The sequence below is a fragment of the Protopterus annectens genome, chromosome 2.part1 (genome assembly GCF_019279795.1).
Source record: "Protopterus annectens isolate FY-2018-M chromosome 2.part1, PAN1.0, whole genome shotgun sequence".
Lineage (NCBI taxonomy): Eukaryota > Metazoa > Chordata > Ceratodontiformes > Protopteridae > Protopterus > Protopterus annectens.
The window spans coordinates 471721498-471865676 of record NC_056729.1 but is presented as its reverse complement, the minus strand read 5'-3'; positions in this window follow the sequence as shown (position 1 = coordinate 471865676).

Genomic DNA, 144179 nt, shown 5'->3' with positions numbered 1-144179 from the left:
CACCTCCACTGGGTATGACTGCTGACAGTGCACTACGTAACGGACACAGTATTCTAAGTATCATTTGTTCCATGGACGGGAACATTTTGTATTTCGTGCATTTATGTTTGGTTCTCCATTTTGTGTGGACGGGTAATATGTAGCATACTTTGCATACGTTTCATTATCCACGGACACTGATAGGTGTGGTTACTATTGCAGGTGGGCTGTAAGATTCAGCACTTTAGGTTGCTCATTGACAGCCGACTTGGCCATGTCTCCGAGCTCAACCTAGTTAGGCTCCCTGGACTCGCGCACGTGCCCTATGCACGTGGTTGTGGTTGCAGCGCACACTCATTACTATGCATGTGGCGCTGCTACGCCATTTATACACTGCACGACCGGCGCAAGCCTTACACTGGCCTTGCGCCGAGCTTCATGTATCTGGGGCAGAGTGTATATGAGGGTCCTGATGACTATGTAAAGCAATACATACCCAAAGCACATACAGCACAGTGGGCACAGTGCAGACATATATGTACCAAATGAGTATAGTTAGTGTGGCTCTGTGTAACACACCTGCACTGAACTGTAAAGACATTTATACAGTGCCACAGGTACCGCAGCCATAGGCACCACAGTTTAGGCCAAGATAACAGATTACAATGATACAAGCAGTTATATAGTATGCCACCAACTGCTAGGGTCAATCTGTAGCAAGAACAGACATCAATATGTAATAAATAATAAAAAAACAAACTGCTAAAAACACAAAATGACTTTATTACATAAAAATCCAACTGGTAAGCACTTTCATTCCCTTCATGGAACTTCTTCGGACCAAGTTGTATAATGAACAAACGTATTTAAATACGTAATAACAATAACATGTGACACAAAGCACTTAATGTCTTAACCCTTTCCTGCTAAGAACAACTTTAAAGTTTTCCCTATCATTTAAACCAGGGTATACACATGCATTCAGCCTAATTTGCCAGCAATATTCTCTCCAATCCAGTTCATCTTCTGCATCAAACCTATGATCAAAACCATTGACTTCATCAATTATTACAAATTTGAAGCATGCCTTAGTTTTTTCTAACAAATGTTTTTGCTTAGCATGTTTTGCCAAGTCATTGCTTACATCAGTCTTGTCTACTGCTCTTATATGTTCATTTACTGACATGCAGAATTCTCTAATGGTTCTTCCTATATAAAATGCTGGACATAATTCACACAAAGCCTTGTATACCACATATTTGGACCTGCAATTATACAAATTATTCAACCTAATTCGAAAGCTTCTTGCTGTCACTACAAAATTCTTAACTTCTTTCACATATTGACATAACTTACAACTGCTATATCTTTTTATCCCCAATTCCAAAACATCAGGCATACTTGAGCATAAATTCCTTTTCTTAAAAAAGTATTTTAAACTCTTTCCTCTTTTAGAGACAAGGACAAGGTCTCCCCTATAACATTTTTAATTTCTAGAAAATGCATTAAAAATCCCCAATTATTTTTGATTATTCTTTTGATTTTACATTCATCTACTGAATTTTCTAAAATACATGCTAAGGAAAAATCCTTTTCATTTTCTTTTGAGTTGTTATTTACATTTACTACCTTATGTTTCCTTACATTTTTTACTTCCATCCAGGAATTGTTAATTATGTCCTTGGGGTACCATCGTTCTTAAAATTTCCTTTTGAATTCTTCACATTCTTTTTCAAAAAATACTGCCTCATCTGTTAACCGGCTTATTCTAGTGAATTGCCCCTTCACTATTTTTTTTTTTTTTCAGGCTAAACTTATGCATGCTATTGCAGTAGAGATAGCTGTTACTTTGCACTTCTTTTTTTATAAATCTTAACTTTTAAAGCATTGCTAGAGCTGTACACATTCAGGTCCAAAAAATTAATGTTGTCCTTCCTATAATTAAATGTCAACCGAAGGTAACTCGTGGATTCATTCACGTTTAATAAAATCTAAGAGGTCTTTTTTGGAACCCTCCCAAATAAAAAAAACAAATCATCAATAAAACATCTGTACATGCTGATATGTTTTGCAAAAACTGATTCTAAAATAACTTCTTTTTCCCAGTTCATCAGGACTATATTTGCATAGCTGGGGTCCATAGCAGCCCCCATAGCTACACCATTTTTCTATCTGTATATTTCATCATTATACTCAAAAAAATTATATGATAAAATAACATTCAAAATTTCTGTGAACAATCTCACTTGTCTAGTGTTAAATAATCCAGCTATACAAAGCTCCCTATTTACCATTTCCAACCCTTCTACTTTTCAGTAAAAACAAAATGAAAACTCCAGCAAAGCTAGAACCTCCACTGAGTGACCTCCCAAACCTTCTGTATCAGAGGCACATGGGATATATGCAAATGATCTTTATGAACATCAGGTGTTTCAGCTAATTGGCAATTCTGAATGCCCATGACTTGTTTCATCATTTTAATGGACAATTTCAGGCCAATAAAGCCAAACCCCACTAGCTGCATATATGCATATTTCGGCCTTGTTATGACCTTGATAGCACAACACAAGCAGAGTGTTTAACTAAGCATAAGAAGCACAGGGCTGCTGTAACCACCTGATGTCCATTATCATTAGGATCACTGCAAAAATATCCCAAACAACAAACTAAAACAATAACTGAGAAGGTCACTGAAATACCAGTCAGTAAAAACGAAATGAAAACTCCAGCAAAGGTAGAACCTCCACTGAGTGACCTCCCAAACCTCCTGTATCAGAGGTAGATGGGATATATGCAAATGATCCTTGTGAACATCAGGTGTTTCAGCTAATTGGCAATTCTGAATGCCCATGACTTATTTTATCATTTTAATGGACAATTTCAGGACAATAAAGACAAACCCCACTAGCTGTGTATATGCATATTTCGGCCTTGTTATGACCTCATTGGCACAGCCCAAGCAGAGTGTTTGACTAAATATAAGAAACACAGGGCTATTATACCCAGCTGATGTCCATTATCATTAGGGTCACTGCAACAATATCCCAAACAACAAACTAAAACAATAAGTGAGAAGATCACTGAAGAACCAATAAAAAAAAAACAAAATGAAAACTCCAGCAAGGCTAGAAACTCCACTGAGTGATCTCCCAAACCTCCTGTATCAGAGGCACATGGGATATATGCAAATGATCCTTATGAACATCAGGTGTTTCAGCTAATTGGCAATTCTGAATGCCCATGACTTTTTTTGTCATTTTAATGAACAATTTCAGGCCAATAAAGCCAATCCCCACTAGCTGTGTATATGCATATTTCAGCCTTGTTATGACCTTGTCAGCACAGAACAGCCCTGTGTTTCTTATGCTTAGTCAAACACTCTGCTTGTACTGTGCTGATGAGGTCATAACAAAGCCAAAATATGCATATACACAGCTAGTGGGGTTTGGCTTTATTGGCCTGAAATTGTCCATTAAAATGACGAAACAAGTCATAGGCATTCAGAATTGCCAACTAGCTGAAACACCTGATATTCATAAGGATCATTTGCATATATCCCAAGTGCCTCTGGTACAGGAGGTTTGGGAGGTCACTCAGTGGGGGTTATAAGTTTGCTGGAGTTTTCATTTTGTTTTTACTGATTGTTTTTTCAGTGACCTTCTCACTTATTGTTTTAGTTTGTTGTTTGAGATATTTTTGCAGTGACCCTAGTGATAATGGACATCAGCTGGGCATAACAGCCCTGTGTTTCTGATGCTTAGTCAAACACTATGCTTGTGCTGTACTGATGAGGTCATAACAAGGCCGAACTATGCATATACACACAGCTAGTAGGGTTTGGCTTTCTTGGCCTGAAATTGTCCATTAAAATGATGAAACAAGTCATGGGCATTCAGAATTGCTAATTAGCTGAAACACCTGAAGTTCATAAGGATCATTTGCATATATCCCATGCGCCTCTGATACAGGACGTTTTAGAGGTCACTCAGTGGAGGTTCTAGCTTTGCTGGAGTTTTCTTTCTGATTTTGCTGGTTGTTTTTTCAGTGACCCTCTCACTTATAGTTTTAGTTTGTTGTTTGGGATATTTTTGCAGTGACCCTAATGATAATGGGCATCAGCTGGGTATAACAGCCCTGTGTTTCTTATGCTTAGTCAAACACTCTGATTGTGCTGTGCTGATGAGGTCATAGCAAGGCCAAAATATGCATATACATAGCAAGTGGGGTTTGGCTTTATTGGCCTGAAATTGTCCATTAAAATGATGAAACAAGTCATGGGCATTCAGAATTGCCAACTAGCTGAAACACCTGATGTTCATGAGGATCATTTGCATATATCCCATGTGCCTCTGATGCAGGAGGTTTGGGAGTTCACTCAGTGGAGGTTCTAGCTTTGCTAGAGTTTTCTTTTTGTTTTTACTGGTTGATTTTGCAGTGACCTTCTCATTTATTGTTTTAGTTTGTTCTTTGTGATATTTTTGCAGTGACCCTCATGATAATGGACATCAGCTGGGTATAACAGCCCTGTGTTTCTTATACTTAGTCAAACACTCTGCTTGTGCTGTGCTGATGATGTCATAACAAGGCCAAAATATGCATATACACAGCTAGTGGGGTTTGATTTTATTGGCCTGAAATTGTCCATTAAAATGACGAAAAAAGTCATGAGCATTCAGAATTGCCAATTAGCTGAAACACCTCATGTTCATAAGGATCATTTGCATATAGCCCATGTGTCTCTGATACAAGATGTTTGGGAGGTCACTCAGTGGAGGTTCTAGCTTTGCTGGAGTTTTCATTTTGTTTTTACTGATTGGTTTTTCAGTGACCTTCTCACTTATTGTTTTAACCCTTCTATATTAGGTATTACTGTATATAATGAGGCAATATATGCTGTAACCAACCACATGGAATCATCTATTTTCACATTCTTTACTAAACTTTTAAATTCAAAGGAATCTTTAATATAAGATGGACTTTCTATGACCAACTTCTGTAAATATTTATCTACAAAGATGGTTAGAGGTTCCATCTTACTGCCTTGACTGGCTACTATCATTCTAAAATTAGAGCAATTCAGGTTTTTATGAATTTTAGGAAGTCCAAAAAACCTTCCCAGTTTGGGTTTTTTTACTCTAAGAAACTTCCACTGTTATTTTTGTCAATCAAATTATCTAAAAAAATATTCTTCTTTACAAGCATCAACAACTCCATATGCTTTTTTAACAGATGCCTACGCTATTATTTGGTAAAACTTGTCATCATTTAGCATCAAGGTAATTTTTTCTACATAAAATGTATTAAGCACCACAACTGCATTGCCTTTATCTGCTTTTGTACTATACAGCTTAGTGTAATTTTTTAACTTAAACAATGCATTTTTTCTTCTTTGTTTAAATTATAAAACACAGGTTCACTTTTGTCATACAATAATTTTCTCACAGCATTCTCACGTTACCAAAAAACGTCCAATTCCGGCCTGAGAATTGGATTAAACATGCTAGGTTTTCTAAATAATGTTTTTTCCTGAACCTTATTAGAGTTGTTACAGTCTTTAAATAAGCATTTTAGATATATTTTTCTGACAAATTAAGCGCATTTATGGTATTTATCAAGTCAGCCCTAGCAGAAGGCACAAAAGTCAATCCTTTGCTAAATACCATAATATGGTGCTTGTTTAATACCACATTTGACAAATTAATAATTTTAAATGAATCAGTCACAGTACCTTGGTTCAATTGATTTAATTGTCATTCCACTTCTTTCCTTTGTAATTTTGTTTGCCCTGAAGTCCCTCTTGCAATCTTCTTTTTTTCCAGAAGGATTTTCCTTTTTTTGATTGATTGTCCCCTTGTTGCTGTGGTTTCTGGGCTGCTACCTAAGCCCATGATTTCATACCTACCCCTCCATCTTGATGTACACAACCTTTTGAAAATTTCCTTTGTTGGACTTGGTACTAGAATTTCGATAATAATTATTTCCCTGTCTTTATTTTGTGAATTTATTTCTTCTGTTTTCAGTCACATAATCCACTGACTCCACTTTAAAGCTCATTCTCCTGCGTTTTGCTGTGCTATTTTGCCTAGCAACATCATTGTCATTTCCTGCACCTCCGCCCACTTCCTTCTCTTCATTGGTTTGAATGGCAGCAGATTCAGGGCACTCATTGCTATTGTTAAAGAAACAGTTCACCCCTTCTTCATAATCCTGTCTGTCTCTAGCAATTTTTTCATTTTACATTTCTTTTGATTCTTATTTTCAGCTGCAACTTTATCCAGAACCCTAGACCATTTAACTTTAAAGTTGCTCACTGAAATAGTATTTTTGAGCCTATTATAGCTCAAAATAATAATATTATTCAATGTATTCATAGTTTTTGTGTTTTCTTCCAACAATAGCCTTACATAGTGAAACCCTGTATTTTCATTCAGGGCTTGCCAAGCATCTAAGAGCTCTTTAGAAAAACTGTCTTCTGCAGGTGCACACTTTACTCTTAAGCCCCTAGATACTCTTTTTGATGATAAACAGGCTTTATAAAATAAAGTGTGCCACTGTAGTCCCTTATATTTCAACACATTTTTTTCTAATGTGTTGAATTCATCACCTACTGACAATTCAGCAGCAGCAGTGTTGTTCTGCAAATTAGGTTCCAATAAAAATGGATTCCCTGGTCCTTTGAGACAATCAAACAACAAGTTGTCTGTGAGCACAGATGCAGCTGTAATGCTATTAAATCTTTTCAGAATAGCATCCAGATTTGAATGTGCAGGAGCACCCACACTGCTGTTAACAGGATTCACCCTTTCAGACTGGGAAGCCACTTTTTCCACCAAACCTCTGCCATTGTCCAACGATGAATTCCTAGCTATGTCATGTAGAGTAAATCCTGATGGTACCAGCAAAAAACTCGAATTTAACTCAAGTTGGGGAGCCAAATATTTGTTTGTAAAAGCCATAAAATCCAATAATACCTCATGAAACTCCAAACAAATAAAAATAGCTATAAAAAGGCAAAATAATAAAAAACGAACAACTAAAACACAAAATGACTTTATTACATAAAAATCCAATTGGTAAGAGCTTTCATTCCCTTCATGGACCTTCTTCAGACTAAGTTGTATAATGAACAAACTTATTTAAATACTTAATAACAGCATGTGGCACAAAGCACTTAATGCCTTAACCCTTTCCTTCTAAGAACAACTTTAAAGTTTTCCCTATCATTTAAACCAGGGTATACACATGCATTCAGCCTAATTTGCCAGCAATATTCTCTCCAATCCAGTTCATCTTCTGCATCAAACCTATGATAAAAAACATTGACTTCATCAATTATTACAAATTTGAAGCATGCCTTAGTTTTTTCTAACAAATGTTTTTGCATAGCATGTTTTTCCAAGGCATTGTTTGCGTCAGTCTTGTCTACTGCTCTTATATGTTCATTCACTCGCATGCAGAATTCTCTAATGGTTCTTCCTATATAAAAATCTGGACATAATTCACACAAAGCCTTGTATACCACATATTTGGACCTGCAATTATACAAATTATTCAACCTAATTTCAAAGCTTCTTGCTGTCACTACAAAATTTTGAATTCTTTCATATATTGGCATAACTTACAACTGTTACATCTTTTCATCCCCACTTCCAAAGCATCAAGCATACTTGAGCATAAATTTTCTTAAAAAGTCTTTTAAACTCTTTCTTTTTTTAGAGATAAAGACAGAGGCTCTCCCTATAAAATTTTTAATTTCTTGAAAATTCATTAAGAATCTCCAATTATTTTTGATTATTCTTTTGATTTTTACTTTCATCTACTGAATTTTCTAAAATACATGCTAAGGAAAAATCCTTTTCATTTTCTTTTGAGTTGCTATTTACATTTACTACCTTATGTTTCCTTACATTTTTTACTTCCATCCAGGAATTGTTAATGATGTCCTTGGGGTACCCTCTTTCCTGAAATTTCCTTCTGAGTTCTTCACTTTCTTTTTCAAAAAATACTGCATCATCTGTTAACCTGCTTATTCTAGTGAATGCCTCTTCACTCTTCACTATGTTTTCTTTTTCAGGCTAAATGTATACATGCTATTGTAGTAGATATAGCTGTTACTTTGAACTTCCTTTTTATAAATCTTAACTTTTAAAGCATTGAGCTGTACATATTCAGGTCCAAAAAATTAATGTTGTCCTTCCTATAATTAAATGTCAACCAAAGGTAACTTGTGGATTCATTCAAGTTTAATAAAATCTAAGAGTTCTTTTTCGCAACCCTCCCAAATAAAAAATAAATCATCAATAAAACATCTGTTCATGATGATATGTTTTGCAAAAACTGATTCTAAAATAACTTCTTTTTCCCAGTTCATGTCCATAACACGAATGATTTGTGTAAACTATTTGGTGAAATTGTTTGGGAGGCAGATTTTTATTGGGACACTGTTTACATTAAGTCCTTGTACACTAGCATTAAGGTTAAATGGGGCTTAGAAGCTGTTAATAAAATGCTTGTGGAGGGACCACATACCACTTTTCTAGTGCAACTACTGGAATTTGCACTTACACATAATTACTTCACATTTGGGAACAGTTTTATTTGCAGAATGGAGGTACAGCAATTTGAGCTAATTTTGCCGCCACTTATGCTATCATTTTCATGTCCCATTTTGAGAATGTGCTTATGTACCCCTCAGACTTTTTTTCTAAAGCAGTTATTAAGTATCAATGTTATACTGATGATTTCATTTTTATTTGTAAGGGTGACATCTGAGAGTTTGAAGTGTTCATTGATACACTTAATCAGAATAATTTTAGTTTGGAGTTTACTTATAGCACCAGCAGGTACAAAATACAATATTTGGATATTGAATTGTATGTAGATGCTGGTAAGAACATTCAGTATAAACCATTTAGGAAGGATACAGCCACCAATATTTTTGTATGCTGATAGTGCTCACCCTCCACATTTGCTTGAAGCTCTACCTTTCGGGCAGTTTAAGCATATTTATGAACACACATCAGATAAACATTTACTTCAGAAAGAGTTTTCTTTGGTTAAACAAAGATTGTTAAATTGTGGTTACTCTGAAATTAATTTAGAGCAAGCTAAATGTAAGGTGTAATCTGGTGTTAGGTCTCCAAAAAATTATTTTGGGATAACAATATAAGATCTTTGTATGTAGGAGGAAAGGAGGATAAAGAAAGGTTGTTTTTTTGTAACAAAATATTCTCCTTTCTCTGCTCAATGAAAGAATGTGGCTGATAATTTGTGGCCCACTGTTTATGCAAATGATGAGTTGGCTAAGTTATTTCCACCAAGGGTTATTTTTTCTTATGGGGGATACTCCAATTTAAAAGAGTTGTTAAACACAAAAAAATACCACCCAAAGCACAGATAGGAATGTTTAAGTGTGGCAAGTGTAAAGTCTATGTGAGAGTTAAGAACATTTCAGGCACAAGGATTAATGGTGCCAAATTTGTAGTCAAAGACAAATGTGATTGTCAGTCCTGTGGGGTTGTTTACATTCTGGGATGTGAGTGTTCTATGAAGTGGTATGTCGGTCAAACCAAATGAAGGATTAAAACTTGTGTTCTTGAACATTTGGGGGATATTAGGAATCATAGATTAGATAGTCCTATTGCTGAGCATTTTCACAGTATTCATAGGGGTTTAGATGAGTCTTTATTCTTCAGTGTATTAGCCAGGCCCTCATTTGAAGGTGGAGGGAATTTCACTTCAAGTTGTTACATTTAAAAAACAGATTTATTTTGAATTTTGGTACACTTGCCCCTAGGGCCTTACATTTGGAAATTAACTTAAATATTTGAATGCTGTTTTATATACACACACACACACACACACACACATATATATATATATATATATATATATATATATATATATATATATATATATATATATATATAGTATTGTTTAGGTACTTCTATGGGTGATTTTGGTACAGTGTTTCTTTAAAATACATAATTGTTTAATTGAATGTGATTATTGAATTTGCATAAAACTATTTGCTGATTGTCTTAAAATTATTGCTCTGAAGGAGTTTGGCCAAGGTACCAGAAGATATTAAATTCTCCAGCAGTACTACAGCTCCTTTCTTTTTTCAGTTTTGTGGTGGTTTTGCTTTTTTCCAGTTTATACTATGTATATAGTATTATGCATACATAATAGCAAATATACCACTGAAGCCCATACATTAGATAAAGAACTGAAGTCTTGCTATTAATATGGCAGAGACAGAGTGAACAAGCCCTATACCAAAACTGAGAGATGGTCACAGCAGCAGAAGTAGATTAAATAATGCTGATGTTAGGTATGTTTGGTAAAAGAAAAACATCTCCTGGAGCACTCATCTCATTATGGAAAGACAGGTGTTTCGTAGACAACTGGAGAATAAGTATTGTAATATCATCAAATATTAAGAACCAAGAACTTAGTTACAACTGCAGGCAGTACAAAGGCATCAGACTCCTGAAACATTGCATGAAAGTGCTGGAGAGGGTGATTGATAAATATGCAGAGTAGTAGAAAGTAAGAATGGAGATGAGCAGCTCTGATTCAAATCAGGATGCAGTACAAATGATCTGATGATTGCAGTGAGACAAATAGTAGAGAAGAAGTTGAATATGAGGAATGAGTCCAACTGGGAATTTCTAGACTTGGAAAAAGCATATGACAAAGGAAACTGATTTGGGAAGTCCTTTTACTTTTCTAAGTCCTAGAAACATTAGCAGAATTACTGCAGGTTATGTACATGGATCTAATAACAAAAATATGAGCAAACGTTCAGTAAAAGTGTTCATACACACAGGGAGCTTCCCAGTGGTCATGGCCTGTGGATGCGCATCAGGGCTCAGCTCATACTGCTGATGTGTTATCTCAACAAACTTGTCAGGGGGACAGATGAACAAAGCCACTGTATTCACATGATGTGGTATTACAGGAACAAGTTAACCACTTCATGTGTCTGAGAGGTGTAGTTAAGGAGAAGAGAAGTATGAATGAGGAAGTCAAAGATAAAATCCGAAGCTCTGCAGCTAATTGGCGCAAAGTGTCAGAGGCAGTATGTGATAAAAAATACTGCAGAAGTTAAAAAGTAAAGTGTATAAATTAATAATACAACAAGTGCTTCTGCATGACACAGAACCCTGGGCAGTGAAAATAAAACTGAATAAGATTGAGGTGATGGAAATGAAGTACCTGAGATGGACAGCAGAAAGACCACTGTGGGACAGATGAAGAAATCATGACAGCTACAATAATCCATGATGCTGATCTATGATTCAGTTAGCAAATGGATTTAAGTGAGACTATATTTGCACTGGAAGCACAGAATAATAAAATAAGGGTAACCTTGTTCAATTAAATGCTTGTGTACATTACTCTAAGGGTACTACTGCTTACTATCTGTGGTAAAATGAACTGTGCAGTGCACTGTAGCCATTGATCTACCATAACAGCGAGTAGTTCTAGATATCCTATCATCACCAAAACTTCATCAGAACAACCCCCACCCCACCACCGCCACCACCATTCTTTCCATGTATAGAGAAAATGACAATTGTAAGAATACACCTAATAAAGTACATAATATAATGGAGGAGATAGAGGGAGGAACAGAAGTTAACAGTGATTCGGTAATTTTCAGAGCCCATGGTACTAAGCAGGCTGACTATACAGTAAAAATAAATGAATGGTTACTTTACAATATCTGGTATGGTATTTGCAGCTTAAATTACTGAGTGAACTAGTGAGAATCTGTTCAATAGCAGATTCCTTACTTGCAGGTCTGTGGATATGAATTGCTAAAGCTGGCAGTAAGGCTAGGCAAAATGAATTGATATCAAGCGAGAAAAGAAATCTGAATGGTCAGACTAGCTGCTATTGAGTTGCCTAAGACAGTAAGCTTAGACGTGATGTTGGAGAAGGTCAACTGGTGAGCTACTTCAGTTTGTGTGGGGGAGTGTTTAGGAGAGATACACAAGCAAGTGATTTTTATTGTTGTAAAGGAAACTTTTAAAGAAAGCTGTAGGGATTCCTGACCAGCTGTCTTGGGGGCATGTCGATACAGATCTAGAATACAGTTGAAAGATTTTTGTATAGTAAGGATACACCTCCCTTACTTTGGCCATGTCTTTCAGCATGGAATATTAGTGACTAGAACAACTTTAACTAGTCTGCTTGCTCCTACTTCATTTTGAAAGCAAGAAAAGAAACAGGGCTGTTGAAAGCTGAGAGAAATGAAACGACATAAGTGAAGTGAGTTTTATATATATAGAATGTAACAATTACAGATGAAGTTAGGATAGCATGATTGTTAATAATATCCATATTTTTAAAGAACTATGAACTGAAATTTTGTTTTGGTCAATAATACTGAATTACTTGTACTATAGGCCTACATGCTTTTACAGTAGTCCACATATAAGAGACCCATAAACTGGAGGGCAATCACTAATTCAGAGTCAAAGTGAAGATCACTTAAGACAGTTTATTAATTATGACAGCTGATGATAATCAATGACTCAGGTGCATGATTCAGTTGGCAAATTGATTTAACAGAGGATTTAATTTAATTGGTAGCCTAAAATATTGAAAATAAGAATAATCTTATTCAATTCAATTATTGTTTACATTGCTCTAAGGGTTCCCTTCCTTACCATCTGTGTTAAAATGATTTGGACAATACAGATAATTACCCACCATAACAATGGCTAGTTCTAGATATCCTATGGTCACCAAAAACCTCTTCAGAAACTGTAGCATCCCCCAACCATTTTTTCCACGTATAAAGTAAATGAGTATCATAAAACTATGACTAACAAAGTGCATAATATGATGGAGGAGACAGAGGAAATAGAACAGGTTAACTATGGTCAACAATGGCAACCCATATCAGTAGCCAGCATTCTGGGTCACGGAGATATTAAGGTGAAGAATCTTCTTAGCATGCTTGCCCCATTGCTCATTCCAAGCATAATTCCTAGTCCTTCACTGACAAAAGATACTAATAAGTAATATGTACTGTTACATACATTTATTAATGCTGCTAGTACAATTACTCCAGTAAGAATGCAGATCCATATAGATACTGACAATTAGGAAGAACTAGATCAAGCTTATATCCATCTTACTGAGTAGTATTTTGGTCTAGAGTTCACAGTTCGAGAAGCTACATTGCTTTCAGGAATAATGATTTAAGACTATGTGGAAAAGGCTGCATCAGTAAGAGTAGTTAAAATAACTCATTTACACAATCTCAGTAATGTATAAGGCAAGCAGCCACAAAAGAAAAGTACTGACAGATGCCAATCATCTTAAAGGTCTCATCTTTTGCTGAGAAGGCTGATGGTAGCCCATTGATGACCTCACCTGGTCTGTCAACGATCAGAACCACAACGATTCTTCCTTGCTTTTATTACATTGGGAAATTAATTATGCAAACTGGGGGTTGGCATAATGCTTAAGTTGTGTAACTCACAGACAAGACATACAACGTTTGACTGTCACCAAGGGAAACTGACTTAGCTTAAAATGGCCCTTAAGAGCAACTAGCCTAGTAGTTACCTATGAACTATGAACATTTCTGATTAGAGACCCACCTTTGATATTAGAACTGTAATGCAGAAATAGACACTTCTATTTCCAGTAAAGTTCCAGGATTATCCAGAGGCAGACAGACACTGTTCTTGTTTATTTCTTAATTAAACACAGTGGATGGGTCATGTACAAAAAATGGAACTATCTGTTTTCCATAAAGCATGGTTTCAAGGTAATGTGCTTGCATTGCATTTCTTTTCCTTTCAATAATGGTATGTAAAACTATTCTATACTCTATTTGGTTACTTGCATGACTATGCAATTGCATTGACTTCTTATTGATCACAGATAAAGGGAACAAAGCACAAAGTGTTTGTAGTATACTACTGCACATCCAACTGCATTGCTTCTCAGCAACTACAAAGCGTAACAATCAGGCCACCAACCAGAATGCTGGCAAAAGGTAAAAAGTAAGAGTACCTTTCCAAAGGAAAAAAAAAAAGAACAATTTCAAAGTGAATCTAATTTGCTAGCTCATCTTACTGTAATTGTTTGATTTATTGGAATATAATATTAAAGTCTGCCTTTCGGTTTACTTGAAAATTATACATTTTTATTCTTTGGAAATGCTATTTTTGCCATTTAATCATTATAGAATTGCAATTAAGTGAAAGTTATGCATGCAGTTCCCGAGGTCCATAGACTACTCGAATAATAAGGTTGCTAGGTACTAGTCATTCTTTAAATCATTATGAGTAATGACTGTCAACTAAAAATATTAATCAGTACTATTGGTTAGAACTAAAATATCAGTCAGTACAACTGGTTAGATCCCAACCAACATTTAGACAATGTAGGACTTATGTCTAATTTGGAGGCTGACTGGGTCAGCAATGTACAGATTTTTGCAGAATGTCCAGATTTTTGTCCCATATTTTTGGTCCGTTTTTCATAAAATTGCATTTTTCTGGCAAATTAGTGGAAAATCATTAAAGATTGAAGTTAGAAAATAATGACAGGCATTTCATCTTCAGACTTCATACCCTTCAGAAAATTAATGCTAATGCAAAATCTGTTATTCTATCAACTTTCTAAATGTGTGAGAGCAATATTTAAAAATGTTCCTATTTTTAGGCTTCTGTCCCATTTTTATTTATGGCTTTGTCCAGATTCTTGCTTTAAGATGTTGAGAGGTATGTGTGCAACATTTTAAACCATTAAATTCTTATGTTGCACTTCATGAAATCCTACCTAAGAACCTTTGGATTGTAAACACACATTTTCCTGATTGCAGGGTTCTCCTGGAGTATATCAATCGTAATCAGGCAAGTGTGGTAAAAGGCTGAACAAGTATTACTACCTTAAACTTCAAAAATATGGTGAAAATAGAAAAGAAAAGTGACTACACAGTCCTGGATTCAAACAGGATTTTATTAAAATTCACTGGTATACCAGTACAGTAAAAACCAGTAAACACATTTAAAAACACTCATACCCCCCAAAGACCCAGAGGTTGTTTCAGTCTTCTGAGTTTGCAGTTTATGTGACACCTGTGATTTTTTTGCCAGACTGGAGATCAAAAATGCTTAAGTAACTGTAGATATGTAGATAAGTATATGGCCATCAGGAATTATCCTATGTAACAGACTGACTGGACCCCACTGTCTTGCAGTCCACTAGCTGTTTATTAAGAGTGCTGTCACAGGGTTGTATAGCTGCTGAGTTGGCAGTAGTTAGATCAGTCATGTTGACAAAGAGTGACTTATGAAACCTATCATTAACCTATAATTATGACATTACTGAGTTAGTATATAAAAAAGTTAATATGTTCTCTCTTTTACAAATGTCAGGATAACAACTGCATTAACTGCAGTTAACTGTCCCTTTAAATAGCCATTGATACCACATATGACACAACATGTATCGTAATGACTAGCTCTTGTATATGTATAGGTCATCTGTGAAAACCTTATTGTCAAGTCAATGATGAGTAAGTTGTTATTAAATGGTTACTAAACTATAGTAAAAACGGGAATGAACTCCTCCTCTGAACCACCCTCCAATAAGATAAAGCAGAAGTAAAGTATTTTGCATTAATGTCAAGCATCACAACTAATAATGGCAACCCCTCAGAGTTGTATTGCTACCATCCAAATAGATTTCAATTTAAATATGATCAACAGACAATAACAAGATAGCTTCCAAAGAAATGGTCCATGCAGTTCATGCATAGGAAGACACCACTTGTATGGTGCTTGGACAAAGGATGACTATCATAAAATAGAAGCATTCAGATACATTTATACCAGCCTTTTGTCCTCTTCCTCTGAAATACAAAACAGTGACATCTACTGCAGCTCATATCCAGACACAGAACCTCCCAAAACAAAACCAAGAATGACATATACTGATATATGCATTAAAAAGTCATTCTAGTCAGTATAGAAAAAGGCTATCAATAGATGAATTGCTTTTCAGTAAAAATGCTTTATATTCAGTGATATTGAAAGAAAATAACAAAATCTTTGGAAATTTAATTTGAAATATAATACTTCTTTTGTTAAATGTCTAGTGGTGAGTCTTAAGCAAATATGATGGTGTGCTCTTCCTTCCACTTAACTTTTACATTGTTTGGGATGGATTTGAAATATTCTGATTGTCTTGGTAATAAAGGAGCTTGATGTATGCATGCTTGGGAGTTTCTCATTTCTGTGGTGAGGGTAAAGCTCTTTAGGCTATTTCAATAGCATATACTGAAGCAAGATGGATAGAACATCAGTTTGTTTTGAAATGTCTTGAACAGTATCAATCAGTTTATCTGAGGCTATGGGGTAATTCAATAAAGCCTACACAGAGCTATTCTCCATGTAGGAATAGTGTTAAAGCTTGGACATGGAACATGTCTCTCAAGCAATCCAGAAAACAAGGCTGCGGGCGTGCACGAGCCTCCCAGCACTGTGCAGACATGGATGCGATTGCGTAATGCAAATCACCTCATTTGTGAGTGAAAACCATGCAAATGAAGTGATTTTGTGATCCAGGAAGCAGACAGGCATCCATGTACGTGCTATGCCTGCAGGAAAAATGTACGCGGTTACTAACCATGTACTGGAATGTAAAAATAAAACAGGGGCTGTGACAACTCAAATAAAAACATGTATTAGGTGCAGTAGGCATGCCAATGGGCAAAACTATGGCCATTTACATTTAAAAGTGATGCAATTAATGAAAAATTAAAAGTATTTTTTATCATATATGTCACGTTTAAGTGGCGCACAGCAACGCGCAAGCATACTAGGCTACAAAAAAAAAATTAAAATAGTAAAATATGATATTTAAAGCTATATTGAAGTTTCCCATTATACTGGCCAGCATGCAGAGTCATACAATGGCAGTTTATAGTGGTTGCTAAAGACATAGGCTCTGGGGTAGTGCAGTATCCTGGGTATATGCAATTAGGTGTATGCAAATGAACTAAGTTTATTGAATAGCTAAATGGGCCACCGTGTTCCCAGGTACTAACTGTGTAAGGGCTAGAGCCATGGTAGTGTAGGCAGAAGAGACAGGTGACATCAAAAGGGGGTGGGTCAGGGTTTGTGTAAGCACATTGGAGCTCAGCGGCTCTTGTTTGCACTTAGTTTAACACAGCTAAGCAGGGGTGTATGTCTGAGGCTGCTAAGCTGGGCTTAGCTGGTTAAAGAAAAGCTAAGCATGCTCATGTACAGGGAAGACCCCTTTCTGCTCAGCAATGTTTACACTAGCTCTGCGAGTTTGCGAGGAGCATCGCTGAGCTTAGAAGTGGAGGAAATTAAAAAAAACAAAATAAAAGGAAATAGCTTAGAAAAGCCAATCAACTATAAATGACTAATAAGCCCTCTGCCACTCACACTGGCCCATTCAAATCCCTCAAAAATATAGCTGGCAGGTGGAATGTATCATAATTAGCCAATCACACAGGCTGCATCTGCAGCACACCAATATAAAGTATGCATACACCCTTCAATCTGATTTTTCCCACATACTCTGCACTACTGGAGTATACATTTGGGAATTTTAACAGACAAAATGATAGGGGCTGCTACTGCTCTGCTACATCTGTATGCACTACAAGCTGAAGTCAGTGATGATGATGCTGCCAATAAGCCCAGACTGAGGAGGAGAAGAGTGTTCAGGCCCAGGGTAACTTTTTAGGAGCTACATGAGCTGGAGAGAGTAGAACACTACAGGGTGAACAGGGACATACTGCAGCAACTCACCGAGTTCTGATGGCCTCATCTCAGACTCAAAGCCAACAGAGGGGAACCCATAACAATGAAAACAAAGATATGTATAGCTTTAAGAATACTAGCTACAGGTACTTTCCAAAGACTTACTGGGGACATTATGGGATTCTCACAGGCATCTACATCCAGGGTATTCCACCGGTTCCTGGATGTCATGCTAACACATGCCAGTGAGTACATTTATTTCCCCAACACCCCTGAGGAGAGGACCAGAAATATGCATCTCTTCCACCATGTAGCACACTACCCAGAAGTACTGGGTGCCATAGACTGCAGTCATGTGCACATCAAAGCACCACCTGGTGAGAAGGGTAGAGTCTACGTCAACCGTAAGGAGTATCACTCCATCAACTGCCAGGTCATGTGCAATGCCCAGGGCATTATCATCAATGTATGTACTGGCAGCCCTGGCAGTTATCACGACTCCCACATCTGGCACACAGAGTTGTACCAGGCATTTGCCAGGGTGGACATCCCATACAGCCATCTAGTGGGGGATGCTGGTTATGCACTGGAACCATAGATGATGACACCCATCAGAAATGCACACATACCCACTGAAGAATGTCATAATGAGGCACATGCACAAACTAGGAACATCACAGAGCATGTGTTTGGGCTGCTGAAGTCACAGTTCCGCTGCCTTGACATATCTGCAGTACTCTCCACCCACATGTGCACACATGTTCATAGTATCTGCCATGCTACACTATATGATCCTGCAGAAACAGCTGCAGCAGGGACATCGCAGGGAAGGGACACACAGTCCTCCACCATTGCCAAGGTCCCTACAGGCACAGGGGGACTCAGAAGAGAAACCCCCTGAGCCTGTCCCTGTAGGCAGATGTAAGCATGCCCAGTACCCCCTGGCCTTGGCAAAGAGGCAATGCATAGCACATAAACTGACAGCCTAGGGACCCAGGGGCTGACACTTCACTCCAACTCACATTCACACAGTAAAATGGATGCCAGCCACATCACACTACCTATACCTTACCATGTATAGGCTGTGTTCTGCATGCATCTGACAGAGTCAGCCCTGAAGCACCGTCCTTCTGGCACAAGGTAAGCCACTCTTCTTAACAATAAATGAATGGGGTAGTAGATTGTGGTAGCATATATATGGTATTGCTGCATGCATGCATGGGAATGGATTGGGTTACCAGGATAGCAGCAGACAACAGACAGCTATGTGTGACAACAGGAACTCTCTCCCAAATACTGGCTGCCACACAATATGCAGTAGGCCCTAAGCCAGCAAAATCCACTGCACTATGTGAGGGACTTTACAAACAGCAGGGTCAAAGGACAAATGTGTGGATGTCAATGTTGGAGTCCCTTACATAGCTCTAAACATCTTACAGCAAGAAATCTGTACAAAGCCATAAAGAAATGTGGGGCAAAGGCCCAGAAATAGGGACAAATGTTAAATATTGCTCTTACAAACATAGAAAGTTGATAGAATAGCAAGTGTTGCAGTAGCATGAATTCTCTGAAGGGCAAGAAGCCTGAAACTCAACTGTCTGTCATTACTTTCTAACTTCAGTTTGATTTCACTATTATTTGCCACACAACCACAATTTTATGATAAATGGATTCAAAATATGAGCCAAACATCTGGACAGTCTGTGAAGATGTGTACGGTTGACACAGTTGTATGGGAACACCTGTGTTCCCATACAACTGCAGTAACATTTATGTTTGTAAGATAATAGCAGCAGACCACACATTCCCAGGGCTGTCACAATCAACTTGATAACTTGTTCCATTCCTACAATATGCAGGGGTCAATGTGCTATGTTTGTTTGTGGTTAATAGTGTCAGGAAGTAGACAGCAATTGCTGGTGGCTGTTGTGGCTTAGTGGTCTAAGTACAGTATTGTGGTTGTCATGGTCCATGGTTCGAGACTGGCCGTGCCAACTATTTTGCATGTCAGCTACACTAACGGTAGGAGTTGTACACACTATCTAGATGTCAATATTTGTTACTGCAGGAAAGCTGGACAATGGAGGGACAGGAGGCCACACATATGGACAGTAACCTACACAGTGCCTGGTAGAACAGCAGGTTGTGACAAGTCAGTCTACTGCCAGGATATAAAGGCTGCCACGTTACTTTGTCAGTACTGACAACAAGTCAGTGGGCACCATTTATACCCCTGGAATGACAGGGTGTCACAGAATGTCCAAACATATGCCTCATATATCTGTTCTGCTTGTTATAACATTGCATTTGCCTGCCAAACTATTTGCAAACCAATAAAGGTTGCTGTGAAAATGACAGACAGTTGAGATGCAGATGTCATACCCATAAGTAACTGCAAGCTAATACAAAACTGTTCTACCAACTGTATATGTTTGGAGGAGCAATATTAAGTGCCTGCCCCCATGTCCGGGCCTGTGGTCTGACTGTTATATATGGCCCTGTGCAGATGTCTATCTGTAAGAGTTTGAGAGCTATGGCCAACAAGTAGCCTTATAATAACAGTGCAACACAAACCATTGGAGGACCACAGCAGATGCATGGGGCACAATGATGGACAACCTACTAAACAGGTAGAGTCAGAGGTGTGAAGTCTGTAATCCTGTTTGTGATGTTATGAATTCTATCCCACTCACACCGTAACTACAAATACATTACAGCAGCAACTGTGGACAAAGGCTGTGACCGGACTACAGAAGGACAAAGATACACACACAAGGGGAAGGGGAACCACTGGCCAGACAAATACAGAATGTGCACACTAAAACAATTTGTGCTGTAACATAGATCACTGCAGTGTATGGGGTCAGTAAACAAATGTCTGCCAGCAGTTCCTCACATTACTCTATACTGATCTGCCACTGACATACCAGAAAATCACAGTGCTATGCAGAATATACTACACATATTTTGGAAAACTCTCCTCAGTCCAATGCACTCTGTACTGACACCAGGATATGACTCAGTTAATAAGGATAGCAGACAGCCAGGAGATCCCCAGCCAGTATATCACTGAGGTGCTGGACTGTTTACATAGGTTCATCAGCCAATCAGCTGTATCACACAAAATTCTGGACCAGAGTACAGCTAGCTCTGGAATGGAGTCCAACTCTTACTATTGAAGGTCACACAGGGCATGCTGCTACACTTAGAGAATTACAGCCCATGTCTAATCCCACATCTGACTATATAACTATGTTGTCATGATATGTCTTTGCATACAGATAGTATTGTACACCTTAACTGTCTCTCCTCCACCCCCATCAGATAAGATTGCCCTTAGCTATCTGGAGGTGGCACATATGTGATATGTCTGCATCTGTTGAGTGTGATATATATATATATATATATATATATATATATATATATATATATATATATATATACATATATAGGTAACATATACAAATATATCAATTATAGACAGGCAGAGACAGGGGGAGGGAGAGACAGACAGAGAAAGATAGTGAGATGGACAAACAGACAGAGAGGCATAGAGAGAGAGAGAGAGAGAGAGAGAGAGAGAGACACTGAAAGGCATAGAGTGATGTCCTGATGCAGATATTTGCACACCAGTTGAAATCACTGGCACATGCCAGTATGAAGGTGAGCTCCATTGTGTAATAGTAGTGAGGTAGGGGTTGTAATCTCACATCACCTGCCTTGTATGTGTGTGTGTGTGTGTGTGTGTGTGTGTGTGTGTGTGTGTGTGTGTGTGTGTGTGTGTGTGTGTGTGTGTGTGTGTGTTTCTAGGTTAAAGCCTTTTGAGGCTTTTTCAACCCAGTAAACCTCCCATTGCTCTACTTTACAAGGCCTGCAGATGTCATTCACCTAAAAACACCTTCGCACACCTTTTACCCATATATAAGCTCCATGGCACATGAGATAAGTATGTAGCACTATAATACATAGGTTCATAGGTTCATAGGTTCATACTAGGCTATCTGCCCAAGGGCATTTATAAGCCTAGCCCATAGTTATTCGGCTTTCGCCACCCCTTTAGTTTGAATAAAACTATGCCTATTATTTTGCTGTGCCTCTGTCAAGCAGTGACACTGAAGTAATCCCTGGGGTATATCTGCGATCCCCCATCCATTGGTCAAGATTCCTCTTGAACAAGGCCAGCAAGGTGCTCTGCCTCACATGTACCGGGATTTTGTTCCACAGCATAGGGAGTCTCTGGGTGATGAATCTGTCCCTCCAGCATGTTCTATTAATAACCGTGTCAAGGTTTAAGTCTCCGCCTTGTGGTTCTGAGGGATCTAGATTTTTGAGGTGAAGCATATTCATCAAATCAGGGTTTGACATGGCCTTATATGTCAGGCACAGGTCACCTCTGAGCAAGCGGTATGAGACTGAATAGAGCTGGAGTTCTTTCAGTCGGGCAGCATAAGACATATTTTGAGACTCTTTATCCTTCTGTTGGGGACTTTTGTGGCCTTTCCAGCTGCTGCAGGTGTCTGGTCAGATACATTCGAATGGGGCATTGTACTCAATCATAGGTCTAATGAGTGATGAGTACAGGGGGCGATGACCTCCTTGATCTAGATGTGAATCCCTTCATGATCAGGTGGGCAATGTAGAAGGTTTTCCTAACTACTTTAGCAACATGAGTGTCAAACGAAAGGCTACTGTCAACCTGGGTCCCCAGATCCCTGATGACTTCTTCTGTGCTCAGTGGATTGCCACCTATATGGTAGCTAGGGGTAACCTTGTTTTTCCCGAAGGGTATGACTATGCATTTCTTGGCATTTAACTTTAGGCCATGGCTCTGGCACCAGTTATCCGTTTCTGTGAGGCTCTTCTGAAGGATATCTGTGTCAGATGTGTTTTCGACTATGGCACCCAGTTTGCAGTCATCTGCAAACTTTGTCAGCCATAACCCTCCTGTGTTTGCTTGTACTTCAGAAAAGTAGATGCCGAACAAGAGTGGACCCAGGACTGAGCCCTGTGGGACACCACTTGTGACAGGCTTTGAGTCTGACATGGCTCCAGCAACTCTGACCCTGTGGGTTCTGTCACCTAGCCAGTTTGCAACCCATCTTGTGATGTATGGGTTTACATACAACTAGATAGGTAGGGGTTCTCATCTCAGCACTAGCAACTGTGTGTGAATGTGTTTCTAGGTAAAGCACTTTGAAGCCTTTTCCACCCAGTAAACCTCTCACTGCCCTACTTTACAAGGCATCCAGATGTCATTTACCTTAGAAGCACCTTTGGACACCCTTCTCCCCTATAAGCTCTGTGGTACATGCAATAAGTACAAAGCACTATAATACATTTAGCTAGATAGGTAGGGGTTCTAATCTCAGCACTGGCAACTGTATATATATATGTGTGTGTGTGTGTGTGTGTGTGTGTGTGTGTGTGTGTGTGTGTGTGTGTGTTTATAGGTTAAAATATTTTGAGACCGTTTCCACCCAGTAAACTTCCCATTGCCCTACTTTACAAGGCCTGCTGATGTCATTCACTTTAGAAGCACTGTTGGAAAGTCTGTAGGGTTATAATATCTGTGGCACACATGATAATGAAGTAGCACTATAGTACAAAAAACTAGATAGGCAGTGATTCTAATCTCATTACTTGCAACTGTGATACTGTGTGTGTGTGTGTGTGTGTGTGTGTGTGTGTGTGTGTGTGTGTGTGTGTGTGTGTGTGTGTGTGTGTGTAAAAAGCATATCCCCTAAGTTTTGGTTATACCATTTTGAGTCCCTTTCCACCTGGTTGACACACCCACTGCATTACTTTACAGGGCCTGTTTATGTCATCCACCTTAGATCCACTGTTGGACACTTTCTACATATATAAGCTACATGGAGCATGTGATAAGTAGGTAGCCCTATAGTATGTACAACTAGTTAGGTAGGGGTTTGAATCTCAATACAGCCAACTGTAGTACTGTATATGTGTTTGTGTGTGAAGCATATCCCCTGTGGCTGTCGTGTGTGTTGGTTATAACATTTAAAGGCTTGTTGACCCCCTCATCATGGGATTACTTTAAAGGGCCTGTTAATGTCATCCACCTTAGATGCAGCATTTTAAAGTCTACAGGCCATATCACTCATCTGTACAGATGTATGCAGAATGTCCAGATGTTTGCAACATATATGTTGTCCATGTCTCGTAACAATGGGGTTTTATGTCACATCAGTGGCAAATCTATGAGAATTGATGTTGAAAATAGTGGCAGACAGCCATATCCATCTGAAATGTCATGTTGATGCAAAACCTGTTAGCCTATCACTTGTCTAGGTTTCTAAGAGCAATATGTGAGAAGTGTCCCTATTTTGGGGGGTGTCTCACATCATTCATGAAGGCATTGTCACGATTAATTGCTGTAAGAAGTTGTGAGTTATGCCCCCAGCGTATAATGTCTGTGGCACATGTGATATGTACGTAGCACTATAGTGCATATGAGTAGATAGGTAGGGGTTCAAATCTGAGTATTGCCAACTGTGTATGTGTTTCTCTATGCATATCCCCTGTGGCTGTCTTGCCTCTGTGTATGTGATGGTTATATCATTTTGTGTGCCTTTTCCACCCTGTTAATTCCCCATTGCCAACCTACTCAGGGCCCCTACAGTGTCATCCACCCTAGGTGCACAGTTACACATTTTATGACACATTAAGGCACTGTAGTGCATGCAACAGTCATGTTGGTCTGTATTGTACATAACAAGATATGCATGTGTCCTAATATGCAAAGTGTGCATGCGTGCTTTAATGCATGTCCCCATGCACCAGTGTGTGTGTGTGTGTGTGTGTGTGTGTGTGTGTATGTGTGTGTGTGTGTGTGCGTGTTTGAGATGGCTCTACCATGTTGAGGGTCTGTTAACCCCCCCCATTGGCAATCCTAACAGCCCCTGCCATTGTCACCCACCTGAATAGTAGTGGCAGACACTGCAAAACTATAGTAGCACTGTGCTGCTTGTGTTATGTATATAGCACTATTGTATGTAAAACTAGGCAGGTAGAGGTTCTACTGTAAATAAGGGCAGGTCATGAGTGGGTGTGTTTGTGTGTATGCATGCATATCCCCTTGCAGCGGTGTAACTGTGTTATGGCCACCAGCAGACCTCTCAACCCCTCACAGACAGACATCTGGTTTAAGCCATACAGAAAATTGGGGCAAAGACCAAACATTGAGCACAATCTTCACATATTGCTGTGACATGCATGGAAAGTAGATATCAGAACAGGTTGTGCATTTGAATGCATTTTCCAAAGGGTATGACTTGTAACATGACAATATCCATCATTAATCTCTAATGTAACTTTTACATGATTTTCCAGCAATTTGCCAGAAAACCACAATGTTATGACAAACTGAAATAAAATATCTGGAAAACAGCAGGACATTCTACAGAAATATATACAGGTGAGAGGTATGGCCTCCATCTGTGCCACCCTGCAAGTTGCAGTCCATGTTTCAGAAGGTGTGACCCGTGACAACAACTCAAACAATACAGAGGTCCCATGAGTGTAGGACAACAGACATTTCATGAAGTTGTCTACTAATTGCATACAGCAGTTATTGCACATCAGAAGCACCTTAATTTCATGATATATAGAGTAAGCTAAGGTAGTGTCACACAAAGAAACTGTCATATGAGCAAACCAAAGGACATCCTGTGTATTGCACTTGCAGTGGGTATGGTATGTCCTGTCACATTATTACAAGACATGTCTTACAGTCCACATTTGATAAGGTGTCAACCACAATCTGTGTCACTTATGTGCATGCAATATGTAGATATGTAAAGGCCCTGTGACTACCTGCTGCCCCCAATGATCCATATGTATCTAGGCATGAATGCAAACTGCCACCACACACATATGTAGGTACTGCCTAAGGCTGTGTAAACTGTAAGTACTGTGTAGTCTGTAATTGATCCACAAACTGCTAACACACTACAATGGCCCATACAGTGTGTATGGAATGGTGCCAAGGTCTGGCTTAACACTGTATGCAAGCAAGTATGTCAGTATACCATACAGCAAGGACATGGCCCCAGTATTTTCCACATCAGCAGCAACCCAATAAACATGCACACTGTGATGACAGCCTTGGGTACTCAGTATGCTAACAATGTTGCATTCAGGCAAATAGTGGCAGTGGCCAAAAAAGGCTTGTGTGTGGTTCACCACATAGGCAAAGAGACTGTATCCAGACTAAAGGTGGACATTATCTCTTAATAGACCCCAGTCAGTCAACTATACATTCTACATTAACTATACATGGCTGGTCTGCTATGCACATATGCAGACATCTGCTGAAACTGTAAATGCTATGTTAACTCCCACAAAGGTCATCCATGGCCATCAACACCTGTTCCACTCAGACAGCCTCTAATCAGTACTGCCCCAGTGGTTATCGGTCAGGTTGTCCACAGGTGTCTGTGGTATGCCTAGATGGCAACATTGTGATCAGCCCTTCAACAGCTGCCCAATATACAAGAGGATAACCCTATGTGCATTACTAGCATGACAGGCCTGAATCACATATGACACAGCACAAAAAGCTGATGGAGAGACAGATTTGTCAACCAGAGGCTGCCCTGTCTCATGAATGTACTCCTCTAACATGCCAAACACAGTACCATGCAGACCATTTTCAACTGCTTCAAGGCTGAGTGGATGGGAAATAAAAACAAACATCTGTGCTAGAGCTCCAACATGTGTCCATCAGTGCCATGGCCAACATGTGTTGATTGATGATTGTGTTGGGGGTGAAATAAGGGATCCAGGTCCAGCACTTTAGTAACCTCCTCTGTAACTATGAACCTGTGATGCTAAGGAACACCCAGGTGATATGTATCAGGGCTAGCTTGCTGTGTCAAGGGGTATGCATGCAAGGTTATGCTGTCTGCCCTCATTGTCCCTCACACACTGTTAAACACATACCTTGGTGAGGAAAAGGTGTCCATGTTGCCACCCCACCATCTTGAGCTTCTGTAATGGCAGCAGCTCACCATGACTTTTAGAGGCATACACCTGGAACAAAAACAGAATAAAGTCTGTGAGACAGCAATTAGTCAGCAGTACTAACAACAATAAAGCATCATGGCACAAAGGTACATACACTTTGATGCATATGCATGACAATTTTCATCAGACAGTGTGTTACAGGGCATAACAATGCTACACTACAAAAGGCCATTACCTGTACTAGAGTCATCCTGTGCATCAGACAAATATTAGCATGTCCCTGCATTAATGGTATAGATAACAGGGATATGGCACATGTATCATCACATGCACAGGGTGTGGTGTGGGATTGCCAAAGGCCTAAGCTGTGCCATACAGTTGACATCATGTGTGTATGTTTGGAGGGGTGCTGGTCAGCTGGGCCATGGAGAGGAGCTGTGTGCATCTGTCAGTCACCTGCATGTGACAGTCATGTGTGAGTGTGTGAATGCACACAGTCAAGCCATGTGTTAGCCCTTAATGAGGGTATGTTGGACAGCAGTGGACCATACTTGGCAGAATGTACAGTTCACTGTCTCTGGCCATGAACACGGGAACTGGTTCTGCCAGGAGTGGCACTGGCACCACTATGCCCAAGGCCAGATGCAGTACTACTTCCTGATGGTGACCAGTATCTTTTGGTTCTGTATCCCTCACAGGACCACCCAGGACCACGTGCCCATGGCCTGTCACTTTGTGGTGTGAACAGCAACCTCCCTTTGTTAGTGCTGGTAGTACTGCCACTATGGGAGTGTGAATGTGCATGGCCATGTGGGCTCTCAGCTGATGTTGTTGCTGACTATGTCCACATGTCCAACGCTGTACTCTCACCACATGTTCAAGCACAGACATTGCATGGTTAAGGACTGACAATGTCTTACCCCACCATTTATCCACTAAATCAGCAAAATGACATAAGTCATCACCAATGTCATGGAGGGTGTCATGCATGCCAGCCAGTGTTGCATCCATAACCCTGAGCATCCATCTAGTGTACCGTTCACAATGTGCCTCCATGACAGACCAAAACATGTATTGGGTGACGTCCTGTGATACCTCTGACAGGGGCTGGATGGGCAGTAGTCCTCCTTTAAGCCCCCCCTGTCAATCTACTTGTGTGGGACCTCACCAGCTCTCTGGCTATGGCTAGTGTCTACAGATGCCATAGTTGCCACACTACCGTGTTTGATGCCACCACCCTCCGACTGTCCAATATCTGTGGCTGCTGGGGACTGGGTATGTGTGGGCATACTAACCATGTGCGGGGACATTGGGGATTGAAGTGGGATTTCAACCAATGGGACAGATTCAGCCTCCAACAACCACACCTGTGCCTCACAATGGCCACCATCATCTTCAGTGTCTGATGAGACACTGACATCAGGTTGTGATGGGAACACAGTCCAACCCCCATGGTCACTTGTGAGGGAAGACAACATGACTACATTAATTTCTGCACTATAATATTTGATAATCCACACATACACACACACACACACACACACACACACACACACACACACACACACACACACACACACTTGAGGTGCCACAAAGGCATTATACAGACCACACCTTCTGACTAATGCCATGCACAACACACAATCAGACCACAACAGATACACTCTGGACAGGCCCCAACAACATGTGATGCAGCTATGTCCAGTTAATGTTGCTACTAGTATAAACCTGTGAGATACATGAGAAGTTGGAGTATGTGATGGACCTCCACCTGGCACACAGTGCACCCGTGTACACAATAGTAATGCACCCCTGTATAGCACAGTGGCTACACCTATACCAAACTGCATGGGAATATTTTACAGCTCCTTAAAATATGCTACTGTGATTACCAATGTGATGCACTGCAATGATACCCACCACAAGTGAACATGGACCATATTGCAATATGGTTACACTTAACAGTTGTGTGCATGGCAAACTGTCAGCCCTTAACATGCCTAGATTATAGGTGACCCATGACATGATAGATCACACTCGCTGGCTACAGGTTGATGTTCCCAAGACACATGAGAAGTACCTATGGAGTTCTGGAGGAGAGGTGTTGTCAGCACACACCCATATGGCAATGGTACATGATAATATGTGCATTTATCAACATGTGTGATAACACCCGAATTGCTGACATCCACACTATGTGTGCATTACAAAATCCCAACCACAGATGCAGATTTACATGATATATGCATACGGGTATGCAGATGCTGCCACTATGAATGCTACAGTATTAACATGACCGCTGAAGGCTTACCTGGATGCTCCTCAGCTGTGGACTCCGTGCCACCCACCTCCATGACATATGTACTGGTGCTTTCCTGTGAGCTGGTGACTGATTCCAGGTCTCCCAGGAACTCCTCTGTGGCTGAGAGCGGTGGTTATGTAGCAGGCCCTCCACTTGTGCCAGCATGGTCCCGGACCACAGACGCAGCCCTTTGCCATGCATGGTGTATGACATAAGTGGCATGGTGTGGAACCTGTTTGTAGCTCTTGTGCTGGTGGCCCACATTATTGACTGTTGCTAACAATTCTGCCCATAAGGCAGCACATTGTTGCAGGTTTTGGCAGCTCCTTCCCAACAGTACCCAGTGATGGAGTCTCAGGGCATCGTGGATTGCAGTGGTCTCAGCCTCTGAGAAGGGGGGGGTTGTGTCTTCTGTACATCCCACCAGAAAGACATGAACAGGGCAAAACATCACAGGACTGCATACACTGCTCACCATTATGTACAGATGCTGCACATGCACTATTGTCAGCACTATCCACCACTAACCCCCACATCATACCCCCACCATCTACCAGCACAGTATGTCTGTGGGTATCGGCAACACAGGCATCACAGCATATGTTGCCTCCTGATCCTGATGTTTCATGCTACTTGCTGCATGTGCTATGAGGTGCATGTAGCTGTTGCACCTATTATTGCTTGATCATATACTATCTACATGGCCTGCTCTGGTGTCAGCCTACTACTGTATTATTAATCACCTGGTCTGTAGGCCAATCCCTCAAGTCTCCCTGGCCTTCCACCATCAGATTCTGGAGTATATGGCTGGACAATGTCCTACAGTTTCCCCAGACAGTGTGCTTGATATCAGTGTCCTGGCACCGTGTAGCAAGTACCTCATGTACATGGATGGACAGCCATCTACAAGCACCACCAAGGAACACAATGTGTGAGAGTTGGAATAACAGTAGGGACCTGCAGTCCATGATCTCTGTCTGTCAATGCCGCATATCTATCCCCAAACAGGTTGTCAACACAATTGGTACACCTCACACACCTACATAACACACACAAATATCTGCAGTGCTCTTCAACATACACATCCACAAACATAGGGGACCTCTGAGGCAAAGACACACATGAACACCACAGCCATAAAAGCACACAACACACATGGTCACAAACCTGTGTCCCACAGCCACATTGGCATCAGCCCATGTCAAACATGTTACACATAGGGGACTCCAGTGGAGACACACTGGTGTGCCTCTGACCTGGCTATGGATGAGGATGGTCACAGTTAATTTTGTGTCAGGTGACAGACTCTGCCATACTGCATACACACTGCTGTCTCTCGCCAACAGGTACTGTCATGGGTCTGTCACAGTATATGTTGGTGTGTCTAACCTCACCTGACATGTATGTCTCTGGACTATATGCAGTGAGACATGAGTGTGCACACAGGTTATATGTCCCAGGCAGATATGTCCATAGCCTTATGCAGCATTATGATGTCATCCAGACAGATGCTGCAATGCAATCAGGGAATGATTGCCCTTAACATGTCCACATTTCTCCTGTTATATTCCAGAGATTCCAGTACCTGTGAGTCGGGGTGATGTGTTAAACAAACCACAATGCTCTGCGAGAGGTGGCCCCCATCTGTCTTCACAGGTCTTCATGCATCTGGCAGTGGTTCCCTCTAGCCCCATAGTGACTCCATGAGTAACATTGTTGAAGTTATCACTACCAACATGCAAGTGTCAATGCAGCACACATTGCAGACCATGCTGCTAAATGCTAGAGGTGTAGACATGACTTTGCCCTCATTGCAAGCATTCTTAACCCTGGGAACTGCAGATGTCTGTGAAGCCACACAGACCATGGTTCAAAGGTGCAGAGAGCACCCCAGCTTTACATGGTCAACCATCCTACCATACATGCAGAAGCCAAAGTGTAGCTAATAATGGCACAAGACATGGGGTTTCCGTATATATATATATATATATATATATATATATATATGACACACATATACACCTCCATGCTGTACAGGCAGTAAGATGCACAGGGGACACAGCAAGGGCAGTTCACCATTGCCAGCACAAAACTATTCAATTCACAGCTAGCTACAAGCCATCACATGTGACCAGGTAGCCCATTCTGCCTATATGGACCTCATCCAGTATTTGGAGTTGGGTTTGTACTCTGTCCTGGGTCAGTTGAATGACCCTAACGTAAATTGTAAGACGTACTCATGCCAGCACACAAATGCCTAATATGCTATCATCACTGGATGTAGGAACACCTTGGTGTGGCCAGAGGCTACTCCCACATAAGGTGAAGGTGCATTGCACTTGACATTACACAACATGGGTTAACTGTGCCACACCCCTACAGTGTCATCCTCCATGGCAAAGCAACCATCATGCAGTCACTTTTGCAGTCACCATCTCCCACAATACCCATCCACCTAGGGCAGCCATAATACACCTCCAATGTGGAATACATCCTCTGGGGGGTATACACACCCTCACAGGCCCCAAACCATCATCAAGGACTGGCACCAATTTACAGACATACACACAAGTGCTATATGTGCATTTGTACAGATGCATGTAGTCAGGAATACCCAACAGGTCTACATCATCATCTGCTAGGATATGTACACCTGTCTGGTGGGCATGGCAATACATACTATCCATTACAGGGAAGACATACCACTGTCTGAAACGAAGTAGGGGCAGGTGCCCATTTTGGAGCACTGTCTTCTTAGTGTGTACATGAGAATGGTATCTGTCATACACATCTGCAAAACAAACACAGAGCCTGCATTGTCTACATCCACTACAAATAGTCATCTCCCCTATTGCACATATGTCTGCAACTGCACAGGAAGCAGATTTAGCTGCTCACATGTGGTGGTCAGGGACACTAGCTATACCACTGCTGTTGGTATTGCATACCAGATGCCTGACAGAGTTGGTGTAGGCTGCACCCCTTGTATTCACCATGAATACATCAGGATGTCCACAGTACATCTCCTGTGTTCTATATGTGGGAAACAGGTCACCACTGCCATGTGATAGTCATGGTATACATCTGCCATGGGAGCCTATCACATCACAGGATGCATCCTACACGACCCCAAGCAGAACGTTGCAACACCATAAGGAGTCATATTTAAAGGAGGACCAACTACCGCCTTTATCCCATCCATTTCATGGACAACCACTATCACCCCTTTAAACTAAGGTGGGCCATCCTCCACTCAGTCACATGATAGACACAGTAACCTAACTTGGCCATTCTGCAAGGGCATAGCACAGTTTCAAGTGAACCCCATGAACATGTTCAACCTTGACTGACTCTATTACGCAGACTTAAGCTTTGTCAAGGAAGGGTTCATGTCTTCTACACTCTGGTGACCTCGATGACATAGTCACCAAAGCCGTGTACTGGGGGTGACAGTGCAAAATGCCTACCTTGAGCTGGACAAACTATGTGACAGTATAGCCCATATGGTGATCATAGATATAACACTGCCAAGTAAGCATCACATCATATGTTACCATAGGGGTAGCACACCAGTGCGCTGACATGACCCACCTATTCCACATAGGGAAATGCACCTCATGCGGTTCACCCATAAGTAGGTGTGTAACCTGTTGTTTCATGTTTGAGCCTCTGTTATATGTGATGTACACATCTGAGGTGCATATAACTGCTATTAGCCTATGCCTGACCATGTCTGTGGACAACTGCATGCTGTGTTCTGTTACCGGATTTCCTACTGATGTGTACATCTGCCTAGGAGGGTCTCACACAGATACATGACTGTTACCAGACACATAGCCTCAGGCCACATAACAGGACATGCAGTGTGAACCCCTATAGGGAGAGTGATGTTACCACATATTATGATAGTGCAAACAACATCCTAGGCATGCAATCAGTCATGAGTGTGCTGTAGACATAAGCCTTTGGCAACATGACATGTCAACACAATGTTGCTTCCATTGTAAGATAAACCTTCTACGTGGCCCATGTCATGCATAAGGGTTTGTCATCATGGGGCATGGGGTATAAACATCCCCGCATCCCCCCCGATGAGGACCCTTAATGTCTATAATTCACTGTTCATCATTCACATCACACAGCACATGCAGCAGCTGGAACATTGCAGAGGTTCCCCAACAGGGAATACCAGGCTATTGCAAATGTACCTCACAGCGATAGGCCATAAGATTCATAGGTTCACAGGTTCAAAGGTTGGTACTAGGCTGTTGGCCCTAGGGCCTATACAAGCCTAGCCATAACAATTCCCTGGCTATTTCTTCCCAGAATTTTTACTTCCCTGGTCCGCTGTCTAGCAGGGGGACTGACGTGATCTTCCTGATGTGAATTTCCTATCTCCCATCCAGTCGTCAAGGTTTCTTTTGAAGAGGGCCAAAGAGACACTCAGCTTTACATGTATGGGCAGTTTATTCCAGAGTATGGAGAGTCTCTGCATCAGGAACCTATCCCTCCAGCATGTTTTGTTCATTGTGATGACCAGGTTTAGATCCCTGGAGAATGTGGCTCTGAGGGATTGGGATTTCTTTAAGTGTAGCATGTCCAACAGCACTGGGTTTGAGATCACCTCTGAGTAGGCGATATGCGACAGAATATAGCTGGAGTTTTTTTAGACGGTCAGCATAGGCCAAACCTCTACCCAGTTTCATACATAATCCTGATGGGTGACCTCAGTGTGGCATACAAGGCACTCACAGACTCCACATTGCTGGGACTGCTGCAGAAGTGCAAGTCATGCACTTCTGCAGAAGTGCAAGTCATGCACCACTCTGTTAAAACACACACACACACACACACACACACACACACACACACACACACACACACACACACACACACACACACGCACACCAACATGGTGTACAGTATGAAGTGGCCTTGCTGACAGCTCAGATGTGTGTCCCGCACAATCAGCCTGCGGTGGAATGGCCACCCTGTCCACATCAGGCAGTGTAGCTATTTACACCTTTTCAGGCATAGGCTGGATAACTGGATGGTTAACTGCACATACACCCTTGGGATACAGCCTGTGTTTCTGTTGGTCGGGGGCATCGGGTGATGCCTTGCATACACACGGACTAACATCTGTCCTGGGCATATGACTGCTCAGGACCCATAGCTTAGTAATGTGATATGGCACCAGGAGAAGTATATATGTCCTGAGTGGTGCGACCCACTGTGTTGGTATCTGTCCACACCCATCACTGCCATTGGCTACTGGGTGTCCCCTATGGGCAGCATGTTAGTACAATGTCATCCAGCCTACATCTGACAAATAGGTGAGTGGTACCACAAGTGCATGTGGACATTCTAGCAACATCTGTGCTACATAATAACTGAGAGCAGTGCATATGTGGTGTAGTGTGTCCTCATAGCTGTCTGACATCTGTAGTACCCAGATGTTTGCAGAATATGTACATGTGCTTCATAGATTTAGATCCCTTGCCACACAAATGTGTGTTTCCAGGCACCGATTGGACAATATGTGATAGTTGGCAGACCCCTTGGACCACAGTAATGGTACAAGAATATCTGGTACTATATGCTTTCCCTTACATTGTATGCTCAATATGTACACACTGCTGCTGAGCCAGTCAGTGTCTCCCCATTACTAATACCTATAACCTGCTGTCCTGCTGCAGGGGGTCACCAGGTATGCTAGCCATAGGTGTCAGGCAATGAGATGCAGGTGTGGAGTACACAGTGACCTTAGCCAGAGTACCTCATTAATGTTGAGGGATACCCATACAATATTTGAACTAAGCCTGTATGACATTCACAGAGTGAGAGGGATTCACTGACAGTATATGATGTCATATGCCACCTGTATCCACCAGTTCTTACTGTCGGTATTGTAAAATAAACAACAAACTTAGCAGTCATAGGTGAGCTGACCACTGCTGGGGTGATTCAGGGGCCAGAGCTGTGATCTATGTCACAGCAGTCACAGCCATAAGGGATGGCCATAGGTGCTGGACAGCAGATGAACAGCAACATGTCAGTCCAGGCAATGTTGTTGAGACCTACAGTTTAAATTCTTATTTCCCATGACTACATCCCCCCATCTGCATTCCATTACATGCTTCATTCAATGACATACCTGGTATAGTGCTGTAAGTTGAGTTAAGAAATCCAGTTGTAGTATTCTAGTGAATCACAGTCTGTCTTCATGAATAAAGGCTCAGACCTGTTTACCATAGGCAGCAGCTTGCCTTTTATAGTTACTGCTCATGAACAGGTGATTGCCTGTGCACCAATTTGTGACTCCCACTTGCTAATTGCATCCAGAACAGCTGGGTTGCCTTTCCATTAGCATGGCTACACAGTGCTATAATTAAGGCCTTCATGTTGGCCTTGCCCCTTTTCCTGACCTGTGAGAACATTATGGAGGTGTTGGAGCTACAGCTTTAGACAGGGTAGGTAGAAATATTGTCCACTGTTTGGATTGATATTTTATGTTGACACTTTTGCATGCTATGTGTGGCCATTGTTAACAGACTTTCAGATTCTGTAGCAATGCACTGTTGAGCAATGTGTGCGGGAGTCAGTAAGTAGACAGGGATGTGAGTCTCATAGATCCTTTTTATCTGAATGTGCATGCTGCTACAGTTGATGCTGTTCTGTCAGCTGTGTATATTTGTAGTGGAAGACTTTGACACATGTCCCTTTCACATGAGCACCCCCCAACCCTTGATGTATGTGTGTTGTATGGATATTCTGTTCCAGCTGAGTGGGAGGTATGATAGATCTGTAGCAGGTAGCTGGACATATTGCTGCATGTGTAGCAGGACACAGCTGATGCATTCTGGCCAGGAGTCAAACTAGGGATTGTGAAGGCATAGGGAGACAGCAAGGTGTTACTGTCAGTGAGGGAGCAGTATCAGCTGTTGTGTCACAGCATGGCCTGGCTGAGGGTACCCATAACAGTCCAGGTGAAGTATGTGCCTCTGGTACATAGGTTACATAACAGTGCCATCCAGAGAGTGTTAGGTAACATTTAAATACATATTCATAATTGTGAAATGTGTCCCACCCTGCAGGCTTTTAACATGCTACTGTGGGTGGCAGTAAGTGCGGTGGGAGGAAACAGTTTTGCTGGACATTGCATGGCTCAGTTATTCCGATGTTTTATTGACATGCATGTAGTTGTTGTGCCACAGACTGGGGTGTGGGCCAGGACTGTGGGTGTCCAGATGTAACACATGCTAGGAATGTAACATATAGATGATACAGAATATATTAATAATATATATTATATATTCATATTAACAATATAGTATATATATATATATATATATATATATATATATATATATATATATATATATATATATCATGATAATATATTATCATATTATAGTATGATAATATATATTATATGCCATATTACTAATAAGGTATTATAACATGTCAAGTGTATTTGTAAGACATATGTGCATGCATACAGTGTGTTACACATGATTGGCATGGAAGTGTGTGTTCAGATGGGTATAATGTGTGACACCAAGCTGTTTGTAATGGTTTGTAACCCCACTCTCCACTGCATTGCCAGTATGTCAGCACGCCGAATAGGTTTTATGGCAACCCTGCCATTCATAGGGGGCACAACTGTGGTCATTCAGCAAAAGTCATGTGCATTTGGCAGCTCTACCTGATATTTTAGGCCTCCTGTACATCTAACTGCATTTATTTGTCTGTGTACTGGTTTGTTGCCTGAGTCAGAGGCCCAAGTTAGGGTTGCCACCTTTTCAAATTGGCAAAGTGGGAGATTTTTTTGTTAAAAACGTCAGATTTTGTGGGGCAAAACATACTCATGGCCAGTACAAAGGACAAAACCTCATTTTTTTGCCTGCATTACAGCTTATTCTTGTAACATTTTAGTTGCTTATTCTGCTTCTTATAACATTTAGGTGTTTCAGATGCAGAATAAATGTCCTGTGCAACTATTACATAACATATAGGAAATATGCTTGTCCTTACATCTCAGGACATTTCCCATTGTTTCTATTTCTTTGCAGGACACAACTGCCCAAAGAGGGTCTGTCCCTCACAAAGTGGGACAGGTGGTTACCCTAGGTCAAGTACACTGTGATTTGTCCCAGTATACATAGGAGTAGTGTGTCACTGGCAATCAGGATATGTTTGTAAAACCACTACTTGATGTTGAGCTCTGTTGGCCTACTGGTGTAATGCACTATATTGTAGTTGACAAGGTCCTGCGTGCAATACTTGGCTAATGTTACATGAGTGTACTGCATGATATATTTACAAAATCATTACTAATTCCTCACAGCTGATTTGTTGTAGTGGTGTGTTGCTCTGACTCAAGTACACAGAATCCTGGGCACGAGACTTGCCAGGGCTTGTTATTTTTGTTTCTGGGAAGAACAGTGCCTGAATGAAATAGAGTGATTAAAGCAGTTTTAAGTGAGTTTGTGCGGTTTTGTGTGATGTGACGCAATGCCAAGAGGGGCTTAGGCCTGCTTAGTGCCGCTTATCCCCACTTAAACCCGCGCTATTTCTAAAAAAAGAAAAGAAAAAAGGGCTGCTAGGAAAGTGGTGAAATGGGGGCAAGCAGGGAAAAACATTATGAAAGGTAGCTAGGGATGTGCAGGACAGATGTAGGAAAGGACCATAGCTCTCCATTTCTTGTGCAGCAACAGCTGTGTATGATGTGGACCATTTGGAATTTAGAGCCTCACACCCCACAGGGAGGGGTGTGGGCAACATAAATTTGTTGAGCAATTCATGGGGAAATTGATTAACATCAGTATATGTGGGGACAAAATGGAGAGATATGTATGGAATGAGATTTTTTTGGGGAGACAGATGCCCCTTTTTTTAAGGTGAGAGTGGGATGTTGGAGAAGGGTTGCAGGTATATTGAGAGAGGTAAGTTGAGTAGGAGATGTTGCTTTTGCGGACAGACAAGACAGACAAGGCAGCAGACAGGGGCAGAGTATGATACATGAGGGGGGTAAACACCTTGGACCATGTTCCCCACAGATGGAAACAGTGGGACTGCAGTCCCCACCCTTGGGCAGTCACCACTGCCCCTTCATGGCCCTGAAGGTGGCTGTACTGAGGGCTGGATGACCAGGCCAGCCTGCTCCTCAAGGTGCACCAATCTGCCCTCGATCTGGCGCAGTCAGTCATCCAAATCCCACTGGATGACCCTGTGCACCATACCTTGTAACTGGTGTTGGGTGAAAGGGTCACCTCTGTGCCCGTGCCTGGTGTGGATCAGCTCTGTCCCCTGAGGTGGTTCCACCTGAGGGTGATGCAGGACCAGCAGAGGTGGCAGTCCAGGTTGAGTCCCAGACATGCTGTGACCCAGTGCCATGGCCAGATGAGGTGGGACAGGCAGATCTGCTGAGATCTGCCTACCTAAATGTACTATAGTGTTGAGGTTTGTCAAAGTATATTGGTTAGTCATGAACAAAACATTTCAACATTAGTTATAACAGCATGTATGGGTGTTCCAATTAACCCAGAACAATATAATTGAAAACATTGCATAGCAAAAGGAACACATGCATAAATGGAATAACAGTCATTATTGTAACAGCATGCCAGCAACAGTTATGGCAACAGACCACCAACAGTGGGATTTGAACAAGGTATGTTAGTATGCAACCATTGAAATATATGAACAGTAATGCAACACAAGTCCCAACATTAGGTTTTAAGAACAACATACCCGTAGTTTATGAATAATAATTAGTGATGCAGATGAGAGGGTGGGGGGAGAGAAAAACAGTCCATTACCAACTGTATAGGCTATATTTTTCACAACAGTACTGCTCAATACTCTACAGGTCTTCCCTCACTTTACCTCTACCTGTGGTCTATAGCATCTGTAGCATGTACATACCTGTTAAGCTGTTGACCTGGAATGGTATGGGGCAAGCTGTGACAACTCTAGGAACATGACTAGAGGGGACTAGTACATGTCAGGGTTACATATATGACTAACAAGGTGTACCCTGCACTGATGTGTGAGTGTGCTACTGCCATGCTTCAACTGGATTTATATCTGTGTCCAAGGTTATTGGCAACAGTGATCACTAGCCATGATAGCATGACACTTGAAATACATGTATTGGGAAGAGTGCATGGTGTATATACCTATCCTGCTGTCATTTGTAAGCATGGGGTTGGACACTGGAAAATCTGTACACAGTTTATTAGTATACCCTTCATACAGCTAAAACAAACTTTTATTTACCTGTAAGCCCTGTGAAGAAAATATCTGTTAATACTATCAGACTGTTTCTACAAATACTTAGGATTACTTGTGTGTAACTGTAAATAGTCCCTGGATTCAAACTGTGGTCTGTGTATGCAAAAATAAACAACATATCTACTTATTATCACACTGAGCTATTGAGGAACTGCTGTTTGTTGCTTGACTGATTTGTGCCTAAAACTCAGTTGGTTACAAAGTCTAACCTTGTAAAATAAATGGAGTGTCACAGAAGACTGTAGAGACAGTTGAATGCACATGCCCGAGAGTCATGCATGATAGATAGTGAACTGTGTATTAATACTTTGAATGCAGGTGTACACATTTAACCCCTACTGGATGTTATGATCTGTGATCTGTACAGACCATAGCAGGGTGCTGGGTTGCATACCCGACCCATACACATTTGCACATCATGTATTTGCAGTTTCCACCTACTACAGTCCCTTACTTGCCTGCATCAGCATGCCTACATTCAGGACTACATATAGCTGAAATGCAAAGGTTAACAAAAGACAATACTGCAGGGAACACACTATAATACATTACACATTAGTATTCAAGATTCAGATCTTAGTGCAGAACATATATCAAATTTCATTGTATCTTGCTTTACAGCTCCATGTCTACAGTTTGGCATAACAGCTGGTTATCAGACAAGCCTCAGTCAATTCATGCTCTCATAGCCATATTTGCTGTATAGCACCTATACACTTGTACTTCTTTAACAACAGACCAGATTAAACACAGCATATTGTGGTAATAAGTTTTACTGAGAGTGACATGACACAGTGGTTTATCACATTCAAAATTCTAACTCCAGTTGTACTGTATATCCTGTGGATGATGAATGAATGTCATTTATTACCTTCACAGTAGTAAGCACAGTGTACTTTACTACCAGATTCACTCCTGCACAGTATTACTACAGTATTGGCTTTCTTTCATCTATTGTAGCTTGTTTTCTGCCTTCATCTGTACTGCACAGTACCTCGCATTAGTCACTTATATCAATGTTGGTCTAACAACACATTTATTTAGTACACTCAGAACACACTATACCTAATGGCAGTAAACAATTACATGTTCTTATTTATTGTACTATATATTGCAAGTTAGAGCTGTATTCACCACACTGTTGGTGCAGCCTCACCAGTCATCCTATGTGGGCCTCAATGTTATGAGCCCTCTCCTCTGCAGCTGTGGGGGGAAAACACACCATTATGCATACCTGTCTATCAGATATTCATACTACAATTTGATAAATCACCAGTTGATATACTTACAAACTTCTGGGGCATTCTGGGCACAAGCATCTTGGATCCACTGGGCCAAGAGTGCCTCCTTCCTCCATTTCAGACCATCATAATGATTATGGACCTGCTCTCCAGTGCAGGGGATGCCAGTGGCATTGGTGAGCTCACATGCCAGATGGTCCCAGGCCTCAGACTTGTATTCTGAGCCCTGGTACTGGCCCTGCAGCAGTCTGTCATCATGGTTCTTAACAAGGAGCCCAGCCATGACCCTGGACTCCAACATGCCCAAGCACTGCACCCAAAAGCATGCTCTCTCTCTAGCACCTGCCATAGTTTCTGCATGGATCAAACTCTAACAGGTTCTGCCTGTATTCCCACCTGTGTGGTTTAAATAAGGCAATGTTCCCACCCTTTGCCACCACTGGACCATTTTTAAAAATGCTAAGCACAACTCAGCTGTCCGCAAGCCCTCAAAGCTTAGTTGAGCAGTGTTTAAAGTGGAAAATGCTTAGCAGTGCTTAGCAGTGTGCAAATCTGCTTAGTAGAACCGAGAACTGCTTAGAATGGGACTGCTTAGCAATGCTCACACTGGCTAAGCAGAGCTAAGCATTGCTAAGTACTGCTCAGACAGGTCTTGTTTAAGCATTGCTTAGCTTGGCTTAGCAGTGCTTAGAAAAACTGAGATAAGGGCAAACAAAAATTTTCATTTAAAAAATAAACATTAGATATTAATTACTCATTATTAATACATTATTATTAAGTGTATATTTTTTACTATACATAATCCCCTGTGTACTTTCATTACGTTACCTTGGGGTGTGACTGTACTGTATCAGACACTTGTGTTTAAATAGTGGTTTTCACCTCATATCTCCACTAACACTGGGATTCTGGACCAGCTACACTACCTTGGTTAACAAATATCAATAATTATATGAATAAATAAAAAAAATAAATATTATAAAAAAGCTTTCTCATGTAAAAACTGAATCATCTGTTTGGGTATTTGAACCATTCACCTAATGCACACATTGCCATGACTCTAACCACTCAGCTAACTTGGGTGTGAAGATTTCAGCTATACATTTCCAGATAGCTTCTCCATATGTTTAAGCACCGTTGAGCAAAGCACCGCACCATGCAAACCCACTCAGCTATGCTTAAACTTTGAATAAAAGAAATAAAAAAAAAATAACTATTAATTAAAACTTACACATTAGACTCCAAATTATTAAATAAGTGTCCGAGGACACTTTCTTTATTGTTTTAGGGCCAAACTGCAGGGGGTGTGTGTTATGGATACTGTAACACACCCCCTACATGATATTACACTTCACATTATTAATAACTGTAGTTGTAGAAATGTGAAAGCATCCACCACGAATCCGTCAGCAAAACACAGGATACAGCTAGTCCCAAATGAAGTCCATTGACAATCGTTTTAAAAACAGCAAAAACTTTTATTCAGTGACAAGAAATGAGCACTTTCGCATAGCCAAGCTATGCTTCTTCAGATATCAATTAAGAATAAAATATCTAGTGCCTATATAGTGCTTTTTGGCGGGCTCATTAAACATACAGATTCCTAATAATCAACTATTAATTAGTTGTCATAGAAACAAGAAACAAATTTAAAAACAGTAAGAAGTATATACATCGCCTAAAACTATGCATGTAAATTATGTACATAGCAATTTAATCATAGATCGTATAATCGTTCATCCCTAACAGCAATAGTAGTCTAAAGAAACTCCAAGAACATCCTATAGCCTCAAATTATGCTTTTAAATCTGTGTTATGTGAACCTTCACTCTCATCAAGCATAGCAGCCGTTACTATATCTAGCAACGCAAAACTGAGTATAGTGACTCACTACCCTTTAACATGGATTAACATTGATAAATATGAAAAACGTTAAATATCCATGACTAGAGGTACTCACAGACACCACCGTGCTGTAGCTTACTTTTATGTCATTAAAACATTCCCCGATCCAAAGCCTTGGGTATATTACAGGCCGGTTTCACATTATGTTAAAAATATACATCCAAAAGCCCTCGTAACTATACGAAGAGTCACGTGCTTTGGAGGATCTAAAAGATAACTTGAAGAAGGCAAAGCTTCTTCTGGGTCCTAGTACCTAAAGCATATCTTTCTTTGCAAACATAGGGCTATAATTTTAAATTCCCTATCTATGTTGTATAAAGCTTAGTCATTTCAAAAGACAAGGCAGTAGTTCATGTAAAATACATAACTAAATATTTCCCTTCCGTAAATGTTAAAAGACCTTAAGTTAAATAACATCACTCATAGAAATAAAAATGTATAAAGTAAATGTGGAAAATATATACAAATATAAACATGATAACATAAATATAAAATAATAACAAACTCTATGCATAGCAAATAAACTGCAAACATCCCGAACATCGAAATGGGGCACTCGCTCATGTAGATATACTGAGTGATCAAACCTACGTTTGTAAATAAGAATGTACCAAATCAACACGGGTACAACCACAGGGCAATATACCTGCTATAGAACATCAGAATGTGTGTATGAAAGCACAAGCCTTCATGCTACACTATAAATACCTTATATTTACATAGGAAAAAATATTGTACGTATGGGAACCATAATGTAGGAGGTTTCCATATATAAAGTAAAGGTGCTGAGTCACAATGCTGCAAAACACTAGATAACCCTGCTAAAGTAGGGGCAATGTCATAACCAAAAAACAAACCAAAACGTAATACATACATAATATATAAACCTCAAACAAGTGAATATTGAGGGAGTATAAAGTACTCTCAACCCATGGCTAAAGAATGGACAATACCAGACAAATAAATGAAAGTTAAAACCATCATGCTGGATAGTAAAGTAATTAAAGGACCCTATACATAGAGGGACCAAATAATATACACCATTAAGCACAAGGCCTAGAGCCCCATTACTCAATGCTACCTACGTTCTAGAAGTACAGGTTTTAAAGGTATGGAGCTATTCAGGCCAGGGGGAAGATGTGCTGCTAACTTAAGTATCCAGTGTAACTCGGCCTTTGCTAGCATGTGTTCAATGTTACCTCCCCTTGCAGTGGATCTAACAATTTGTAGGACCCTAAAAACAAAGCAATGGGGGGGGTGATCTTGTATGTGCCTGGCCAAGGCATTGGTCTCCTCTTGTCTTCTGATTTCATAGAGATGGTCATAAATGCGATCACGTAGTCTCCTTTTGGTTAAAGCTGAACAAAAAAGGCAAGTAGCCAAATAGATAACATTTCTAGTATTGCAATCCGCATAAAATTTAGGTTTAAAAATTAGATCCATATGTGGATGCTTAAATTCCTGCATTTTACTTAGGCTATTACACCTAGGGCAATGTAAACATGGGTAGGTCCCTTTAGTTACTATACCACCCAAGAGCAGGCCAGTAGGTTTGCTTACATTGGTGATATGTTGGTCATTGCAAAGTTGTTTCTTTAGGTTATCACTGTTTTTATAACAGAACCTTGGTGTAGGACCTACTATATCCTTGATCTGCTTATTCACAGTGAGAACGTTCCAATTTTTTCTGATGATACCTCTAATGCTTTCAACCTCATTGGTATATTTAATTACATATTGTAAAGTACTATCACAAGGAGCCAAACCCACATGTGTTCTATTTCTAAATCCATGCGTAGTATGTAATTCACCAGAAGTGACCATATCTATGTCACCAATAATGTTCCTTCTGGTGTCTCTGACCATCATCATGTCATAGCCCCTTTCCTTAAATAGGTACTCTAACATGGTGGATTCCTCTTGTAGATCTTTCATGTTTTGACAGAGTCTAGATATCCTGATAAACTGACTGGTTACTATCCCACGAAATGTATATGCTGGATGCATGCTATCAGCAGCAAGCAGTGCATTTCTCCAGGCAGCTTTTCTAAACAGGGTAGTAGTAATGTATCCTTCATCAGTCAACCGTATTGTGACATCTAGGAAGTTTACATGGTAATGTGAACTGTCTACCGTGAATTTAAGAAAGTTAGTGGTGGTATGTAGATGTTCCAAAAATGTTGAAAAATCTGAACTAGATCCTTCCCAAATTAAGAGAATGTCATCCACAAATCTTTTGTAGTATTTAACTTGACTAAAGGAAGTATGACCAAAAAGAAACTGCTTCTCCCACCAATACACTACGAGGTTAGCATATGTATTGGCACAGGGGGTCCCCATAGCTACCCCCCATGCCTGCAAGAAATACTCATCACCAAACATAAAGATATTATTATTAAGAACTATATCTAACAGTTGTGTAACCAGAATAATTCTATCATTGGAAAATTGAGTTTCATTGTGTAATAGTTCTCTGATGTATTGGATGCCTACATCATTGGGGATAGAAGTAAAAAGTTTCTCAACATCCATAGTTACAAGTAGATAACATGCCCTAGGTTTCTTCAAATGTACACTTTTCAGGGTCTCAAGTAATTGGTAGGTGTCCCTAAGAATATTATTGCAACTATCTACCACTGGGCGTAAAATACTCTCTAGGAAGGTGGATATGTGATCCGTGACCCAACTCCCTCCTGCTACAATGGGTCTCATGGGAATGGGCCAAGTCTCCTTATGGACCTTCGGAAGGCCTTTAAGAATGGGAATAATCGGGTCAGTTAGCAACAAGTACTCATACATCTCTATACTGATCTGCCTGCATAGCAGTAGATCATAGATGTTATCCTTAACAGTGTTGATAATAGTAGAGACCTGGTTTATAGAGATGCGTGTATAGGTATTATGGTCAGATAACAGTTCAAACATACATCTCTTATATTCCTCTGAATCCATTAATACTACCCCCCCCCTTTATCTGCAGGTTTCACAACCAACTTATCATTACCTTTAAGCCAAGTTAAAGCATAATTTTCTTCTTTATTAAGGTTATAAAACCTCCCTTTCCTGTTATGTTTTGAGGAAAACATTACATATAGATCATTTTCACACAAATCCAAAAAACATTGTACCATCGGTTGTAATGGGGGTGAGAAAGTACTCTTTTTCTTAAACACATTTAATGGTTCAGTTTGATTAGCGTTGCAGTCATTGTTGGCAAAAAAGAGCTTAAGACAAACACGTCTACAAAAAAGTCTTAAGTCCAATAGTGTATCTTCTAGAGATGCCCTTGTAGCAGGAATGAAGGAAAGACCTCTGTTGAGAAGGCTGAATACAGCTGAATCAATAGCAACGTTAGAAAAATTAAACACCAAAGTCAGTACCTTGTCCTTCTGTTGGGCATATTTCGTTCGACAGAGTATTTGCGTTTTCTTGCTCCCCTGCTGCTGGACCGCCCCCTTCCTTGTGGGGTAAACTTCCGTTGGTAGGGTAAAAAAGGGGGATTCTGCAGATCTTTCACATTCTTACTTTTGGATATAGCTCCTGTATGGTGATGACTTTGCAGGGCTTCCTGATTCGGTGGTGGTGTGTCCATACTCTGGATCTCAATGGGGTCCAAGTCCCGAACCCTACTGGAAACAGTTGCTGTCTGCACCGTAGGATGGACATCTAAAGATGGTGGTATTGAGTCATTAACAGCCTCTAAAGCAACATTGACATGAACACGATCGGTTGTATTACGAACGGCATTGGCTTGTTCACCCTGGTGTCTAGGCCACACAAACACTTGACCATTTTGAAAGTCAGTATGGTCTCTTTTTAATTTGTGTTGCTTGGTTCTGCTCAACCTTTCACCAAAAGTTTTAACATGTGTTAAGACTGCAAATAATTTCTCATTGCAATAATCAGAAGTATAATTATCAAGAATGTACTGATATATAATGTCCGTTTTATTCCGAAGTTCAGTTTCAAGTGGTGAGAAATAGGACAATAAAAGTCTCACGTAGTCAAACCCAAGATTAATGTTCAGGTCCTGCCATTGTTTTAAAAGAGACGGATGGGAGTCCCCATACGTAGGCATGCAGAATACCCGCATGCCTCTGGGGACTACCTTATAATGCAGGCACGCTTCTAGATGTAATCTTTGCCACAAGTATCTTTGTAGTTGGTAAAGGTTGTTTTCTAGCATTCTCAGTTGATCATGAAACTCTTGTAAATTTTCACCAGTATCAGTAACATTTCTTAGAGTTGGTGCCTCATTCAAATCCAGTGACAATAAAGGGTTAAGATCTTGTACAAACAGACCTGTCCATAAACGAGACGTCTCCCTCGACCCTGGAGTGGAAGCATTCCCAACATTTAGAGTATCCATCGTGGGCGTAGAGTAGTAGACAAAAAGCAGGATAAATGTAACAGTACCAAGAATACTACTCACAGCTAAAGGTGCTTTCACCAAACAAAAGAGAAAGTAGTTGTAGAAATGTGAAAGCATCCACCACGAATCCGTCAGCAAAACACAGGATACAGCTAGTCCCAAAAATATTATTTGGTCCCTTCATGTATAGGGTCCTTTGATTACTCTACTATCTAGTAATGATAGTTATAATTTCCATTTATTTGTCAGGTATTGTCTATTCTTTAACCATGGGTTGAGGGCACTTTATACTCCCTCAGTATCCACTTCTTTGAGGTTTATATATTATGTATGTATTACGTTTTGGTTTGTTTTTTGGTTATGACATTGCCCCTACTTTAGCAGGGTTATCTAGTGTTTTGCAGCATTGTGACTCAGCACCTTTACTTTATATATGGAAACCTCTTATATCACAGTTTCCATACATACGATATATTTTTTCCTTTGTAATACAAGGTATTTATAGTGTAGCATGAAGGCCTGTGCTTTCATACACACATTTTGATGTTCTATAGCAAGTATATTGCCCTGTGGTTGTACCCGTGTTGATTTGGTACATCTTTATTTACAAATGTAGGTTTGCTCACTCAATATATTCATATGAGTGAGTGTCACATTTCGATGTTCGGGATGTTTGCAGTTTATTTGCTATGTATAGGGTTTGTTATTATTTTATATTCATGTTATCATGTTTATATATGCATATATTTTCCATATTTACTTTATACATAGCTATTTCCATGAGCGATGTTATTTAACTCAAGGTTTTTCAACATTTACGGAAGAGAAATATCTGGTTATGTATTTTACATGAACTATTGCTTTGTCTTTTGAAATGAATAAGCTTTATACAACACCGATAGGGAATTTAAAATTATAGCCCTATGTTTGCAAAGGAAGATACGCTTTAGGTACTAGGACCCAGAAGAAGCTTTGTCTTTCTCAAGTTATCTTTTAGATCTTCCAAAGCAAGTGACCCTTCGTATAGTTACGAGGGCTTTTGGATGTATATATATTTTTTACATAATGTGAAACTGGTTTGTAATATACCCAAGGCTTTGGATCGGGGAATGTTTTAATGATATAAAAGTGAGTTACAGCACTGTGGTGTCTGTGAGTACCTTTGGTCAAGGATATTTAACGTTTTTCATATTTATTAATGTTAATCCACGCTAAAGCGTAATGAGTCACTCTACTCAGTTTTGCATTGCTAGGTATAGTAATGGCTGCTACGCTTGATGAGAGTGAAGGTTCACATAACACAGATTTAAAAGCATAATTTGAGGCTCTAGGATGTTCTTGGAGTTTCTTTAGACTACTATTGCTGTTTGAGATGATCGATTATACGATCTATGATTAAATTGCTATGTGCATAGTTTACATGCATAGTTTTAGGCGATGTATATACTTTTTACTGTTTTTAAAATTGTTCTTTGTTTCCATGACAACTAATTAATAGTTGACTATTAGGAATCTGTATGTTTAATGAGCCCGCCAAAAAGCACTATATAGGCACTAGATATTTTATTCTTAATTGATATCTGAAGAAGCATAGCTTGGCTATGCGAAAGCGCTCATTTCTTGTCACTGAATAAAAGTTTTTGCTGTTTTTAAAACGATTGTCAATGGACTTCATTTGGGACTAGCTGTATCCTGTGTTTTGCTGACGGATTCGTGGTGGATGCTTTCACATTTCTACAACTACTTTCTCTTTTGTTTGGTGAAAGCACCTTTAGCTGTGAGTAGTATTCTTGGTACTGTTACATTATTAATAACTGTCCAAGGACACTTTCTTTATTTGTTTTAGTGCCATATGGCACCTTCACAATGCACGGGCTGTGTTACGGATACTGTAACATACCCCCTACATGACATTACACTTCACATTCTTAATATGTGTCCAAGGACATTTTCTTTATTGTGAAAGTACGGTAGGGCACTTTGAGAGTGCAAGGGGCATGTTACTGATCTGCGAGCACTGTAACACACTCCTAACACTCATTCAGTATCCGTGTACACTCCTCCCCCTCAGTAGCACGCCTTCATCAATATTAAAGGTGCGCTGCCCAAAGGGAGATGCAGACATGGACACCATTCACTCCATGTAGAAATAACGCTGTTCCTACACAGAGTTTATTAAATCCGGAGGAATATCTTCATTAAGATCTTAAAATAACCAGATTGCTTCTTCTGGATCTAGTTTCTAATTCTATTATCTCATCCTCATGGGTGTCCCACTAATGGAATTCTGTTTTCTAAATTACTAGTATACTTAACTTTGTCCTTGTACATTGAGGGGATTTAACTGGCTACTTGATTTCTCCAGCACTCATTAGAAAATGGTATACAGCAGTGTTAATGCACTGTAAAGCTTCATTTATTTTATTATGAGAGATAGAGTTATTACATTTTTTTGGACTGATAGTTGATGAAACCATGACACAGAGCATCAGTAGTACAATCTAAAAATTAGAGCTAGTACAGTTTTAGGTCTAGTAAAAGAGTTATGTGAAGCAGCAACAGGCTCAGGATTTTTTGCTCTTATTTTTCTATGGCATACAGTGGCTATTTGATCCTAGTCCTGTCATGGTCAGTTTTAAATCTCTGAGTTTAAAGGTTATTGAGATTCTTACATAACGAAACCTCTACAGTCATTACTAATGCAGTGCATTTTTTTCCAGTTGAAATGGCTGCTTGTGAAGTAGGACTTCATTGGGTTCATCCCTTGGATTTAGCAGCTTGGTGCAAACATTGCATCAGGTTAGACATTCATGCTTAAATTCCCATATTTTTTATTTTATTTTTATTTAACATTTGTTGACCGGGAAAGTCCGACTAGGTTCCTCAGCGGAGGCCCGGGGAGAAATGCTCCAGAATGCATTTAGTTTCTTATGTGTGTGTGTGGTTTTTTTTTTTTCATGCTGCCTCTTAATTATTCAGGAAGCAATTGCAGACTGCTTACTTCACTGATTTACTTTTATAGGAAGTCAGTAACAGTAAATACCAAGGGTGGGAATTTATTTGTTGTTAAATCACAGGAAATTACGCTGGAGTGCAAGCCCTATTTTAGTATCTATGCAGCAACTGTCCAGTTAGAAAAAAACAGACCTTAAGCATTTTCTTTCTTATTGCACTCATAGCATTTGCTGGATCTACTTTTTACCTTAACTTTGTAAGATAAAATTGTTAACACTTCATCATGCATTCAAAAGGGGTGCAACATGTATTCAAATGCAACAATAAATGGCAAATGAGTTATACCATCTTTAACATACTGTTATGTCTAGATTGCTCAAAGAGCCACTGCTAATATATGTTAAGAAGAATAATTAGTGCATGCATCCCCCTTTCCCATTTCATGAGGTATTAATCAGGGCCAAAATGATTTTAAAACAGTCCTTTACCCAACACAGTAATTTTCCTACTTTTGCTGCTTCAGTAATCCTGAGGAAGCAAATTAATAAAATGCAGCATACCTGATCGGGATTGGCAGTTATTTCTTTCATAGCCCAGAACATTTAATATCATATCAAAAAATCTAAGGTGGCGGGGCAAACTGCTGTTAATGCATAAGTAATGATATGACAAAAAAAGAGAAAGTAGGATTGTCCCGGACAGGTAGCTGTGGATAAAACAAACTTTATTCAGTACAGAGGTAAGTGCTTTCACATCCCAAGAAGCCACTTCACCAGACCATTTAATATTATTGCCTGGCTTAGGGGGAAATAATAGAGTAGAAAACAATCCTTTCAGAAATTCTGCCTTGCAATCGTGGAGAAGATAAGCATAAGAACTCTGAGAAGCAGGCCTCATAAGTAATGTTTTGACTCCAAGTGGCAACGTTTTCAGTTTTCTGTTCCCAAAGTCCCAATACCACTTTTAAAATTCATATGGCATTACATATGGCTGTACAACTAGTTAATAAGCTAAATACAGTCGTGTAATTTACATGTCATGCGATACACATTTCTTCTGGAAAATTCTGTTGGAATAGAAACCGCATGTAAGTTGGGCTACATTTACAATGTCTCTGTGTTGTTTATTAAGCTTGCTAAAATGAAATGCTGCTATAGTAGTGATGCATCTGGCAGAACTGAAGAAGTACATCTGCAGAAATGAAGGGATGTATGTGCTTTTCAACAGTCTTTGGGTTTGCGACTGCGGAAGTAAAACACTCAATGGAAAGATGGTTCAGCTGCATATTCATGAGAAGTGTGTAGCACAAACAGGCTGTAAACAACAACAGACCATAAATGTGAATGTAATACACTCATGAAACAGAACAAAATAAAACATTTGATGTCGACACCCATCATATAGCCACAAATAAACTGGAAGACATTTATGTGGGTTTCTCAAATACAGAGTGAAAGCTATGAGCTGACATAAAAACTCCTTTTCCATTCAACTTGGACAATTTGTTCAGAAATTGAAATGCCATTCATGCAAAACAGACAAAACTAGATTTATTGAAGCCTAATACTTATTAATATGTAAGAGGCAGAGAATTCCAAAGTGTGTATGACAGGCTGTTAAGTAAATCTGATACAGAGCATTTAGTTCTGGCAAGCGACTACTGAAATTATAAATGGTAAAAGACTACATTGTTACAAGAACATGCCCATTAATGTATTTAACAGACAAGAGACGATGCATCTAGAAAACACATGTAGAACACATCAGGCATGTTAGCCTACCTGACAGACTGAAACCAAAAGCCAGGCATCTGAACCTCGGTTCCCAACAGTTTAATCCAGAATAATCCAAATTATGCATGCATGAATAAGCACAAGCATACTATGCACCATGACCAGAAAATCACAGGTGTTCTACATTATGACCAAAGACAAATGAGCATTCCGCACATTTACCAGAGAAGGAAGGAAGGATATTCCACACCCATAGCTGCAGAATCACCCATGTTAAACACCATACCCAGAGACAGAAGGGTGTTCCATAACATCACCAGCAATGGACAGGTGTTCATCACACAGTGAGAGACAGATGGATGTCCCATATCATGACCAGAAATGCAAGGATGGGCCAGAGCATGACCAGAGAAACATCAATGTTTATCAACATGAAAAGAGACAGATTGATGTACCACACTGTGACGATTGGGGAGAGATGGGCATTTGTAAATAAATGTAAAATACAGGCATGTTTTCTTGAGTGTAAAAAATACTGTTGCTTTAGTCTCTACACTCCCTTCTCCTGTAATCATCAATCCTATTAACCTTTTCCTTCTGTCTTATTACTACTTCTGTTAACTCAAGAACTTGTACTCTATATTATGTCACTGTCTAACAATGCTTTCCTTTCTTTATCGTAATATGTTGTGTTTGAAATGTTAAGTGCTTTAAATGTAATGTTCATATGCTATGTAATATTTTTCTATATTTTATTATGTTGTATAACTGGAGCTTTTCTCCCCAGGCCTCCACTGAAAATGGATATGTATCCAGTTGGACTAACCCGGTAAACAAAAGTAAATAAATAAATAAATAATAAATATGTGACAACATTGCACTCTACTGGCCCAGTGAAGCATGTTGTGACCCTTTTATCTTAGAATTCGGCTCCAGTGTGTCTGGGTGAAGGTTTCATGCTCATTGTTTTAAGGCTAAAGTTTATGACCAGAATTTACATATGGAAGGTGCTTTATTGCTCTGGTTTCTGCTAGAGTGTATATGTGAAATGCCTTTTATTGCTGTAAGTTTCTGAGCAGGTGTTAGATTGCTAAATAATGCATTTTGTTTGCCTGGGAAAACTTAAGGGTCAACATGATGTAATTTGGGAGGGCCTTAGAGACATGTTTGTTAGTAATGTTTAAATACTATTTCTCACAAGAGACTGAGAGCATTTTGATCTTGGATATCTAACTCAGCATTCTGCCTAAGCTCACATGTAAGTTTTAGGACTGTAATTTCTTGTAGGAATAGTTAAAGCTAGTAAAGATTAATTAGGCATTTTCTTTGAAATTAGACCTGTCCTACTGTATTATTTTAAGTTTCTGTGTGATATCTGAACTCTTAGATATCTCTGTGGTGTAGTAGATTTGTCTTGTGCTTTAATTATTATTAAATATTTTAAAACCTTCTACCTGTGGCTGGTTTATGCTGAGATAAAATATGCTTTAGAGTACATTATATATTTATAGTTTCCTGTCTAAGCCCTTCCAATAAGCCTAGACTGAATAGTCACATTACCATTGGATAATAATATTGCACAGTAATAATTGGACACCCTTTTAAGGGCCTTTTAGTAGCTGATATTATTAGCTGGATGGTGGCAGGGATTACTACCATATGGTCTGGGTAAAGGGGCACAGCTAGAGAATCTGTGTCATCCTTTCCCAGCAGTGTCTGTGAAGTTGTATAAATACTTATCTCAAAGTGTGTGGGTGGTGTGTCAGCTACTTGGCAGGGACACAAAGCACTGGTTGGACAGAGAGGGTACTGGAGGTTTTAGCTTTCCCAGCTAGGCTGAGATCTGGACCCTATATCTGTGCTAGTGGGGAGTCGTATTGGGGACCTGGTGAGCAAGGGAGCAACCAGCCCCAGACTGACTGTGATCTCTGTGTGCACTTAAGGGAAATTGTACTTTACTGTGTGTATTAGTTATCCATTCTATGAGATGACCTCCCTGGTGTTAGTGGTGAAGACTGAGGCTCCTTGATTGCTGGGCCAGGTCACGGTCATCACACATGTTTGGCAGTGGTGGGATCTACTTCACATACTAATTGGCTTGTAGTAGTGTGGGTAGAGTGAATTCCTGTAGCTTATATACAGTGATCTCTAAAAGTGTTTTGTACTCTAAAACAGCCAATCAGTGTATACTCAGAAAGGACTTTTGTTACGTTTGGCTGGAATTGGCAAAGTGACGACCTTTTTGCTAGTGTATACTCAGAGTTCAGATCACAATTGTTTTATTTGTTTTGTTAGCTTAGTGGTAGTCAGGGTGAGCAGGCAGCATGTAAGCAGAAGAGTATGGAAAGCTGACAAGGAGCTAGCTGGCGGAGATATGCCAGGCTAGGGAACTGGTGCATGGAAACCTGACTAAAGCAGACCTGATTGCAGCCTTGGTTACAGCTGCATCAGAAAACAGCAGCCTGGAGGACAATCAGACTGACAGTAGAGATACAATATAATCGGAGAATGGACAGCTCAACCTTTCTGCAGTGGACTTAAAAATCCAGCTGGAGCTAAAGAGACTTGAGTTGGAGGCCAGGCGTATGGAACTAGAACAGCCGGGAAAGTGAGGAGTCTACAAGCTGAGGAAAATGAATGGCAGAGGAGGCATGAGAGGGAAATGCTGACTCTTCACCAGAGTCATGGAGGTAATGGGGAAGGGAGTAACTGGACCCCAGAAGCACAAAAGGTCAGTAAATTTCTTCCACAGTTTAAAGAGGGGGATAATTTTGATAGCTTCATTCATATGTTTGAGCGGGTATGCAAACAGTATGAAGTTGACCAAGGGCCTTGGGTATGGTTCCTGACCCCCTTACTCCATGGTAAAGCTGCAACGTCTTTAGTGTGACAAATGTTACATGCTTTAGCAAATGCATGACACTGACTGTTTTGATTATACTGCTGTAAAAAGACACTTGTTGGAATGTTTTTAGCTAACACCTGAAATGTATAGGAAAACGTTTTGTGAGCATAGACGCAAGGCAGATGAAAATGTATGTGAATATGTTGCTGAACTGAGCACTTATTTTCATAGCTGGGTGAGTGGATGTCAGGTCACCACTTTTGAAGGGCTGGCAGACCTTTTGGTAAGGGAACAAGCTCTTAGCACTTTGCCTGAGGACATGAGGATCTGGTTAGCTGATAGACAGTGTGCTACTGCAGAGGAGATGGGGAAGAAAGGAGATCTATACCTAGCAAGCATAGCAAGCAGGGCAACCCTGCACAGGAAAGGGACCCCAGTACTGCTCATGGGACTAAAGGAACCCATGGTGGGCAGCACAGACAGCCCCAACAGAATCCACCAGTAGCAGGGGAAGCCACTAGTCCAGGACCTAGGGTGAAATGTTTTGAATGCAACCAGTGGGGCCATGTGGCATACAGATGTCCATGGAGGCAAGGTGGGGAACCAAAGGTGAGGGAGCCAGTAAGTGGGAAAGACAAAATGCCAACAGTAGGTTGTCTTGGGACAACAAGGGTATCAAACTACCACCAGAGGTTATATCCTATTGTAGTGAATGGCAAAGAGGCCATTGCTAAGAGAGACACAGCCTCTGATATAACCATTGTAAGGCCTGCACTGGTTACAGAGGAGCTGTACTTGCCTGGGCAGTCTACTTCAGTCAGGGTTTTAGGAGGGATCCCATTCCAAATACCTTTGGCTAGGGTTCACCTTTACTGGGGGGGGGGGGGTAGAAAAGTAAGCCAGCAAGTAGGTGTGTTTGAGGATATACCTGCAGATGTCCTGATAGGGAATGGCTTTGATAGTGCAGTACCCTGCAATTGTGCAGTTACATGCAGTCAGGCTTGGAAACAAGCATGTAAGTCTGGTAGCCTGGGGGAGACCCAGACAGACTGCACACTTGCAGCCAGGACTGCTGAGGTGGTTACTTCAGGGAGGGAGCTGCTCTGTAGCAGTGAGATTGAAGGTGAGCCACAGCTGCTTGTGGGTACTGATGGTCCCTTGGACAGAGTGACTGCAAAGGTAGAGGTTAGTAGTAGTACCCAGGCTGACAGTGAGGCACCACTGTCAGAGGATGCCAGACTTCCTGTGGAAGGGGAGCTGGGAAGGGTTACAAGGAGAGACTTGAGAAAGGCTCAGCTCTCAGACCCTACATTGCAAGGCCTGAAGCAGGTAGCTAGGGAGGCACCTGATTCTTAAGGGACTGGGGAATCTGTATACTGGGACAAAGGGTTACTATACAGAGAGTGGACCCCTGAGGAAGGGCTAGAGAGACTATAGCAGTTGGTAGTGCCTAGAGCTTACCATCTGGCGCTTCTAGCCATAGCCCATGATATTGCCTTTGCAGGTCATGTGGGCATAAAACGTACAAAGAGGCATATTATGCTAAACTTCTATTGGCCTGGAATTTCCAGAGATGTAACAGGGTACTGCAGTACCTGTGAGCAGTGCCAAAAGGTAGGCTAGGCAGGAGACAAGGTGAGAGCTCCTTTGATGCCTTTCCCTGTGATTGAGGAGCCATTTCAGAGGGTAGCTATGGATGTTGTGTGTCCTCTGAATACCCCAAGTTCCACAAGGAAACATATATCCTAGTGATTGTAGATTATGCTACACGATACCCTGAGGCAGTGGCTTTGACCTCCATTGAGGCAGAGAAGGTGGCAAATGCTTTGCTAGAGATTTTCAGCAGGGTAGGTTTCCCAAAGGAAATACTGTCTGACAGAGGTGGAAATTTTATGTCAGACTTGCTGGCTTGTCTGTGGAAGTCCTGTGGGGTGAAACACATGAAGACCACCCCCTACCATCCCCAGACTAATGGTCTTGTTGAGAGGTTAAACTCTGCAACACCAGGTGGATACAGGACCCCAAAAGCCTATCAGGCAGGCCCCTTATAGGGTGCCTGAGAGAATCAAACAGACTCTGAGGGAGGAGGTACAGGAGATGTTGGAACTAGGGGTAATTCAAGAGTCCAACAGTTTCTGGGCCTCACCAGTGGTGTTGGTGCCAAAGAAGGTTCTGTGTGGATTACAGCAAATTAAATAGTCACACAGAGTCGGATGCTTACCCCATGCCTAGAACAGATGAGGCCCTAGAGCAGCTGGGTGGGGCTAAGTATCTTACAACCATTGATCTTACCAAGGGTTACTGGCAGGTGCCCTTGACTCCCAGTGCTAGAGAGAAGTCAACCTTTGTGACTCCTTTTGGATTGTATGAGTTCACAAAGATGTTCTTTGGGATGAAGAATGCCCCAGTGACTTTCCCAAGGCTGGTAGATCATATCTTAGCAGGAGCAGGAGGGTTTGCTCTTGCTTAAATGGATGCTATTGCTATCTACAGCCATTCCTGGCAAGCGCACCTTCAGCATGTCAGGGAGGTGCTGGGCAGACTACAGAGGGCAAGGTTGACCATTAAGCCGAGCAAATGTCAGGTGGGTATGGCAGAGGTCTCCTACCTAGGGCATAGAGTGGGGAGTGGTAAGATAAGGCCAGAACCTGCCAAAGTGGAAGCTATTCAGGTATGGCCTGTACTTGTTACCAAAAAGCAGGTGAGGGCATTCTTGGGGACAGCAGGGTACTACAGAAAGTTCGTTCCCAATTATAGTACCATAGCTGCTCCCCTCACAGACCTGACAAGGATGGACAGGCCAGATAAGGTAGTGTGGACCCCAGCATGTGAGCAGGCATTTCAGAAGTTTAAGGAAGCTTTGGGAGGACACCCTGTGTTAGCCTGTCCAGACTATAGCAAAGAATTTGTTGTGCAGGTGGATGCTTCAAACTATGGGGTGGGGGCTGTACTTAGCCAGATTTTTTCAGAGGGAGAAGAGCACCCAGTGGTTTATCTCAGTCATAGGCTCCAACCCAGGGAGGAATGCTATGCAGCGGTAGAAAAGGAATGTTTAGCCATAGTGTGGGCACTACAAAAACTTCAGCCTTATCTGTATGGAAGAAAATTCACTGTGATGACAGATCACAACCCTCTAACATGGTTAAACAGAGCCAGTCAGCAAAATGCCAAGTTGCTAAGATGGAGTCTGGGGTTGTAAATTTATAATATGTCAGTGCAGCACCGCAGTGGGAGTAGCAATACCAATGCAGATGGGCTCTCAAGACAGGGAATGGGGTGAGGTACACCCAGATAGACCTGACACTCTCAAGCGATGTTTCTCAAGGGGCACTTGAAAAACTTGCTTGAGTTCCCCGGGGGGGATGTGATGATTGGGGAGAGATGGGAGAAGGCTGCCAGCCTAGTCAAAGAGAATTTGATATATAATTCTGGCATTTGTAAATAAATGTAAAATGCAGGCATGGTTTCTTGAGTGTCAAAGAATACTGTGAAATGTGGAACTGCAAAATATGTGACAACATTGTACTCTATTGGCCCAGTGAAGCATGTTGTGACCCTTTCATGTTAGACTTCGGCTCCAGTGCATTTGGATGAATGTTTCATGCCCATTGTTTTAAGGCTAAAGTTTATGACCAGAATTTATATGTGGAAGGTGCTTTATTGCTCTGGTTTCTGCTAGAGTGTATATGTGAAATGCCTTTTATTGTTGTAAGTTTCTGAGAAGGTGTTAGATTGCTAAATAATGCAGTTTGTTTGCCTGGGAAAACCTAAGTGTCAGCATGATGTAATTTGGGAGGGCCTTAGAGACATGTTTGTTAGTAATGTTTAAATACTATTTCTCACAAGAGACTGAGAGTATTTTGATCTTGGATATCTAACTCAGCACTCTGCCTAAGCTCACATGTAAGTTTTAGTACTGTGATACTGTGATTTCATGTAGGAATAGTTAAAGCTAGTAAAGATTAATTAGGTATATTTCTTTGAAATCAGACCTGTCCTACTGTATTATTTTAAGTTTCTGTGTGATATCTGAACTCTTAGATATCTCTGTGGTGTAGCAGTTTTGTCTTGTGTTTTAATTATTCATTATTAAATATTTTTAAAACCTTCTACCTGTGGCTGGTTTATATAGAGATAAAGTATGCTTTAGAGTACATTATATATTTATAGAGTTTACTGATTGAGCCCTTCCAATAAGCCTAGACTGAATAGTCACATTACCATTGGATAATAATATTGCACAGTAATAATTGGACACCCTTTTAAGGGCCTTTTAGTAGCTGATATTATCAGCTGGGTGGTGGCAGGGATTACTATCGTATGGTCTGGGTAAAGGGGCACAGCTGGAGAATCTGTGTCAGCCTTTCCCAGGAGTGTCTGTGAAGTTGTATAAATACTTATCTCAAAGTGTGTGTGTGTGGTGTGTCAGCTACTTGGCAGGGACATGAAGCACTAGTTGGACAGAGAGGGTACTGGTGGTTTTAGCTTGCACGGCTAGGCTGAGATCTGGACCCTATAGCTGTGCCAGTAGGGAGTCTTATTGGGGACCTGGAGAGGAAGGGAGCAACCAGCCCCAGACTGACTGTGATCTCTGTGTGCACTTAAGGGAAATTGTACTTTACTGTGTGCATTAGTTATTCTTTCCTGTCTTCTATGAGATGACCTCCCTGGTGTTAGTGGTGAGGACTGAGGCTCCTTGATTGCTGGGCCAGGGCATGGTTGTCACACTCACCATAAACATAGATGGTCTGATATTTGTCACCAGGATGAGAGGCAGATATCTCACACCACCAGAAATGTAATGATATTCCTCATACTGAACAAAAACAAATGTATGTTCCACACCATGAACAGAGACAGATAGATATTCCAAACCTATGTTAAGCACCATGGGCAGATGCAGAGGAATATTCCATACAATAACCACAAACTACCCATGTTAAGCATCATGAACAGAGTGAAGGATGTTCCAAACCATGACCAGAAGAGTGTGGATGGCTATTCAGCACTATGAAGAGAGATAGATAGATATTGCACAGCATGACCAAAAATGCAACAATGTCCCACACTCAGAACAGAGGCAAATGGATGTCCCACACCATGACCAGAGAAGGATGGATATTCCACACCATGACTACAGACAGATGGATATTCCTCCCCATAGTTAGTACCATGACCAGACACAGATTAATATTCAACATCATAACTATAGACAGATGGATATTCCTCCCCATGGTAAGTACCACTACCAGACACAGATTAATGTTCAATATCATAATCATAAAACCACCTATGTTAAGCATCATGAAAAGACAGAAGGACTTTTCGTACCATTACCAGAGAAGGAAGGATGTTAAAAAACTGAAAATCACAAATGCTCAGTGCCATGGCCAGAGACAGAGCACTGTTCCATACCATGACCAGAGAGAGAAGAATATCCCATACTACGGCAAATATAGAGGGATGTTCTACATCATGACCAATGAGGAGAGTGATGTTCCACACCATGACCAGAGCTAGAGTGATATTCAACACCATGACCAGAGCTAGAGTGATGTTCCACACCATGACCAGAGACAGAAGAATATTCCACACCATGACCAAAGACATAAGGATGTTTCATATCATGTCCATAGACCATGACTAGACACAGAAGGATATTTCACACCATAACCAAAGACAGAATGATATTCCACACTGTGACCAAAGATACAGGGATGTTCCATACCATGACAAAAGATAAAGGGATGTTCTATACTATGACCAAAGATAGAGGGAATGTTCCATACCATGACCAAAGATAGAATGATGTTTCACACCATGACCAGAGAAATAGTCAGAATCAGTACAGTGACCTAAGATGGATGGATGTCCTACACCATGACAGAGTTAGATGAGAATCCAACATCATAATCATAGATGCATGGAAATTCCAATCCATGACCCACATTGGCCAGATGTCCTGGACAAGACACAGAGAAGAGTAGCAACCCAAGGTATTCAATCCAGAAGATTAGAAAAACAAGTCCAGAGTTCCCCAATTGACAACAAACTGAGGGTTCAGATAGAGAGAGATCGGATATCAAGTGACGCTCTGAATGATCATCCATTTTTAATTGTTGCAATGGGTTCTTCTAAAGAGTCCATTGTGACTGTGACATGTAACTCAGTGAAACTGCATGAAATGCTGTTCTTAGTATCACAGCGGCACTTATACTTTGCAAGGACACTGTCCTGAGCACTGCAAAGGCACTAATGATTTACAGATTTACTATACTGAGAAAATAAAAAAACATTTTCTAACTTTTAGTCAAGGATAATTTATGATAATGTTATTAATGAACTATAAGTTGAAATAATTCTCTTTAGTACTCTACTAAATGATGCTTCGTTTTTCAGACTCTTTGAAATTATTGCTGATATATTATATAGTTTCACTTCAAACAGGCCTAGTGCCTGCAGCCAGACAAAACTTTGCTTTTATCTTTTATTGATACCTATAATTCCTGGGGGGACATAAGTGTGCTGGGGGGTTTACAAATACACCAAAAATATATGGGAAGAGTATGCATAATGTTCAAGTGAGCTTATCTTTGTAAATCATGCAGCAAATAATGCCATTAGTTAAGTGTAGTTATCCTAATGCATACTGTGAAGCCTGAAGCAAATGCACAATAGGTCCAGGGCAGTCTCATATCACATTCTGCTAGGATCTGATTGGAATACACTTTATGTTATGCTATCAGTCTGGTGTGTGTTAGAAATGCAGTCTAGGATTCCAAAAAATAGTCAAGTTATTTGGTTCTTTCTAGAGGACCATAAAATAAGCTTCCAACAAAAAAGTTGCTCAAGGGTTTGAAGACTATCCGAGCTATTTGTCTGGTACTGACAAGTTGTCAAGACACACAATTTGTTGAGAGCTTTTATTAATATGTAGAATAAACATACACTTGTCAAACTATACATGTATGATAATGTACTTTATCTATACCACCTCATAACAAACTTATAATAGCATAATGACAACTCATCAGATTCAGATAAAGAGCTCATGTAATATGAAAGTAGTAGAATTTTTTCTAACCTACTGGCCAGTCCATTAACACAATGAGTTGTTTCTTGTGTGTGATTTTTCTCTCCATAGGACTCGGTGCCTTCTATGTGTAATAACCATGATTTCTGAGTACAGCATTAATATTCTACCACCAGATGTCATCAATGTTCATCCCTTATCCTTTTTTCCATAAAGCAAACAAAACGATTGGCAAGTAACCTTTACTTTTGTTTCAGTACACATTGCTATTATTGTCAACTAAAAGCTGGCAATGCTGTCCTGTGTTTCAGACAAGGAAGACGTGATACAGGATGCAATTATTGAAGCATGCAGAACTCTTCCTCAGGCAAAAGCCATTTTAATACATTTTGCTGCTGCAAACAAAACATTTTCAACCATTTATGCCAGTTTAATTAATAAATGGATATATACAAAATCAGCAGAATTTCCGAAACATTTGGATGGCTATGAATTTGATGTAGGTTTATGTCAGAAGGGAGTATCGCAAAAGGATGCTTAACATTGGTTACATTCTTGTATTTTAGTATTTTCCCTAACTGTAAGCTCTGTGCATGGCTTCATACAGTCAAGGAAGCATAACTCCATGTGCATAAGTCAACCATACAGCGCAGAGGCAATGTATCTATCTGCGCCATTGGTAACCCACATTCAAAACCACACTTAGGCTCCTGGTCAGTTTGACAAGAAGGTTAGGATAATGCAGTTGACAGCCTGCTCTCCTATACTGGGGGAGGGTGGGAAAGGGCTTATTATCTGTGCAACCTCTTGTAACAACTAGAAGTCTCAGAGGCTAGTAATAGCACAAAGGGGAGTGGCACAATGTCTGATGTCCTTGCACATGTCACTCCTTCTTGGGATAGGGTTTCTGAATGACCACTGTATTATGATAGCTTTTGCTGCCTGTCCAGTATGTCCCATTGGTCTTGTGCTATGGCTTAAACACTTATTACACAAGGCTGACTTCCTGAGGAAGGTTTGGCCAGTGGTGGGTCAGGTGCGGAACACAGAATTATGAAAAACAATAATAATAAAGTATGTTTGCATATATGGTTGCCAAGGGTATAAGCATTGAAGCAAAATAACATGGCACACTTGCAAATCGATGAAATGTTTCAAAAATGTGTTAACATATAAGGTACAGTGAAGAAGTACATTCCATTAGACTAAAATGAATGCTGTGTTATGTGCTTCCCATTAAGTATAGAGCTTCATGATCAGTGACTGTCCACTTAAACTGATGAACTGGTTGCTGCAGAAGGCACTGAATTTGGCATCATACCTTCTCCCAAAATTCAAGCTCCTCCTCTGTCTCCCAAAATGCCCCTCACTTTCCTATCTTCTTTAGACTGAGTGTGATGGAAACAAACCTAGAAACTACTGATACTGATATAAGGAATCTGCATATAGAGAATGACTATACTATCAAAGGCCTTGGGTGAGGACAACAAGACCTGTCTGGAGGAAAGTATGGTGATGATTTGGAATGGAAAAGAGGGAGGTGGTTTGTTGAAGTTAATACATGGAGATCATTATGATATATCATTATGGTAAGTGCATGACATTTATATCCTACATGGTCCAGTCCATCCACTTCAAACAGAACGACAGAGTCCTCAGCTAGACATCTTGGGTGATATCACCACAGAATAACATAGAGAACTGTGACTCTGAAGGAAAACTTGGATCTTGAATGATCACATCTAGCTTATAGAGACTTGCAAATGTATGCAGTGAAGCCCATGTTGTACCAACACAAATATTCTGAAGAAGGCTAATGACATAGCCATGGATCTAGTTAAGTGGGAAAAGGGATTACATGAAATTGTTTTATTAACAGAGGTGTAGCAAAGTTAATACAATCTGATAGCCACCTGGGCAACATGTCTCAGATATTTTTGGGCCCAGGCAAGTGGAGGTAAAAGAAACCAAAAGGTGATTATCCTTCATTAGTCTCTTGTTTTGTACGGTAAGAATATTAGCTGCCTGTGAACATCAAGGCAATGTAGCTTGTATTCTTCATTGTTGGAGTATTGAGGATAGAATCTAAAATGATTGATGTATTAATTAAGGTTGTGCTCTGAAGCTTATAAACTATAAGATAAGGTAGGAGGTATGAAAGAACCTGTAATTTTAAGACTCTCTTTACTGATGTTATTGCCAGTAGAAAAACATTTACCCAGGAAAGATATTTAAGATCTACAGTGACTGGCAGCCCAAGAGGAGACTGAATGAGCTTCTCTGAAATGAATTTAAGATCTTAAGAGGGAAACAACATCTGTAACAGGTGGTCTTGACAGAAAGCCACCATGTAAAAAGGCTTTGCAATCCTTTTGAGATGTGAGAGAAATTAATACAAAACCCTAGTTAAAATTTTGAAATAGCTTCTAAATTTACTAGTATGGCTAAGAAACTGGAGCCTCTATCAAACAAGCTCACCATAAAGTAAGGAATGTCGAGGACAGGAACTGTGAAAGTACCATACCTGCTGAGTAGTCCAAAAGGAAATTTGCCCACTTGCCCTTGTGCATTTTTCTTCTAGAGGGTTTTTGAGCTACAGTAATGATTTGGACCACTATCTTAAAGTCTCTGGCCATCAGAGGAACCAAGCTGTAGTTAGTCTGAGGAAGTAAAGGTTTGGATGATGCTTGCAGATGGGTGTGACAGTAGGCACAGTTGTGGCTCTAGAAGCAAAGGCTTCTCTTTAAGTTGAGATCAAAGATGAGAGAATCAAACTTGTTGAGGCTGCAATGGGGCTATGAGAAGTACTGTAGCTATGCACACTATGGCTTTCTGTAGAAATCTCATTATTAGTGGAAATGGGGGTGGGGGTGCCATAAGGATACCTCACTGGCCACTGATGGACTAAAATATCCCATGGAGTCTGTCCCTGTGAAGGGATGAAGGGGGAAAGTTGTTGTATTTGATGTTTTCCAGGGAGGCAAACAGACAGCAGCAAGGCTTTCCCACAGTGATGAAAAGCTATCCATAAAGTAGTCAGAATGAGGGACAACTAGTGTGGCATCAGGCGACACCTGCTGAGCCTGTCCATTAAAAAATGGGCTCTTCCAGGAATGAGCATTGCTGTTAGAAAGCACTATGAGAGTATTGCCTATGCACATATCCTCATAGACTCTGAACAAAATGGGTAGGACTTGGTCCCCCTTGTTTGTTGATATACCACACTACTGACATATTGTTTGTGTGGATTAATACTGCACCCTGGGATAAGTGGTCTTGAAAAGATCTGTAAAATTGGCAGAACTCCCCTCATCTGTATCACATTGATGTGCTGTATGACTTCCTGCTGAGTCTACATCCATCGGACGGTCTGCCTAAATCAGCTCTCCCCACACCAGGGTAAATGTGTCCAAAGTGACTGTGACATCCATTGTTTAGATTCATTTGATTATCCACAACTATAGATGTCTCCAGAGGTTTTAGATAATCAGATGATTTAATCCATGAGATAATCCACCTGAAATCAGTGAACATTGAGGCTTTACTGGAAAGCATTCATATAGGACCTTGCAAAGGACACCAAGAAAATTATAGTTAAGGGCTGCTGCTGGTAACTAATAATGTAACAAGATTTTGACTGCAAATTGTAATGACATTACTCTGTCCTGTGGGAGTCTGATCAACTTCTGACAATGTCCATGTGTCAGCCTAGGAATACAAGAGTGTGCAACAAATGCATCTGGCACTTTGTTGTGTTCACTGAGATTCCCAAGAACAAACAAGTCTGAAGTAAGTAAGTAGCACTTTGCATGTACAAATGAATCTTGTGATAGACGCAAGGAGCCAGTCATCCAGGTATGAATTATTCTGATTCTGTGCAGCCTCAGGTGAGCTGCAAGTGCTGCTAGGTATTTGGAAAAGTACTTCAGGGGGACATGATGAGACCCACTGGCAGAGCCCTAAGTTGATCATGTCTCCTTGTTAATCAGGAGTGCAGGAACTTCCTTAGATCCTTAACTATCTTTATGTGCAAGTAGGCATCCTGAAGATCAATCAAGCATATCCAACTTCTTTTCTGAAGCCAAGGAATTAACAATTGCATTGTGACAATCTCAAACTTATTTTTCCATCCAAAACTGATCTGGTCCATTGCCTTCTTGAGGACTAAAAAGAATCTGAAAAAAAAATCCTGGATCCTTTATGATCTGGTGGGACCTATTGGGTGGCTTTTTTCTAGGAGTTGTGTACCTCTGACTTTTCTGACTCATGATGAGGAGGAACAGCTCATAAGAGTAGAGAGGTTGACACTGTGAACTTAAAAACAGTATTGTATTACCTGTGAATGTTATATCCCTGATTCATCTGTCTTGTGTGATGTTCAGCCATGCTTCTAGATGCAGTGACAATTGACCTCTGACTACCTCCAGAGTGGGAGATGTGAACAAGTCCTCAGTAGTTTGGTTGCTGTTTCTTAAGAGAGGGGTGCTAGTATCCCTGATTCTGCAGTCCACCACTTCCTCTGGAGTGGCATCCATTGTAGATGCTCTCACAGAAGTTCTATCAAACTGTTGTCCATAGGAATGTTGTTGGGACTTGTGGAGCCACACATTACTTCACTTCAACAGTTGACAACATTTTCCTCAACTGTTCATTCACATGCAATCTGAATGGACAGGACCAGTTGAAAAGGGCATTGGCAAAGAATGCCATAAAGTTTTTCAGAAAGCTAGACAGTCTAAGCTAAGCCTACCTCATTGTGATGATGTACATAGCAGCAGGTTTGTCAGCTGCATAGTGGATAAGCCTCATGGAGAGCAAAATGATACTTTTCATCAGTATCACCTGCAGCCATAACCAATGACACAGATCAATGTAAAGCAACTTTATCAACAAGCTGAAATTTCATTCCACAAGCTTGTGCTGAAAAAAAATTCATGTACATTAGGAAGTTAAATGCCCTAATAGAAAACATACTAAAGCAAAGGCACACTTTCCCTAGTGGTTTCTTGCTTGAGAACCTTATCTGACAGATGTATCACTAGGCTTTCCTTGGAAGTCTCTCTTGTTGTAGTTGCAACTACTGTGATAGAGTCCAAAAGAGACTTACTCAAATGAAGTTTGCCCTTGAGAGGATGGAGGATTGTGTCTGTTTTCAAAGGTATAGGCACAACTCCATTGGACTCTCATCAAGCCCTTTCCATGGCCAGGTCTATCATGTGGTCTGATAGAGGGAACACCCAAGATGTAGATGAGGTAATCTTAAAGGCCTCATAGGATCTCCTCTTCTGGAAGGAGTGTCTAAGGTCCAAAGATCTCATCTGCTTCATTAACTGCAATATCTCCATTAAGTTGTGGTCCCCTGGAGTGAATTGTGGGGAACCCTATCTTTCTCTGAGATCCATATTTGGGTGGAGTTCTCTGATGGAGAATTAATGTGCTTCCTCTTGCATCTTGTTCTCCTTCTAGAAACACTCAGAGTGGAGTCATCCAAGTGGGCTGAAGAACAGCTTACTCCCAGTGGCTGGGATCTCTTAGAGTCATACAGAACTAACTCTAGTAGTGACATAGATGATGGTCAGAAAACTCCAAAATGAGGAGTATCACAGAGTGGAGCCAAAGCTGAGAGCACATATCCACTAATAGTTAACCTAGAAGGTTGGCTTGTTATCCTATACAAAATTTTAAAACCTTAGAATGAGATGGCTGCTGGTACCATATTTTTCAGTTCCAAAACTGATGTAATTCCCTGTATAGTCAGTACCATGTCCATGGAGCCAGCAACACCTGGTGCTGTATATACAAATGGTGCCAAGGATGGCTTCAGCACTGATGGGGTGAATATCAATGGCTTTAACACTGAGAATGGCCATAAATGAATTGATTCTAACCCTGTAGTAGACCCCTTGATACCAGTTCCATTGTGCCTAGTGATTCTCGATAATAAAGGAATTGGTGTTAATATTTCCAGTACCAAGAGAGGTTAGTTCCAATGGAAGTGAAACCATAAATACTGATGGCAGAGACATGGGTAATGAACCCAGTTCCAATGCTCTTGATGCCAGAATTGGGTCAGGGGAAAGAGCATATGATATGGAATGGCCAAGTCCTTGTCAAGCCATCCCTAGATACCAAGGGGTAAGAGATGATGCTCAGTCCAATTTGAGCCATGACAAAGGCACTTATCATCCAATCCCAACCCATTTGTGAAGAAGGTCTCCTTACAAATCTTGCTGACCCACTAGACAGTGTTGATGAAGGATGAGATTCAATGTCATTTCCTGCTCCAATGAGTGTCCTACTGCCAAAATTCCCGAGACTAAGCATATAATGCATGAATCAAGAGTGTCCTAAGGGAGGGATGTTATGCCCATATTTGTTACACTTTTTAAACCTAGAGGCCTTGTGTACACCTACAGTAGTTTAAAAAACGTAAACCGTTTAAACAATCATAAACTGGTTGCAACTGCTGCATAACTGGACTTAGTGAGGGAGAGGGGATGAAAAAACATCCTTACAGGAAAATTATTTAGAAATATCAAACATTAATCAAAACTAACAAACTATTGTCATTTTGCCGACAACCATGTTTCTCAATTTCTTGGATCAATAAACAAAATAAAATTTTAATTACTGCCCACAAACTAGTCAAGCTCTGGGATCTGCATCTGACGCATTGAAGCAACAAACAACATCTGGTGAAGACAAGGAAGTGAGGAGCATTGTGGGAGCTGGGGAGAAGCCCAAGCTTTGAGAGAAGCTGTAATGTTGAGTTTACTGCCACTTGCAAAGACCAGTCCTAGAGTTGAAGTGGACTGATTGGATCATTTAACATCCATGTTCATAAAAGAAGTGGAAAGCAGGTAAAAGACTGCAGTTTTACATTTTACAGAACTTCTTCACATTACTTTTTTCATTGTATACTGTGTATATTTCTTTGTAACATGCCTTTCTGTTCACTGACAGCAAAAATGAGAGGTAAGACAGGAAAACGCCATCCCAGTGTATCTATTTTATTTTTTCCTCTAATTCCTCTTCTCATTTAAGAAACAGTATAGTGAAAACAATTCCAAAAGTTAATACTCTAAGTTACATATATTAGTAGAACTATATAGGTTGCATAGTGCATAACTGCATATGAATATATACATTTCTAATTGAAGAAAAAGAAAGAAAACTGTAATGATAAATTGAGGTTTATATTCCATATACAGCTGTATATAGATTTCCACAGCAAAACATTCAGGCATTGACTTATCTGTCACAACCAATCACAATCAGAGCTATAAACATGAATTGATATAAATGTTTTCACTTAAACTGGGTGCGCTTTAGGTAAAATAAATTCTGATTAGCTGTTTGTTAAGTATTTTATTAATAAGAATCCCAGTTAGATTAAGGAGCATGATTTTATCTTCTTTTGTTTTCTTCCTTTTTATTTTATTTTATTTTATGACATCAGACTTGACAAATATCAAGAGCATCAGAGTTGGCCATAATTTATAGAAAAGCAAGGTTTAATGACAGTGGTACATAACTAAATTTTTTTCAAATGCCATACCATGGTATAATTGCATATGGTTTATGATGTTTAAGTTGTGTGACCCTTTGCAGATCAGGCTTAACAAAGTCAATGAACAATGTGCTCATATAAAGAAAGTGTGTTTCTTTTATTAGTCTGGTCATTGTTATTGGCACTTTACAAACATTGTTCACATCTTAGCAACCCCATGACTGGCCAACCACTCTCCTGCCCCCCCAAACATATACCTCAAATAATCCTATACTGAACTGTTCAGCTAGATGTTAGGTCGTGGCACCTAGATGTTAGTGGGGTGGCACCTAGATGTTAGGGCATGGACAGTTTACTGAAGAGGAGGAGGGAATGAGGAAGTGTAAAGGGCATGAGGAGGTGATAGCTGCAAATTTTCTCCTTAAGATTGAAAGGTAGGAGGACTCATGTGTTTCCCAACAGATTACTGCAAGATAATGGGAAAAGGATTGAGAGAGACCTTGGGGTCATAATGCGCAGTACTCTGTGGTAAGAGGGATCTATGTCATGGGACAAATTGTACCTACCAAGGGCTGAGACAGGGTTGAGGACAATGCAAACCATATACCAATTTCTTTAAAACATATTGATTCAGAAAATGTTTGCAATGGAGTTAGTGGCCACTTTAGAGAAAATGCTATGGAAATCGATTGTGGGGAGGGGTAGATTTATCTGCATAAGAACATTTACAAATCACTGCAGAAAGTTGGTAGATTTCATAGACTGGGCAAAATGAGAGAGACGAAAGGATGCAGGGTAGTGTTGTTTAATATAAATAAAGCTTTTGATATAATGGATGGATATGTATGAGGGCTGTGTTGGAAGGGCAGTTTACTAGAGAAGAATGGACTCTGTATATATTGTTCATCCATTAATTAATTAATTTGTTTGTTCATTCATTTATTTTATTCACAGTACAATGCTTAAAACCTAACTCTTTGTAAAAGCATCAAATAATAGATAAAACAAACAACAACATGTATACTAATAAAATACAAATGACATAGCAACACATCTTCATTTAACAAATATCACAATGTGATTGTGTGTGTCACATAATGTTAGGATCCAAATAAACATTTGAAACATTTAGAGAAGTCTCAGTCTCACTAGCTGTATCAAAGAAGGTAGATGATTCCACAGAGCAAGGACCACTTAGGCAAAGGAGTCCAGGCTGAGAATAGAGAGATGATAAAATCAGCAAGTAAAGGAGAGTAGTATTCCTGCAAGGGAATTCATTCCCACATTTTGGTGAGTACCTTTGTGAGGTGGACCCTGTTTCTCACAAAATCTCAAGACGACACTGATATATAGACTAGCTTTTATATAGCATATGTCATGGAGAGAAGTAGGTTAAACAATAAAAAAGACAGCTGGGTGTACAAATCCCAGGATAAGAATGTGCCCAATCCTGGTAGGTGCACTGGTGCCAGGACTGGAAAAAATGACAGTGTTGAATCCTCAAGACATGGAAACATTCCTATAGTGGGGCTAGTTCAGGCTCAGGGGGAGGATGCCCCCCTGTTCTAGAAGGAGGTAGCAGTCTGTGAAAATCACAAAACCTGATAGGCCAAATAAAGAACCAGGAAGATGATACAGTGGACTATTAGGTTCATAAGTTCATAAGTGTTTACTAGGCTAATGACCACAAGGGCCTTTTTAAGCCTAACCATGCATCCCAAATCTCTGACAAGTTCTGATACCCTTGATAAGTATATGCATGGGTCTGGGAGATGAACCACTTACAGGTTACCTGTGTCCATTAAAGACATAGGTGCCAAACCAGGGATGAATTTCTGGTTTCCCATCCAATTGTCCAAGTTGCACTTGAATTGGGTTAGGGAGGAACTCTGCTTCACATGGATGGGGAGCCTGTTCCATAGATGGGGTAGTCTCTGGGATATATACTTATCTCTCAAGCAGATCCTATTTATATCACAGGCAAAATTTAAGTCTTTACAACAGGTAATTCTGGTCCTGTTTGTTTTGTGGATATGCAGGAGGTCCATTAGAGTGGGATCTGACAATGCCCCCTGTATGCCAGGCATAGATCTCCCCTCAAAAGTCTGCAGGAGACAGAATACAGGAATAGGGCCCTAAGGTGGTCTGCATAGGACATTTTACTTATGCCCTGTATTCTTTTAGAGAGGAACCTCTGTGGATATTCCAATTGTTGGATATGCCTGGTTAGGTACATACCAAAGGGGGCATTGTACTCAATGATAGATCTGATGAATGCCGAATACAGTGGAGCAATGACATCCTTGGACTTAGATGCCATACCTTTGTTTATAAGTTGCACAACATAGAATGATTTCCTCACCACTGTAGACACATGATGGTCAAAACTAGATTACTATCTATGTGTGTCTCTAAGTCCCTGACTGCCGGGTCAACTCTAAGGGGTGTGTTGTCAATATGACAGTTACCAGGGATGGATGACTTCCCAAAGGATACTGTTATGCATTTCTTGGCATTTAGTTTTAGTCCATGGTTCTGACACCAGTTGTTTGTCTGTGTCAGCCCCTCCTGGAGAACATTTGTGTCAGTGTGAGATTCAATGACAGCTTCTAATTTGCAATCATCTGCAAATTTAGTTAGCCAGAGACCACTGACATTGACCTTGATTTCTGAGAAGTAAATGCCAAAAAGGAACGGTCCAAGGACTGATCCCTGAGGGACTCCACTTGTGATTGGCCTCTTTGTAGAGATGGACTCTAACTTCCTGGGTCCTGTCTATGAGCCAGTTGGCTATCCACTGCGTGACATACAGGTTTGTACCTAACCTCTTAAGTTTGTCAACAATGCCTGAGTGGGGTATTGTGTCACATGCCTTGGTCAGGTCAAGGTAGGCAGTGTGAACAATTTTGCCCTCATCCATTGATTTGGCAACCTTCTCAAAGAAGTACATCAGGTTGAGTAGGCATGATCTGCCCTTGACGAAACCAAATTGGATTGGGTCAAATGTCTGGAGGTTTACTCTATCTCTACTGATCATCTCCATGATAATTCTTTCCATAGCTTTATATATAAGACTAGTGAGACTTATGGGTCTGTAGTTTCCAGGGTCTGTAGATGCCCAACTTTATGCAGAGGGATGACTGCTGCCTTTCTCCATTCATGAGGCATGAAACTTGTTTGGAGGCTACAGTTAAATAGTAATTCCAGAGGCTCTGATAGGTCATGTTTCATGCTATTTAGAAGGCATCCTGGGATATCGTCTGGGCACATTGATGCAGTGTTCCAGGCCTTAGAGAGAGCATTAAGGACCTGTTCTCTAGTGATAGTAGGGGGAGTTATAATAGATATATTTGATAGCAACATCCATGTATGATGCATAAGTACATTTATATGGAAAGGAAGGAAACCAATAAGATGTGGGTGGAGGGAAGCTTATGTGAATCAGATGTTGAGTATTATATTGTAGCCTCTAATTGAGACAACATGATGAGGAAACATGATTGGGGGTGAAGAGGGGTAAAGGGTTGAAAGATCCATAGGCAAATGGGAAACCATGGTAGAACACATTAGAAGAAATTTCCATTTTTTCTAATGTGAGTGTAAATCTGAGGGTTGGTTCTGGAGGGGAAAAAATGGAAAAACTTATATGGGGTAATGAAATGGGGATGGAAGGACTACAGGTGAGAGGAATTTGCAGGTGGAATCATAAAGATGTAATTATGTAATGAGGATGATGAATGTGATAGAGAGGAGCACAGTGGCAGTATGTAGATTTAGAGAATATGAGGGGTTTAGGAGACAATATGAACTTAGGAGATGGAAGTAACTGACATTTAGGCAGGTCAAAAGGATGATGAAAAGTCATAAATTACATACCCTCACATGAATTGGTTCAGCAATACCCATATCTATGGGGACAAAATAAGGTGAAGTATATAGGAGTATGGATTAAAAAGGCTTCTGTTATGGCAGATAAGGATATGTGGGAAGAAACTAAATGAAATATAATATAAGAACTGAGAAACTGTAAACTCTTGTTTATGGATGTAGATAGTAAGATACAAAGAGTGAAAATGTTTTTAGTTCCTTTAATTTTAGACACAGGTCAGGCATATTTTATCTATCTGATGAGAAGTTGTGGACAATAATTAATAAGCATTTGAAGGAATTCATATGGGGGGAAGGGGAGCTACGTGGAATAAGGTGATCCTTCCAATATAACAAGATGGTTTAGGATTACCTGATTTGAAGGGATATTTTAGAGCTACACAGTTAAGACTCATATACATAACACAAGCAGAAAGTTATAATTCAAAGTGGAAAAGGATAATTATGAAGCAGGGGAGAAATTCAACAAATAAGGAAAGAGCGGGATTTTGGATGCAGATTCTTAAGAAGAATAACAGCAGTCATATAGAATATAGATATTATATTTATAAAGTAGCAGAAAGTATTCTAAGATTTAAGCCAACATGAGAATGTAGAAAGGAGACTTTACCAATAAGAATGACAGAAAATAGGAGTACAGAGAATAGGCAAGAGAAGGATGGAATTTACTGGAGAAAACTGACAATGGAACCAATGTATTGGGAGCAAATAACCATATAGAGAAAGGTAATGGAATGAGAAGAGGTCAAGAAGACATTTGAACTGCAGGCTACAGACTGGCTTCCCTTCTAGAGATTGATATTAGACTATAGGTAAACAGAAAGGGATAGGGGAATCCTAAGTGTAAGACTTGCTCTGATATAGTTTTTAGTTAAATCTAGAACAGAAGCTACTGTTAAAAATTAGATAATTAGTAGGCCATATAAAATATTGCACAATAGCTAGAAGAATCAATCAGAGGAGCTTAGAAAAAATTGGGAAGAGAGACTAGATGAGCAATTCAAAAAGAAACTATGGGAGAACATATGTATGCCTCCCAATCATGCAACAAAGTCTAGAAGATTTAAGTGTTTGCATAGGTATTTTTATACCCCAAGCAGTCTCCAAAGAAGTTTTCCACTGGTAGATGGTAAATATTGAAAGTGTGATAGAGAAGAAATGGGTAACTGGGAGTGTATGTTCTGGGAGTGTAATGAGTTAGCAGACTTTAAAAAATTACTTCAGAGTACTCTGTCAGAAATATCGGGCAAGCAAATGAGTGTAACTAAGGAAATCATTCTTTTCAGCTGGGATATATGACCTGAATTGTGTAGACACAGTAAGGTCTTGTTAAGTTTAATTCTGGTGGCTGCCAAAAAAAGCAATTGCTAGAAAATGGGAATCAGAGTCTAAACCAACTGAATTTGAAGTGTTGAATATTACAAAAGAGATAAAAAAACTGGAAGTGAGATCTTTTGAAGAGGGAAGGGCAAATTAAATAGAAATATATGGAATTTGTGGGAACAATAACTGTAGAATAACGTCCAGGAGGAAGAGGAGGAGAATGAGGAGTGAGGTTTAAGGGAAGGAAGGAAAGAAGCAACTTATGTAATGCTGGACTGATGTTAGTTATAAAAAAGAACATATGTTATGTATAATGTATGTAAACATGTCAATATGGTTTGACTTCTTTTATATTAATGTATGTTTGCCTATGTCTTAACTGATGATTTACTAAAGGTGTTAAGAAGGATGATGAAAGTGGATTAAAGTGAACAGAATAAGGAGTAAGAGGTATAGAGTTTGGGGGCATTTTGTGGGAGGAATGGATATGAAAGAAGTCTGGTGGGTTGTATAGTATATACTGAGAAATGATAGGCAGAAAAACTAGGCAAGTCATGGTACATTTAATGGGATGTTACTAACATGTAATACACAGCTGCAGGTGCTCCACATATAGTCTAAAACTTTACTTAAGATCAAGAAAGAGGAGGCAATGTGCATGTATAACAAGAGTGCAAGGTGATTCGAAAGTTCTGGGGTCAAATATAGAGTGAAATGGGACTAGTACTGCAGGGTGAGTGGGGAAGCCATGTTAGGAATTTTGGAATGGGAGGGTATACAGGACTGATTAAACAGGTGATGACAGTGAGTTTACAATATTTAGTGTTCTAAGGGAATGTAGAGATAGTGGTAGGTAACACTGATCTTAGAGTGAAAAATGTGACAGGAGACAGGTAACTTGTGGAGGAAGTTATGGAGAGGTATACTTTAGAAGAGGATAAACAGAATCTGAGACAAGTTCTTCCTGTGTTGTGGAATGGGTAGGGTGGGTGAAAAGGTTGACCAGAATAGATGACACCCTTTTTGTAGGCATAGATATAGAAAGGAAAGAGGATGGGTGAGTGGATGTGTTTGTTTAGTTAATCAGTAATCTGGTGTTCAAAGTAAACATGGAGTGCAGATGTTTGATCTGAAGCAAGGTATGTTGACATATAAATAATATTTAAAAATGTAAAGACTGCAGAGAGATTTGAAAATACCTTGTGTATGCACTGGAATTCCTCACACTTCTTCACATCAACTTCACCTATCTTTAGTATGTTAGTTTATCCAGAAAAAAGACAATAAAATACACCCTAGCACAACAAGAGGGGAATGGTTTCTACTTCAGGCTTTAGCCATTTTGGATGTGCACTATGATAAATTTATTTGGTGCTCAGAGTACAAGAAATATGTTAAGTTGTATTGTCATTTCATTGAAGAATTATTGTTCTGTATCCAGGTATGCTGCCAAACCTTCAAGAAGGAGAAAGAGAAACAGAAACAGAAAGAGAAAAAGACATTTTGGAATAATTTTCTGCATTATCATAGAGCACATTCAGGATGACTGAAAAAGCATATAACTGAGTATTTTACAAGAGTTTCAAGACTCTCCACTGAAAATTATGTGTATGAAAATGCCAAGGCTGAGTACAAAAGGATGTACAAAGGCAGTGAAAGACATGGCAAATGAAGCTGACAAAATAGATATGAAATGGAGCAATACAGAATAAAGATCTACAAGGTGAATTTTATAGCTGTAAAATGGTTTTCTGCTCCTCACTAGATAGTCAATATATTAGACATTTAATAACAGAAAATTGAAAATTTTAAGGGCTAATCAGTCATTATGGATATTATAAATGAAATCCCATTATTCAACTACAGGAAAAGTACGGATTTTAAAATTATGTTGGAATTAAATTTTAATAAAGATGTGAATAGGTGTAAGAAAAACAAGAAACAGAGATATATAAATATGGCTTTTTCGAGTTTTATAGATTTATAGCAGAGGCCCATATTTTTAGATGAAAGTATGTCCTGGAATTCAGGAGAGGGTCCAATACTCACTGTAATTGCCTAATGCAGGTATGTCAATTACCACAACAGTGAGTAAACATGATTCATAGACAGCTATGGCCACAGCGAGAAAAGCCTCACTACTGGCTCATTAGCACATCTCTGAGTCATATTGTAGCTAACACCATCAGACCTGGTGCTGGATTCTGTAAAGTTCATGGAATCCAGAACATTATGCTGATATCAGCTTGAATCCTGGGGATAACACTGCAATATGTTAATCTACAAAAAGAAACTCAGAATAGTTCAGTGCACAATGGAGTATTGCAGTTATAGCGGCGCACTATAGAAATGCACAAGTAATCTATAATTAATAAGAAGTGGTTGTCCAATCACATTGTACAGTGCTAAATTTACAGAACTATAACAAAATCTGTACAGTAAGGTTAAGGACAGTTGTAGAATGTAATTGACTCCATTATGACAAAAAAAAAAAAAAACTAACAATGCCAACTATCTTAATGTAAGCTGCATGATATTTGTAGCATATATTTGCAGGAGTAGACACAGAAATGTCTCAGACAACTACTGATATTTCCATATGTCATCCACCAACTTATATGTGCTTCAAAGCTGCAAGACTATTTGCAATATATATATTTACATCAATTTTTACAGTAAACTGAGAGACAACCATGGATATCTACATAATACAATTACCATTAAAATATATCAGCTGGAAAATCCATAAATTTTCTAATAAAAAAATTACAGGCAAAGGGCAATCATGGCCACATTGCCATAACTAACAGTTGCTAACTGTGACATTTCCACTCTGGGCCAGTAATCAAGGAGCTTGAATCCTTACCACTGACACTGGAGAGGGACATTCACTTGGAATACAAATGGATACACTCAGTATTTCCAGATGCAGACCTCTATGCATCAAGCAGAATTTCCCTTAAGAGCACACAGGAAACACACTCAGCCCAGGGTTTGGATCTCTGTCTCTGTCTCTTCCCAGGTCCCCATTAACACTCCCCACTGGCACAGCTGTAGGGTTAAGTTCTCAGCTGAGTGTCCAAGCCAAGTCCTCCAGCACCCTCTGTGTGAAATCAGTGCTTCACATCCCTGCTCCAAGTAGCAGACACACACACTCTTTAAGATTTAATTTACACACACACACACACACACACACACACACACACACACACACACACACACACACACACACACACACACACACACACATGCCTGGGAAAGGTTGGCACAGACTACCTGCACTAACAACTTTTCCTAGACTATACGGTAGATTCACTGACACCAGTCAGTTACTATAAGGCTCTTAAAAGGGTATCCAATTATACTGAGTGAAGCTAATACTAATACCAATGGTAATTCTGACCAAGCAGTAAGACTTTCAGAAGTGGCCACAATGTCACCAATAGATATAAGTACTTTCAAATGTTAAAATATTCTCTGAAAGGACCAGTCATAGTGAAAAGTTTAAATATATTTAACAATAAATAAGAAAAGAACATTGGAATACTAAATATCTATTTACAGTAAACACCAGAGTTTCAATCACAGGAAATATTAAAATAACACAGATGAATAGATTCACACAGTTACAGAAAAACAGTACTTAACTAATCTCGGTATATTTTCCTAACTGATTTAGAGAATTACTATTCCTGATCACTTACTAGAGCAAGGGAAGATGACATAAGTAAGGGATCCTTCTATGTCAGGTTCCAAAAAACAGACTGCTCCTGAGACTATTCTCCTGTAATATTAAAACATTATTTCTGTACAGAATGACATCACATACATCTGGTCATCTGACTTCTGGTTCCTAGAAGCTGACAGGATTTATCACATAGGTGCCATTAATACCCCCCCACACACAGAGCCTAGCTAAGATCTGCTGCAGCTCCTGGAAGTCATAAAACAATTTCAAACCTCCACCCTTTCAGAGTAGCAATTAGTTCACCCCAGTGACAATGCAGCTTCCTAGTACAGACATTTTGTCTCTGGCTGCATTCAAAACTGTGAGATAACATCTTTATGGCCTAGGCCCAGTAATTGAATTTTCTTACTATTTTTTAAAGTCAGGTGGATTGAGGTTAACCTCTTCTCTTCCAGTATCCTCTCTTACAATATATGCATTTAAACAGTTACAATAATGCATGTACATTTCTTGGCTGCCCAGCAGGGCACACTGTCGATACATTTTTAACATAAGCAGCTTTACAAATACATTTTTCAACAAAAAACATCTGTACAAATCAGTTAGTTATACAAATGACGTATACTTCTTTACAAAATTCCAGCTAGCTGTGCTGGCATATGTTACACATCCACTGCCCTACTTCTCCTGCCATAGCTGTCAGTACCTCTTATCATCACACTAACAATGGGTTCAGGATTTGTGTGGGGAACACAAGTAACACACACACACAAGAAAAGTGGGAGATAGAAAAGAAGATGTTGGGTATGGGTGCAGAAGTGGGGCGCACAAGACGGATGTTGGAATAGGAAAATCTAAGGGAAGGTCATAGGAGAATGGACATTTTTTTATTGGGAATAGACCCCTTTTTTATAAGAATAGAAGGAAAGATAAACATTGGGAAAGAAGAGCTGAATGTCATCACAGCAGATTTACCCATAGAACATATAGCACAACAGAAGACAGACAAAGGTTGGAAAAAAAAACAGTAAGGACAGGCAAGTTACATAGACAGCACACTGTACAACGTGGGCAGTGGAAAGCTGACAAACAGGGTGGTGATGCATACCAGCCATGGTGAAATACCGAAAAACATATCTACCTATGCATGATCATGCTACGACATGTCACAAACTGTGTGACGGTTATACCTAGATACGTATGAACAATAGTAAATGTGTGTTCCAGGGTAATAAAGTAGGATCACAGTGCACATTGGATAAATATACACATATCCAGTTAGTCCATCAGCAGTACATGTGTAAGCCAAGCGACATCACAGATGAACAAAAGCAGGTCTAAAAATAGTAGATAACACCAAAGGACAGAAGAAAACCTACAACCATGCATGTGAAAGGCAAACAACCAAGCACAGTACCAAAAGAAGTACTGCAGAAGAGCAACAAATGCTGTTTTATACATTAGTAGGTGAACACAACCAATATGGAGTTACGTGTATCCATAATATATATAAGTATGATTGTAAATTATTTTTTTATAATATCCATTGTGCCTTCTACTATTGGAACTGTCTGTGTATCCTCCTTCCACATTTCCCTCATTTCTACCTGCACATTTTGGTATTTTATGACTTTCTGACTCTCTGTATGTAAGACACTGTAGTCTCTGGGTATGGCAGTTTCAATGATCAATGCTATGTTTGTTGTCTTTTCATGGACTCCTATATCTGGTTTTCTTGCATCTATTTGTTGAACTGTTGGTAATGGGTGATCCCATGTGATATAAACTTCATCATTTTATATAATGCTTTGTGGCTCATGTTTCCAGTGTTTTTCAGCTACTTCAGTATTATAATGTTTGCACAATCCCCAATGCAACAGTCTTGCTGCATTATTATGCCTTTCAGTATACAGTCCTTCTGTCATTAGTATGTCACAACCAGCAACAAGGTGTGCAACTGTTTCCAGTTCTGTTTTACACAACCTATATTTGTCTGTTTCTCCCACATGTTCAATGGACACTTTTTAAACCAATGTGTACGTAGTCCACTGTCTTGGGCCACCAATATTAACCTTTTGTCTTTTGGTTTAAATTCACTTCTCCTTAACCATTCCTACATTTGGTCTTGATCAACATGAGGTTGTTCCAAGAGTTTTCTATACTTGCAACTATATTTATGCATTTTCTACATTTCTTGCCTTCTCATCTGTGAAAGAATGTGTTATCTGTAACAGTATGTACAGATTAACATTACACTGCTGTCTGATGTAGTCAGCAAAGAGGACTGCACATAGACAGGCTATACCTGTATCTGATCCCACATGGCATCAGTATTGCCAAACCATGACACAACTCCACATCATGACAACTGTCATCCAAAAACATGTGGAATGACATATCTATATGTTGCACATACCTGATATGGAAAAACAGAAATCCAAGTGATATTACATTGTTGGTGATGGAGTATGGATAACATATGATGTCTGTCAGTCACCCCAGTAACACACGTTTACTGGCTACCATGTGGAAAGTATTATGTGGTAATGTGTGTCAAGCAGTAATTGAAACCAGAGTAAATGTCACACAATAATAACACATAAGCATGACAGATGCATGGCATGCATGCACGAGAGTGCATATACAGTCCAATCACTGAAATGGCAATCTCCATGTTCATAGGGTCATAGGTGTGTACTAGGCTAATGGCTCTGGAGCCTTTACAAGCCTAGCCCATAGGATTACTCTGGCATCATGCCACCAGACCTTAGTTCCCAGTGCCTCTGTTGAGTATAGCCACTGGAGTGATCCCCAGGGTAAATTTTCTATTTCCCATCCACTCGTCAAGATTTCTCTTGAAGAGGGCCAGTGAGGTGCTCTGTTTGACATGTATGGGAAGTCTATTCCATAGCATGGGCAGTCACTGGGTTATGAACCTGTCCCTCCAGCATGTTCTGTTGATTGTGGCAATAAGGTTGAGGTCTGGAGCGTGTGGTGTGGAGGGATTGGGATTTCTTTAGATGTAGCATTTCTAACAGAGCTGGGTCAGACATGGCTTTGTAAGTCAAGCAGAGATCACTTCTAACTAGGTGATATGAGACAGAGAATAGTTGGGAGTTTTTTTAGTCTGTCCATATAGAACAAGTGTTTAAGGCCTAGGATCCTCTTTGTGAGGTACTTTTGCAGCCTCTCCAGTTGTTGCAGGTGTCTAGTGAGGTACATGCCAAATGGGGCATTGTATGCAATGACTGGCCTAATGAGGGAAGAGTACAGGGAGAAAATGACCTCTTTCTTCCTGGATGCAAAACCCTTAGTAATGAGATGTGCCATATAATAGGACTTTCTGACCACAGTGGCAATGTGGTGGTCAAAAGAGAGGTTGCTGTCAACCTGTGTTCCCAGATCTCTTATAACAACTTCCATGTTCAGTGGATTACCATCGATGTGGTAATTCATGGGCTCTGGGTTTTTACCAAAGGGGATGATGACACATTTTTTGGCATTGAGCTTAAGGCATTGGTTCTGACACCAGTTGTTGGTCTCAGTGAGGCCTTTCTGTAGGATGTCAACATCACTTGGGGAGTTAATAATAGCTTGCAACTTGCAATCATCTGTGAACTTTGTCCAGAGTCCCTTTGTGTTGGCCTGGACTTCAGATAAGTAGATACCAAACAGGAGAGGACCCAGGACCGAACCCTACGGGACTCCACTCATGACTGGTTGGCAGTCTAACTTGGAGTCAGCTCCTTTTACACTGTGGGTTCTATCTATGAACCAGTTTGCAATCCACCTAGTGATATAGGGGTTGATGCCTAGCTTAGTGATTTTTTCTATGATTCTTGAGTGGGGAATGATATCAACGGCCTTGGCCAGATCAAGGTAGGCTGTATGAACCACCTTGCCTTCATCCACAGCTCTGGTGACTGACTTCAAGAAGTCAACCAGGTTGAACAGGCATGATCTACCCTTCACAAAACTAAACTGTGTGGGATCCAGAGTTTGGAGATTCCCTATATCCTTGTTTATTAGGTCCATGATGACGCATTCAATAGCTTTGCATATCAGACTCATCAGGATAATGAGTCAATAGTTCCCAGGGTCTGTAGTCACTCCACCTTTGTGGAGAGGGATGACTGTAGCAGTGTGCCATTTGGTAGGGACAAAGCCTGAAGTGAGGCTGTGATTGAACAGGCCACACAGGTGAGGTGCCAGTTCACTCTGTAGTTCATGTAGAACACAGCCAGGGATATTATCAGGTCCCATAGAAGCTGTATTCTTGGCCTTGGACAGTTCTGTTTTAACCTGTGCAGCAGTAATACTGGGTACCTGGCAATCTACTGATATTGTGATTGGCCCTTTGGGGGGGAGAGGGGTAAAGTTGGCACTGAATCTGTCAGCCAGTATATTGGCAATATCTGTTGGTGGTATAGGAGGTACCATTGTGCAGTAGCTCAGAGCAAATCTGGGTATTACCATGTAGATTCTTTACATAAATATAGAAGGCCTTGTGGTTGTCTTTACTATCTGCTGTAATTCTGTTTTCATAGCTAGCTTTAGAGGATTTGATGAGGGATCTCAACTTTTTGTTGAGGCTGATAAGGGTGTTTTTCCAGTCTTGGGACTTCACCTTATTCTGCATCAGTTTCCTCCTTCTGTTGTAGAGTTTGTTTATGGCAGGGGACCACCAGATTGCCTTCCTTTTTTGGAGGAGAGCATCTTGGTTCTATTGGGTATGATGAAATCCATGCATTTGTGTACGTCTTCATACAGTGCATTGGTGTATGATTCAGCGGTCATGCAACTATTCTTCATTTGCATGGGTGCCGTGAAGTTATCTACCTCTGTTTTTAGGAGCCCAAAGTTAGCATTGGAGAAGTTTTTCATGGTGGTTACCTTTGTGGGGGTGGGGGTGGATATGGATTTCCAAGGTGATTAGTTTGTGGTCAGATCTAACCAGAGAGGAGTTGACTATTGGTGTAGAGCAATGGTCTCCTATGTAAGTAATGACCAGGTCAAGGATGTTGCTACCTCTAGTGGGGGTAAGAACGAGCTGGTCTAGGGCATTAGAATTAATGAATTCCAGGAAACGTTGGGCAAGTGTATTGGTGCATGAGTAGTTTTCCCAGTTAATGGAGGGGTAGTTGAAGTCACCAGTATGAGAGTGTTAGGATGGATCCTAATATTCTCCAGGGTGCTTAGGAACATGGAGTGTGAGTCTTGGGACATGGTTGGGGACCTATAGCAGGCTATGACCTCAATCGCTGTCTTACCCAATGTTAGCTGCACCTGAAGTATCTCTGATGCATTATGTTGGACTACCAGTCTGGAGGTGGGCACATCCTTTATGAATATGGAAACACCACCGCCTTTGGAGCTTCGGTCCAAGTTCTGCAGCCAAAAGGTGTAGAATGAGTTATAGCCTGGTAGTGCAGGGATGCTTTCTGCTGCTTTGAACTAGGTCTCTGTTACAGCCCAAATGTCGATGTTCTCCATTTTAAGGAGTGCTTTGAGTGCATGCATTTTGAGATTTAGACTTCTAGCGGTGAGCAGCATGATCCTCAGACTGCATTTGTTTGTAGCTGTTACAGTGGTAATTTGGTCTTTGGAACACCACCTAAAAAAGGCACTGTAGGGGTGACAAGAGCCTTGGCCAGTATCCAGAAGTGCAGGGGTGACAGATACAGGCCAAATTTGGCAAAGCATTGAGGTCTGTTAGTCATGTCATCCATGGCAGACAGATACTAGATCCCCTTAGAATGACACCAGAAACTTAGCCAATTGTTGAAATCAATCATTTTCTGCTTGTACTGTGGTATCATTCTGGGTGATGGTAGGATGCTGCTCAGGGCTAGGGTCATATCCACCTGGGCTACATAATCCAAGAGCTCCTCCATGTCTCTTTTGATGTAGTCCAGGGAGGTACATCTCAGGTTATTCACACCCACATGTACAATGGCAGAGTCATATTTGTACCTGTTGTTGAGGGACCTGAGTGTGTGTGTTATGTGGTGGATCCTTGCACCTGACAGGCAGCTGACTGTTACTTTCTCCTTATTCAACCTAGTGAGTGGGACATCAGTGTGCCTCTGCTATTGAGTCACCTATGACTAGTGTGTTGGGCATGCTATTTTGCCTTAGGGGCTTTGGATGAATGGCACACTATTTAGGAGAGTTATGTGTCTTGTGATTAGTGTTGTGATGTGGTGGTCGAGTGCATTTCTGCCTTGGAGGTTTCTGCTGTTTGGGTAGATTCTTATTGAGAGCCTCCACGAAGGTGGGTGTGTGGTTTGTGTTTTTATGTGAAGGCTGTGCTGGTATGTGTTCTGGAGGGCTATGTGTTACATGTGGTGTGGTGCAAATGTTGACCTTCTCCTCTTTATCAGTTATTCCAGCCTAGTGGCTTCCAATTTGGATATATAAGTGTATCTCTCACAAGTCTGAGTGTTGAGAGGTAAGAGGAGAGGGTTATCAGTGTAAATGAGGCAGTTGCTACATTGCCTCAGGATGCCCAAGTTCACCAGATTAATAGGAGAAAACACAGGGTACTGACCTTTAGACTTGCCTGGAGGGGTGGGCATTAATAATAAGTACATGAGTTGTTTCCTTGTAGAACATTTAGTGCTGGTAGCACTTTTGTGTGCTACGATAATTGCTACAAGAAGTCTGGTAAAGTGCTAGACTAATAAGCTTGTAAAAGTGCAGGAGAGGAGAGAACTAGCAGATCTAAGGGAAAAATTGAAGAACAGACATTGGCACCACTAAGAAACTTACAAACAGTCCTGGATATAACAAATTTATATCTGGACTAGACTAGTTACAGGAAAGGTGGGAAACAAACACAAACACAGGCTTTTAAACCAGAAGGTTGAAAGAGATGGAAAAACTGCCCAAACGGACAATAAATTACAATTTCTGGACCAGAAACCACACCTCTTGTGGTAGATAGGCTACCTAGTGTTTACCACTCCCACTGATAAGCTAGAAGGCTTCCCTCCAACACAGATAGGTTGGGGGGCTCAGAAGCTTACATACAGTCCTGGATATAGCAAATCTATATCTGGACTAGACTAGTTATAGGAAAGGCAGGAAAAGTGCAAATGCGGGCTTTTAAACCAGAAAGTTGAAAAAGATGGAAAAACTGCCCAACATGGCCAATAAACTACAATTTCTGGGCCAGAAACCACTCCTCTTGTGGAAGATAGGCTACCTAGTGCTTACCACTCCCACTGACAAGCTAGAAGGCTTCCCTCCAACACAGAAAGGCTTGGAGGGCTCAGAAACTGACAAACAGTCCTGGATACAGCAAATCTATATCTGGACTAGACTAGTTACAGGAAAGGCAGGAAACAAGCACAAATGCAAGCTTTTAAACCAAAAAGTTGAAAGAGATAGAAAAAACTGCCCAAATGGCCAATAAACTACACTTTCTGGGCCAGAAACCACTCCTCTTGTGGTAGATAGGCTATCTAGTACTTACCATTCCCACTGATAAGCTAGAAGGCTTCCCTCCAACACAAAAGGCAGTGGAGCACACACAATACTCACCGAATGGAGGGATCAGGCTGATGGGGAGCAGGCTCCCAAATGATCTCACGAGCTATCACCCTGAATGAATCCTGCATAGCCTGTGCCACATCCTCAGAGAAGGTTCCCATCAAGTTCATCTGTGTTAGGAATACATATGTCATGACCTCCCAAATCTCCTCCCAAAAATTGTCTCTAACCTGGTCATGTTGATGTCATCCTCTGGGGTGCAGGCAGGATGTTATGGGCAGGGGCAAGTCCAGGTGCCTTGGCATCATCATCATCATCATTATCATCATTATCATCATCATCATCAGCTTCCTTCTTGAAAGAATCTGGCAGTGGTCTCACATGTGCATATCTTCATCTTCATATTTGAGAATGCCCACAGGTACCATGCTCTTTGAAGATTAATTGCAAAACACAACAAAAAAGAAAAGCAAATTCCTGATATGCAGAACAGTCCCGTGAATATCATAGCATACCCCCAAGTAATAACATAAATACTCTTGAAAACACCCTTAGTTGGCTCTCCACCTCCTTCCCACAAGAAACCATACTCCTTGGGGATTTTAATATTGACTGGAAATGTACTTCTGGAAATCCAACTACTCACATCAATCTTTATGGATTTCATCAAACCATCACCTCCCCTACCAGAACCCATAAACCTAACAACAAACAAACCACCTTAGATTGGATACTAGTGAACAGCAATTCCCATACAAAACAGGCTTACTCCCCGATGATATTAGTGACCACTCTCTGACCTTCATATCCAAACAAAAGACCTCAATCCCCAACCAAATTAACTGTATAATTATACATAACAAGAAAAATCTAAACCCAGTTAACTTTCAAGCTGAGCTTAAAGCTTGCAATTGGTCACCCCTAAAATCCCTACCTCTTGATGAAGCAGTCTCATATTTTAACAATAAATTCTTACAAATTCTGGAACACCATGCTCCCTCTTGCACTGTTAGAATTAGGAACAAACCTGCTCCTTGGCTCACAAATGAAACAAGGCAAAAAATGGGACTGAGAAATAAAGCCTGGACCAAATGGACATACTAAAAACTCTACTGATCACCTAAACTTTACACAGCTTAGAAATGTCACAAAAAATTAATATTCCTTGATAAAAAAAATATTACCTCACATTCCAACAGACCCAACATCAAAACCCACAAAAATTCTGGTCAGGAATAAACAAATTGCTCCACCCTGGACACTCCAAAACACCTACCCCCACTAAGTTGACTCAGAAATCTCCCAGCCAAATTGCCGATACTTTTAACAAATATTTCTGAAACAGTCCAATCATTAGCCAATACCCCTCTGCCCATACCACCTGTTACCCCTGCTGACTTACCCTGTCAACCAACTTACCCCACACATTACACCTCCAACCTGTCCCAACATCCCTTATACGCAACCTACTTTTCAAACTTAAACCCTGCACACCATCAGCTGACCTCCTACCAGCTGAATACCTGCAAATGGCAGCTGCAGTACTTGCCTACCCAATCTCCATATTAATTAACAGAACCATAACAGAATGCTCCATCCCCTATCTATGGAAAGTCTCATACATTATTCCACTCCACAAGGGAGGTAACTCAAATGAACTCTCTAACTTCCGCCCCATAGCCCTACTTTCCCCATTAGCAAAAATTATGGAGAGATGTATTCATCATCAATTTCTTGATCATCTCCTCCAAAACCACCTACTAGTGGACTGCCAGCATGGCTTTAGGCCATTCCATAGTACTACAACAGTACTCCTATCCTTTTCAGACTGCATTAATAAAAACTGTAACAACTTACTATCCTCAGCCCTCTTCATTGACCTCTCCAAAGCATTTGACATGGTGAATCATCAACTATTGTCAGATATCCTAAGGTCTTTCTCATTTGACACCCAAACAGTCCAGTGGTTTAAATCCTACTTAGAAAATAGACACCAAGCAGTACTTTGGAACAAAATGTTATCCACTCAACTCCCTATCTCCCTTGGTGTCCCTCAAGGCTCCATTCTGGGACCTCTCCTCTTTACTATTATCATTAATGATCTCAAAACATCCATCCCACAGGCCACCTGTATATAATACGCTGACAACTTGACATTAATATGTAGTGCTTCATCACCCACAGAGCTTCAAACCAAGACCCAAACAGTATTTAACTTAGTCGAAAACTGGTTCTATCAACGTTGTCTCCTCCTTAACCCCCAAAAAAAACAAATTATTATTGTTCTCTCCCACATCAAAGTCCTCTGCTATTAACTTTACAGTCACATTCAACAATGGGAATAAAATAGCTCCCGACTTGACCACCAAACTGCTAGGTGTGACTATTGATAATAATCTGAACTTTGAAATCAAATTAACCTAATTATTAGATCAGTTAATAGAAAACTTGGTTTCCTATGTAGACTCAAGCCATTTCTCACAGCTTCAACTAGGTCTACTATCGCCCAAACACACCTAATCTCCACCCTTCTCTATGCATCCCCAATCTATCCAAACCTCTCCAAAAGCAATATCAGCAAACTGGCAACATCTTATAATAACATAGCCAGATTTGCCACTGGATCCCCATTTAGAACCCATCACTGTCAGAATCTCAAACAATTAGGATGACTGGAACAACAAAGTCAGCTTCTTATACAGCAGCTTAAAATCACTCATAAGATTCTGCATCATCCCACAAATATGCCCATTCTCTGCAGCCTTATTAGCCAATACAAAAACCTAACAACCCGAAGATCTGCAAATAGGGTACTAGTATCTACCTTAAAATCCAAGAACAAATCTGGGGATTGCCTGTTCACTAACTCTGTTGGTAACACTTGGAACAAGCTTCCAAGTGAACTAACATCCCTCTCATCCCCCCCACTGTTTAAGAAGCAACTAAAACTCTTCCTAGAATCACAATGGTTATGCCCTTGCACCAACCCAGACTGACACTATTCATCTCACCTGACTACCTTCCCAGGCTGGTATACCTCCCCACTGCTTTATTTTTTCTCTCTACTAACCTACTGAAGAAACAACTTCCTAGGGAACCAATATAAAAAAAAATCTTTGTTTCTTGTATTGTATCTATTTTACAAAATGTTTTTAACTATAAATGACTATCAATGATATTTATATTGTTATTATATGATCACTATGTACTTTTTTCATTTTTTTATGACTTTCAGCTTTGATGTGATCACTATGTTTCTTGTTTCTTTTTTCATTTTTTATGCCTTGGAGCTTTTCTCCCCGGGCCTCTGCTGAGGGAGGTCATAGTCTCCCTATACTCATCACTCATCAGACCAATGATTGAGTACAATGCCCCATTCGGAATGTATCTGACCCGACACTTGCAGCAGCTGGAGAGGCCACAAAAGTTCCTCACCAAAAGGATAAAGGGTCTCAAACATCTGTCCTATGCTGCCCGACTGAAAGAACTGCCTAACATACAAGGCCATGTCAAACCCAGATTTGATGAATATGCTTCACCTCAAAAAATCTAGATCTGTCAGAGCCACAAGGGCGGAGACTTAAACGACACGGCTATTAACAGGACGTGCTGAGAGGACAGATTCATCACCCAAAGACTATGCTGTGGAATAAAATCCCCATATATGTGAGGCAGTGCACGGCTGGCCTTGTTCAAGAGAAATCTTGACCAATGGATGGGAGATCGCAGATATACCCCAGGGATTACCTCAGTGTCACTGCTCGGCAGAGGCACAGCAAAATAATGGGTATAGTTCCCCATACTTGCCCTCGGGCAGATAGCCTAGTATGAACCTATGAACCTATGAAAATGGACATATATCCAGTCAGACTTTCCCGGTCAACAAATGTAAAATAAAATAAATAAAAATAGCACAACATAATATGATTATGATGACACTTTACAGTGGGACAAAGACACATCCATTAGGGACAAATTTACCTATGGCCCTTTATGTAGTACTCTTAAAAAGGACAACAGTATTGTTATCTGAAGAATTCTATATGCTTAGACACACACACACACACACACACACACACACACACACACACACACACACACACACACACACACACGCACACACGCATGCACACAAAAAAAATGTGTGCTGAACAAATTGCTCAAAGATACATAAAACATCAACACATTGTTAGAATTTATCCAAAGTTATAAGCACAGCTACTGTGTGAGGATTTCACATACCTTACTGATGCATGATGGGTATTCCTGAATTCTTATAAATAAAGATGTTATTGAGAAAAATACAGGCCTGTAAACGGGAATATGCATTTAATTTCATAAAACAGGAAAAATAATTCACATACCTGTGCATTGGCTTAATGCACATAGCTGTGTTCCAACTGCGCTCCTCATTGTCTGAAACAAAACATAGAATGTATGAAAAATTTCTTCCTCAGCTAACGCTAATATACACTTCTCAGCACAGTTTGTAGACATTTCTTTCAGAAGAACACTAGATTAGCACAATACACAGTTGACATTTTTACATTCAGGTGTTAATGTCTTTGAACACAGATTGAAGGACATGAGATTCAACTCTGTAACCACAATCTACATCCAAACTCCAACCCTGGTGACCACCTGCTTACCTAACACATCTTAATTGAAAAAGCATGTTTTGCATGCAGTGAAAACATTTTATGTTTTGATATTATCCTAATGGGGTGGGGGTCTGCAAATAATGCTCATGGCTTAGGAATGCAAAATATGAACCTGTGCTGCTCATATAGCTAAAGAGGTGGAAAAGTATATTCAGGTTGTCACTGTATTTAGATACAGTAACTGTACTGCAGAGCAACCATTCCTCAGGCATGAAAGTGTAATGTAGTATAACGCTTCTCTGAGCAGAACATAAAGGCCACAGAAAGGTATGTGAGAGGACCATTATTCCTTGTTAAACTGCAAATCATTTAGAAAATACATATATATTCCCTCTTCTTCATTTCATCTGTTAGTCTGCCCATCCCAGTCCCTCAGAATTTAAGGATGATGTTTTACCATTGACTTCAATATTTCATGAGAAAACAGACCTTCATAACATTTTTACAAAGTATACAATATTACCCAAAAAATTGCTCAGACATAGGGATTTCGCATGGTGCATTGCCCCTACAGTTAAATAGATGACATTAACGGAATGTTACAGATTACGGATATATTCATAGGAATTTAATGAGTAACCAAGTTAGTTGCAACTGTGCTCAAAATATACATTAATATCGGGTTTATATCGGAACATCGAAGGCTGATAAGTCTGAAGCTCACAACTTCGAACTACAAACCCCGAAAGCTGACAACATCGAACTGCAGAACGGAGATCGCCATAGAGTGCAGGAAGGGAAGATTTCCCTTTACTGCACTATACTGCGATCTTGGAGTTGATATATTTAAGTAGCGGGGGTGGGGGTGCAGGGGGGCTTGCCCCCCTGCATATAGCATTTTTTTTGTTTTTTTTTGGGTAGTTTGTATTTTTTTTGTACGTTCGATGTTGTCAGCTTTCGAGGTTTGCAGTTCGAAGTTGTGAGCTTTCGGACTTGCAAGCTTTCAATCATCTGATATAAACCCTTAATATCAGTCAGTGTAATTTGCTTCTATAAATAAATGCTATAGGTATATTAAAGCAAAATAACAGCTTCAGATTTGAACAAACAGCAGACCAAAATGTAGACCTTCTGGCCTGTTTTCTTACAAGCTAAGCTAACAGTCAGCACATGCTGCTCTTAAACAAACAGGTACTCCTCTCCAAACACTGTTGTTCAACAGCTGGTGTAATGAGAGCATTATGGAATGCAACCATATTCATAGAAATTTGAAGACTATATCAGTGAGTCATTACCATGCACAGAATAAACATTAATATAAAGTATTGTAATATGTTTTTTCAAAAAAGTGCTATGGGTGAAGTTAACCAAGGTAACAGGTACAGATATATGTTACCTCTATGTGGAATGACACCTACAACACAAAAATGTACACATGCTGGCTAGTTCCTTTACAGGCCAAGCTAACATTCAGTAAGGGTTTCATTGTAAAAAACAAGTAATGCAGGTGATTCTTACAAATCTTGAGGTAAACGGATGAATAATGAAAAGGCATACAAGTTTTGGATGTTTCATAGTAAAGAAGCAATAGCTATTAACACATAACTAAACACATATGTATAAGCAAAAAGGCAGGCATTACTTTTTAATTTAAATAAATGTGTCTCTGTAACTGTTTAGGAGGAATGGTGTAAGGAAGTTATATACGTGTTTGTATTCCAACTTGTAATGGCCCAATAGGTGATACAGTGGAACTATAATGGAAAACTATGAAATGGCAGTCATCCATGGCCTAGGCGCTATAGGTGTCTGTCATACATGAGAGCAGAGGCTATCTGATATTATGTAATTAGATGCTGAAAAACATATTTGCATCTACAAAGGACTACATAGGCATGGTCCTCCTGTTGTGGAAGGAAGTAGCAGTCCACAAAAATCACAAAAACTGACAGGCCAAAGAAAAGCCATAAAGATGATAGAGTGGACTATTGAGGATAAGAAAGAAACAATGTATTGTTACTTCTTCTTCTTTCGGCTTTTTCCCGGTTAGGGGTCGCCACAGTGGATCACTTGTCCTCTTATGATTGGCAGTGGAATTTTTACGGTGTCGAGTTGCCAGCCCGGCGCCCAACCTTCCACAGAAGGCACACACGCACACACTCACACCTAGGGCCAATTTAGAGTGTCCAATCCACCTATAGCATGGGAGGAAACCGGAGCACCCGGAGGAAACCCACATGAGCACAGGGAGGACATGCAGACTCTGCACAGAAGGCACCCCAGCCAAGGATCGAACCGGAGAACCTCTTGCTGTGAGATGACAATGCTAACCACTGCATCACCATGGCTGCAAAACAATGTATTGTTACTATTATGCAAAAATCTCAGCATTTCCAGACACAAGATATACAGAATGATTAAGAAAGAAATTAGATGAAAGAAAAATACTTCCGCAAGAAAAACTGTCAGAAGCTTCAAATGAAAATTTGCATTCATTAATACAACAGATTTGTGAAAAACAGTATATAGATCAAGAAAATTTGATCTGTTTGGAAAAGGAAGCATCTGAGGAAGTGCGAAAATATAAACAACAAAACCCAGAGATATTTGAACAATACAAAAAAGAAATATGGACATGGGAAAGAACGAGAGATTTAATATGGTGCAATATTTATGCAAAGGAGAAAGACAAATTAATCAATATAAAGAAGGCAACCCCAAAGATAGAAAAAGAGAAATACAGGCAAAGACATCCGGATATGGAAAATTTTACAATAAAAAAATTAATATCACAAAGATGGAACGTAGAAAAGAAGATTAGTAAAGCAGAAGTTAAAACAATAGAAGTTGAAGTTATGGAGTGCCTGCAAAGTGAATGATTTGGTGTAGAAGGTCTAATACAGGTTATATCACAGCATGATGGAGTGAGTCCCCAAAGTAAGGAGAAACGGGAAGATAAAGTAACATCTGAAGAGGAAATATGGACATGGGAATGAAAAAGAGATTTAATATGGTGCAATATTTATGCAAAGGAGAAAGCAAAACTAACCAATACAAAAAGAGCAGCACCAACGATATTTGAAGAGAAATACAGGCAAAGGAATCCAGATATAGAAAATTTTATAATACAAAAAATAAGAAGACAAAGAGGAAAAGTAGAAAAGGAGATTAGTAATGGAGTAGTTAAAGAAATAGAAACTGAGGTTATGGAGAACCTGCAAAGTGAAGGATTCAGTGTAAAAAATCGAATGCAGAAAGCACTACAACAGGATAGAGCAATGGATATCCAAATTAAGGGGAAACCAGTGGGACAGGAAGCAATTGGTCAGGTGCCATATCAAGATATTTTGGAGCCTTTCACAGGACATCGGTATAAACATTCACTTGAAGCTAGACAGCAAGGAAAGGAACAGGAACAGGAAACTGTGGAAACTCTGACGCAGTCAATGTTGAGGAGTGATAGGCCAATGAGTTCTCATATGACAGAGCAACAGATCACACAGAATGAAATTGAATAGAAGGTACCACAGGAAGATGCTATAGAACGTTCTATAGAATGCCCATGGGAAATGGAAAACAAAGGATTTGCCCTCAGTTTGGAAGAAAATGAGCTAAGAGATGAGTTGCTTGATTTAATAGACATGGATAGATATATTAAGCTCAGTGAGAGAAATAGACTGCAGAAGGTCAATAAAATCCAAAAAGTCAGACATCTGATAAAATAAATGAATGCAGTAATTAGAACTATCTATAGAGAGCCATGTAATAGAAGTAAACAGGATATATTACTGTGCTACTAAATTAATAACTAATAAAGTTCTACCACAAGAACACAGGGTAGTGAGGGAAAGGAAGGGGAGAAATCGAATACCATCATGGAAGTATCGAATAGAGAAAACTGTAAAGCAATTAAGACAAGAAGTGTTACTGTTGGAAAATTATAGAAGAGGGAATAGATCAACAAAAATACTGAGAAAGATAGATGTGATTAAAGCAATGTGTACTATTAGAACAGACCAGGATCTATCATGAACTATCGCAAATAACAAACTAAACATTTCAGCACAAGCGGAAAACCTTAGAAGATACACAGATAAATATAAAGGAAAAGTACAAAATAAGCAATTTATTGGTGACCTAAAAATAGTTTTATAGAGAATTGGGAAATAAGGTAAAAGGAATTGAAAAGACAGCCAAAACAAAAGAGGAAGTAGATACATTTTGGAGAAGACCGCAAAAAAAGAGGAAGCAAATACATTTTGGAGAAGTATCTATGAAGATCCTGTGGAACATAACAAAGATGCTAAATAGATAGAAGAAGTAAATGAAAGAATAAGAAGTTTAAAGGTGCAGGATATGAAATGGGATGAAGTAACAGCCAGAGAGACTGAAACAAAGTTAAGAAAAGCCTCTAATTGGAAAACCCCAGGCCCAGATGCAGTACCTAACTCTTGGTTAAAAGTATTAACATCTTTGCACGAGGATTTAGCCATGAGTACGAACTATTTATATGCACACCCTGAGCAGACACCAACCTGGCTAACAACAGGCAAAACAATGCTCCTTCTTAAGAGTGAACCTGCAAGCTGCCCTAAAAATTATAGACCAATAACTTGCCTTCCAACAACGTATAATCTATACACGGGAATTGATGCCAACAGAGTTTATAGTCATTTAGAAGAAAACTCAATTATGGCAGTAGAACAAAAGGGCAATAAAAGAAAGTCATATGGAACAAAGGATCATTTGTTTTTAAATAAAGTCATATTGGAGAACTGTAAAAAGGGGAAGAATTTAAGTATGGCATGGATTGACTATAAAAAAGCATTTGATACTATCCCACATTCATGGATAAAAGAGCACTTAAAAATGAATAAGATACACCCTACACTGATCGACTACATTACAGTGGTCATGAAACAGTAGCAGACCACCTTGCAATTAAGCCATGATAAAGGACAGATTATTATCCCAGGGATAAAAATTCAAAGGGGGATATTCCAGGATGACTATCTGTCACCATTGCTATTCTGCCTTGCCATTAACCCATTAAGCTGTTTACTTAACAACTTAGGCCATGGCTACAATTTGGCTCCTAAAAAACAACAAAGTGTAAAGACTTCTCATCTTATCTTTGTCAATGATTTAAAACTGTATAGCTCATCAGATGAGGAACTGAAAGCACAGCTGCAGGTTGTCAAAACTTTTTTCATATGACATAACAATGTCATTTGGTCTTGATAAGTGTGCAAAAGAAACCTTTAAAGCAAGAAAACTGCAGCACCAGGAAAACATCAGTTTGGAACAAGAATGTGATATAAAAGAACTTTGTGAATTGATGAAGGATCAACAATAAAACATTAACAAATGCGAATAAAACTTAGTAAGGAATACTTTAGAAGACTTAAATTAATTCTGAAAACAACATTGACATCTAGGAACAACATCCAGGCTATAAACCAATTTTCTCTTCTTGTCCTGGCTTACAGTTTTGGAGTGATTGACTGGCCCCAAAATGTATTGGATAGATTAGATAGGAAACAAGAAGGATGCTTCATGTTCATCAAATGATTTATAAAAATTAATGCATACCAAGATTATATATTACCCATTCAGAAGGAGGGATGGGCCTCCTTGAAATTGATTACACATATAGATCTGCAATCATGGGACTACACACATATCTGCTGACCTCACAAGGCCCAAATGTAGTGAAAGTCTTGAAACAAGAGGAGAATAAACCTAAGATGACTTCTCTGCTTAATTTAGCAGAAGCATATCGGCATCAAGCAAGAATGGAAATCAAACCAGAAGTAGATAAAAATCAGACAGCAGCTGAATAGGCCAAAAAACAAAAGAAAGTATATAAGGTAAAGGACCAGATGCGAAGGCAAGAAATGTAGAAAAAGCATAAATATAGTTGCAAGTATAGAAAACTTCTGGAAGAACCTCATGTTGATCAGGAATGAACACAGGAATGGTTAAGGAGAGATGAATTCAAACCAACAGATGAAAGGTTAATATTGGCAGCCCAAGACAGTGGGCTATGTACGCACTAGTTTACAAAGTCCATTCTACATGTGGGAGAAACAAACAAATGTAAGTTTTGTAAAACCGAATTGGAAACAGTCACACACGTCATTGCTGGTTGTGACATACTAATGGCTGAAGGACTGTATACTGAAAGGCATAATAATGTTTCAAGACTGTTGCACTGGGGATTGTGCAAGCAGCATGGTATTGAAGTGGCTGAAAAACACTGGAATCATGAGCCACAAAGCATCACAGAAAATGATGAAGTTTATATCACATGGGATCACCCATTACCAACAGTTCAAAGGATAGATGCTAGAAAACTGAATATAGTGGTCCATGAGTAGAGGAGCTCCCTGGTCAGCCTCAGTAAGAAGCTGAGATCCCTTACAAGATCCTCCAAAGCTAGCTATATAAAAATTGCCACTGATTCTAGGAACAACCACAAAGCATTCTATAGCTATGTCAAGAATCTCAATGGCAACACCCAGATCTGCTGTGAGTTACAGCACAACGGCACGAAAACTACAAAACCAGCTGATATTGCCAACATCTTGGCAGATAAGTTCAGTGCTAACTTTATCCCCCTCTTACCACCTAAAGGGCCCATATCTATACAGGAAGAATGCAGAGTCCCTGTAATCACAACTACGCAGGTAAAAGCTGCACTCTCTAAAGCCAAAAATACAGCATCTATGGGACCGGACAACATCCCAGGCTGCATTTTACATGAACTTCAGAATGAACTGGCTCTCCACCTAAGCATCATGTTCAATCTTAGCCTCATGTCAGGCTTTGGGTCCACTGAATGGTGCACAGCAACAGATATCCCACTCCACAAAGGGGGAGCCATCACTGATCCTGGGAACTATCGCCCTATTAGCCTGACGAGCCTGGTCTGTAAGGCCATGGAATGTATCATCATGGAACTCATAAACAAAGACATTGGTAACCTACAAACTCTGGACCCCACCCAGTTTGGGTTTGTGAAAGGCAGATCATGCCTCCTGAACCTGATCGACTTCTTTGAGGCAGTCGCCAAAGCCGTAGACAAGGGTAAGGTGGTTCACACAGCCTATCTTGACCTCGCCAAGGCTTTTGACACCATCCCCCATTCTCACTAAACTTGGTATAAATCCCTACATCACAAGATGGGTTGTCAACTGGCTCACTGACAGAACCCACACTGTAAAAGTTGCAGACTCCAAATCTGACTTCAAACCAGTGACAAGTGGAGTACCACAGGGTTCAGTCCTGGGACCTCTCCTGTTTGGTATCTACTTTTTTGAAGTACAGGCTAACACAGAAGACCTTTGGCTAATGAAGTTCACAGATTACTCCAAACTAGGAGCCATAGTCGAGTCCCCAAATGATGTGGACATCCTACAGAAGGGCCTCACTTAGACATATGCCTGGTGTCAAAGCTATGGCCTCAAGCTCAATGCCAAAAAGTGCATTGTCATCCTCTTTGGTAAAAACTCTGTACACATTAACTACCACATAGGTGGCAGTCTACTTAACACCAAATGTGTGATAAGAGACCTTGGGTCCCAGGTCAACAGTTGTTTCTCCTTTGATAATCACATCACCACAGTAGTCAGGAAATCCTTCTACATGGCACACCTCATCACAATAGGGCTCTCATCCAGGAAAAAAGAGGTCATTGTTCCCCTCTACTCGACACTCATTAGACCCATTATAGAGTACAACACCCGTTTTGGAATGTACCTCATAAGACATCTGCAGCAGCTGGAAAGGCCACAGAAGTACCTCACAAAGAGGATTACTGACCTCAAACAGATGCCCTACACTGACCATCTCAAAAAACTCCAGCTTTATGCCATAGCATATCGCCTACTCCAAGGTGATCTCTGCCTAACATATAAAGTTATATCAAACCCACAGCTGTTGGACATGCTACACCTAAAGAAATCCCAATCCCTCTGAGCTACATGCTCTAGGGACCTAAACCTTGTCACCAAAATAAACAGGACATGCTGGAGGGATAGATTCCTGTCCCAGAGACTTCCCATACTCTGGAACAAGCTACCCATCTATGTCAAGCAAAGTTCCTTATTAGCACTCTTCAAGAAAAATCTTGATGAGTGGATGGGAAATAGGAACTACACCCCTGGGATCACTTCTGTGGCTCTGCTTGACAGGGTCACAGGAAAATAACTTTCTTTGGTGGTGTAAGCCAGGGAACCTTGCTGGCTAGGCTTACTTAGGCCCTTGGGCCGATAGCCTAGTACCTACCTATGAACCTAAGAAATGAAGAACAAAAGTAGCATTGATCATTGAAATTGCTACAACCAGTGACTACAGTGTATTGCATACAGAGAGACACAAAGTCATAAAATATCAGGATCTGCAGGCAGAAATGAGAAAAATGTGGAAGAAAGATACCCAGACAGTTCCAATAGAAGATACCCAGACAGTTCCAATAGTATTTGGAGCAATGGGTCTTATAAAAAAAGAATCCACAATTGTATTTAGATATGTTGCCAATCCATGTAACCCCATATGAATTGCAGAAGGATTCATTACTGGGCACACTGCGAGTGCTGCAAAGACTACTTTTGGCTGACATCAAAGTTTGAAACAATACTAATTTCATGAACTATAATTGTACTTAGACTTAGGAATGGGGTCCATTCCCATCATAGTATTATAAACCCAAAAGATATGGAGAAATGAAAAAAGACATACTTATGGATATTATACACATTATTAAATAAATTAACAACATGTGAATCAAACCCATAGTTAAGGGGACAGTATTTACCAAGTCCAATTAATTAATGCCACAAACTAATTATCATAGCAGCTAACACATTGTTATAAAAACATCTATATGATGTATATGATACAGAGATATATCTGTAAAATCTGTAGAAATGCTTGGGTATACGTAGAATATTGATATTTACTCTGGGGAACTACGGGCTGCCTCCACACCTTGGTGACCCTCTTTAGAAGATCCTCTGCATCCCTCTGATGCAGGTCATCATAGCAGTGATGAACCTGCACCCCATCCTCCATCAATGCTCCATCATGATCCGGTTCCACATATTGATCATAGCAAATTTCCTGGGTCTGGCTCTCATCCTCTTCTCCAATCTGGTGTACATGGTCAACATCTGGGTTGTCTCATCATCAGTCCAGTTGGTTGCTAGGACATATCTCAGCCTCCTCGAAGTAGCCATCATGATCCTTAAGTAGAAGAAATCTGAAAAACACAGAAATACTCATTGAGGTACTACTCAGTTCGCAGTTAGCAATGGTCTGATCATTAAATGTATCAAAATCAATATTTGAAAGTGGCACTGATGTCATGTTGAAAACAATTGGAAGATGACAGGCACGTGCCACACATGGTACCATTTATCGATACCTATTGGGTGTTTACGCAGTACATTTGGTTGTTTCGGTGCATAACAACAATTTACATGGATGTGCATGAATGGGATTCCAAAAACTTGAATTTTAATTAACCTCATTAATTATATATGGTGCAAATGCTACTTAAACTTGGGTGCACTCAAGATACACTTTGATTCTGTGATTCGGAGTGAGAGGTGCACTGTCAATTTGTAGAATTTCTGTTGTGGTGATTAGTACATCTGTTAAAGTTACTCATTTCAAAAGGTACATGTTTAAATTCATATTTACTCAAAATGGTTATTTGAACAGAAGCTGTCATAAATTGTAGGAGTGATGCTGTGTTGAACTTTATGCATGCAGGTGTTACCTTCTAAATAGTTTATTTCATTAACATATGCAGTTGTATAGACAGACGTCCACTGCAGCTGTTAACAGTATATGAAGGATGATTTAAAGATCATCTGCAATTCTTACTGGCAATTCCTTGCACTTTGCAGTGTTACTATGAAAATGTACAGATTCTGACTCTATCTTTACTTAGCATGTGATGTTGATATTACAGAGATTTCTCATTTCATGTCTCCTAACAAAACTGTTATAAACATGTGCTGTTGCTGTTAAGGATATGTCTTCATTGATGATTCTTTATAAAGGTATTATCAGTATTATATCAATATACTATAGTACTCATCTGTACTGTCTGTGGCCTGGCTATGAAACTCATGCATTCAGTAAGTTCTTCAGATAGTTATTTATTGTAGCATTTGAATGTGAATGCAAGCAGGTTCATGTGGCATAATACTGCTGGATTTGGACATCCATGAAATATAGATGTATTGTCAAGGGTTCTAATCCCATCACAAATGTGTATGAGCACATCCACTCATGCATGAATCGTGCCATCCCCAATAGAACCAAGGTGCTCTCCTCCAAAAAAAGGAAGCCAATCTGGTGGTCCCTTGCCATAAACAAACATTACAACAAAAGGAAGAAACTGTTGCAGAAAAGAGGAAAATCCTAGGATGCAAAAAACTAACTTATCAGCCTCAGTAAGAAGCTGAGATACCTCATAAAATCCTCCAAAGCTAGTTACAAAAATAAAATTGCCAAAGATTCCAAAGACAACCACAAGGCATTCTATAGTTATGTCAAGAATCTAAATGGCAATGCTCAGATTTGCTCTAAGCTACAACAGAATGGCATTAAATATACTGATCCCAAGGATATTGCCAATATCCTGGCAGATCAATTCAGTGCAAACTTCATCCCCCTCTCACCCCCCTAAAGGGCCCATCTCAATACCAAAAGATTGCCAAATTCCGGTAATAATGGCCACACAGGTAAATAACGCACTCTCCAAAGCTAAGAATACAGCATCCATGGGACCAGATGACATTCCAGGCTGTGTACTACATGAACTACAAAATTAACTGGCACCTTTGTCATGTTTAATCATAGCCTCACCTCAGGCTTCGTGCCCACTGAGTGGCGCACAGCTACAGTTATCTCACTCCACAAGGGGGATCCACCTTGGATCCTGGGAACTACCGCCCCATTAGTCTGATGAGCCTGATCTGCAAGGCCATGGAACGTATTATCATGAAACTTATAAACAAAGACATTGGCAACCTTCAAACACTGGACCCCATGCAGTTTGTGTTCGTGAAGGGCCGATCTTGTCTCCTGTACCTGATTGACTTCTTTGAATCAGTCTCCAGAGCCATGGACAAGGGTAAGGTGGTCCACACAGCCTATATCGACCTTGCCAAGATCTTCAACACCATCCCCCACTCTGGAATCATAGATAAACTTACTAAGCTGGGCATTAATCCCTATGTCACTCGGTGGGTTGCCAACTGGCTTACTGACAGAACCCACACTGTAAAAGTAGCTGACTCCAAATCCAACTCCAGACAAGTGACAAGTGGAGTACCTCAGGGTAGAGTCCTGGGACCGCTCTTGTTTGGCATCTACTTCTCTGAAGTACAGGCCAACACTAAGGGACTCTGGCTAACAAAGTTGGCAGATGACTGCAAACTGGGAGCCATTATCAAATCCCCAAATGATGTGGATATTCTACAAAAGAGCCTTACAGAAACAGATGCTTGGTGCCACAGCCATGGGCTCAAGCTCAATGCCAAGAAATGTATAGTTATCCCCTTTGGGAAAAAACATGTACCCATGAATTACCACATAGGTGGCAGTACACTAAACACCAAAAGTGTGATAAAGAGACATAGGGACACAGGTGGACAGTGGTCTCACCTTCGACATCCACATCATCACAAGAGTCAGGAAATCCTTCTATGTGGCACACCTCATCACTAAGGGATTTTCATCCAGAAAAAAGGAGGTCATTGTCCCACTGTACTCGTCCCTCATTAGACCCATTATAGAATACAGCACCCTGTTTTGTATGTACCTCTCAAGACATCTGCAACAACTGGAAAAGCTGCAGAAATACCTCACTAAAAGAATTACAGACCTAAAGCAGATGCCCTATGCTGACCATCTAAAAAATCTCCACCTATACTCTGTCGCATATCGTCTACTCAGAGGCGATCTCTGCTTAACATACAAGGCCATGTCAAACCCAGAGCTGTTGGACATGCTACACTTAAAGAAATCCCAATCCCTCAGAGACACATGCTCCAGGGATCTAAACCTTGTCATCACAATGAGCAAAACATGCTGGAGGGATAGGTTCCTGATCCAGAGACTCCCCAGACTCTGGAATAGACTGCCCATACATGTCAAGCAGAGCACCTCTTTGGCCCTCTTCAAAAGGAACCTTGATGATTGGATGGGAGATAAGAAATTCACCCCTGGGATCATGTCAGTCACCCTGCTAGACAGGGGTCCAGGGAAGTAAATACTGTGGGAAGAAATAGCCAGGGAATTGTTATGGCTAGGCTTGTATAGGCCCTAGGGCCAATAGCCTAGTACCAACCTATGAACTGTAAATATATTACATGTTATGTTGATTTTACCAATGTTAGGTATGAAGGCATTGCTATTTCTTGTAATAAATTACATTAATATTCATCACACACAGTGTTATGTGGACATTTTCATTGCACTGGGATGCATAATGTTTATGTTGACATACACTGTTCACAGAATAAAATGCATAACTGGGCTCAAACATGAATATTATCATGTGCATATCACTGTCTTTCAGATTCCCAACCATCCTAAGGGTGACAACTTCTCCCTCCAGAAAAAATGACATCATAAGTTCTGGTGATACTGTTTGGAGAAATGAAACCTGGATGGACCTCACTTACAAGAACAATGCAGTTGGACTCAACAACCGATCCCTTGAGGCCTGTAGATGACACTGCTCAGACATGATTCTTCATGCAGCCAACAAAGTGACACATTATCAGAGATCAAGGAATGACATCAGTGGTGGCCCAACACTGACCACCCTAATGACATCACAATATTTCTGGTCTTACTGCATACAGCAAGAGGGGAGTGACGCTCCCTGATGGTGTGATTGAGGCTCGGGATTCAGGGCAAACATGTATGTATTTATTTCCATTACAGGAATGTGTGTTATGGCAATCACTGCATATTGCTGTAGCATGTATATTCACCTGTGTTTGATTTACAACAGCAGAGTTGAGCCTTGAACACACATCAACACAGGATAAGGATGATGAACGTAAGTATAATTACATATATTGGTACATCTGAGTTACAGACAGAGCAGTCCAAACAACACTTGTAATGTTGTTTGCATTATTATTCACAGGTCCATCCACTTCAGAATAACAGCAGGGATTGGTAGGTGAGTGTCTCTATACTGTTGTTGTTAACATTACCTTGTTAGTACCTCCACCTCATTTCATGGCACTGCTGTTTACTGTTATATTGTTGTTTCCCTACCATTTGACACTACAGGTACATCCAGTGGAGTGGCAAGCTATGCATTTTCAAGTACAGATAGACCAGGAATGTTGCAGCAACATTGTCATATAGTTTCATAGTTTCATAGTATAGTACTAGGCTATCTGCCCTGGGGCATTTGTAAGCCTAGCCATAGTGATGTGGCTTTTGCCACCCCATGAAGTGGTACAAAAATGTACAGAATAAATCTAGAATACTGTGCCTCTGTCTAGTAGTGACACAGTGAAGGTCCCCTTATATAATAGAATTAGTTTACTGTGCCCCTGTCTAGCAGTGACACAGATGTGACCCCTGGGGTAAACTTACGATCTCCCATCCACTCATCAAGATTTCTCTTGAAGAGAGTCAGTGACGGACTCTGCCTAATACAAACTGGGATCCTGTTCCAAAGCATGGGAAGCCACTGGGTTATGAATCTATCCCTCCAGCATGTCCTATTCATACTTGTGCCGAGGTTTAAGTCTTCAGCTCTCGTGGTCCTGATGGATTTGGATTTTTTGAGGTGGAGCATGTCCATCAGATCCTGATTGGACATGGCCTTGTATGTCAGGCAGAGATCACCTCTGAGCAGGCGGTATGCTACTGAATAGAGCTGAAGTTTCTTTAGTCTGGCAGAATAAGACATATGTTGGAGACCCTTGATCCTTTTGGTGAGGTACTTTTGTGGTCTCTCCAGCTGTTGCAAGTGCCGGGTGAGGTACATACCAAATGGGGCATTGTACTCAATAATGGGTCTGATGAGGGAGGAATATAGGGGTACAATGACATCCTTGGATCTGGATGTGAAACCCTTCATGATGAGGTGTGCAAGGTAGAATGTTTTTCTAACCACTTTGGCAACGTGGGTGTCAAATGAGAGGTCGCTGTCTACTTGGGTCCCTAGGTCTCTGATTACTTTTTCCGTACTCAGTGGGTTGCTGTCTATGTGATAATTTGTGGGTACTTTGTTTTCCAAAAGGGATGACTATACATTTTTGGCATTTAGTTTAAGGCCGTGACTACGGCACCAGTTGTCCATTTCAGTGAGGCCTTTTGTAGGATGTGTGTGTCTGCTGGTGTATTGACTATGGTGCCTAGTTTGCAGTCATCTGCAAACTTTGTCAGCCACAGCCCTCCCATGTTTGCTTTAACATCTGAGAAATAAATGCCGAACAAGAGGGGTCCCAGGACAGATCCCTGTGGGACACCACTTGTGACTGGCTTTGAGTCTGACATTGCTCCAGCGATTTTAACTTTATGGGTTCTGTCCTTTAGCCAGTTTGCAACCCATCTAGTGACATAAGGGTTTACTTTTAAGCTGTTTAGCTTATCTATGATGCCTGAGTGGGGTATTGTGTCGAAGGCCTTAGCCAAGTCCAGGTATGCTGTATGGACTGCTTTGCCCTCATCAATGGCTCTAGTGACTGTTTTGAAAAGTCAACCAGGTTTAAAAGGCAGGATCTGCCCTTTACAAAGCCAAACTGGGTGGGGTCAAGCGTCTGTAGGTCCTCTATGTCTCCGTTTATGAGTTCCATAATGATTCTTTCCATAGCTTTGCAGACCAGGCTAGTCAAGCTTATGGGCGGTAGTTTCAGGGTCTGTAGAGGCACCCCCTTGTGGAGTGGGACCACTGTTGCTGTACGCCAGTGTTCAGGTACATATCCCGAAGTAAGGCTAAGGTTAAATAGCATTTTTATGTGTGGGTTTAGCTCCTCTTGGAGTTCACGTAACACGCACCCCGGGATACCATCAGGTCCCATTGATGCTGTGTTTTTTGCTTTGTTTAGGGCGGTTCTCACTTGGACATCTGAGATGACAGGGAGATTACATTCAGCTGGGATAAGTATTTCTTCTTTTGGGGGTGAAGGAGGCGAGAAATTTGCACTGAACCTGTCAGCCAGAATGTTAGCAATATCTGTGGGTTCAGTGTATTTTTTGTTGTTGTGAACAATGTGTAGCACACATGCTACCAGACATTTTTGACAATATTTGTCAATACAGGCCAATTTGGTGTACATTTGCAATGTCCATTACATGAGTATTTGCACTGAATATTATTGTGTTGTATATGACATGCTGTCAGCATTCTTTTTGCTAAATACATGATTAGGCTATGTTTCTCTTTACTTTCCCATTGCAAGATACACAATAGAACCCACAACCTCTACACAACAGGAGTCTGTCAGTGGTATGCTATTACATATGTTTCATACCTGTCCTTGCTGTTAATCCTGTAGTTGACCTCCATTAATAATGTGTCCTTACCATTCCCAGGTCAGTCTGCATCAATGTCTTCTAGTGCAAAAACAAGTAGTATGTGTATGTCACACTTTCTGTATGTTTTAACTGTGTTCACTTGGTTAATGGTGTAAACGATGTGATCAGTCATGCTGTTTTTTGTCACCTACACTAGTTGAAGTTTATCCCAGTGCAACATTACAATCTTCACATGAGTGTTTGCCAGGTGTATTTTTTTTGTCTATGCATCACATATGTCATGTATGTTGGCCATGTAAACAGATTACATACTTTTTTATGTTCATTCTGTGAAACATACATTCAGTAGATTACAAGTGAAGTCATTAGTATTTGTAACACTGTAGTGAAATATATATGCCATGTCTTTGACATCCATCATATAATGTAAGCACATTGTCCTGCACTGTGTCTTTGTATGTTGCAGCACATTGACTATCTGTACTATCCAGCAGCCCATCCTCTGACCATGATGTTGTTCATGATGAGTCTCAGTATTATGGCTCTGGCACAGAGGACCTTGAGTTGTTTGGAGACTCCATCCATGATGTTGAAATTGATGTCACAGCAGATGTAACCTCAGATGTGAAGGTCCACTTGTCTATCAATTCAGAGGATGCTGCCACAGCTGAGAGCACTGCTGCTGGCAGTTCCACACAACAAGCAGAAACAGGGCATTGTGGTAGACATAGGTAAGCAGATGTTTTCATGGCTAAGTGTCAGAGGGTGTCTGCCTCCTGCTGCAGGCAAATGAATGGTCACAGCAACGGCATAATTCAGACAGTTGTGCACTTGTCCATGGCACAGATCATGTGGCATACCAGCTACTTGTCATGCATGAAGGACAAGAGCACAGACAAGGTAGGATTATGTTTGCCACTCAGAATGAGAGTCTGCTAGGTGTGGAATGATCTGTGGAAACCTTAGCCTCTACTGTATTGCAGCAGTGTCATACTACCACCAGGATTCTGTGTTCCATGACTGTGCTCAGAAGATTGCAACATGTGAGAGACAGGCCACTTACCCACAATACCATCACTGGCTATCGAGAATCACTGTCTGTGATTTAACCTGCACAGAGTTTGACTGATGGCCCATCTGCTGAGGTCACACCAGTCACAAGGCCTTCAACTCACAGTCATGATCCTACATCCCAACATGGTATTGTACCCCCATCCATGTCTTGTTTTGGCAACCAGGACAAGATGTGTCTACACATGGTCAGGGCAGGGCAGACCATGGAGTGAGAGCTCAATGAGGTCACCTGAAACTGTGTTAGTGTGTTCAAAAGTGTAATACACATAGCTGGCTAATATCATTGCTAATATCATTGCTAATATCATTGCAATATTACTATACTGTCATATGTGTTTTCTGAAATTAAAATTTCTGCATTCTGTCCTGCGTGATTTCTCTTTTTTTCATGTTATCATATGGTACAGATATGTATGTGTAGCACACTGATGTGTGTCCCTTATTGTTTTTCATGCAGTGATACAACAAACTGAGTGTGTATGCATATCTGTGTCAGTTGTGCCCTGAGTAGATGATCTGTATTTTGACATATTTGCATATGTTCATGTTGGAATATGTTATGCTTGTGTTATGTGTGATTATCCGTGTGTACATCTAGTGGGTACTTGCCATTAGATGAAATCTGAGTTGCAGTGGTGGGGCAACACCTGAACATCAATGGTCAATCTGTGTACTCATGTACATGTAGCTTTTATTGACCCACATATTTGGGTCAGACACTGCTGCATTGCCTGGACTTGCACTTGTGATCGTACCCTACATTGCCTATGCCTGTGACTTCTGTCCACTATGTCCTCCTGCTCCTATTCCGAAATCTGTGGGATGTCCCCTTCAGACATTTGTGGTTCTTGGGGTAGTTCACCCACACCTGCAGTTGGAAGACTGCCATGTGCTTTGGTTAGCATGTTGTGCAGCATGGCACACAACATTGTCATCTGTGCTGCCTTCTCAGATGTGTACTGCAGTGCACCCCTGGATATGTCCAGACATCTGAATCTAGCTTTCAGTACATCAAATATACACTCTATGGTGTTTCTGATTGTTGTGTGTGCTGTACTCTAGTGCTGGCCTCTTGTGCAGGGTTGGATGGTTCACAGTATGAGGTCATTAGACACAGCTCAAGAGGATAACCACAGCCACCTGTTATGCAGAATAAAAACACTTTTGATAAGAATGGATATTGTTGAGAGAAGTACCCTTAACTTGCATTCTAGCTGTCTTCCTGTACTTACCAGTAGTGGTCCTTCAGGTAGTTCATGTTGCTGGAATGCAGCTCAGAGTCCACTTTCCCTCCAAACAGCAGCATCATGGACACTTCCATGGTGTGTTGCCATGCTGTTTGTTATGCTGACATCTGCTGCACACACAACTTGGCAGTTGATGGATGGCCATCCCTTTCTGTTTCTGCATTGGTCTGCTTCTGGAGTACTGGTGTATTGATAAGTATGTTTGTGCAGTCTGTTGGGCCAAGTACATGTGGGAAATTTGCAATGTTATAGAACTGGTGCATAACAGTTCTCCATTCCATGGCGTGGATGGAAAGTGTACATAGTCATACACCTTGCTGCACATTGCTCCACATTGCTTCCAGGAATTTTGCAAAGATATGGCCAGCAGCTGTCTGTGACTCTCCCACAGCATCCATAATATTTCTATGGAATGTCCCAGATGCAAGTACATACTTTGGTTTCAACGGGGATGGGGTTTCCTTGCAGGGTCTGGACATATATATATATGTGAGGCACATATGTTGCAGACAGCCTGCACTAGTTGTCTGTCTAGCCAGTATCTGTTGATTATTTTCTGGTCTGACAGCTGGCTTAGCTGCAGCCTTGCTCTGTCTCTAGTTGGCTGCCTTCTAGGATGCATAGCCACAGCCTCATCTATGGCTTACATCACTGCAGCCTGTTGCGGTATATCAACAGCAGGTTACATTTTTATATATATATTTTTTTCAGTTTTGCTACAGATTTCTCCTTGGCATCTCAAAAGTATGCACTAAGGATTTTAGAAATGCTGTTGGCATGGCTGTTTATCACATTTGAGTTACACTGTGTGCATGATGTGTTTTGGAATCAAACTGGCATGTGCAGAATCCCTTTTTATCCTACACTGAATACTTAAGTACATTGTCTACCTTCAGCATGACTTCTGGAACTGTGTTGGCAGCAGGTGCACTGAAGTCTTCCTTCAGCGAGCTGCACTGTCTGCAAATAGCTTTCGCAAACTTTACAGAATCCATTTCCTGGGAGCAGTAGTGTTCTCCCTTGCAGCTCCTGTATCTCATTGACAAAGGCACATCCTATGAACACACACACACACACACACACACACACACACACACACACACACACACACACACACACACACACACACACACACACACACACACACACACACACACACACATATAGACTCTTGATTCCCAACCTAAGCCCCTAGTGTAACCACCCAAGCAGACACACATGCAAACAACTTAATTCATGCACCTATTATGCACACACACATCCACATTCATACACACACCATGTATTTGCTAAACTTACCTGCACCAGGACTCCTTCCATAGCGGAGAATGGGTGACTGCTATCTTTTGACAGAATTCACCTTTTTTACAGGGAAATTTTTGGCGTCTGTGGCATTTCTGAGGGTGAGCACATAGCCAGTTACCATTAGCTGCTTCCCCAGATGACCACATTATCATGCATCACTGTCCATGAGACTGCCCTATTGTGCTGAGGCCCCCACTAGCAGGAAACCTCAGAAACATGGTAGTTTAAGAATTAGAAAGGCTTACTGTGAGATGGAAATGGCTGCATTAAGGCTTCCCTGTCACTGTAAGCCTTTTTGAATGTCAGATATGGAGTATCTGCATGTTTTAATTTCAACTGCACAAATATTGTCTATGTAGCTAATAGCCAGAAATGCCTGGCATTTTATGTTAGAAAAACTTCCAGAAAGCTGTCAGGGATCCAGCTTTGTGCCATAAGAATACAGATCAATTATAATATCTTGTGTAGGCATTTAACAAAAACAAAAGTTTCTAATTTTTATTGTTGATTCTGCTAGAATATGTTTAAAAGGTGGTGATAATGGAAAACTTTACTAAACAAAAAGGAAATGCAGTGGCAGCTGTGTTTAGGTGCTTCCATAATACCTAGGCTAAATGAAGTTGTCAGTTTAAAATTGGATTTAAGAAGTAGGAAACTGAGCAAATAAAACAATTTTAGTATAGAAACATACTCATCTTAATTAATAAATGTTATTTTGGTGTATTTATCTCCATTGTTAAGATTTTTTTATTAGTTTTTCTATTGAAAGTAACTTTTAATTGGTTCATTAAAGTCATGTGATTGGAGTCAATAATTAAAAAAGCTATGTTTTATTGATGGATTTGTCTGCTGAAGTTTTAATTCAGAGTTTTTATTTAGTGTTTAGATTGAATAAAGGTATTGCATGCAGTTACTCTTCCTTTTTTTTAATAAAGTAAATAATTGCAGGATATATATATATATATATATATATATATATATATATATATATATATATCCCCAGCATTCAATAAACTCCATGCAGGCTTCACGCAGAACCTACACGGAGTTTACATGCTAGTGCAATGGTGTGAGGTGCGCAGCAACACCCAATGCATATTAGAGAAGAGCAGCTCCCTTAAGCTAGGTTTTGTGGCTGGCAACACTGTTGCCAGCCAGGAAACCATGTTAGCAATTGTGGATATCAATTCCCTGTAAAACAGAGCACCTACGGTCCGCGGATTTGAGCGGAATGCCACAATATCTCCACAAAGGTCAGCATAATTTAGGGACATTTAAACAGAGTTAGGGACATAATTGCCATAGACTTTGCATAGACGTGGTAGAATGCAACTCAAACATACTTGTAATCCCCTTTGAGCAAGATATGGGGACAATGGCATGCATAATGGGGGACTAATGCCCAAATATAGGGACAGATATTTAATACAGATATTTAAAACTTAGAAAGTTGATAGACTAAATAGTTTATACGTTAGCATTAACTGCCTGAACAGCATGAAGTTTGAAACTCAAATGTGTCATCAGTTTCTGACTTCACTCCACAATGCCATGCCAATAATTTGCCAGAAAACAAAAATGTAATGAGGAAACAATCACAAATATGAGACAAAATCTGATCATTCTGCACAAATCAGGACAGTGTGCACTCAAATGTATGTAATATTGAGTCACATCAATGCAGATATCATCCTAGTGATATGGCAGAAAGCCACAAATTTGATAAGAAAAACATCTGAACATCCTGAGAATATCTGGACAGTTGAGTGGTATGACTGTAAAGTATATAGTCCAAACGCAGTACAGGACAGTGTACCAGAGTGCAGAGTATTGTGATATCCCATTCCTACCATTCTGTACTGAAGCTGTGTTAATAATCTGTAACAGGACATGGGGCTGCCATGTAAAATGATCACTTGGGGTGTACTGAATAGGGTCACACAGATGAACTGTAGGAATTGTAGGAATGAAAACAGGGAAAGAGGACGGATGAAGCTCCCTCTTGTACAGCAGAGGAGGGCATGTCAATGGAAGATGGTTGTAGCAACAACACCAAGCATATATCTATATGGAACAGTACAGTCTGTACAGTGAAAATGTGTTGTCTGTAACTGTCACACAAGGTGAGATAAGAATGGGGAGGATGTCTGTGTGAGATAAGCATCCTTACATGAATGATGAAGAGGACATCTATCATAGATTTGATATACAGTTAGGGTAGGGTGCAAACTGTGAAGCTGTGCAAACTGATATGCCTGAATATGAGTGTACTTTCAGCAGAGGTTTCCAGCAAGGTGGCCACAGGTAAAGGATCATGGAAAACATTACAATAACCAGCCACAATCATGGACAATATCAGAATAATACCACCACTAATCCCATACCTCTGACATAACATATGGGATGTAGAGTGATCAGAGATGAGTCTGCTCACACACACACACACACACACACACACACACACACACACACACACACACACACACACACTTGAACAACTATTATGATGCATCCACACTCTATGAGAGTAACCATGCACACTGTCATGGAACTGTAACATCTGCTGGAGGTGTTAGGAGGGACACTGCTATACTTGTATGTGACAGTATGGGTAATACAAGCTAGTTGCCTTGTGTGAATGGCATATATATATGTGTGTGTGTGTGTGTGTGTGTGTGTGTGTGTGTGTGTGTGTGTGTGTGTGTGCACAGTCCACACTTGCAGAAGAGATACATGCCATTAATGTTGACAAACACCTATGTACATAATTTGTGCATAAGCAGAACAGGTAGCACACAGGCATCTGGTGTAACAATTTGATTGGTGTTCTGTGCCATCAGACAGTCATGTATATTCCACAGAAAGAATACATAGGTATGAGCAATAAGCTGTATAACAGTGCACTGACAAAGATGGTACACTTCAGTTACACATCACTGGAAGATGTGTAGGGAGGTACATGAAGAAGGGTGCTTTGTACACAGCTACTGGTGTGATGAAGGCTGGGAACCATGAAGTTATTATGGCCTCTGATGTGCCTGCCCTTCACATACCTAGTAGTTGTGTTACATTCAAGGGAGTAGTAAGCACAGTGGCCATATGCTGGTGGATGTAACACTTATCCTCTACCCCAGGACACAGGTCACACACCTATTGGTCTGATTATAGGGTATGATGTCCATGTTATACTTGGGTGGTATGTCTGTTTCCTGATTCAACAAATTCCATGTTTCTTGTCAACGCAGATGATTGTCCACAAGCTGTGGTCCTTCAGGCAGATGTTTGTACACAGTGTGTGTATTTTATCTGTGATGTCCGTCACTTAACTACTGGGCAGGAAAGGGTCTAGCAGACACCCCTGATATACCGACCTGATCACTGAACCTGAGATATATGTCACGTCACACATTTCATCATAGTTAGATGCCATGTATGTCATACACTGGTCTACCCATTTGGTGATATAGCTGTTTATGGCCACATATGACAGTGTTGATTGAATAACTCAGTGTGGATTTGTGTCAAGCGCTTTGGCCTGTTCAAGTTCCACAAAATAATACTGCTGTCATTATGCATGCCCTTGATAACCTCTTTGAGGACATCTATCAGATGTAACAGACCTGATGTAGTATTAACAACTCACACAGGTCAGTTGCACACACCTGGAATATTACTAGTCTACATGTAGAAGAGGTTCATAATGACATGTTGGCCTACATCACAGTAAAGGAGAGTCAAGATGTCTCTATACATGCATGTATCAGGTGCTGTCCCCCTAACTCAGGTGGATGCATGTTAATATACATCCTTCTATGGGAACATAGGCCATGTGGAGGGTGTGTTGAACTGCGTATTCAACCATATCAGGAAGTTGTATGTGCTGAGTCATGCCATAGGCGATCTGTGATGTTGTCATAGCCCATTGATTCTGTGTAATAAGTCTGAATGAAGGTAAGGCAGTGCATACTGCCTATTGTGATCTGGCCTAGGGTTTTAACAAAATCACACATGTAGGTATCATTCAGAGAATCCCCAAGCTGGCATTAAATCTTATATCAGTTGATGGGTGACCAGTTGTCTCACTGACAGAACACATCATGTGAAATTTAATGAATCAGCCTGCACCAGTAGAGCTGTCATCACTGGCAAACCCCAGGGATCTGTGCTTGGCCCTTCACTGTTTGAACTGTATTTCTTGACAGTTCAGGCTAAAGTATATGGCCCTTGGCTTACCAGGTATGCTGATTCTTGCACATGTGTGTAATCATTGAGTCCACCAATGGTGATAATGTAGTACAGAGTAGTTAACACACACAACTAAATGGTGACAAAGGCACACATTGTACAAATAAATGCAAAAATGTATGTTTGTAATGTTGTCCATCTGAAAAGTGGAGTTCCATGTTAATCACAGCATTGGCAGTCCTGCTATGCAGAAACCTAGTGATGCAAGCACTGGGAACACATGCAGATAGCCATCTGAATGTTGACCACCAAGTGTCCACATTGCCTATGTTGTGCACATCATAAGTCATGCCATCATATTGAGATCTTAGGATTGTATGACAGCACTGTAGAGAAAACCTCATTACAGCACTAACAGAGTATCTTCTTCTTCTTCTTTCAGCTTTTCCTGGTTAGGGGTCACCACAGCGGATCACCTGTCTGCTCATGATTGGCAGTGGAGTTTTTATGGTGTCGAGTTGGCAGCCTGGCACCCAACCTTCCACAGAAGGCACACACATGCATGCACTCATGCCTACGGCCAATTTAGAGTGTCCAATCAATGAGAGGAAACTGCAGCACCCGGAGAAAACCCACACGACCCCAGGGAGGACATGAAGACTCCACACAGAAGGCACCCCAGCCGAGGATTGAACCGGAGAACCTCTTGCTGTGAGGTGGCAACACTAACCGCTTTGCCACCATGGCCACCCAACACTAACAGTGTATAATTCTCTTTTTTACATGTACCTCATCAGATACATGTAGCAGCTGAAGAAACCACAGGGCTTTCTCAGCAAGATAACACAGGGCCTACAAACCATGCCATCATGTATGTGGATAGATTAAAAGCCATGTCACTGTAATCCTTATTGTATAGGATGAGATGAATTCTGCCTTGCCACCAGGCCAGTCTCTCATGGTAGGAGTACTGCATATCCAAAAATGTGATATAGCTGATGACATCGGCAGTGTCTGTTGAGGAGAATATAACAGTGTCCCATATGTTCTCTGTAATGTAAAGCAACAGCTCACACACACCCACAGTTGACTGCAGTGAGAATAGAATCCCTACCTATCTAATTACACAGCCTACAGAACCCAGTACTTTACGCAAGTGCCACAGCTCAAATCCAACTTGGAGTGTGTCAGACAACACTTTATAGCTGATGACATCAGCAGTGTCTGTTGAGGAGAAGATAACAGTGTCCCACATGCTGGTGTAAAATACTCTCTGTAATGTCAAGCAACTGCTCACATACAGACACGCACACACACACACACACACACACACACACACACACACACACACACACACACACACACAGTTAACTTCAGTGAGAATAGAACCTCTCCCTATCTATGCACACAGACTATAGAACCCAGTACTTTATGCCAGCCCCATGGCACAAGTCTGAGTTAAACAGGAGTGCAGGTGAACGTATAGTAGATGATATCAGCAGGCCATATGGGAGACAATGTTTTGGGAGGCTTGCATGAAATGGATGTGTAGGCATGTGTAAGTATCAAAATACTGACAATCTATGTCATTGGAGAAGTAATTGTAGGATGCACGCTTCTGCTCACACACAGACACGCATACACACATACACACACACACACACACACACACACACACACACACACACACACACACACACACACACACACACACACACACACACACACACACACACAGTTAACTTCAGGGAGAACAGAACCCTTAACTATCTAAGTACGCAGACTATAGAACCCAGTACTTTAAGCAAGCACCACAGCACAACACTGATTTATACAAGACTGCAGGTGAACTTATAGTAGATATCATCAACAGGCCATGTGGGGACAACAGGTTGGGAGGCCTGCATAGATACATAACTTCATATGTTCATATGAGGCCACTAGCCTAATAACACTAGGATGTTTAGAAGCCTAGCTGTGTAAAAACACAAGTAGCCTTACTGAGCATAGTTGGATGGACATGGTTAGCAGAGTGAGATTGTGAACAGCACCAACTGTCCCTGTTCATGAGGGACACAGGTGCCAGCTCAGAAGTGATTTTACAATCACCTAACCAGTACTCAAGGTTGCATTTGAATAGGATCATTGAGTAGCACTGTTTCACACACAGTGGTAGCCTATTACAGAGGAATGTGAATTGTTGTGGGATATATCTGTCTCCACAGCATGTTCTGTTTATGTTACAGGCTAGGTTGAGAACCCTGGGGCAAATTATTCTTGTCCCATTTGAATTGTAGATGTCCATCATTTCCAGAAGGGCAGAGCCTGAGACTGCTCTGCAAGGCAGGCACAGGACACTTCTCAGCAGGCTACATGATACCAAGTACAGTGGCAGGTATGTCAGTCTTTCCATGTATGTCATGTTTGGAGGCCTGGGATTTTCCCAGGCACAACACTGTGTTTTCTCCTATTACTGCAGGTGCCTAGTGATGTAGAGAAAGATGTGAGCATTGTACTCCATTATTGGTGTGATAAGGGTAGAGTACAGTAGAGCTATGACTGCCCTGATCTTGAATGTGATGTCCATATGTACAATGTGCACAATGCACATTGTGTGTGTGTGTCATCACTATGGGCACATAGTGATGAAAGTGTAGATTGCTATCAACATATATTCCCAAGTCTCACAACACTGTGTTTGAGCTTGGGGGGGGGGTGCTATGTATATCATAATTAGAGGGGTATGTCACTGACAAAGGGTACAATGAGTCACTGTATGGTTTAACTCATTCACTCCAATACAGCTCAGGAAGTTTGTACTGTAACTTCCAATGGGTGGAGCCTAAGCCTTTTGACAGAATCAAATTATGTCCTCACATTTCAAAACAAATGTTCATACCTCTGGAGCCATATGGGGCTATGAAAGAAGTATAAATGGCAAACTCTTCAACAAACTATTTTTATAGTAGTTGTATTCTTTAGATTCTAGGTCTTAAACCTAGTTTCACAAGTCACAGTAAACACAGTAACTATTATAGTTGTAATATTTTATAAACAACTTAAAATATCTCAGCAACCACTCAAGTTACACACATACTGCCAGCTGCATTTTATTCAACTAGCTGAGAGCTTTCATATGAGGCTAAGGAGTTCTGTTTGTGTTACTTGGTTGTTGAGATATTTAGAAAAATGTTAAAATTATATATATATATATATATATATATATATATATATATATATAAATTAATATCATAAAAACAACAGTTAATATCCATTTACCTGCACTAGACCGAGGTCAAATATTAATGCAGTTGAGTTTGTCATTGTATAAGCTTTAAGATAAAAGCTTTTAGCATCTTGTGCATTGCATGGCTTTGTAATTATTGATGCAAAAATGAACAAGCAATATTTGACGCCTAGAAGCATCAGTAAGAGTTAACTGCAGATGCACCTGGAGGCATCAGTCAGATGTAATGAGTTAAGGTTCAGTCCATGAGTTTCTCATCAGTCATTCATCTACATTAGCCCCTTCTGTAATATGGTACCATCTTTGGGGACTCTATATGGGTGTATCTTATCTATTGTTGCCTGTGCTTCAGGGAAGTATTTTCCAAACAGTTGAGGGCCCAGTGCAGATCCTTGTGGTATTCCACTGGTGAGTCTGCTAGTGGTGGAGGTGCAGTCCCCAACCTTGACAGCATGTGTTCTGTCATTGAGCCAGTTAGCTATCCATCTAATACCATATGGCCTAATTCCCAGATGGGATATCTTCACTATGACATGAATGGGGATAGTGTCAAAGGCCTTGGATAACTCAACATAGATGTTATGTCCTGTTGTCCTTCATCCAAGTCTTTGGGGTCAGTATCCAAGAACTCCATAATGATCAATATCTACCCTTGACAAAACCAAATGGGTAGGGTCAAGTGTCTTGAAGATCATCTGTGGCCCTGTGGATATGGTCCATGCTGATTCTGCACTAGCCTTGCAGATAAAGCTTTTTAGGCATATTGATCAATAGTTGTAGTTCTGCATGTTACCAGACTGATGTGCATTGCATAGCACACAACATTTGATATTCCATTTTGTAGTGTGGCTGATATATGTGTGGAAAAAGTACAACAATCCCATGGTTCCAGTGCTTGGGGAGGTGCAAACATGTTGATGTATTGTAAATATGTGACATACTGTTAGGGTCCTCAGTTTGTAATGTTTCCACATTGGAGGCCAGGCAGACACCACCTCATCTTATACCATTTTGAATACCAGTCTTGCCTATATTCAGCTTTTAAGTATTGCAAGTACTCTCTGTAGTTGATACTTACACAGTTGTGGGATATCCACAGTCCTAGATTTCTTGAACCAAGCATCAAGGGTATCCCTCTTCCTCTGCCATAGGTCATTATAGTGAGGTCTACATTGGTCACCAGTGTGTGGGATACCCGTGGCACCAGTTACAGCCTGGGCCAAAGCTTCTGACATATACTGGGAACCAGAATAGTCCCCCTGCAGAAGCCTGGCACTGTGGTGTTTAACTAGGAGTCCAATAATAATCTTGGACTCCTGGACACCCCTTCTCTGTGCCCCAAATCTGACACCTTCTCCAGAAATGCCATGGATCAAGAGCAATGGAGCATGATGGTTTTCTGCCATTTTCAGTCATCACATTTACTGGGTGTGTGCACACTGTTTGAAAATGTTGTACTCCACTTACCATAGCACAAACACGGTGCTTGGTAGTGTGCACCTCCGAGCACTGTGGTTGCACGATGGTAAGCGGAGAGCAACAGTAGCAAGCAAAGCAAATTCAAGGTTATTGGATGTACAGGCAGTTGTGTATGTGTGTTAGACAAATGTGAAGGCCATGGCAATCCAGATAGCAGAAATATACTTACAGGAATATAGTACACAATATACCCACAGTCATACATTTGAGATTAAATGTGATAATATATAGATAAATGAATGCATAACTGACACAATACTAGTGTCTCAGGCTTCATACATATAATTAATATCAACTACACCATGTCAAATGTTATAAGTGAGAGTGACTATAATGGGAAGTGGAACAACAGTAAAAGTGTATGGAATATGCTGTATTCGAACCTAGACCCATGTGTATGATAGTCCCAAAAGAAGGTTGAGAAAACAGTTGTCTCTGTTGCAGTACATTGCTATAAGCTGCAATGTCACAACAGTAAAACAAAGGTTGTACACCCTGTACTAGAACCCAGGACTATATGTGCTCCAGCCCTACACTTAACACCTGCTGCTTCAGGACTAGTTCCATGACAGTTCCTATTTTACTAATCATTCTTAAGGTCTCGCTGGTAACTGCATTGCAATGTCACTCATCAGGTTTGTGCGATACTAATAGTATTAGTTGAGTGCATCCAGTTTCTATTTTTTGGCTGTCTGGGTCCTGTCTGCTTCCTGGGTGTTCCAGTTTGCACACTTCTGCGCTTCATGCAAATGAGATAAGCACAGCCAAACCTGACATTCATTTTTCTCTGTCTCCTGTGCTTGCACTAAGCAGTGCATCGAGCAAATACTAGCCAATAAAAAAATAAATAAAAAGAAAAAAAGGAAGAAAAGGGAGTGGTAGCTGAAATGAGGAAAAGCAACCTGTGACATGCACACTAGAAAATGTTAGTAAACATGAGATATTAATACATAAGTCTGGATTGGAACTCTCACTCCAATACACCTTCAGAACACAGGATGGGTGCCTTATCCCTCTTTGCCACACAAACAACTTTGCAGCAAGGAACTTAAATCAATATGTACACAACCAACTAAAACAGCATCTACAGTGATATCAAACCATACAAGTATTATTTGCACATTTAGCAGTTCTGGATGTAGTACACCTAGTGTTCACACAAACTGTCATGATTATTGCTTGCAAATATACAACCCTGCCTTCGATTTCTGTGTTTGGTGGCCATTCTTCATGTTTCTAAGCAGTAATCTGAGACATGCTGTTTGTAAACCATTCTATATCATTGGCTTTAAAATATGTGAGGATATTAAGTGGAAATAATATCATATGCAGTTGCCAAAAAATGAAGGGCAGATTGGATGTGAAGGAACACAGCCTGCAACTTATGTGCTGCTTACTTACATTTCCAACCTTACATCTAACACTTTGTAGGTGTAACCTGACACACCCACTGGAAGTAAGGCAGCCTGCAGTGCTTTTGTGTTTTCCTTCTCCCAATCACTAATCAGTCACAGTTGTAAGCCATTAAAACCAAACACTGAGGGAGAGGCTGCACTATGTTTACATCCCTACACAGATCTATTATTTTTTTGGGATTCAGCAATTCTAATGAGATTACACCTCATTTGCATCTTCACTGTGCTGACAGCCCTAAATCTACACCATATAAAAAGTCAACCATGATGTGATTAATCCTCATAAGCAAGGCCAGAGAGGTAGGCTTTGATTGAGTGTTTGAAAATGTCAGCTGTTGGGGTCATTTTAAGTAATTCTGTCAAGAGATTCCAAAGACGTGGTCCATGATGTGCAAAGAGCCATTCACCTTGTGAACTCCAGCAAAATCATTGGGACCTCTAGCAGAACATGGCCTGAGGAGCAAACAGTATGAGCAGGCTGATATCAGCTAAGAAGTTACTTAAGGTAAAGGGGGATACAAGTTGGTAAAGGGGGATACAAGTTGTGAAGGGCAAGGTACTCTACTATGAGGACTTCTAAGGCAATAAGAGGCCTGAATGGGTAACCAGTGCAGAAGTCAAAGCATTGACATAATATGATGGCATCTATGTGTCCAGTGACACAGGTAGAAAACATTGCAGTTGTCCAGCCATGAGTAGACCAGAGTATGTACAACTATAGGCAAGTCATTTAAAGAAATAAATTGCTTAATGAAGGTGATATGCATCAGCTGATAGGAAGAGGATCTGATAGCAGCAGAACCACATCCTTTAGGGTAAGCCGATCATCAAATATCACACCTAGATTATGCAACTTGGATATATATTTCAATTTGTCACCACTGTAGATGATGTCAGGTGAAAAGATTGGAGAAGAGGAATTATAAAGGTGACATAAATAGCCGTAGCGATCATTTTGCTAGTATTGAGTTTCATCCAATTATCAAGCATCCATTTGTGGACGTATTCCAGTACTGAGGCAAGTTTTTTTAATGCTGTCATAGAGACCTAAGAAAGGAGATGTAAATCTGCATGCCATCAGTATTTAAGAAAGGAAGTGTTAACCTCTTCTTTGAATAACACCTCCTAATGGGAGCATTTGAATGGTGAAAAGCAATAGGCTTGGAATATAGCCCTGTGACACCTCATATGTCATGGTGAAGGATAATGAGGAATTAACTCTGGACAAAACCTGCTGAGTATGACTAGTGAGATATCAGGCAAACCACTGTCAATCAGTATCCAAGACACTGCAATAATGGGGCAAACCATTGAACAACATATCAAAGACCACCATATAGAGTACTGAAAACATATCTAAGAGGGCCAATATGTAATAGCAATGCCAATTTCTTGCTGTTAAGAGATCATTAAATACAGTAACAAGGGTGGTTTTAGTACTATGTAATGATGAAAACTAATAACCAACCAAGTGCTAACAAGTAGCAAACTTGTAAAAAATAAAGAAAAACAGTCGCAACAACTTAGCTGGAGCCTGAAAACTGTTTTAATGACAAACAGAGTAGCAAATCGACCAACAACTAAGCGCTTTCACATTGGATTCCACTGGCATCATCAGAGTTGTAAAAAAAGCCTAACATAACAGCTTAAGTACCCTCATAGGTGAAATAGACAACCAATCACATTCTTCTATATAATTAATACAAAATACTGAATATTTTACATATTTAAAGACATATCACTAAAAATCAGAATTTTAAAACAATAACTATCCTAGAAATTGTAAAAAAATAGTGAATACAATTTGAAATACAATAAGTCTAAATACAAGTACAATTACCTATAAGACTTTTTATAATTCCTAAAATGGAACATAAAAAAATCACTGGTATTGGTTCAAATTAAACAAGCTCTTTGTTTCAATATAGAGGCCAGCGATATACTATCATTAAGTCCTGGTGAAACACTGGCATTTAATCTCATCTGTCATTTACTTTCCCTTGCTGCTACTTCTAATTTAATGTCACCACCCCTCTCATTGTGTTGAACCTTATCTATCACAAAAAAGATGAACCTTTTAAAGTTCATACATTTATTACTGTGAATAAAAAGAGCATTGTGTGGATCCCTATTCTTTATTGCCCTTAAATGTTCACTGATTCTATCCCTTAACCTGTGCACAGTTTTTCCAACATAAAAATATGTACAGGACACACAGGGAGACAGATAGACTCACATGATCGTGTTGCAGTTGCATTTCCCTGGGCATCTAATGGAATAATAATTCCCTACAGTGACATATGGCCCATCATTAATAAATTTACAAAGTTTACAGGCACCACATTTCATCATAAGGGAATGATACCTGGATTTTAAATTGGTCTTTACATTCCCCTCATAAGATGTTCTTAATAGTTCTACACCTACTATAAACTATTCAAGGTTTATTGCCAAGAAGTTCCTTGGTCACTTCACCAAAACAAGTGTCCCAACATATTGACAATAGAACATATGTTATGGGAATATGTGTTGTAATGCAAAACCATCACATATGTAGCAGTATCTTTAGGTCTATATGGTGTCAGGGCAGCTGTGGTGTTCAATATGGGGAAAAAAGATGTGTTTCTTTTTACCAAAATGTCTTTCTTAATTTTAATCAACATTTTCAATGGAGATCCCCTCTCAGTGAACATCCCTATTAGAACATACAGTTCAGTGGTAAAATTCACATCATTGCTTATTAAGCATGATAATCTCACCATTTGGCCCTTTATAATACTTTTCAACTGATGTGGTGGGTGGCAACTCTTAAAATGCAACAAGCTATTAGAATAAGTCTTTTTTCTGAAAATAGTGCTGCATAATTCTTGCTTTATTTCATTCTTGAACAATTTAATGTCCAAGTAATCAATCTCATCAGTTTCCATGTACTAGTAAACCTAAAAAAAAACATTTGTAGAATTTAAATATTCTAAAATTCATCAGCTTCATTTTCAGTCCCTTGCCATAGAATGAGAAAATCATCCAGAAAACGATTGTATAACAAAATGTTGTCATAAAAGTGTGACCTGAACACAAATTTCCTCTCCCATTCTAGAAGTACTAGGTTGGCAAATATGAGTGCACACTTGGCCCCCATAGCCACCCCTGATGTCTGGTGATAAATTTCACCTTCAAACATCAAAAAATTGTTCTTCAGAACAAGTTCCGTGACATCAGTAAGAAACACTATTTTATCAGCTTTTATCTGTGAATTCTTGTGCAAACTCTCCTGAAACATCTTCAATCCTTCAATGTGTGGAATTACAGAAAATAAATTAATGACATCAATAGTCAAAAATGAATAGCTGCCTACATTTTTTACTGTTTTAAGCCTTTCTAAACATTGCCAGGAATCCCTCAAGATGTGGTCAGTTTCTCCTGACCACAACACCTGCCCTTTTGTCAACTAATAATGCCAGAGGTTCCATCTTGGATCCTCAAGCTGAGACTATGGGCCTCAATGGTGGATCATACATGTTTTTGTGAATCTTGGGAATTCCGAACACTGTAGGTAACTGTGGATTAACCACAGTTAAGTAACCCAATTCAGTTTGATCTGTAGGGCCTTAAAATAGAGCATCAGGAAGAAAATAATCAATTCTCATATATGCTCGATTTAGGTAGTTTCTAAACATCCTTGAATATGTGCAGCTATCATTCAGTATATTAAACATTTTAGAGACATAATCAATCTGAACCATTACAACCAGCCCGCCGCCCTTATCGGGCTTCATAAATCTCAATTTTTTATCATCAGCTAAGTTGGTAAAAATATTTCTTTCATCATAAGTAAAATTTTCACATTTGTGGTTAGTAGTTGCCAGAAATTTTCTTATTTCACATTCACAAATTCTTTCAAATATTAAAGTCTCAAGAGTTATTTGGGGGCATAAAAGTACTTTTTCTCACCAAAGAATTCTGATTAAAGTCAATGTTAGACTGACCTTTGTGTAATAGTCTCAGATTTAATTTTCTCACAAACAATTTTAAACTAATCAACACATCAGCAATTCACTAAGGCAAAAAACACAGCATCCATGGGACCGGATGGTGTCCCCGGCTGTGTGCTTCATGAACTCAACGAGGAATTAAACCCACAGTTAGGATAGCTGTTTAATCTTAGCCTCACCTCAGGATACGTACCCAAGGAGTGGCGACGCACTGTGGTCCCACTTCATAAGGGCGGTGCCTCCACAGACCCTGGAAATTACCGCCCCATTAGCTTGACAAGCCTTATCTGCAAAGCCATGGAGAGGATCATAATGGAACTCATAAATAAAGACATAGGGAACTTGCAGACTTTGTATCCAACCCAGTTTGGCTTTGTCAAAGGCAGATCCTGCCTCTTAAACTTGGTTGACTTTTTCGAGACAGTCACCAAGGCCATTGATGAGGGAAAGGCAGTCCATACAGCCTACCTCGACCTTGCAAAGGCCTTCACACAATACCCCACTCAGGTATCATCGAAAAACTCATCAGCTTGAATGTAAACCCATACATCACAAGATGGGTTGCAAACTGGCTAAGTGACAGAACCCACAGGGTCAGAGTTGCTGGAGCCATGTCAGACTCAAAGCCTGTCACAAGTGGTGTCCCACAGGGCTCAGTCCTGGGTCCACTCTTGTTTGGCATCTACTTTTCTGAAGTACAAGCAAACACAGGAGGGTTATGGCTGACAAAGTTTGCAGATGACTGCAAACTGGGCGCCATAGTCGAAAACACATCTGACACAGATATCCTCCAGAAGGGCCTCACAGAAACGGATAACTGGTGCCAGAGCCATGGCCTGAAGTTAAACGCCAAAAATGCATAGTCATACCCTTTGGGAAAAACAAGGTTACCCCTAGCTACCATATAGGTGGCAATCCACTGAGCACAGAAAAGTCATCAGGGATCTGGGGACCCAAGTTGACAGTAGCCTTCGCTTGACACTCATGTTGCTAAAGTAGTTAGGAAAACCTTCTATATCGCCCACCTGATCATGAAGGGATTCACATCTAGATCAAGGGAGGTCATCGTCCCCTGTACTCATCACTCATTAGACCTATGATTGAGTACAATGCCCCGCTCGAATGTATCTGACCAGACACCTGCTGCAGCTTGAAAGGCCCCAAAAGTTCCTCACCAAAAGGATAAAGGGTCTCAAAATATGTCTTATGCTGCCCGACTGAAAGAACTCCAGCTCTATTCAGTCTCATACCGCTTGCTCAGAGGTGACCTGTGCCTGACATATAAGGCCATGTCAAACCCAGATTTGATGAATATGCTTCACCTCAAAAATCTAGATCCCTCAGAACCACAAGGGCGGAGACTTAAACCTTGACACGGTTATAAATAGAACGTGCTGGAGGGACAGATTCATCACCCAGAGACTCCCTATGCTGTGGAACAAAATCCCGGTACATGTGAGGCAGAGCACCTCGCTGGCCTTGTTCAAGAGGAATCTTGACCAATGGATGGGAGATCGCAGATATACCCCAGGGATTACTTCAGTGTCACTGCTTGACAGAGGCACAGAAAAATGATAGGCATAGTTTTTATTCAAACTAAAGGGGTGGCGAAAGCCACATAACTATGGGCTAGGCTTATAAATGCCCTTGGGCAGATAGCCTAGTATAAACCTATGAACCTATATCTGAAATCAGGAACAAATGAGAAACCTCTTTTAAAAAGTTCAAAATGTACATCACCAATGTTCAGTGCACTAAAGTTATACACTGTAAAACCATGCTTAGTAATTATTTTAGTTTCAACATTGTTGTCGCTAAAATCATTATGTCCTTGGACATCAGTTGTTAAAGCAGAAACAACACATGTTTCCAAATCATCATGAAAGCACTGAAAGCAGTCAAAATATGTTAGTTGTACCTCTTTTGCCCCCATCCCCATTGTCTCTTGTAATAATAACCATTGTTTTGTTTGTTCCTGAAACCCCTGGACATCTGATTCCTCAGATGGTCTGATCTCCTTAGTTGGGGTTCTGCCTCTAAAAAAAACACCATCATCATCCAGCACACCATCCATGGTGTTTTCATCATAGGTTCATAGGTTCATATAATGGTACTAGGCTATCGGCCCTAGGGCCTATACAAGCCTAGCCATAACAATTCCCTGGCTATTTCTTCCCACACTATTTACTTCCCTGAGCCTCTGTCTAGCAGGGTGACTGATGTGATCCCTGGGGTGAATTTCCTTTCTCCCATCCAATCATCAAGGTTCCTTTTGAAGAGGGCCAAAGAGGCGCTCTGCTTGACATGTATGGGCAGTCTATTCCAGAGTCTGGGGAGTCTCTGGGTCAGGAACCTATCCCTCCAGCATGTTTTGTTTATTGTGATGACAAGGTTTATATCCCTGGAGCGTGTGACTCTGAGGGATTGGGATTTCTTTAAGTGTAGCATGTCCAGCAGCTCTGGGTTTGACATGGTCTTGCATGTTAAGTAGAGATCGCCTCAGAGTAGACGATATGTGACAGAGTATAGCTGGAGTTTTTTAAGGCAGTGAGCATAGGGCATCTGCTTTAGGCCTGTGATTCTTTTAGTGAGGCATTTCTGCAGCTTTTCCAGTTGTTGTGGATGTTTTGAGAGGTACATACCAAATGGGGCGTTGTGTTCTATAATGGGTCTAATGAAGGATGAGTGCAGTAGGACAATGACCTCCTTTTTTCTGGATGAAAAGCCCTTAGTGATGAGGTGTGCCACATAGAAGGATTTCCTGACTGTTGTGGTGATGTGGTTATTGAAGGTGAGACCACTGTCCACCTGTGTCCCTAAGTATCTTATCACACTTTCAGTGTTTAGTGCACTGCCAGCTATGTGGTAATTCACGGGTACATGTTTTTCCCAAAGGGGATAACTGTACATTTCTTGGCATTGAGCTTGAGCCCATGACTCTGGAACCAAGCATCTGTTTCTTTAAGGCCCTCTTGTAGAGTATCCACATCATTTGGGGATTCAATAATGGCTCCCAGTTTACAGTCATCTGCAAACTTTGTTAGCCAGAGTCCCTTAGTGTTGGCCTGTACTTCAGAGAAGTAGATGCCAAACAAGAGAGGTCCCAGGACTGAACCCTGAGGTACTCCACTTGTCAGTTGTCTGGAGCTGGATTTGGAGTCAGCTACTTTTACAGTGTGGGTTCTGTCAGTAAGCCAGTTGGAAACCCATTGAGTGATGTAGGGATTAATGCCCAGCTTAGTAAGTTTATCTATGATTCCAGAGTGGGAGATAGTGTCGAAGGCCTTGGTGAGGTCCAGATAGGCTGTGTGGGCTGCCTTACCCTTGTCCACAGCTCTGGAGACTGATTTGAAGAAATCAATCAGGTTCAAGAGACAAGATCAGCCCTTCACAAACCCAAACTGGGTGGGGTCTAGTGTTTTAAGGTTGCCAATGTCTTTGTTTATAAGTTCCATGATAATACGTACCATGGCCTTGCAGATCAGGCTTGTCAGACTGATGGGGCAGTACTTCCCAGGATCCAAGGTGGATCCTCCCTTGTGGAGTGGGATAACTGTAGTTGTGCACCACTCAGTGGGCATGAAGCCTGAGGTGAGGGTATGATTAAACATGACACTTAGGTGAGGTGCCAGTTTATTTTGTAGTTCATGTAGTACACAGCTCGGGATGTCATCTGGTCCCACGGATGCTGTATATTCTTAGCTTTGGAGAGTGCATTTTTTACCTGTGTGGCCGTTATTACCGGAATTTGGCAATCTTCCGGTATTGGGATGGGCCATTTAGGGGGTGAGAGTGGGGTGAAGTTGGCACTGAATCGATCTGCCTGGATATTGGCAATATTCTTGGGATCAGTACATTTAATGCCATTCTGTTGTAGCTCAGAGCAGATCTGAGCATTGCCATTTAGATTCTTGACATAGTTATAGAATGCCTTGTGGTTGTCTTTGGAATCTTTGGCAATTTTATTTTCGTAACTAGCTTTGAAGAATTTCATGTGGGATCTCAGTTTCTTACTGAGGCTAGTAAGGGAGTTTTTTGCATCCTGGGATTTTCCTCTTTTCTGCAACAGTTTCTTGCTTTTGTTGTAAAGTTTGTTTATAGCAGGAGACCACCAATTTGGCTTCCTTTTTTTGGAGGAGAGCATCTTGGTTCTATTGGGGATGGCACGATTCTTGCATGAGTGGATGTGCTCATACAGTGCCTTAGTGTAGGACTCAGCAGTCAAACCTTCAGTTCCCGTCTGCATGGGTGTCATGAAGTTTGTAACTTCTGACTTGAGTAGCATGAAGTTGGCTTTGGAGAAGTTTTTTATGGAGTTTTCCTTACTGGGGGGTGGGGGTGGGATGTGGATGTTAAGGGTGATTAGCTTATGGTCTGACCTGACCAATGAGGGGGTGACCATAGGTGTGGAGCATTGATTTCCCATGTTGGTAATGACCAGGTCTAGGATATTGGAGCCCCTGGTGGAACTATGGATTAGTTGATCCAGGGCATTGGAATTTATGAATTCCAAGAACCGTTGGGCAAAGGTGCTGGTACACGAGTAGTTTTCCCAGTTAAGGGCAGGGTAGTTGAAATCACAGAGTATTAGGGTGTTTGGTTGTATATTAATATTTTTCAGTATGTTTAGAAAGGTGTAGTGAGAATATTGGGGCATGGTGGGGGATCTGTAGCAAGCTACAGTTTGGATTGCAGTCTTACCTACTGTTAGTTGCACCTGGAGAATTTCAGATGCATTGTGTTGGGCAACTAACCTGGTGGTGTGAATATCCTTGGTGAATATGGACACTCCTCCACCTTTAGTGTTTCGATCCTGGTTTGGTGGCCGAAAAGTGTGGTAAGAGTTGTAGCCTGGTATTGCAGGGGTGCTCTCTGGAGCCTTGAACCAGGTCTCAGTTACTGCACAGATATCGATATTCTCCATTTTTAGGAGTGCCTCGCGAGAGTGCATTTTGAGGTTTAAACTTCTAGCATTGAGTAGCATTACCTTCATATTTTGCATGCTTGTACCTGTTACGGTGGTGGTTTTGTCCTTTGAACTTTGCCTAAAAAAGGCACTATGGGGTGGCAAGAGCCTTAGCCAGTAACCTGAATCTCAGGGGCAACAGGTACAGACCATCTCTGCCAAAGCATCATGGTCTGTCGATCATGTCATCCCAGGCAGACAGATACTGGATCCCCTTTGAATGACACCAGAAGCTTAGCCAATTGTTGAAGTCAATCATTTTGTCCTTATATTGTGGTATCATTCTGGGCAAAGGCAGGATGCTACTCAGGGCTAGGGTCATACCTGCTTGGGCCACATGATCCGAGAGCTCTTCCATGTCTCTTTTCATGTAGTCCAGGGAGGTACATCTCAAGTCATTCACTCCGACATGGACAATGACAGAGTAATATTTGTACTTGTTGTGGAGTGACTTGAGTGCATGAGTTATGTGGCGGATCCTAGCACCCGACAGGCAGCTCACTGTAATTTTTCTTCTTGTTCAGCCTGGTGAGTGGGGCATCAGTGTGCCTGACTATAATGTCACCTGTGACTAAAGTGTTAGGTACAGTGTCTTGCCTTAGGGGCTGTTGCTGGGTGGCACACTGGTGTTGTGAGCTATGTGACACTTTGGCTGTGATTGGTGTTTGTTTGCGTTTCAGCTTCGAAGGTCCTTGTTGCTTGGGCAGGTTACAGTTAAGGGCCTCCGCATATGTGGATTTAGTGTTGCTATGTGTGGGTGTTGGTGGTGTGAGTTTAGAAGGGCTATGTGTTGCTTGAAGTGTAGTGTGGGTGTTAACCTTCTCCTCGTGACTGTCTAGCACAATCTTGGGTGGAGAGAGCTTTGCTTCCAGTTTGACTATGTAGGTGCATCTCTCACAGGTTGTAGTGTTGGGTGGTAGCAGGAGAGGGTTGTCTGTGTACATGAGACAATTGCTGCATTGCCCTAGTATGCCCAAATTCATCAGGTGGACAGGAGAAATCAATGGAAGCTGACCCTTGGACATGCCTGGTTTGTTGCTTTTTTTTTTAAAGTACAGGAGTTGTTTTCCCTTACCTTAGCAAGGTACTTTGCAATTATAGGCTATTTAGTGCCTATGATTAATTTCTCCTTATTAATAAGGAGAGTTGAGTGCTTGGCTTGTATCAGTTTAAGGCTTCCTAGTGCTTTCCAGCAGGTATTAGAGCAAGTGCTAGTCACAGGGATGTTTAAAGGTACGATGAAAAAAATGATTTATCCTAAACACCGCAGTGTGCACTAGAGAATTTAGATGTGAAAGTAGGTAACTTAAGTTTTACCTGTCTAAAAAGTTAAGTTTTAGTGGAGAGTCAGTATTTTTAAAACAGCAAGATAGATTGAAAGGGGGTGATCACTTTTGTATTCCGGTACTATGGAATACAGTAGAATGGCCAATAAATGTAAATAGTTGAAGGGGAGTGATTTCACAAAATGATAATTTTGTGCTCGCTCGCATAAGCCAGTGAAAGCAGAGATGAAATGATATATATGGTCAAATTAACATAAGAGGCAGGCAACTGGAAAGACAGTGGTATTTAAGAACATGACAGTGACAGGGTGCGGGGGTGGGGAAAACTTTCTGCCTGACTCACAAGAGGTGACTCTGGTGTCTTTTGAAGTTTTAATATGCAGTTAAAAGCAAAACACAAGCAAAACACAAGGTAAATAAAACAAATCACAGCACTCAAAATATAAAAAGGCAATAAACTAATACAAAATACAACAAATGAAAAGCAAACCAACCTTTCCCTCACAGCAAAGTGTAGCATAGTCTGGGTGAGCCTTTCCAATAAAGCTCTGAAATGTTTTATTTTTACCCCTTAAATAGAAGGTTTAGTTCCTAGCTCCACCCCCTCAGTTCACAAATGATTAACCTTAAGTGACCTCTTCTATCTTATGTATGAGTCCTTAATTGATCAGTTCTAATTTCTGCCTGACTCACAAGAGACAGATCTGTGGTGTCTTTTGAAGTTTTAATATGCAGTTAAAAGCAGAACACAAGCAAAACACAAGGTAAAGAAAACAAGTCACAGCACTCAAAATATAAAAAGGCAATAAACTAATACAAAATACAACAAATAAAAAGCAAACCAACCTTTCCCTCACAGCAAAGTGTAGCAGAGTCTGGGTGAGCCTTTCCAATAAAGCAAAATTATTGGTGTTAGTTCCACCATAGTTCACAGCTGCTCTGACTACATTTCTGCTATTGTCTTTACTGAACGGGTAGGCCTGGTTATTTTTATATTCATTAGTGTCCCTGTTTAAAAGGGTGGCCACGGTGGTGCAGTGGTTAGCATTGTCACCTCACAGCAAGAGGTTCTCCGGTTCGATCCTCAGCTGGGGTGCCTTTTGTGCGGAGTCTGCATGTCCTCCCTGTGGTTGCATGGGTTTCCTCCGGGTGCTCCAGTTTCCTCCCACATCCCAAAGACATACAATAGGTGGATTGGACACTCTAAATTGGCCCTAGGTGTGAGTGCTTGTGTGTGTGTGCCTTCTGTGGAAGGTTGGGCGCTGGGCTGGCAACTCGACACTGTAAAACTCCACTGCCAATCATGAGCGGACAGGTGATCCGCTGTGGTGACCCCTAACCAGGAAAAAGCCGAAAGAAGAATTGTCCCTGTTTAATGTTTGTTGTTTAGTAGCAACACTTTTTTTAACAAAATCATGCAAATCACGCAAAACTTTCTGATAAGCAGGGGCGGCTCGTGCTATCGGACTGCCGGACTGCAGCCCTCCCACCTACAAAAAAACAAAAAAAAAACTGTGAAACAAAAAAAAAATCGGAGTCCCAATTCCTCTCCTCTGCGCATGCGCAGACACATTGAGGAACTCAGACTGCCTTTATCGGCAGTCCAGATGCAGAGAAACAGGTACCCAGCAATCTGTGCTGTGAAGTACCAGGAATCTGTGCGGTGACGACCACACAGAACAGAAGAGCTCCTGACTGGTTCCCCTGCAGGCAGAGCCAATGAGGGGTGAGCTGAGAGCTCTCGCGGAGATTTCACTGCGCGGGCTTCATATAGGAATGTTCGCTGGGATTTCATGAGTGGATTATACTCGCTGGACAAAGGCTTCGGTAGGTTGCTGACTGGATGGGCTTCCAGGTAAGTGAAGGCTTCGTAGTGTGTGTGTGTGTGTGTGTGTGTGTGTGTGTGTGTGTGTGTGTGTGTGTGTGTGTGTGTGTGTGTGTGTGTGTGTGTGTGTGTGTGTGTGTGACTGTGTGTGTGTATGAATAATGTGAGCACTGTGATGGTGCATTGTGGGCGTGATCCCGTGAGTATGTGCGCATGATTAGTTATTCTACATTCTGACATACATATTTGTATATGTCTGTGTATTTGTACTCATGCATATGTAGTTTATTTTCTAGTCAGCTTCTCGGATGGTAAGGCAGTGCTTATATGCTTTATTCTTGCTACATCTGCTAAAGCACAGGTAGTAGGCACTCTACTTCATCGTTTTTGCAACTGCTCAGTGGAGCAATTCGTAGTTATGCAGATTCCTGAGTAAATAGATTTTTCACCTGTAAGAAATTTGTATGACTAAATCAGAACTCAACACAACAGTACAAATCACTTTCTTGGTGCAGGGAGATTTGTGATGCAGTACTATTTTGAATGAATCTCAGCTATGTCTGCTCTCAGGCAGCCAGTTGGATTTTTTCTTTTGCAGATAGCATTTTCTAAGCATGCATTATTGTCAGAAAACTAGACATACCTTCTATGTATTGTAAAAGTGCTCTTTGCTAACAGCTATTGAGAGTTAATATTTTTCTTTCACTGCTATGGTGTTAAGCAGTAATGAAGATGTACAGGAACAGAACAGAATGGAGGGAATCCCTTTACATATGTTATATCAGGAACAGAATTAGTATAGTTTCTGACTAGGCTTATAAATGCCCTAGGGCAGATAGCCTAGTATGAACCTATGAACCTATGAACCTATAGTCATTTTCAATGGCACTTGAAAAGAAATTCTTAAATTACCCACTTAATGACAGTTTGCAGCCATAAGTTAAAAATTTGCATCACAGAATCTAATTTATATTTACTCTGTTTTCCTATATATTCTTTAATTTGTCTAAGCAATAGTTCTGTTTTTATTTAGTAACTTTTCAGAAGAAGGTTTCTCATTCCATACTTTTCACATATGATCCCATCAAAATTTCTGAACTTCTGGGCCACCTCAACTCTGTATTGTTTTTAAACATCTGTGTAATTTTCTTATGCTGTTATTATTTGGTGCTTTTCTCCCCAGGCTTCCACTGAAAAAGGCCTTTTTTTCTGCACAGTCAGACTTTCACTGTCAACAAAGGCAAATAAATAAATTAATATATAGTGCTTGCACATCTGCTATTAAACACATAGTTTTATTTTTCACAAGATTTTGATGTATAAGTCACTTGCTACAAAGTTTAGTGCCTCATGATATATCAAAGATCTGACAATATTCTTTGAAACATCACAACATACACGGCTCTCTATTGAAATGTTGATACTCAAAATGCCAAGTGCAGACAAGCCGGAAAAAAAAGACCAAAAGCATGGGAAAAGAATGACTCTTCAAAATCACTCTTCTTCTTTAAACTTCTGTTTGCAGGGAGGCATGCCCCCAACCCCCCAAATGTATATATACCAACTCCAAGATCACTATACCTTGGAGTAAAGGAAACAGTCCAATAAATGGCATCTCAGACTAGTTATATGTAAGCCCATTCTTTTGGCCATTCAGTCTCCGCATTTCAGGCTAGATCTAGCAGGTCCTGATATTTCAGATGGTTACTAACATGGGCTACTGCATATCTCTATAAGTAGTCATTATTTTGGTTAAATGTTCCTCATTTCCCAATTTGTATAGCTCTTATACAATTGTTGTATTAAGATCAATGTACTATCTGTATCACATGACATCTCTCAACTTAGGACATACTTTTTAAATTATATTTAGTTAAATAATTCTGACAAAATTGAAATACTTAACATTTGAGTGAATATAAAAGCTTCAGTTTAACACGGGAGCACTGGTCTCAACATTGTGTCTAGGAATAACCAGCAAACATAATCACACAAAGATGCAATCTTCCTCAAGGCATTTTTTCCACTTAGTGCACAGGCGTATTAGAAGGTTTACAGCTTAATCATGTCAGAAAATATATTGCTAGCCAGAGAGTCATGTTACAGAGGTGAACTGTCTCATCAAAATCACATTTTTATGCAGGTGTTCTACTAATTATCTTTAGATTAATCATTGTGCTAAAAGAACTTTGCAAATTGCACTTTGGGGAGCTGCTCCTTTCAAGAAAAAAAAAGCTTAACAATCTAATCCACTTTTTAGTATTTTTAGATATTTTTTGCCATCAAAAATGGTTACTGCATTCGAATTATTAATATGAATCTAAGAACATTTCTTTCTCAGAAGTACTATCTGTACTATAACTGATATAAGATGCAACTTGGATTTTTAGGAAGGAAAGGCTCACACAATTAGATAACGTGTAAAAGTGTTTATTTATGCCTTACCGTTATATATTTTCCTGTTACTTTTTCACATCTATTTTTCACTTTGCCTACCACCTGTGAAGATTGTCTGGAATATTCAGAGACATGCATCACTCTGCTTGATACTGTTTATAGCAAGACTGCTCAATGTGCTATAAGTGAGAGAGTCAGAGACCACATACGTGTTACCGTGGTAAAAAGACTTTAGCAAATAGCACTGTAACAGTTTGCTACATAATGCAGCCTACAAACATAGCAGTATGTCAGTGCTGCTAATGTAAATTAGTCATGTGCTTTTTCCCTAAGCCATATGCAGGGATTCAATGGTAGAGCTAGTCAACTTCCATATTTTAGAGCAGATCAGTTGGGGCAGAACACACTAATTTATGATGTACATTCATTGCTGTCTGTGGCAGCACTCAGTCAGTTGGAACCCCAACAGGTAAGTACTATCAGGATATGTGTGTGTGTAATGCCCCAGTTGCTATATACTGGTGGCTAGAGAGAACAAATGTGGTGGGTAGAGATACTGAGGATTGAATCCTGTACCTTGGATGCAGGTGGCAAGGACCTGAATTCCCCATCCACCATCATTTCTAAAAAAAATTGCAGATTTTTGCCTCATATTTGTTCTGTTCCTCATAAAATCTGTGGTTTCTGTGTCTACATTTTTCCTTGCAAAATCTGAAGTGCAGTGGTGCAATAGTAGCATTGCTGCCTGACAGCTACAGGTTCTCTGGTTTGATTCTTGGCTGGGATGCCTTCTGTGTGGAGTCTGCATGTCCTCCCATCTTACAAAGATGTGTCTGGAGTTTCTCCCTGCTCTACTGAAAATTGTCTTTTGTTCCAAGTCAGACTAGTTTCCTGGTTAAATGTTTAAAAATAACAGGCATTTGAATTTCAGACTTCATATTCTTCAGAAAGTACATAGTAACACAAAACTGTTTATTCTAGGAGATGTCTAAGTTTATAACATGGATATTTGAAATTTGTCCCTATTTTTGGGACTGTATTCCCCCATTATTGGCTTTGTCCAGGTATTTTGTGCTAAGGTTGAGAGCTATCTATGGTGAGAACTGAATTCATTGAATGTTTGGGGGCTGTACACCCCCCATTACTGGCTTTGTCCACATGTTTTTTGCTAAGAGGTTGAGAGCTATGGTGAGAACTGAATTCACTGAATATGTTTGGGGGCTGTATTCTCCCATTATTGGCTTTGTTCAAGTGTTTTGTGTCAAGAGGTTGACAGCTATGGTGAGAACTGAATTCACTAAATGGTAGCCATTTAAGTTTTTCTTCCTCCCTTTCACAAAACAGCTGATTTGGCATAGTGGTATGCTTCTCTGACTGTTTTGCACAGGTAAAGATGTGGCAGTGAAATGTATGGTGGTAACACAGCATTTTATTCTAGCAACTTTCCAACATTGTACAAGCAATGTTTAAAATGTGTCCCTGGTTATTGGGCTTTTGTCCCCCCCCAAAATAAATTTTGGCTTTTTCCAGATTTCTTGTGCTGCAAAGGTTAGAGATACAACTGTGTGTCAAGTAGATTTTACAAGGAGCTGAGAGCTGCAGGGGAACAAAACTTTAGTGCTGCTTATTCGGAGCCCATTTGCATTGTTAATAGCACAACAGGCAGTGTACGTGCTTTTGATGCAGAAGGCTGTGGGTTCTACTCCCACAATGGATAGATGCATTGTTGATACTGTACTGTGTTGTAAAGTGGGTGGATGCTGCAGTTCTTTTTGCAAAGATACCTAGAGTAGTAACTATGAACCTGTTTTCAGTTTGCCATACAGTCCCTACTGCGATATTACTAGCGTATCATTTTTTTAATGCATGCAACATAGGCAATTTATTCCTCAAGGGCAACAGGCACTTTATTTGTAGATGAATAAACAATGACATATAAAGTTGTTTGCTAGCAGCAACCTCTTCATTGTTACAGATTTCTTTAATGTGGAATTATTTAGATTACTTTTACTTCTTCAGAGATTGTGCATATTTACTGATACTGGTGGACTGTAGAAGTTTGAGTAGACTTTTATGATGGAAATGTTCAGAATTGGGCAGTTTTGTCAATACTGGTGCATGCATTTTGTTTCATTGTTTACTGGAAAAATGTTCAAAGCAATACATTTAAAATGCCCTCTAACAACTGTACTGTATTGTACAAGGAATATAATTTAATACAGTCAGGAAGGTGTATCAAAGAGCATGTGTATGTTTTGTGTTCAAGGGGCCTATGATTTGAAAACAGCCCAAAATTAATCTTTATCTGCCACTGGCAAAATGTATTTTCTTTGAATGTGGGTTTCAATGCTGTTTCAATGAATGTGAGTTTCAAGGGCAGAGACGTTTTAATGCTAAGTTTATTTTCATTGAGAGACTGCATTGCTTTGTTTAGAAAATATCTAATAGGGTTTATGCTGTAAAATATAAAATAAAACTTTCAAATGAATCCATATCGTCACAGAAGTAAAGCAGTATGCACATTACAGTGTTTATGGCAAATGGGGCGAAATAACCAAGGAATGGGACATTGGAATGGCTGCAGGGGGGGCACTCCATATGACCATGATTTTGTGAGGGGGGGGGCAGCAAACTCAGACAGCCCCAGCTGAACTATACCTCTCAACTGTCCAGAATTTTGTAGAATTAATAGTTTTTTGCTTCTTATTTTTGGTTTGTTCCTCATAAAATCTGTGGTTTTCTGCCAAATCATTTAGGAATGAAGTCACTAAATAATGACAGACATTGAGTTTCAGATGTCATAACCTTCAGAAAAATGCATGCTAAAGCAAGACCTGTTATTCTATCAACTGTCTTAAGTTTATACAAGAGCAATTTTTAGTACTGTTTGTATGTTCCCCCAATATATTTGGCCTTGCCCAGATTTCTTGCATTAAGAGGTTGAGAGGTACGTGCAAATAAATCGCTTTATAAAATTAGGAATATCCAAACCTCTCAACTCTCTCCAATTTTGGCTCAAAATGTTGCTCTCCCCTAATAACCCCTCTGCAAAATGGCAATTTTGGAAGAAAACGTGAAGGGTTTACAATTATAAATAACTGTAATGATCAGAGTTATAGATTACTTTTATTTCAAACATGCATGTAGATGCTCTTATTTTGTCAGCTGCTCAAGTTAACAGTACTAATTTTAAAAAGGTGTCCCTTCTTTGACAGGTTCCCAGCTGTATTGTGTGGCAATTTTATATTTTTGCATAACATATTTGGTCTGTTTTTCATAAAATTGTGGTTTTCTGGAAAATTAGTAGCAAATCATTAAAGATTAAAGTTAGAAAATAATGGCAGACATTTGAGTTTCAGATTTCATACCCTTCAAAAATTCATACTAATACAAGACCTACTACTATTCTATTATCTTTCTAAGTTTATAAGAGCAATATTTAAAAAATTTCTTTATTTTTGAGCCTGTATCCCACTTCTATGTATGACTTTGTCCAGATTTCTTGCTCTGAGGTTGAGAGGTATGAGTGTCAGAGCCATCACCATCAGCCAGAGACATTTCAAACTGTGACCTACTTGTTGCACTCCACTCCCCATTGTAGTGGCTCTGGATGTGTCCAAGCAAGGCAAGGAGCAGTTATGCAGTGTAAGTGTGCAGAGTATTCCCCCATCCAAGGTAGACCACAAGGACGACCACAGCTTTTCATCTGTCCTTGATTTTGCAGAATGTTCTGGTTTGCTGTCATATTTTTATACTGTTGATTTATGCTTCTTATTATTCAGAAAATGCATGCTGTTGCAGTGCCCTGTTGCTCTGTATTAAAATAGCAATGCTATAATGACCAGCTTGTCAGAGATTGTAAGATGCAAGTAAGCTTTAATAAGCATACTGTTAAAGAATTACCAACATTGAAAGCCTTTTCATCGTTGCCATGCAGGGAATATTTACATAACTAGATAACGTATAAGCCTTAGGCATTTAAATGCATATGACAGTATTTGTAATAAAGGACAGGATTACAGTATTTTCAGAAGCTCATTACATTTGTTGGAGACTTGCAGTTATCTTTGCAGGCTTTACACATAAACTAAACAGAATTCCAATCTATCATGTGTAGTCCATAACGTCTGCAGTAATCCTTTAAGCAATTTATCTTGAGCTTGTTTCTTGTTCTCTGTTCATTTTTTACTTTGATCATGTGTTCTCCATGAAACAAGTAGATCAGGCAGCAGGTCTTTTTTGGATAAGAAACATTTTTATAAGTGGGGGTATCACAGAGATTGCTACTTTCAGCATGTTACTTGGTAATTTTATAAAGCTGAATATAAATTATAATTAGAGCTGCAGTGCAAGGAGAAGTGGTTTGAGCTGAGTGGTGCTTGTTTTTTTTTATACTTGATTTTGACTGGCATTCCAGTAATGTATTTAAAAAGCAATTTATTTTTTCATGCCTCACAACCTTTGTGTTTCCATCTAGATATTAAGTAAGTTGTCATGTAGCCAATGCACTGAAATATTTTTTTCTTCTACACTTCATTTTGTCTTGATTGGGCTCTCATAATGACAGTTTGGCACCCAGGACAGCATATTTAATTAAAGTTCCAGTTGTTGTGGTTTTGAGCATAGCTCCACCCCTTTCTAGTTGGCCAGACCCCTTCCCATTGGCCCCACCCATTCAGCTGTCTCCTGCAGCCCCCCTTTAATTTGAAGTCACCAGCCACCACTGCTGATAAGTTATATTGTGAGAACAATAAATCACTAACAATATTGTGATTTAAAACTGTAATTTCTTTGCAAAACATTTAACTTACTTTCATTATTCCTGATAATAATATCAAGTATTTCTAGTCCCGCCTTGTCAAACAAGGCTATAAGCTCACAAAATGCTGTGGTCCCTTCTTCAATTCCAGCTGGCATCTTTTATCCCCATATTGAACACCACAGTTGCCCTGACACCAAGTAGACCTAAAGATGCTACTACAGATATGATGGTTTTGTGTTACAACACATATTCCCATAACATATGTTCTATTGTCAGTATAGATGTTGGGATACTTGTTTTGGTGAAGTGACCAAGGAACGGCTTGGCAATAAACCCTGAATAGTTTATACTAGGGGGTAGAAATATTAAGAACATCTTAGAGGGGAATGTAAAGACCAATTTAAAACCTAGGTATCATTCCCTTCTGATGAAATGTGGTGCCTGCATACTTTGTAAGTTTATTAATGATGGGCCATATATCATGGTAGGGAATTATGATTATTCCATTAGATGCCCAGGGAAATGCAACTGCAACATGACCATGTTAATCTATCTGGCTACCTGTGTGTCCTGTACATCTTTTTATGTTGGAAAAACTGTGCGCAGGTTAAGGGATAGAATCAGTAAACATTTAAGGGCAATAATGAATAGGGATCCACACAATGCTCTCTTTAATCGCAGTAATAAATGTGTGAACTTTAAAAGGTTCATCTTTTTTGTGATAGATAAAATAGGATAGTTAATGTTTTAAAATTCTGATTTTTAGTAATACGTCTTTAAATATGTAAATTATTCAGTGTTTTGTATTAATTGTATGGAAGAATGTGATTGGTTGTCTATTTCATCTATAAGGGTACTTAAGCTGTTATGTTAGGCTTTTTTTACAACTCTGATGATGCCAGTGGAATCCAAGGTGAAAGTGCTTAGTTGTTGGCCGATTTGCTACTTTGTTTGTCATTAAAACAGTTTTCAGGCTCCAGCGAAGTTGTTGTGACTGTTTTTCTTTATTTTTTATTGATGAAAACTAGATTGGAATAGGTTAACAATAGTATTACCACCAAAAAAGACTCCAGTTGTCTGTAGATAACCTTCTCTAGGACCTCACCAACAAAAGAGAGGCATAACATAACAAAAGAGAGACATAACATAGGTCTGTAGTTGTTCAGATTATCAACATTCAACCCTGACTTCTTCACAATGGGAGAAACCCATACCTTCTTTAAATCAGAGAGAAAAACTCTAGTTTCAAGAGACAGGGTTGTAATATGGCACAGTATTAGTCCCAAGATAGCCAAGCAAAATTTTAGAAGCATAGCTGGCTAAGCCCACAGTTGGTCAGTCATATTCTGGAGAGCATTGTAGTAAACTTTTCATCATGTATATCATATTCAAACAAGAAATCACACATCTTACCCTGAGCTGATCCACTGCAAGGACCAACAATGGACCTGATGGAGTCTAGCTTAGAAGCAAAATAGCTGGCAGCAAGCTTACATTCTTCAGTGGGCAAGAACCTTTGAACGGTGCAGCAGGATGGACAACAAAGTCTTGAAACCATTCTGAAGAGTGTTGCTGAATGGTTCCCTGCCAGTAAGGTTTTCTGGAAAGAAACAGAGGTGTCTTCCAAGTTAATCTGACAGACATACTAATACTCATCATCATATAACTCAAGTTGGTAGCATGGTCCAAACAGAACAAATCAATCCGGATGTACGTAACAGTGCACTAACATACCGAGAACACATGTTGATACATTATCAGATGTCTCAGTAGCTTAATCAATGTCCATTACCCCAAACCCCTGCATATAGTCTTGGACAGCAGAAACCAATAAATCTGATTTTAACAAATTCATGTTCATAAACACCAGCAGACCCTGTTCTGGGGCTGTCATCCAAGGAAGATTGACCAAGAAGTGAATGAGAGTATAATCTGACCATATGACTGACTCCACTACAAGGTCATAATACCCAGCTGGAACACCAAATCCAGCATATGCTGATGTATATGGGTTGTGGAGGTAACCACCTGAGCAAACCTGAATCCCTGCATAATGCACTGGAATTCTTCACCAAGAGTTAGAGACTCCCCATCAGCCCAGATATTAAAGTCATCCAAAATCAACCATATAGGTGATGGCAATACAAAAGAGACAAGGTAGTCAATAAGCTCTTTAGGTAATATCTTTATATTACCAGATGGATGGTAATGAAGGAGGCACTGACAGTTTGTGCCCACTGCCATAACTCCTCATGAGCAACCTCATGCAGTCTAACTTGTCAAAAGGGCCCAAATACTGAAAAGCCAATAAGCTTAGGTATCAAAATTTTAAGTTATTAGTGCATAATTGACAGGTAGAAAAATACCAAAATTATTTGTTTTTGCAAGAGACAAATCCTTATGCCCTACACCTTCTTATATATATATATATATATATATATATATATATATATATGTGTGTGTGTGTGTGTGTGTGTGTGTGTGTACACACACACACACACACACACACACACACACACACACACACACACACACACACACACACACACACACACACACACACACACACACACACACACAGTGAGACTGTACTATTCTGCAGAAAGGGGAACATTTCAGTTCCTATGGAAGAATTTCAATCACTGTATAGGAAACTATTTCCCCTTTTTCTGTCATAGCACATGACAAAATGGGACTTCATAAGTTTGGCTATTCAGGAAATGAGACACTCAATGAGTGAAACTCATCTCACAGTCTCTCATGAGGTTTCCCTCAACAGGACAGATTACATTCATATACATTTTCACACCAACGTACACAGTGCTCCACATGACATCTTATTTTCCCCAGTACTCTGCCTGTCTACCTTGTGCCTTGTGGCACTGCTTCACATCATTTCATGAGATCTCAAGGTTCCATACTAGTACTTTCCCTCTAGTAATGCACTCTTTTTTAGTTTATTACTTCCCAGTTGCCTATTGCTACACTACTGCAAGCCATGGAGGAGGATGTGGCTGTGCATTACAGAAGGCAGCTAGCTAGAGTGAGAGCAAGGCTGCAACTAAGCCAACTGTCAGATCAACAAATCATGGACAGGTACCGCCTAGACAGACAGCTGGTGCAGGCTGTGTGCAACATGTGTGGCTCACACATATCTGTGTGGACATTGCGAGGCAACCTCATCCCTCAAGAAACTAAATTGTGTCTCAACCTGGCTGTACTTACATCTGGGACATTCCAAAGACACATGAGAATGCTGTAGGTGTGTTGCAGATGGATGTCATTCATATACTGTCAAAACTCCTGGCAGTAATGTACAATAAGGTAGATAGCTACATATATTCTCCATTTACTCCATAGAGTTGAGCACTGTTATCTAACCTTGCAATCTTCCTAAATTAAATTGGTGTGATAGACTGCACTCACATCCCTATCAAGACCCCAGTTCATCTAGAAGCAGACAGGTACATTAACAAAAAGGGCTGGCCATCCCTGTATTGCCAAGCTGTGTGTGTAGCAGATGGCAGCATAACAAACATCATGGAAATACACCCTGGAAGTGTCCATGATGCTGCCATATGAAGAGAAAGTGTTCAGAGGACCGCTTTCCAGCAAGGTAAAATACCTGAGGGAATACTATTGGGGAAGTACAGGAACAAAGCTAGAATGTAAGCTGAGGACATCCTTCCCAACAATATCCATGCTGACACATATGTGTTTACTCCCCACAACAGGTGAATGTGGTTAGCCACTTGAGCCATGGCTAATGATCCTGTACAGTGAACCCTCTAACTCTGAAGAGGAGGCCAACAATGGAGTGCACATAACAACATGAAATACAATTGAATGTATGTTTGAGGTAGTGAAAGCTAGGATCAGATGTCTAGACACATCCAGGGGTGCACTGTAATACATACCTGAGAAGGCATCACAGATGATAATAATGCATACCATGCTACACAATGTGGTAACAACAGCACATGGATGTCTTCCAGCTGCAGGTGTAGGTGAACTACCCCAAAAAGCCCAGATGCCTAAAGATGACATCACATAGCTATCAGAGGTGGAGCAGGAGGACATAGGGAGCAGAAGACATAGGCATGTGCAACGGAGGGTGCGACCACAAATGCAGGCTCAACATGACAGCATCTGACACACAACTTTAAAGCATGATAAGTCACACATATAGAGGTACATGCATTAAAAACTGATGTCCAGGTGTTGCCCAACCACAACAGCACAAATTACATCTAATGGCAAGTACCCAGTAGCTATATACACTGAGCATCAGACATAATGACATAATCATAACCTATAACAGTATGAACATATACAAATCTATCCCAACAGGAATCATCATCTCAGGGCACAAATGACACAGGTTTGCATACTGACTCATATTGGTGTATCCGTGTATGGCAGACAATAAGGGGCAGACATCTGTGAAACACATTCCTATCTGTCCAGTATATAAAAAGATACAAACAGGAAAATATCTCAGTACATAATGCAGACATGTTGTCAATATCACAAGCAAAATATATTAGTGTAAAGTATGAATAAATTAATGTAATAAATGGTGTCACCTATGGTTAGTGAAACTGTTGGCCTCATGTAGCATCTGACTTATCAATGAGCACAGACAAATGACATTGTCAGTGTTCTGAGCAGCAATCATCATTGTCACAGGGTGAGACTGACACTACTGGACAAAGTGGATCAACTGTCAGTGTTACTTAAACACAGTCTAGGGCACCCATGCTGATGGTCTGGTCTACCCCTACCATGTATGGAAATACATGGCCCAGGTTGCTCCATAGACGAGACTGATAGGGTGATGCCAGCATGTGGAGATACACTGTGGGAAAGAGCCCGACTGTGACTTGACAGTCTGATCATGACTGATGGACCCACCACAAATGGGCCAGCAGTGGAAGTGTGTGCACATTGCTGCATAGACACTGATGCCCAATGGGCAAGGTTTGATCTACTGAGAAGTGGTCTGCTCTCTCATGTGGCAATTGGCTAAGCACAGTCAGGCCATGCAGAACTATGCTTATACTATGGTTCTGCTGTGGTACTGTCATGGCCAGAGATTCTACAGATCATGCCACAGATAACTTACTTTCATTCTGTGCAGCCATTGATGCCATGACCTCACCAATTCTGTGCTCATGTGCTTCCTGCCACACATCCAGCTGGTGTGCAACACAATCTGTGGCATGGGCAGAAGCATGGATGTCAGATTCATGATGTCACTGGGAACATCCATTTGACTGTAAAAGTAGGGGGACACCCTCTGACATGTGACCATGCAGACCAGCTACATACCTATGTCTACTGCAATGGGCACTATCAATGTGTTGTGGGGAATTGTCAACATCAGCAGCAGGCTCAACATCGGTCGGTTGTCCACAGGTCTCATCCTGTCCACCACCCGATGTCCCCTCATTGTCAGAATGGCTAGACAAGTTGAGGCTGCATCCACATGACTGTGACCATCTGGGGCAGACTGTATTACCATGTGAGTGTCCTGTGTGCCAGGAATAT